This window comes from Nelumbo nucifera, chromosome 3 (genome assembly GCF_055504915.1).
Source record: "Nelumbo nucifera cultivar China Antique chromosome 3, China Antique-T2T, whole genome shotgun sequence".
Taxonomy (NCBI): domain Eukaryota; kingdom Viridiplantae; phylum Streptophyta; class Magnoliopsida; order Proteales; family Nelumbonaceae; genus Nelumbo; species Nelumbo nucifera.
Genome location: NC_142651.1, coordinates 22,770,836 through 22,892,731, shown reverse-complemented (window position 1 = coordinate 22,892,731; position 121,896 = coordinate 22,770,836). Strand labels below are relative to the sequence as shown.

At 39.3% G+C, this 121,896-nt stretch overlaps 6 protein-coding genes and 1 non-coding gene across 10 annotated transcripts; 4 read left to right on the top strand and 3 right to left on the bottom strand.

Annotated features, from left to right (window-relative positions):
* The first annotated feature begins 229 nt into the window (after positions 1-229).
* LOC104601909 (KH domain-containing protein At4g18375-like) lies at positions 230-23,569 on the top strand. Of its 3 annotated transcripts, none has more exons than XM_010265414.3 (8): positions 230-412; positions 1,221-1,940; positions 16,811-17,251; positions 18,481-18,726; positions 18,873-19,139; positions 22,662-22,717; positions 22,805-22,904; positions 23,113-23,569. In XM_010265414.3, the coding sequence occupies exons 2-8, from the start codon at positions 1,272-1,274 to the stop codon at positions 23,278-23,280; spliced, it is 1,947 nt and encodes a 648-aa protein (XP_010263716.1). In that variant the 5' UTR covers positions 230-412; positions 1,221-1,271; the 3' UTR covers positions 23,281-23,569. The 3 variants fall into 3 exon arrangements, 2 of the variants coding, with proteins under 2 accessions (XP_010263716.1, XP_010263719.1); XR_016083866.1 differs by having other exon boundaries at positions 235-412; positions 22,620-22,717; positions 23,113-23,483; XM_010265417.3 differs by having other exon boundaries at positions 237-412; positions 1,254-1,940.
* A 3,080-nt stretch (positions 23,570-26,649) lies between these two features.
* On the bottom strand, positions 26,650-28,671 carry LOC104601900 (zinc finger protein CONSTANS-LIKE 16). The gene is made up of 2 exons (XM_010265407.2): positions 27,377-28,671; positions 26,650-27,126 (listed from the first exon to the last, which is right to left on the bottom strand). The coding sequence occupies exons 1-2, from the start codon at positions 28,475-28,477 to the stop codon at positions 26,872-26,874; spliced, it is 1,356 nt and encodes a 451-aa protein (XP_010263709.1). The 5' UTR covers positions 28,478-28,671; the 3' UTR covers positions 26,650-26,871.
* Positions 28,672-43,064: 14,393 nt separating this feature from the next.
* TRNAS-ACU (transfer RNA serine (anticodon ACU)) lies at positions 43,065-43,147 on the top strand. Its single transcript has one exon. It is a non-coding gene; the product is annotated as a tRNA-Ser (tRNA).
* Positions 43,148-45,977: 2,830 nt separating this feature from the next.
* Positions 45,978-61,937, top strand: LOC104601892 (protein FLX-like 3). The gene is made up of 4 exons (XM_088902043.1): positions 45,978-46,117; positions 60,621-61,163; positions 61,366-61,511; positions 61,638-61,937. Exons 2-4 carry the CDS (start codon positions 60,631-60,633, stop codon positions 61,757-61,759), a joined length of 801 nt encoding a protein of 266 aa, XP_088758169.1. The 5' UTR covers positions 45,978-46,117; positions 60,621-60,630; the 3' UTR covers positions 61,760-61,937.
* Positions 52,362-52,920, top strand: LOC148801029 (uncharacterized). Its single transcript, XM_088900303.1, has 2 exons — positions 52,362-52,749; positions 52,850-52,920. Exons 1-2 carry the CDS (start codon positions 52,362-52,364, stop codon positions 52,918-52,920), a joined length of 459 nt encoding a protein of 152 aa, XP_088756429.1.
* A 7,599-nt stretch (positions 61,938-69,536) lies between the features above and the next one.
* LOC104601878 (homocysteine S-methyltransferase 1-like) lies at positions 69,537-75,458 on the bottom strand. 2 transcript variants are annotated; one of them, XM_010265383.3, is made up of 7 exons: positions 74,606-75,440; positions 74,377-74,433; positions 73,956-74,161; positions 73,645-73,774; positions 70,396-70,599; positions 70,216-70,287; positions 69,537-69,884 (listed from the first exon to the last, which is right to left on the bottom strand). In XM_010265383.3, the coding sequence occupies exons 1-7, from the start codon at positions 74,792-74,794 to the stop codon at positions 69,741-69,743; spliced, it is 1,002 nt and encodes a 333-aa protein (XP_010263685.1). In that variant the 5' UTR covers positions 74,795-75,440; the 3' UTR covers positions 69,537-69,740. The 2 variants fall into 2 exon arrangements, with proteins under 2 accessions (XP_010263685.1, XP_010263693.1); XM_010265391.3 differs by lacking the exon at positions 70,216-70,287 and having other exon boundaries at positions 74,606-75,458.
* Positions 75,459-105,971: 30,513 nt separating this feature from the next.
* Positions 105,972-108,754, bottom strand: LOC104601870 (cytokinin hydroxylase-like). Its single transcript, XM_010265371.3, has 5 exons — positions 108,336-108,754; positions 107,965-108,194; positions 107,569-107,810; positions 106,847-107,225; positions 105,972-106,648 (listed from the first exon to the last, which is right to left on the bottom strand). Exons 1-5 carry the CDS (start codon positions 108,751-108,753, stop codon positions 106,226-106,228), a joined length of 1,692 nt encoding a protein of 563 aa, XP_010263673.2. The 5' UTR covers position 108,754; the 3' UTR covers positions 105,972-106,225.
* Between the last annotated feature and the right edge of the window lie 13,142 nt (positions 108,755-121,896).

The following is a 121,896-nucleotide window of genomic DNA, read 5'->3' as shown; positions in this document are numbered from 1 at the left end:
CTTCTCGATCCTATAATACTTTCCCTCCATGGTTCTACTTCTACAGACCCGAATGCCTCTTTTGGTTCCTTGAGCTGGGCCACTTTCAAAATCCATTGGATTGGAATAAGTAACGAGCGATAGACCATTTAGTAGAGCAGATCAGGAGTGGGTTCGATAATCCTGTATTCTCAGTCTCACAGAATCTACGTGTGGTGTGGACACTCTAAAGCAGACCGTTCTAGGGGTCTACCTACGATGACTCTCTCCCACGATCCACAACACAAGTGGAGTGGAAAGGCAAAGGCCCTGAATGCCGAAGCCCTAAATGCTTCTCACAGACGGAGAGCGACTGTGAGTGGGGAGGTGGCGAGGTGCGTTTCTTTTCTCTCTGTCTATGGTTCCCGGCGACTAAATCTTCTCCAATTTTCCGGTATGTTTCTTTCTCTCTCTCTTTTCTTCTCCTTCCTAGCTTTCGTGAAATATTTTAGCTCTTTATCCGAAAAGAGTTCGCTTCATGGTTAACGAGAAATTTTAATTTTCATTTTTAATGCTTATGGAGGATTAAATGGGTGAAAGAGGGATATTCCATTGAAGCTCAATTGAGTATTGCTCTGTGTCGTAGTTCTTTATTCCGTGGTTTAATCCTAGTTTCACCTCATTAAAACATTACACGGGAAGGAATGACAAGGATAAATGAAGAGCTTTTACATAAGATAATTTATTACTACTAGTTATAAACTGTATTTCTTCTTTAGCAGACGAGATAGCGTATTTTCCTTGTCTTTCATTTTCACAGGTTTCGGTATAATAGCAGCCTATCCTTTTAGCATTTTCTGTCAACTTTAGAAACCGTAGGGCTTGTATACGAACGTAGACACTTGTATGCTCTCTTTACTTCCTCTTATGGAATCGTATGGTAACCTTCCAGTGCTTTTTTCATTAATGTGACTTGCTTTGGTGATATTGGTTGCTGAATTGTTCTATCTTAGATTTTATAATCCAAATTCTTCTAATTTTGATAGAGTGCCCATTTTGCTTGTCTTTTTGTTCGACATGTATAGATACTTATATTTTTTGGATTATTTTGAAAGCATAGTTCTTCGTTGAGGTGTGTAATGAATGTCAAAAATATACATGTTTTTGATGAATTAGATGAGTTTGGGTGATCAAGTTTATTGGTGAATTCTAAATTGATTTTCAGTTTTGCTGAATATCATGTCCTTTTTGCTTCTTCTCAGACTTTGATCCTGCTCAGATATTGTGAATTCTAGGATTTCCTCTACAACAAGATGGACAGAAACAAGTCAGGATCTTTCAAGAAACGTCCTCATGCCCAATTTAAAAAGAAAAAGGGCAATAAAAAAGGAAAAAGACAGAATTTTAACCAAAATATCAACTATGACCAAAATATTGGTGCTGCAGACACTGTCTTTCGTATTCTTTGTCCAAGTAGAAAGATTGGTGGTGTTATTGGAAAAGGTGGTAGCATAATCAATGCCCTGAGAGATGAGACTCGTGCAAAAATTAGGGTTGCTGAATCTGTTCCTGGCTCAGATGAGAGAGTAATAATCATTTCTAGCTCTGCTACAAGAAAGCCTAGAAGATATAATACTAATGAAGATACTGAGGAGGAGGAGGAGGATGATGATGATGATGTTCTCACTGAGAAAGAATATGAGCTCATGCAGCCACATTGTCCCGCCCAGGATGCTCTCTTGAAAGTTCATGAAAGGATATGTGAGGAGGATGAGCTATTTGGTGGTGCCACATTTGAAGATAATAATGAAAATGATGTAGTCACTGCGCGCCTTCTTGTTCCAAACAATCAAGTTGGATGTCTTCTAGGCAAAGGTGGAACCATCATTCAAAAATTGAGAACTGATACTAATGCCAATATCCGTATCCTTCCTGCAGACCACCTCCCAGCTTGCGCTATGAGCACTGATGAACTAGTGCAGGTAATGTTTTTGCGGACATGCTTCGTGGTTTTCTTTCATTTATCTTGTGTGGTTTTGGTGTTTTGACTTGATTTATGAAGACCACCATTTTTTTTGAATCTTCTTTTTGTTTTTTATTTTTTAATTTATGGTATGATGACCTAGATGCCTTTTTCAGATTAAAGTATGTTCCTATATGATATTATATTGAGGCATAATTCTATACTAGCATCACCCCCAATTCCAAGGCCTTGCGTTGTAAATTCTTGAAGAACATTGTTTGATATAACCGTGTAGGCATGCCTGTGGGTGAATTGCCTGCAGGTTGTTGTTCTGTAGTTTATTGTCAATTGTCTGGGTTTGTTCTGCTTGATACATAGCTGTATATGATAATCTCATGAACCTTTGATGAAATTGTGGTATTGCTTTTTTGCCCATTAGAAGAAAATTAGTGCAATTAGTATTTCACCCATTAACTTAACATTATGTTTAAAGGATGAAGGTATGCTGTATTCTATTCTGTAAATCACAGGCTTTGCATGTGGTTTTTCTTCCACATGGAGAGTTGACATGACAAGTATTGTCAACTATTCACCATTTGGGTCATCAAAGGTGATATAAAAGTCAGATTGGTTCCATAGTATATTTTGCTGAATCTTTTCACAGGCCAAGAATCAACAAACATTGGAAACTGACAAGTTTTGGGGATAATCTATTGACACCCAAATATCTTATTGAAATGAGACCACATGCTAGTGCACATAAAGATCAGATTCTGAATATCTCTTTCCCTGGGGATGAAGTTATTGATGCTGAGAAGGTACACCATCTATATCAAAAGCATAACTTAGCAGGGAAAATAGGGGCATTTATTCAATCTCAAATCCCGATTTATTCTTTTAGGAAAAGATTTTCAAAAAAATTTGATGATTTTAATGAAATATCAGAAAGTTTGGACATTCTAAAGTTTTTAACTTAAAAGTATAGTCTATGGCTGGAAATTGAATATCACCAATATATTGGCAATGTATTGGGGATGGTAGGAGGAAAAGATTCTTGGAATATTTCTCATTGCCCCTGGAAAAATGGAGAGATTTTGGGGAAATTTTGCCAAATCTTGCTGATATTACAAACCAGGTTCTGAAATTGGTGTAGGAATCGGAAAACTATTTTGTTTCTCCATGGACTCTTTTCTTTCTGGAATTCTATTTTTGCATCACTGCACAATATCAGTGGATAGAATTTCACATGGTTTACAATTTCCTATGATTTTTTTCCCAGTGTTATCAGAGTGTTGACTAGTTATTTGAGGGATAGATTGACTGCATTACTAACTAGGTGGTGGATACTCAATGATGCGGTTGCCTAGGATGACTAAGCATTAGTGCCTAGAGAAACTGGAATAGACTGACTGGTTGGACCGGATAAACTGTCTCGGTCACTAACATTATGTTTAATATTTTTTGAATTATTTTGGCATTTTTTTTGAATTTTCTGACTTTATTTTTGATTTTTTAGTTTTTTTTTTGTAGAAAAAGCTAAAACACTGGGTGGCACAAATTGGCCCTTGCGCCTTTTTTGCGCCTTACACTTTTAAAACACTGGTCATTAAATGAATGGAAATTTCAAAATGCTAATGGCAAGACTTGAACCTATGATTCTTTATTTATGTGTATTGTCTTGTTACCATTAATCCATTTTTTTTTATCTGTATTCATTTATACCTATTTATGTATACATTGCTTGAATATACATGTATTCTAAAGAAAATATGAGTTGAGAGGCTTAAACCCAGGTCATTTGCTTTAAAAATTAAGGAACTAGCCATCTATTCATCACATTCAAGTGTGATATCGTTTGCAAAATATCTTATATATGGTATTTATGTGACCCAATTTGACCTTGACTGAATCTCTGACCTGTGAACCTTCCCTTTTTCAGTTCTATGCCCAGTCTAGTTTTTTGAACATTGCTAAGCATGGACTAGGTTGACTTGTCAATTAATGCCTAGTCAGGTTAGTCAAGCGCAAAATCATTTTAAAGCTTTATTTGTTTATTTATATCTCTAATAATTTGAATTATTATAGGATATGCCTACATTTTGTTATATTTATGTTGCTGCTTCAAATATTTGTGCTGGAGCATTATAGGATTATGGTATACAAAATAGAGAAAGGTGAAAGAACATGGATATGGCAGAGGCAATTAGGGGTGAGCATTCAGTTTATTCGGTTAAAAACCAAACTGAATAAACAAAAATTTTAAAAGCTGAAATAAAGAATGAAAACAAATCGAAACCGAATTACAAGAAAACTGAAATTTTTGGTTTGGTTATTTCAGTTAAAAACCGAGTTTAATATATATATATAATATTGTATATTATAACCTATAATATATATTATGAAATTGAATTTCATTATAATACATTATATATAATATATTAATATATAAATATATAAATATATAGCATATTATATATTGTATATTATATAATGAATTTCAGTTAATTTGGTTTTTTCAGTTAACTGAATTTCTAACTCTGAAAACCGAGATTCCTAAAAACCGAATTATCCAAAAACCGAAAAACCGAAACCAAAATTTTCGGTTTGGTATTTTGGTTTTAACCGAATAATGCTCAGTTGCTCACCCCTAGAGACAATAGTCTAACCTCCAAAAGGTATGAGGAGTGGCAGGGGTTTGGTGGAGGAAGTGGCTGGACTCCTAGAGGAGCTGGGTGCTACATACCCTCTAGAGAGCGATTAGGTCGCCATAGTTAGGGCTGCTACTTGGGCTGGGTTAACCAAATCCAACCTGAACCTGATGTAGAGGCTGCAGCACCTTTTTATGAATAAACATATGACAAATCTAGAAGGAACAAGACAGTGAAGCATTCTCGTGCTTGAATTTAGCTATTTTCTTGTTTTAATTTTGCTTTGATGATTTCCTAGGTTGTTTTTAAGTCAATTAATGATTTCTCGTGTGGATTATTCTTGTTAGGAAGAGTCTTACAGGGTATATAGCTATTAGATAAGGTTATTTTTGGGTTTTCCTTATTATTTTGGGACATGGGTATTTTTGTAATTTCAGAGTTTTATTGGCCGCTGACCTAAACAGAACCCCTATATAGAACATTATTAGCTGCTGTTCAGGGGAGAAAAAGGAGGATATTCAATTACTTAAAGCTTAAGAAAGCTGTTTTTTTTCTTCACTCTATTTTCTTCTTTTTGTTTTTCAAATTTCTCAAACAGTTTGGGTGACTTTTGCCGTTAAAATAACTAGAACAGATCTGCTGGACCTGTTCTCCTACATTAGGTGGTAGTGTGGTGCCCGAGCTTGAGTTTTTTCTCAGACATGGCCCACAACAATGCTTCTAGTAATGGATCTGAGATTCAACCATCAGAGAGTTACAACAGCGACAAGCTGCATCCTTTGAAGGTTTAGAAGTTGCTATTAGGTAGTTGACTGAAGCAATCACTAGGACTAATCTTCAGCTGCCTAGTACAGCCTTAAACCAAGAAGAACCTAGGGGTTTTCCTGTTGTATCAGCAAGGAGAGTTAACCTTGGGAATCAGTTTCAACCACAAGTGGTGGTTAGCCCCAAGAACCACCACTGTATTTTAGGTGGCGTTTGATAACGCTTTACAGAGGCTTGGTGTCTGAAAAACTTGCTTTTCAGACACCAGACTTGTTTGGTGTTGCGTCTGAAGATTGGTCTGAAATTTGTTTTCAGATCTGAATCTGTAAGAGTTGGGGCACTGACTTTCATTTTCAGATGAGTTTCAGATCACATCGAAAGACAAAAATACCCACTCTTTGCGCCTCATTTGACTTGAAAAAATGGATTTGAACTTCCATTTTCTCCATTGGCGCAATGGTGAACCATTGGCGGCAAGCTTCTCTCTCTCTCTCCCCCCTCTCTCGATGTTCTCTGCATCCTCTGCTTCACAGATCTGCAGATCCGCCCGGAGGGAACTCGTAGGCTGCTCTGACCAAATCCTCTAGTCTGGGTGTCTTTGCTAACTACATCATTGGCCGCTTCATCATCTTCATTTAGAACACCAAGCTCTCTCACCAAATGAGAGCCTGTACTCTTAACAATCCAAACTGATTTTGAAAACGGTGAGAGGGGCCGGTTGGACAGAGGGGATTGATCCACAAAAACTGTCATAAGTTTGTTCTGCAAGTAGGGAAAAGTTGTGATTTCTGGGTACAATGAACAATGTTTTGACAAAGGGTTGAAGCGGAAGTAGGAATGGCAACGGGGCGGGGATCATATACCCCGTCCCCGACCCCGATTCTGAAATTAACCCCCGCCCCCGCCCCCGCCCCCGCCCCCGTCCCCGTCCCCGATCCCTGTTGGGGATAAAATTTGTCCTCCATCCCCAATCCCCGATGGGGACCCGAATCCCCAAAATGTTTTCAGATAACATTATTTTTTTTTAAAATAAATTTACTTAAAATAAATAAAACTTTTAAATTATAAATAATGTTTTGATATATATATATATATATAATATAATAGTATATTTAATATAAATAACATTTAATACACACATATAATTGGGGTTGGCTGATCGGGGCGGGGTGGGGCGGGGACCTCAATCCCCGACCCCGACCAGGGATTCCTATTAATCCCCAACCCCGTTCCCATCCCTGTCTCGCCAAAACAATCCCCATCCCCAGCCTCATCGGGTCGGGGAAGTTGGGTCCCCGTTGGGGATGGGGAAAATCGCCATCCCTAAGCAGAAAGTCCTTTAATGGCAGATTAATTGATGTTTTATCGGTGGGGGGAAATATAACACAGGAGGTGTGCTCATGGCAAAAAGGACGTGTTTTTGACAATTCGTTGCAGAAAAACGAATCTGGGTTGTTTTTTGACTGCAAGAGAGGAATTTGGACTTGGAGACAACGATTCCAAGCTTTCAAAGAATCAAGGCATCTCTCCTTTTTGGCTATTGTCGTGGTGTTTTTTTGTTGTGTCACGATCCTCGGATTTTTGTGATCTTCTTTGTATTTGATTCAAGAAAGAGTGGAGGATGTACAAGAAATACTAGTGAAGTCCCCTGTTTCCTCACATTCAGAGGATTGCTTATCGGCCTTTGCTTGTTGGAAGCTTTCTTTCCATATATTTCTCTTTTGTGAGCTTTGATTCTTGGTTGAGAAAAGATTACGCTCAGCTCTTCTTTGATTTCTTCGGTACTATTAGTTGTTGCTTGCATTGCTCTGTCATCTTCATTCATTGTTGGCTTGATGAAGTTGCCCATTGATCTCCTTGGATTCAGCTTCCGGAAGGAGAGGCTCGCCTGATGAAGTTCCCATCGTTTATTTTATTAATAGTTAATAATTTATTATTTATTCTTAAATTTCAATATTATTTTGAATTTCATAAATTATTTTTTATGAAATAGTGCAAATTGAACTCAAAATTACCAATTATGTTCTAGGGGCAAAATTGTAAAATCAGGGAATTTTAGATGTTGAAGGATTGATCCAACACAAACAAACTTAACTATTCAGAGCATCTAAAAAGTACAAAAAACACCTGTTCTGCTTTTCAGATTTCAGACACATAATATCTTTTTAACATTTCAGATTTCAGATTTATCAAACACCGCCTTAGTTATGGAAAGGCCAATTGATGCTAGACAGCCTCCTAGAAGAAGAAATCATGGTGATAGGGATTACAAGATGAAGATTGATTGCCAACTTTCATTGACAATTGCATGATGAAGATTTCCTAGATTGGATTCGTGAGGTGGATAAATTCTTTGATTTTGCTGAGACAACAGAAAATAAGAAGGTGAAATTGGTGTCTTATAAGTTATAAGCTGAAAGGGGGAGCTGCTGCTTGGTGGGATCAAGTTCTGGTGGAGAGAATTAGAGCTGGAAAACAACCTATTAGGACATGGCTAAGAATGAAACAGTTACTTCGGGCTCAATTCCTTCGATGTGGTTATGACCAATACTTGTTCCAACTTCCAACAATACCAATGTTGTGTGTGAGGTACATGTGGGATTAGGGAATACGCATCTGAATTTTTCAGGCTTTCAGTTCATAATGAGTTGGCTGAAACTTCATCACAAAAGGCTGTTCGGTTTATTGAGGGTCTCAAATCAATCATACAAGAAAGAATTGCAGCCTAAGATTTGTGAATGCTGAAAGGGGTTGAGGCTATGGTTGAGAAGGGGAAAGAGGTTGTTAGGGAGAACTAACACTCTCTTGTGAATGCTCTTAAGGTTGGAATGCCCATTGCCCCATTCCATAACACTTTCCAACAAAAGAACTAGCCTAGAGGGCAACCGATTTAGCGTCAAAGACAACAGAATCAACCTAGAAATAACAACCCCTATGCATTTCCTTACAGGGAATAAATGCTATAGGTGTGAGGGAACTGGTTATTGGTCTCACATCTAGCTCTTGCTCATAACCATGCATGAGAGGAGTCAATATGATTGAACAGGTTGAAGACAATTCAGACTTTCAACCTCAAAATGAAGAGCTTATTGTTGAAGAAGAGGTTTTGGGAGATGATGTTCATTGGGCTTTTCCAGAAGAAGAGAGGCCTTTTGGTGTGGTCAAATGTTTCTTCATGCAATTAAGCAACCAATACTTGACACACAAGAGAAGATCTTCAAGACACAATATAGAATAAAAGATATGGTGTGTGACTTAATTATTGATAGTGGGGCAGAACTGAATGTCATTGCCATGTCAATTGTAGAGCAATTGGGCTTGCCAACAAGATCTAGCACCGATCGCTTCATTGCTGGTTAGTTGAAGAAGATTCAGATAGAAAAGGTTTCACAGGGGGCTTGGGAATTGGGAGGGTAATTAGAAAGAATCAAGCTCTGTTAGGGAAATGGTTGTGGACATGGCCTTTGGAAAGAGAGAGATTGTGGCATGAGGTGGTGGGAAGCATTCATGGGAGGTCAGAGAATGGATGGGATGCTGGTGTATCGAGGCAAGCTAACCTAGCAGCACCGTGGAAGGCTATTCACAACACCCTTCCTCAATTCCTCAATTTTATCAGGTATGAAGTTTGTTCTGGCAACTCTGTTCTTTTTTGGGAGGATATTTGGGTAGGAGACTCACCGTTAAAGGACTTGTTCCCTTCGCTTTTTTCTATTTCTTTGTACAAAAAAGAGGTGGTCTCAAAATTTGTTTCACCTTTGGGAACACCCTTAGATCCTACTTGGGATTTTGGGTTTCGTAGAGGACTTAGGGATGCTGAAATTGAGTCTCTTTCTATTTTGCTTGGTTGTCTTAATCAGGTTTGTTTGGATCCCTCCAAGCCAGATAAGAGAGTTTAGACTCCTAGACCCATTGGAACCTTCTCTTGTGCTTCTTTCTTCAAGTCCATCTCTCAACTTTCTTCTCACCAACCCTTTCCGTCTAAAGAAATTTGGTGCAGGCCGGTCCCCCCAAAAATTATGGCTTTTTGTTGGGAAGTATTCCATGGGAAAGTAAACACTTTAGACAACCTACAAAAGAGAAGACCTTTTCTCTGTATTTCTCCTAATTGGTGTATCCTCTGTAGAGCTCACGGTGAGGATTGTTACCATCTACTAGTATCTTGTCTCTTTTCTGCAGACCTTTGGGCTTGGCTACTTTCGTTGTTTGGGGGTAGTTGGAGTCTACCAGCAGAAGTTCACATGCTCTTCAACCATTCTACCTTTTATTGGCCTACAAAAATAGGGAGAATTATGTGGAGATGTGCTCGTGCTGCTTTGACTTGGACTCTTTGGGAAGAAAGGAATCTCAGAATTTTTCAAGACAAGGAAAGGAACAACCAAGATTTGAAAGACTGTGTGTTAAACAGGGCAATACATTGGCTGAAGACCTTGGAAATCTTCCATCAATTCTCCTTTAATGACCTTTGGAGAAATTGGTCAGCAGTAGCAAGGTGCTCATCTTTAAAGGACAAATCAATTACAAGCTGGTCTCCTCCACCCGAAGGCTCAATAAAGTTGAACTTTGATGGAAGCAACATGGGTAATCCAGGATTATCCGGAGTGGGGGGTGCTTTGAGAAATGAGAAGGGAGAGATTTTGTTGCTCTACTCAGGTCCCTTGGGAATTGGGAACTCCATCAGGGCAGAACTCTTAGCTGCTGTACAAGGGGTGCAATTTGCAAACCAGCTGGGGGTACAACACCTAATAATCGAGGGGGATTCCAAAGTGGTGTGGTGGGTTGGTTAAAAAATTCTGAAGAGGCTATGTGGCGATACAAGAATGAAATGAAGAAATTTAGTTGGTTGACAAGGAATATGTTGGTCACTGTACAATGGGTGGGGAGATCAGCAAATACTTTGTCAGATGTGTTAGCTAAGCAAGGGGTAAATAGGGAAGAATTATTTTGGGCTCAGTTGTGATTATTGTTTTTCTTTCCTAGTTTACTTGTAAGACTCAAGGAGGGGGCTGCAGCTCGTGCCTCTCGTTGGGATGATGTATGAACTCACTCTAAAGTTGCTTTTGAATCAATAAACTTATTTTTATTTATCAAAAAATAGTGCAAGGTGGCTTTCTCTATTGGTAATGCATATTTTAATGAATTACTTTTGATGTTAGTCACCTTATTTTGAGAAGACCTTGGCAATTCCATTATGATGTCATTCATAGCAACAAGGATAATCTTTATATTTTCATTATAGATAAACAAAAAATTGTTCTTGCACCTTTGGGAATGGAGGAACGTCCCAAAGCTTCTTAAGTGGAGGGTCGTATCCTTCTTCTTACTCAAAGATTCTTGGAGGAATCTAAGGATATTGAGCAGCTATGTGCTATTGTTGCCAAGGGTGAAGGTTCCCCCACCTACCGCTGTACCTGATGCCATGAAACCATTATTTGAAGAATATAGAAGTGTTTTCCCTAAGGAATTACTTGATAGATTGCCTCCTATGAGGGAAATACAACATGCTACTGACTTGATTCTACAGGCTAGTTTGCCAAATTTGCCACATTATAGAATGAGTCCTAAGGAGAATGAAATACTCCATGGGAAAGTGGATGGACTTCTAAGGAATGGTGCAAATCAGTACTAGCCCATGTGTTGTTCCAACCTTATTTACACCAAAGAAGGATGGGAGTTGGAGGGTGTGTGCATAATAGGGCCATCAATAAAATAATTGTTCGATATTGGTTTCCGATCCCTTGGTTGGATGATGTGTTAGATATGCTTCATGGGGGTGACAATGTTTTCTAAGATTGATTTGAAGAGTGGTTATCATCAAATCAGAATTTGCCTTGGAGATGAGTGGGAAAAACTCTAAATGGGACAACATAGTGAGTTTTTCTTGCATGACGGTTTTCTTTTTCTAGGAACTCGATTATACATTCCTAGAGGATCCTTGAGGGAGAAAATCATTAAAGAATTGCATAACGGGGGGCATTTGGGCAGAGACAAGACCATTGAAATGGTGAAGTGTTATTATTGGCCACATCTCAGGAGGGATGTTTGAGGGTTTGTACAAGGTTGCTATGTTTGCTAGACGTCTAAGGGACATACCCAAAACATATTTATGAAAAAAAAGACATACCCAAAACATGGGGTTGTGCATGCCATGGCCCACTCCAGAGGGTCCTTGGGAAGATCTTTCCATGGACTTTGTGCTTGAGTTGCCTAGAACTCATAGGCAACATGTTGTAGTGTTTGTAGTAGTGGATCACTTTTCGAAGATGGCTCATTTTATTCCTTGTAGGAAGATAGTTGATGCAACAAATGTAGCCAACCTATTCTTTAGAGGAATGGTTAGACTACATGGCATTCCAAAGTTTATTACCTTGGATTGTGACACAAAGTTCCATAGTCACTTCTGGAGGACTTTATGGCGGTGGCAAGGGTCAAAATTTCGATACGATACACCCCATATTGGGCGTATTGTATCGTATTGTTGGGTCCCGATACACATGTTTACAGGTGTTTCGGGAACCCCCTCTTTTTAATAAAAAACGTACTTAAGAATGTCCCTAAAAACCATTTTTTGAAAAAAAAAACTAAAAAAAACAAATGTGCATGGTTTTTAGTACTGATATGCCTTTGCTGATACATAGGGGCGTATCAATACTTTAAACCATGGGCGGTGGTTTGACTCTAAGCTACAATTTAGCATCACTTGTCATCCTCAAACCGATGGACAAACAAAGGTGGTAAATAGGATTTTCGGTAATATGATACAAAATCTATCTAGTGGGAAGCCTAAACAATGAGATTTAGCTCTTGTACAAGTAGAACTTGCCTATAGTAACATGGTGAACAGATCCAGTAGCAAATCTCCATTTGAGATTGTTTGGGAGCACTCCTAGACATACTTTAGACTTGGTGCCCATGGTTTTCAAGACGCCGAGGCGAGGCTAGGCGACAGGGGGCTCCTTGTTGCCAAGTCGCCTAAGTGGGCGCCTAGGCGATGGATTTTTTTAAGTAAAAATCACATATCCTAGGGTAGTTCCCCAGGTTCCATAACCAACTTTCTTTAATAACTATCCATAATTTTCATAAGAAAATTATAAACTTCATTTTTAAGTATAGAAAATCAAAATATTTATGAGAAGAAAAAGAAGAAATGAAAGAAAATTCAAAAAATATAGGGGCGGAACCCCTATTTTTGTTATAGGAAAAGAAGAAGAAATGTGTTGATTAGACAAAATTTTAAGTTCTTCCCCTACTTATTGGTTCAGATTATGAAGTCATTAAGGGTTCAATACAATAGTTAGCAATGTTTGTGTTGATTAAACCCTAACAAATAAGAAAATAATAAAAAGAAATTAGTTTATAAACACAAAAAATGAATAACTTTCTTTAATAATGTCTATTTTATAGTTATAATATCAAAAAATAACAATATAAAAGTATTTTATTACACAGTATGCAAAGCTGCTAGGCCACTAGGTGAGGTGAGCCTCCAAGGGCGCCTTGACAACTATGTTGGTGCCACTTCCTGAATTGCTAGGATATAGTGTTGCAACAGAGCACTTTGCTGACAAGATCATATCTATTCATGAGAGAGCAAGAAATACCTAGAAGATGCCAATGCCAAGTATAAGACAATAGCTGATCAGCATAGGTGGCCAAAATTTTTTCAAGAAGGGGATTAAGTAATGGTGTTTCCGAGGAAGGGTCATTTCCCTACAAAGCAATACAACAAGTTGTAGCCAAAGAAGATTGGACCCTACAAGATCGTGAAAAAGATTAATAACAATGCCTATTTTGTAGACCTTCCTACATCCATGCAGTGATTTAAAAGGCACGCCTAGGCGCACAGGCGAGGCGCATTTTAGGGTATGTGCCTTGCCTAGGTCCTAGGCACATCCCTTTCAAAAGGTGCACGCCTGATGCGCCTTGCGCCTCAGCCCAGGTGTGCGCCTTTTGAAAATTTTGCGCTTTTTTGCTTTTTTTTTTAACATAACGGCTTGGCCGAGGGCTCCGCCCTCGGACCCTCGTGCCATGCCCCTCGAGGCAAGCCCAAACAAGTCCATGTTAGGTCTTAAACTCTTAGTTTTCACACAAATTGGGGACCCCCAATTTGGTAATGTTGTTCATTCATTCATCCTAATAAAATGTCTTAAAAGCAACTAAAACTATAAAATCATTATTTTTTGTGTGAAAACTAAGAATTTTAGACCTAATGTGGACTTGTTTGGGCTTGCCTTGAGGGGCGTGGCACAAAGGCGGCTTGTAGAATCAGGAATGTAATATATTTTACATTACATTAGCTATGTGAAGTAATGCAATTGAGTGAAAAAAAGAGATTAGAGGTTTTACATGCTTGAAAATGTTTTATATGTTTGATTTTATTTTTAAATTCTCATTTCAATATGCTTTACATCTTATGTTTATGTATTTTAATTTTAGATAATAGGTTTTTTAAAACATTATTTTAAAATTTAAGTTAATATTTTTTATTAATATTATGTTTAATATTTTTTTTTGATTTTTTTAATTTTTGGTATTTTATTGAATTTTTTGACTTTTTTTTAATTTTTAGCATTTTTGTTGTATTTTTGCGCCTACCTTCAAAAAGGTGTGTGCCTCGCCTTGCACCTTGCACCTCAGACGCAATTTGACCCCTGTGCCTTTTTTGCGCCTTGCGCTTTTAAAACACTGCATCCATGAATATACCTAGAACTTTCAATGTTGTTGATCTCTTTGAGTACTATCTGCCCATCTCCAAACAAGACTCAAGGGCGAGTCCTCTTCAAGTGGAGGGGACTGATGTAGAGGCAGGCTATAGCACCTAATTATGAAGAAACATGTGAGAAATCTGGAAGGAACAAGAAATGAAGCATTCTCGTGCTTGAATTTAACTATTTTCTTGTTTTAATTTAGTTTTAATGATTTCCTAGGTTGCTTCTCAATCAATTAATATTTTCTAGTGGATTATTATTTTTAGGAAGAGTCTTACAGGGTATATATCTATTAGATAAACTTATTTTTGGGTTTTCCTTACTATTTTGGGACAGGGGTATTTTTGTAATTTCAGAGTTTTATTGGCTGCCGACCTAAACCGAACCCCTTATAAGAACATTAGTAGCTGCTGTTCAGGGGATAAAAAGGAGGACATTCAATTACTTCAAGCTTAAGAAAGCTGTTTTTTTTTTCTTCACTCTATTTTCTTCTTTCTTTTGAATTTCTCAAATGGTTTGGGTGATTTTTGCTGTAAAAATCACTAGTATTCGGGATGGGTCTTGCTTATATATTTTTCCTCCCTTTTCTTAACAAGTGATTTTTCTTGAATTTTCAACAACTATGCCATCTCAACATTGGAGTTCAAAATTTTGATAGCCTTGTATCGGGTGTATCATATCGTATCTTTTAGGTGTCAATTCACCTATTTAAAGGTGTTTTGAAGAAACTTTTTTAATAATTAAAACACAAAAATGGGCCCAAACACAAATTTTGAGAAAAAAAAGTGCAAGGTTCAAAGTCTTGATGCACCCCTTCCAGCATATCAGGGTGTATCGATATTTTGAACCTTGCTCAGCATAGGTGGCCAGCTATTAGCCACTGGTCTAAACTCACACTACTCTATTAACTTGTGCTGAGTTGCTCTCTTGTAACCCAGGGAGTTCGGCTTCAGTCAGGGCAAAGCCCATTCGAGCAGCCTTTACTGCCTTGCATTGAGAATATCTCCGTATTTGTATGCTTTATTTCATGAGGAGATATTCCCAAGACAACGTTGGGAAAGGCTGTTAGAACGGTGTGGGCATAGATTTGCCCTGATAGAAGCCGATCTCTAATCCAGGTTGGTCATTGGACATGGTCGGTTTTGTTCAGGATGGGTTTAACTGGGTCTGCTGGATTGCATGCCTATGCTTTTACAAAATGCATAATATAAAAGATGGTAGTTAAGGAACTCTGTTAAGGTATTTTCCAATTAGTGGTGTGCTGGTATGAAGTTGCCAAAAACAAAGGGTACATTAAATAATCAAAGCTGCTTTTTTTTCATTGGAAACTTTTTATTTGTTTGAAAAATAAAGACTAAACTAATATTACATATCATTCTTTTCTTGTATAATTGTGGTTTATATTAACTTCTTTAAGAGATTGCATCAACTAGAGAGGCCTAATTGGAAACTTTTTATTTGTTTGAAAAATAAAGACTAAACTAATATTACATATCATTCTTTTCTTGTATAATTGTGGTTTATATTAACTTCTTTAAGAGATTGCATCAACTAGAGAGGCCTAAATATATTGAAGGAGACTTGAAACTGGTTATTGGGTGGCTGCAAAAAGGAGACTAGTAACCTTTTGGAATTTGCTAATGAGAAAAGGGAGTTTGAATGGGTAACTAGGGGAATAGTGATTCAGCTTCAATGGGTGAAAAGAACTGCTAATTCCTTTGCAGATGCTCTGGCTAAGGAAGGGAACGATTATTTTGGGCGGTGTTGTATTTGTTTTCTGTTTTTTTTTTTTTTTTGGGTGAGGATTAAGAGATTTTATCTCTCCCCTTTGCTTCCCTGATAAATTCTTTTCCTCTAATTAACAAAAAGTTGCTGTTTATGATAAAAAAAAAAGATCGTAAGCCTTGTGGCCTCAATCATTTCTGATTGGTATCCCTCTCTTTGTTACTGCCAGGCCATAGATATAAGGGAAGACTTTAAACAAAGATTTATTACCACATTTGTTTTATTTCTCTTGATTGGATATTATCACATCTACTATCCTTCACAAAACAAAACTTGTTTCCTCTCCCCATAACATTGGTATATGTTTATTGAAATGAGATGAATGGCTAAGAAGAGAATGCAATATGGTTGATTTATAAGGTTCCAATTAGGGCCGATTCCAATCTGTACTCTGAACAACCATACTTGCAATTATCCTTTTTCAAGTATAATCTTTCTTGTATCTCCATGGCCATTTGTTTTTAAGTGCTTTGTTCATCAAATGGACAACCAATAAATAGGTCAGGTCCTCCTCTTTCGATGTGTAAACCTGCTTTAATTTACCAGATATAATTTCTTATTATCATTATGGGCCATTACTTGGTATAATGGTGAAAACTTGGGCTGGCAAGTGTGAGAATGTGGGTTTGAGTCTTAAAGTGGCCACTTTGTGTGAAAAATGTCAAAGGTTAGGACCATATCCAGTTTACCCCTCCCAAAACTCAAGATAGCCGGGACGAACATTGGGTAATTATCCTTTTGGCTTCTCATCATTAGGCCCATTTTATACTTTCTTTTCAGTAATAATGATGGCAACAACAACAATTCCTTGGGCTTTATATATAATGAAGCCTTTTTTTTATTGAGTTTTGCTTCTTGTTCAGTCATGGTTGATGTTTGATTCTGCAAATACGCAATATGCACAGACTTCGGGAGATTGATTCTGGGGAATCTTGCATTGTGTTTATCATCCCCAATAAACTCTAATTTTGGAAGACACTTTTCAGATATCCGGAACATCAACTGTGACAAAGAGAGCTCTCCATGAAGTTTCCACTCTTTTGCACCAGAATCCACGGAAAGACAATCCTCCTTCAAGTTATCCCATATCCTCTGGTGGCCCAGGTTTTTATCCTCCAGGTGGTCCCGTGGCACCCCAAGGGAATCCAATGTGGCATCACCAGGGTGCCCATGGTACACCATCAATGCCATGGGGTGGTGGATATGGAAACCAGTCTGGATTTATGCATGGTGGTTTTGGAAATTCTGAGGAAGCATCAGAGGAGTTTTCTATGAAAATTTTGTGCCCAGCTGATAAAATTGGTGGGATTATTGGCAAGGGTGGCAGTAATGTAAAACAGTTGCAGCAGGAGACAGGAGCTAACATTCAAGTTGATGACACAATGCCTGATGTAGATGAACGTGCAATTGTTGTCTCTGCTTTTGAGGTAACTCCACCCACCCTAAAACCCCCCTCCCAAAGGGTCAAAACACATATTTTTTTTCCATGGTTGTCAAGGCATCTAGGTGATTCTGGGTGACAGTGGGGCACCTAGTTGCCTAGGCAGGTACATAGGTGTTGCCTAGGCGATAGGGATTTTATAAAATAAAAAAACTAAAGTTTGGTTATTTCCTTGGTTTAGTATGCATATTAGTTGAAAAAATAGCAATTCTCTTTTTTAAGAGCATTCAATTTTCTCTTAAAACATAGTAAACCATTATATGTAAGAACAACAGTATTCTAAATATATTAATTTCAATTAAAAAAATACTAATATAATTAGTATTTAACCGAGCAATTTCATATCAAATTAGCAACTGGCCTCAAAAAAATATCAAATTAGCAACTAAAGGAGGCTATGATTTTTTATATGATAAAAATGTAAGATAGAGAACAAGTAACAGAAAAAGAAAAGGACAAGGGCAGAGAAACTGTTTTATTTAATGTTAGAGAAGAAGAGTAAAAAAAGAAACTCCTTTATACTTCTTTCTATTTCTCTTCTGAAAACTCTTAGATCTTTGAAATTTCAATAGTGAAAATTTAAAACAAAGTAGAATTGGCATATATAGTATATGATAAAATGTATTGACACACATATTACTATATTAGTAACATGTAAGAATATTGACAATATTACAATAAGTGTGCTTACCTTTGATCTTTGTTGTCTAGGCCTGTGCCTTATTGCTAAGGCTGTTCACGGGTTGGGTTGGGTCGGTTTACTGCGATTTTTCCAACCGACCCGACCCGGTCGGGTTACCTGACATAGAAACCGAAACCTACCTGGTCGGTTTGAGTCGGGTTGGGTCGGTTTCGGTTCTAAGTTCATCCCTGTGATAAAATCTTGCTAATTTTAAAAACAATCATAAATTGAACATCATTTCAGCCATCTCCTATGATAAAATTTAAATGAAAAGTTAATCACAAAAGTTGTTCATTAATCACTATTCAGTTATTGCCTAAGCAGGTACCTTGTTGCCAAGGCATTCAGGCAAGGTACCCAACCAAGTGTGCCTAGGCCTGCTTAGGCTATGCCTTGACAACTATGTTCTTTTCGCATCAATTGGAACACAATAGTTATTCTACTGGTGCTAATGGATTCAAATAATAATAAATTAGCTATTGTTCTAATTACAAATACACTGTCAATGGCTTTGCGTACTGGAATTCTTCTAGGCTCTATGGAATCCAAGATCTTCAACCATTGAGGCAATTCTTCAGCTTCAAAGCAAAACAAGTGAAATGTCTGAGAAAGGTATCATTACAACAAGATTACTTGTTCCATCAAGTAAGGTGGGTTGCCTCCTTGGACAGGGAGGTCATGTGATTACTGAGATGAGAAGACGAACACAAGCAGATATACGTGTTTACTCCAAGGATGGTAAGCCCAAGTGTGCATCTGCAGATGAAGAACTTGTCCAGGTGATGTGGTTAGCATCATACCTTCTATAACATCTTGTTTTCATACACTGAGGTTTAAGCTTGGTTTTCTCAATGTACTTGTCCCTTATTTCTAGACTTTTAGATTTGTAGTTCTCTTAAATGAGTTTTGCTTTTCAATCATACAGATATCTGGAAGTTTTGCCATCGCTAGAGATGCTCTATCAGAGATTGCATCAAGGCTTAGAGTCAGAAGTCTTCGAGGCTCAAATGCTGCCGCAGAACCTCCTCCAATAGTGCCTTTCCAGGGATTTGGTCCCTCAGGGAACTTCCCAGGAAGAGGTCCAACAGGTCCATCAGGCCCACCTGGTCCACCGGTTCCACCAGGTCCACCAGTTCCTCCACCATCTGGCATGATAGGATCTGGCAGTTCTAGTGGATATGAACACATGAAGGTATCTTGTTTGTCTGATTCTGCATACAGCTCTGCTTTGTACTTAGAATAAGAATAATCTGTCTGTTGATTACTGAAGAATCCAATGCTAGAGAGACTGGCTATTTTATGAAATTTACATGAAGCATATTAGTATACTACATATTGGTATCATTCACTTACGAGTCAAGTTAACCTGTTCTATTAATTGACTATTCAAAGATCTGCTAGATGATCTCCAAGGATGATTTTGCACAAAGTTTGACATCCTTTAAATTTTATTACAGGAAAGGTAGTATCTGAAACTTCAATTATGGTGTATACTTGATCTTCTTTTATTCATGTTCTACTCTCAGTTGTTAATGCATTTCAGACAAGAACTCTAAAGATTCCTTTTGCTCTGTGTGTGCCCGTGTGTGTGTGGAGTGAGACTCTTTTGACATGTTTTGTTGGATGCAAAAGCTGTGATTATGTCTTACCCAGTGATTGAAAAGGTGTGCCTAAGTGCAAATGTGGGGCGCATTTCAAGGTGTGTGCCTCACCTTGGCCTAGGTGCAGCCCCTTTGAAAAGGTGTGCCTGGTGCACCTTGTGCCTCAGCCAATTGTGTGCCTTTGCAAGCTAACCGCCCTTTTGCTAATGTTGTTCTATCATCATTCTTAATATACGATATTCTTCATCAAACAACATTTGATTCCTAGTCCTAAAAGATAAGGAACTACAACTAAAATTATAAAACCAATGTTTATGTACATGCAAAGATTTTAGGACCCTGCATCAACTTGTTTGGACTTGCCACATAGGTGGTTTGAAGAATTAAGAATGCAAGATGTTTAACATCACATTAGCTACTTGAAGTAATGCAATTGGGAGAGAAATAAACAGATTGAAAGTTTCACATGCCTGAATTGTTGAGTGTTTGAATCTGTTTTATATGTCATTGATTTTCATTATTTGTACATTCACTCTAAATATGTTTTATATTTTAAATTTATGTATTATTTTTATTTTTGATTTTTCTTGCATTTTTTTTAATTTTTTTAAAATTTTGTACCTTGCTCCAGAAAAGGCAAGTTACTCACCTTGTGCCTCAGGCCTCGGGGCACGAAGAGCCCCTTGTGTTTCACCTTGCACTTTTAATACACTGGTCTTGCCCCTAAAATTCAAATTTTTACTGGGGGTAGCTCATGGGAAAATTAATTTATGCGATGTGGTACAGGTGAAAAGAGATAGTGATGTTTGTCCCCCCACTTCTATGATTGTCTCTTCATCCTGTTGCTTGTTCCTTGCTAAGGGGAGTTAGTGGATCAACTATTTGTCTGTTGAAGTTCAGTTCTTTTTTTTTTTTATCAATAGCAAGTAACTTTATTGAAATTTAAGAAACTTCAAGTACAAGAACGTCGAGGTTACTGTCTTAACTCCCCCACAAGCAAATTACAAAAGAAAACAAAATTAGAAATGAGCCCAAAACAAAGAATCCCTATTCACCCCTTGCTTGGCTAACCTGTCAGCATGTGAGTTAGCAGTTCTCTTCACCCAACTGTATTTCATCTCAATGTCCCTAGCCAGCCATTTAAAAATTTTCCTTTCATTGCTGTAGTTCCACATACCAATGTTGGTCTGTAAACTGTAAAGTGGCTAACTCATGATCTCATGTCTGCTTGTTATTCTTTTTCTATGTGCTGAATCTTGGACTTATGCGCTCACACTTTTGTCCTTGTATTTGAATATAAGTTATTTTCTGTTCTTGATCATATGAAGAGACATTCTCCTGAGTTTCAATTGATAGTTTATTTTAAAAACTTAAATGTCCATACCTCATTTATATTTGTACTAGTAAGCTAGATCTTGTAGATATGTGAGCTTGTAAAATACCTACTGGGGTCTACAATTGTATACTGAAGCCACCATGTCATAAGGCTGACTGTAAGAGACAAATATTCAATTGCACAATGTTCTTTTTTTTGGAAATGGTAATTCAATTGCACACTGTTCACAGAGTTTTAGGCAGTTTTTCTCATCTAATGGTTGTAGATAGTAAAAAATAGTGGATACTGAGATGTTATCCGGGAGGCATACTAAGGAGTAATCCTTGAAATAATTAGAAAAAACAGTGGATAAAATCATAAAATAGCATAAATATAACATAACATTATTATATTAATCTGTTAATGTAATACATGATGGCTTTCCATATTTCCTGGGCTGTTCAATTTCTGTCCTATGCTACCATGCAGGTTATCTATGGGACCCATCTTATCCTTAGTAAACATTGTCAACATAAAAAAATACATTTCATGTTTATCATTCTGGATTTTAATAGCCAATTCAATCTTCAGCAAATGACCATATGGATTTAACTGTAATTTTTCTATATGGTTTTTGGCTGAAGCCATTTCTTTAAGACCTTTTGATATTCAAACAAACTAAAAGAAAAATCAAACAATGGGTTAAACCAGAAATTGTAAAGAGAATAGTCTATCTGGCAAAGATTCTACAAATCTAGAATACAACCAAACTAATCTTTCTTTTATGCTAGATTGGAGGGAATAGAAAACAAAGATGGAAATAGGGTATTTTGAGAAAAAGTGACTTAAAAAGATTAACAAATATACAACCACAAAAGAACTCATTCAGTCCTACTGGTTTCAGGTCTCTCTAGAGTGTGGAATCCATTGCAATAAGCATCATTTGATTTTATTGAGTATCAAGGAAGAATAGTGGAGAAATTGATTGGGGTTTAAGTGGCCTTAAATTGCATGAAGAGAATAGAAGAGAGAACTTGGCCTTTCATTCTTTTTTGTTTATTATCTATTTATTTCGTCTCGTTTTTTTTTTCTGTTGTAGCACATGAAGATGATGTTTCCATATTGAAAACAACAGGTTCAAATTTATTAATATATCTTATTTGTAGCAGCAAATATTTTAGAAGTTTTGGGCCTGTAGACTGTATTTCAAGAGTGTCTACCCTTCACCAATGCCCTCATTGGTCATGTGTTATGTATGGTTTGAGGCAATTATTTGCTTCATGTGTACCTCTAGTAGTGCTCAGCTGCTCACAGCATTGGTTGTGATCTAACAATGTGCACATTTGGAATCTTAGCTGTAATATGGAGTGGAAAGACTTGATGTGGAGCAGAGAAAGATGGGGGTGTAAGGCGACTTCTCTCTGGTGGTTTATTTTTGATAAGGGAATCAAGGAGATTTTCTCCTTTTCTTCAGGTGTTGAATATTACATATGCAGGGCATTTGTTATCTCAGACAGACAGTTGCTACTGAATGATATTTTACATATGAAAAAGCTTGGAAATCATAATTTTTAGCTGGTTTTTATACATGCTAATGGAAAACAAAAATTTATTTTGTTTTAGTTTTGTCTGGTATTTTACATTACAAGTTGTAAAGCAGTATTTCACATGTATACTAATTATAAGTTTGTTTATCTAAATGCTGCATTCTTATGGTTCAATCATGAACTGATTACTTTTTCTTCTTTATACAAAGATTAATGGATGACAACTAAAATACAATTGTACTATTTCGAAGGGTGTTGGAGGTGAATATGAAGCTCCAAGTTATCCATCTCAGCCTAATGCTACTGGGTACAGTAACTTTTCACTATTTTAGTCTCATTTAAATGGACATCATCTTTTCATATGGTAATGATTTAGATTGCCATGTTTTCACAGATACCAAAATGTTAACAACCCTATGGAGGTTAAGATTCCAAACAATGCAGTGGGTTCTGTTATTGGAACAGGTGGAAGCAACATTTCTAATATTCGTGAGGTAAATTTTCGATCCAATTCTTAGGATACTCGAAATGTAAGAAAGCTCTTCAAAATTGCCATTAATCTCTCTCCATATTGTATACTGTTTGACCTACTGGTTACCCTTTTTTATTACTGGTATCAACTGAACTACTAGAATTTTGTAGACGGAGTTGTGGCTAACAAAGATTGTTGATGGGCTGCTTTTTTCTTTTGTTTAAACCCAGATTTCTGGAGCAAGAGTAAAGCTGCAGGATCCTCAGGCGGGTGGTTCAGAATGCGTTGTTGAGATCCATGGGTCTTCTGAGCAAATGAACACGGCACAGAATCTCCTTCAGGCCTTCATAGCCTCGGCTGTACAAAACTACAATGCACAGCAAGCGTCCTATCAATAGTGTTATTCAGTTTTTCAGGGGAGTGCTTTTGTACCATAACGTAATCTTGTTATCTTGGCATTCCTTTGTGGGGTGCTAGCAGGCTAATTTGTGGACAAAATGGATTCCCATTAAATCGACAAACTATTTATTGCAGGGAAACCGGCAAACTTTGAAGATGATTTAGGTGTACTAAAAATTTTTAACCTTCGTTTTCTCACTCACATGGATTAAAACTAGTAGTGTCAGACTTTTCAGGAGGTACAGATTTTCTTCTTTTTTTAATTATTATTATTTTTTTTGTTTTTCATTGGAATCTTGTGGAAGTAAATTGAGTTGTTTACAATCACCTCACCTGGATGGTAGCTAGTGAGTAGTGGCCGTAAATATCTAAAATCTTAAATCACATCATAGCACGGATGTCGTCATGTCAATGCGATAAATTGTGGTCGAAGTCGAACTAAACTTTCATGCGGTGCGTGTCACATTCCCTGCCAGAGCTTTGTGGGTCTTTTTCTTTACGTGCCCGTGTCCTGCACACACGATTCATTGTTGATAAAAGGCTAATGGATCTAAATTTAATTAATTCCGTTTAACCATGGTGAACCGGAGTTTAATCCCTTTGGACTTAAATGCCTTGTACACTAAACAATGAAAATTTATCAAAATACACAAGTGGATTTGATTGGGTAAATTCTCAAATATCCGCAGGTTCTTATATTAAGATACTACAATGGTAGCGGTGCTCATAAAAAACTGAAAAATCAAAGTGAAACTAAATAAAAAATTCTGGTTAATCCAACCAGTTGGTTCAGTATTTTTTGTAAATTGAAGGTACTGATTTGGCTTTAGTTAACAAATGTAAAAAATCAGCTCCCCCCTTTCTCTCTCTGTGTTTCCATTTTGTTTATAATGTATATTATAAATAACAAAAAACTAAATATTTGAAGAACTGAAACAATCTCAACCAATCAATCGATTAATCATTGGTTTTGATTCACAGTATTCCAAAAAAAATGGTGGTACTGGTTCGATTTGGAAGATACCGAACCCTAAGCACCCCTGGTCATGGTTTTCAAAACCGGATCGGACTGGATAGTCAGATTGGAAAAACGGGAACCGGTCACCTGACCAATTCCATTTTTCTTTAAAACCGATCTTTTCTCCAAAACTGTTGATTTTGGTCAGCAAACCGCTGAACCGGCCGGTTAACTGTTTGAACTGTTCAAATGGTTTTGACTGTTTTTCAATTTTTTTTTAATTTTTGTCAGAACAGGCCGACCGTTCAGGTCGAACGGTCGAATCGTTTGAACCGGTAACCAGACCCCTGAGCGGTTCAGTCACCGGTTCGGTTTTAAAAACCATGCCCCTGATTGTCGCTCATTGAATTAATAATGCAAGCGTCCTTCTCACTGGCAAGTAATCAGGTTGAGCGTCAGCCTGAAAATAAATTTCAGTTTTATCATTTTATGTTTGGGCCTCATAGCAATATCTGCAGTCTGCACAGGTTACACATTAAAATTAGTCGCTGTGGCATGTACACGTGTCTTTTGATTTTTTTTTACACCCGTTGCTGATGCTTGATGTTAACAATCCAAGGCTTGGACCTAGCTTGGGTTTTGGGGCTTTGGAGATTCGAAAAGGAACGTTGATTTGTAATGGTATGATAAAAAACCTGGACTTGTCAAGCTCTGTTTCTAATTTGATGTAAAAAATAGCGACATCTCATGCTAGAGCCACTATAAACGAATCAAATCATGAATGATGCGGCCGTGTTGTGAGTTGTGACAATTTATTCTCTATCCACCACAGAAATGTTGCTCGATGAAACTTGAGGCCCGGAGTAATAACATTAACATGCATCTCAGTTTCAGTTCCTATGAATGGGGCACAGTTTCTAATAGGCAAGATGGAACATTTTAGGCCGCATCATTCATGGGCATTATTAATTTCGCAAAAGAAAACTAAAATTTTGTTCCAGGGAGTAAGAAAGAGAGAGAGGGGAATTAGATTTTACTGCCATTGTGGGCCTATGTGGTTATGGTTATTGTGCGTCCTGATATAAGGGGCCCTTTGATACGATACCAGCCAAATGTCTGAATTGGATATTTTTTGCTTGTTTTTTATGGATACCGGATAGGTCTCAACTATTATGACTTACGAGTTCCTTAATGGCTGAATGGAATGTGTTGGGTTGATTTACACTAAAAGTTCTATTATAGAATTTTTATATTGTATTCACTAAAGGCCAGAATAATAAGCTCTTCCTTCAGACTTGAGTTCAGCCACAGCCACTTCAGAAACGGCCCCTGAGACACATTGGTCCCCCATCTCCAACAGCTAAGGATGATTCAACCGTCCACGTGTAAAGCACCTAAGCGGCCAACACAGTCTCATTTTCTCCTCATGTATTCTATTCAGCTGAATTGGTTCATTAATTTCAAGGGGTGACGCCGGGGGCCGACAACGCCATAAAGGTACGTGGTATGGGTATCGGTGGTGTGGCCACTGGCACTGCCCACTGCTCTAACCAATTACCCAGTAACCACCAAAGCCAAGAGCCAAGTAATGGAAGGCGAAAAAAAGGAAATACCTGAATTCAACCGATGGTCAGTAGTATGTCCTACATCTTGCGGTAGCTCCGAAACAAAGATGTGGGGCCAGGGTTCACCATGTGAAGCCACGCTTGCATGTTAGCCACATGTCAGTATTTGAATTTCGTACATAACATAACCACTACCTTTTTGCAAATTTGGGTCCTTTTGTGTGCAAGTTCTTGTGGCGTAAACCCTGAGGTCCGTCCTATGTTAATAACTATCCAACGCCTTAACCCTGTAGGCCACAGCCTCTCTCTCTCTCTCCCTCATGGAACTGGGATTCCTGTGTTCAGATCTGCGCCCCACAGTGTCCACAGCACATCTCTGCCGTGTATTAGAAACATCTCCCGATGATGACATCATCGAGATGTTCTCAATGCACGGTGGGGATGTGCTGTGGGGCGCCCCTTGTGGGGCGCAGGTGTGAATTCGAGATTCCTAATCCTAAGTAGAGTTTGCAGGAGCTAGAATCCCTACAATACATGGATTTGTGCAGAGTCCTGGGTTGATATGGAATTCCTCCAAATTAAAGAAACTGATGAAAGGGGGAGATACCCTTTAACATAGTGGATGGAGAAGCAAATTTATAATAAGGATGCTACCAAATTCATCTACAATTTCACAAGATACCCTTGAGGCAAGGGTGCTTATAAGTTTAACAACCTCTCTAGTCTCTACTCATTTGCTGAAATGCACTCAATAAGTTTGTTTCCTCTAATTACACAACTTCACCACCCTTTTGGAAATATTAGAAGCTTGTCACTTGTTCAGATTGAAAGAGAGAGAAGAGAACTAAAATTATTAACTTTTAAAATTTTTATTAAAAACGGCAGTGCATAGGCTAGTGAAGAAAAAACACTTGAAAGCCCATCCATGATCCAACTAATTAACTCATCATTTACGATTTCTTTCCCTCATCAGTTGCAAAGAAAAAAAAACACAGGCAGCCAGGAGCAGCCTAGGATATGATTGATGACAGTCACTGCGTGGTCAGAACTCGATCGGAACACAGAATTCAGAAGGGAAAAGGAGCTGCTACTCCCATCAATGACGTCCTCTTAACGAACCGGCCCTTCATTCGGGGTCTCTTCTCCGCATTCAGCTTCCGAACTTCGTATCGTATCTTCTTGGAGAACAACCGTGTTCTCCTCTTCTCTCTGTATCTAGACACCCTCGCTTCTCTTCCTCCATTGCCCATAGTTACGTGTCCCCCAACACCTCCCATCTCTCCATATGGATGATGATGATAAACCTCCATCGGGTACGTACCCTGATGAACATCAAATTACATGTCAATCTTATACATAATTCAACTTATTATTTCACAGTTCATGTCGTTACAGAGATGCCTAGCTAGGGTGCATTAAGGATGATAGACCAACCTCAGTCTCAGACTCTCAGTGACCCGGTTTTGTCAATCGATCTACACTTCTTTCATTTGAAGACGTAGATCGATGAATGACAACACTACATGTCACTGGGTGTGACCAAAAAACGGTGGGACCAGTTAAGAGCCTCACCATGCAGTCGGGCCAACAGTCGTCGTCCGGGTTGAATTGTGGCCGTTCGCCGGTCGTCCATGGAGAGCCTTTGCTGGCCCAAGCACAGATCACCCCCTCATAGTTGAGCCTGAGCCTCAACGATATCTTGCTCGACATCTTGTCACCTTTATATCCGCTGTTCATATTGGTCACCACATTTGAATTCGCTGCTTCCTTCACCGCCTTCTCTTCTACTTCTTCTTCCTCTGCAGTAGTCGGTGAATCAGAGTTGAAGTTCAAGTCCAGCGATTCTCTGGTCATGCCCAACCCTGGTTCCACCTGCTGGCAGCCCACGACAGCTTCCACTTCCTCTACTTCAACCTTCACCCTTCCACTCCTAAAGCAGTGCTCCATATTTTCTTCCTCCTTACAGTCCAACAGCCCCAAATCCTCCATGCCAAACGAGTCATCGTCGAGCCCTCTCCCAAGCAAGGTCTCGACGTCGGCCGCAAACTCTGCAATATCCATATCAGAAAGAAGAAACACAGGTAGCTTATCCGTCTCTCCAGTCAGATCGTTATCAAAATCATGGCCGTCTGGAAGGAGGGCCTTCCTTTCACTACCCATATCTTCTGCAGTTGTCGCATCGTTTGTAGTCATCGCTGGTTCGTTGAACGTGGCCGGCGTGCATAATTCTGCGACAAAGGGATCGAATATGGGAACCCGATAGAGAAGTTGTTCTTCATTGTCGTCGGGTGAAGATTCTTCGCCGCCCATCTCTGGCACAAGAGGAAGCGGGTTAAGCAGAATTGGCTCTTCAACCTTAGGTGGTTGCAGTGCAGCTGGCTTTACATGTCGAGGGGTTCTGGCCTTGCGGGTGAACCCTTGGTGCCACGCAGGGGCCGAATTCTCAACCAAGAAACCATCGTTAAGCATAGGCTTGATAGATGCAGTCTTCAGTCGAACCCTTTCATGTCGTCGTGCTAAAGGGTTGGCTGAGTGGACTGAAGAATCACATCCTTGACAAAGGAAAGCATCGTCAGCAGCGCAATACCAGCGCGCACGTTTACGCAAACAACTATCGCAGGCTCTGGCCGTCTTACCACCTACGGCGTTGGCCGCTTTCTTGTCTGAGCTCATTGAGGAAAAGGGCTCAGAATTCAGATTCAGATCGATGGAAGAGCAAGAAGCAGAAACCAGGTGCCAGACTAGACGAAAACAAACCAAACCATAACAGGAAAAACGCAGTCGCCTCTTATTTAGAGACGAGCTGGTTACAATAATTTTATCAGTGGATGGCCCACGTACAGGAGCGCGCTTTTGCTTTCGCACAAGACTTGTGGACTCGGTCCATGCACTTTTGGGGTGTACTCGTTCTCGTTTCAGCACACAGAGAGAGAGTTGCGCTTTTGGGCCCACCGTCCTGCCTTATCTCGTCCTCCATTGGTTGAGTTTATAACGTCCATCCTATTCTCTGCATTCTTATTGGCTACCATGCTAATTAAGTGGATTTCTTGTGGTCCCTACTGAGTTTGAGAATTGAGGATTGAAAAAGGGTCATCATCATCATCATCTCTCTCTCTCTCTCTGTCGGCCTCCCACCATCTCTCTCACGCTAAAATTGAATAGGACCTTCGGTGGATTTGTCTCTTCGTTTCAATTGTTCCGGTTTAAAGATTAAACTCTTGTTTGTGGTCCCCTTTTTCCTCTCTCTCTCTCTCTCTCTGATGTGTGTGTGAATTCGACGTGTTTCCTCTTTTTTGTCTCGTTGGTTTACTTCTATGGTTCTACCCATCTGTAAATATAAGAGTTGTGATGGGGCGGGTTAATCTTGGGATGATATCAGCTAGAGATTATATATATAGTATAACATTGGAAAAAACTATGCTTCCGGAAAGATATGATACCGGAAGGGGGATTTGATCGACCAATCAAACCCCCTCCGAATTTGATAAATCACCACCCGATTACCGGTTGATTGGTTATCATAGTCAAACACCCATGTAATATTATTATATATGTAATTTGGTTTTTGGTTTGGTCCAATTTAGTTTTCGGTTCAGTAACCAAACTGGACACTCTTTGTTGACAAGAAGAATATTTGATCAACAAAAGCTAGATTGCCCATATTTATTAAAAATTTAAAATGAAAGGCCCATTATTCAAACATGACAACAGCTTGAACCCGACCCACACTTCTTATGTGTTTTGCCTGAACATTTATGCAAAGATACTTGTTGGATTTTCGGGTCTAGAACTTTTACATCTTTGTGTTAGTGTTCTAGTTCTACTCCATCCATCCCAAAATGACCGCAACACACACAGTCCATGCTCCATGATAGTAGTAGTATTTTCTGTTCCTTTCAACAGTCAGGAAATTTGGGGAAAATGTCTAAATCAATGTCTTCTTCCGAAATTAAAAGGAAGAGAAATAAATGTTTTTGGATCATTTGGAGTAAAATGGACACCAGCTTCAATTTGACAATTAAAACAAGGATAAGGATTGTGCTTCTCCTCATCTTAATTTCCACTCTCTCTAAATGGAATTTCGTACCAAATCAATCCAAAATCTTAATAACAAGTTTTTCTAATTAATGTCTTCACATGATGTGATGATTAGGATGCTCTTAACTTTTCTTGGGGCTGATCGGACGTTCGGATTTTATTATCCATGTCACTTGTTGCAATCTTATTGAGTCATCTGTCTGTATATTTCTATCTCTTGACTTGGGTATTTCTTATACTCTACTGTAGGCCCAGCAGAGTGTAGGTTAGTGACGCTGATAGAAGACGACCCCCTTTGAGGTGCAAAGTACTGGTGAGGAGATAAGAACTGGTAAGGTTTAGGTTATTGATGTGTAATACTAATATCAAGTTGGGTAAGGATATACTATACAAACACGGGTACCCTACCCGATTTAAAGAATTTCAACTGCCAATTGTGAGTTGTGACTGGCAATTGGGCCGAGACCCAGGCCTTCGAAATTTAACGAGAGATTCAACACTGGCCCACCAGTCCCACTCAGTGGTCCCGCCATGCTGGACAAATACTTGTAGCTTTCTTTCATTCAGAATAAGCCACGTACACGGGGGGATGCATGTTCTCCAACTTTGTTGCAGGTTGCAAATTGCAATGTATGTATGTTAGTAATGGCAGAGCCCATTTCACAGGTGGCAATGTGGCATATCCTGGTCACGAGTAAAAATGGTAATTTTGTCCGTCACTACAGGGTTAATGGAGATAATGACGACAGTGCACTTGGTAGTAAAAGGAACCGACTACCGAAATAACAGCAATGCTAACAAGATTTATCTTAATTTTTAGGTTGTGTTTGGTACGATTGCTATTCTAGATTCAAACGTGATACAATTGTATTTTTACAATAAAAACTTGTTTGGGTAGTGATGAAGGAAGATTTGGCCCGATCTCGCAAGTCACGGCACGTGGCAAAAATGGCAAGTAGCTCGACACTTAAAACAGCATACCGAGGGTACAAACGCCAAAGGGAAGGGACCAGCAGGTCCGAAGTCCTTATTTAGAGCCCGAACTCCCTAATATGGAACCCAAACTCCCTGCAAGGTGCCCAAGCTCCCTACTTAGTGCCCGAACTCCCTGCAAGGTGCCCGAGCTCCCTACTTAGTGCCCGAACTCCCTGCAAGGTGCCCGAGCTCCCTACTTAGTGATCGAACTCCCTATAGGGTGCCCGAACTCCCTACTTAGTGGTCGAGCTCCCTGCGAGGAGCCCGAACTCTCCCTTTGACCCCGAGTCACACAAAGCAGAGACCCGAACTGACCCGTCCTATGACAGTTCGGGGCCCCCCTTATCCGAACTCAAGACTTCACGCACCGCTCCAGGCACTTCGCTTTCGGAGCATTGAACTGGACGAACCGCGCCGTACCTGACACCGAAGGAGTCCGTATCCAGGGGCGGCGCACTTGACTGACTTGGGATCTGACGCTTGACAGCCGCATTTCAAACGGCCACCTGCCACCGTCACCTGTCACCACTGCCCCCAGTTATAGAGACGGCTCCGACAAAAGGAGCAGTGACGGTTCTGCCCCAACAGAGGCGATGACGCCCGAACTGGCAGAAGCACGAAAATACTCATTCCCGACCTGATAGGAGTCTAAGAGTGAGTGCGCGAGGTGGTTATAAAAGGCTCTCCACCCCCAAAGATGAGGTATGCAAAAACTTTGCGCTATCTGGTTTATCTTGCCATTGAAGGATTCTAACTTAAGCTTCGGAGCCTTTACACCGGGTTCTCCCCGGAGCTTCTTCATCTCCTCCGTTTCAGGTTCTCTGCTACTCGGTTTAGAGGCAAGATCGTTGACAGCTAAGACCGGCCGGATTGCGCATCATCAATTGGTGCCGTCTGTGGGAAACGCTTCAAAAAGCCTCCCTCCAAACTCTCATACCCCATTTTCTTCTTCAAAAAACCCAACACTCATGGCCTCTTCCAGCAACGCCGGATGCGGCACGGAGACAAACACCACCAGGGAATAGCTTCAAGTTCCCGTGGTGTGCGTTGGACAGTTCACCATCCCCCTTTCGATGGATGGAATCCCCAGTTTGAATGCGCCACAAGCAGTGGCGCCCGTAAACCTTCCTGCCACAAGCATCCCCTTTCCCCCCCTATTAAGACAACCTTTACTGAACCGACTGCCGCCCCCCTAGCAGCCAGCCAGAACCGGTTGGACAACCTGATGCAGTGCATGCGGGCAATGCAAGCCCAAATGCAACAGTTCCAGCAACACCAGCACCAAGTGCTGCACAACATCTCCCAGTATCACTATCAACAACAGTTCCCCCAACTGCCACTGAACCAACCACTACTTCCACCTCGCCACCCTGCTCCGAGGCCGGCCAAAGCCTCCCCGCAGGATGGACGCCCCCACCAAGGAAAGGCCTCCAAGCCCCAGAACCCCCCTAATAGCCAGGCCTCGTCCCCAAGCCGAAGAGAGAAAAAAATCATCCCCGCCTCGTAGCTCGCAAGGGGGTCGGGAACCTCACCCGCGAGATCGGCACCTCGGCGCTCCAAGCCCGAGTTCCCACTCACGGAAAACCAATTCGGCGCACTAGCAGCAGCAGCAGACTACCAGCATTCCGGGCCCATCGAGCTCGGCAACACGGAGGCCAACAGCGCAAGTACAAGGCCCACTCAACAGCGAAGGTGCTGGCGAAGTCGCCGAACCGCCACCCGTGTCCTGTCAGAGCTCAGAGGCAAAGAAGAGAAGAGCTCGGACGAGGTAAGAGCTGCCCCGATTCTCTCAGTTCCCTCCCCCCTTGCCTCAGAACTCCTGGCGGGCCCCTTGCCCAGAGATTTCAAGCTCCCACCTCTGGATAAGTATGGCGGGTCCTTCGACCCCAACGACCACGTTCACGCTTTCCAGTCCCAAATGCACCTCGCCAGGGCCAGCGAATCATGCATGTGCATGGCCTTCACCACCACCCTCAGGGGGGTAGCCTGCACTTGGTACAGGAACCTGACCCCCGGGTCGATAAAGTGCTGGGCTCAGTTCGTGCAGGTCTTCACCGCACACTTTGTCACCAGCAAACGGTGCCCCAGAGCAAAGGAAAGCATCTTCGGAGTAGTCCAAAGGGAAGGAGAATCCATATGGGGCTACATCAAGCGATTCAACGAAGCATGCTTGCAGATACCGCGGTTAGACCCCGTGGTGCAGCTCGCGGCGGCAAAAAGAGGGGTAACGCACAAAGAATTCAAATGGCACATGGTAGCTAACCAGCCAGCAACCGTGGCCGAATTCCTCAAGCTCGCGGACAAGTTCATGAGGACAGAGGAAGAAATCAACCAACGAAGCGAGGGCGGGAACGAGAAAAGAAAGAGGAAAGGCGAGCCCTCTAACCCAGTTGACCGGAAGAACCCAGCCCGAGAGCCGAAGCCGAACCAGTCGTTCCAAGCTCCCCTAGCAGTTCGGACGGATTACATGCCACTGAACACAAGGCGGACCGAGATCTTAATGACGATCAAGGACGCCTCATACGTGAAGTGGCCACCTTGCCTAAAGGGAAATCCGAACGAAAGAAATAAGAATTTGTATTGTAGTTTCCATAGAGACCATGGTCATAGTACCGAGCAGTGTAATAATCTCCGGGACGAGATAGAGGGGCTCATCCGTCACGGATACTTGAGAAACTTTGTACAGCACAACAATAATAACAATAAGGCAGATCGGCCAGGGGAGCACGAAAAGGATGCCCCCGAATCTAGCAGCAGACCTGCCGAACCATTGCAGCGACAGCCTCCGGTGGAGAGGCCAGTTCGGTGAACCATCTATTTAATTGTGGGAGGTTCGATGGTAGCAGGGTGTACCTCGGCGGCAGCCCAGACTTTAGTTCGCGAAGCAGCCCTCGAGGAGCGGAACCCTCCAAAGAGACCAAAGACCGAAGAACCAATCTTCTTCACGGAGGACGACGCGCGAGGGGTCCACTACCCCCACGATGACGCGCTTGTCATTAAACTAAGGATCAGCGACTTCGAGGTCAGACACATACTCGTAGACTCGGGCAGCTCGGCAGACATCCTCTTCAAATCAACATTTGACCAGCTACAGCTACAGAGGAGCGAACTGAAAACCGCGAACACTCCCCTGGTGGGTTTCAGCGGAGAGGAAGTCAGGCCCCTCGGAAAAATAACAGTACCTGTGGAAGTCGGCACATGGCCTTGTGCGGTAAGACTCAACCATGATTTCCTAGTGGTCGCGACCCCCTCCCCATACAATTACATAATAGGACGGCTGATCACGCATATCCTACGGGTGGTGGTCTCCACATACTATTTGGCCATGAAGTTCCCTACGGACTTCGGTGTGGGGGTAGCGTGGGGCAACCAGCTCGAGTCCCGCAAGTGTTATGTTGCCGCCCTTTAGGGAAAAACCAAGGCAGCCGACGACCTCGAACAGGAGCGGCCTGCGGAACGAGGCGAGGAACGAGCTTTGCCCACAGAGGAAACAGTCGCAATCCCGACTTCGGCTACGGACCCAACTCGCACACTCCAAATCCGTGCTTCCGTCGAGGAACCCCTACAAATCGAACTGGTGAATTTTTTACTTCAAAATTTAGATATTTTTGCACGGTCCACAGCCAACATGCCCGGTATTGACCCTGGCCTTATAACTCACAAATTTAACACTGACCCTGTAGTCAGACCCGTTAGACAGAAGAAACGCAACTTAGCCCCAGAACGCTGGAGGGCGGTCGACGAGGAGGTCGAGAAGCTCCTCGCAGTAGACTTCATAAGGGAAGTCCATTACCCGAGCTGGGTGGCCAACCCTGTGCTGGTAAAAAAGGCGAACGGCAAGTGGCGCATGTGCGTTGACTACACCGACCTGAACCGAGCTTGCCCGAAATATTGCTTCCCCCTCCCCAGAATTGACCGCCTAGTGGACGCGACCTCGGGACATGAGTTACTAAGCTTCCTGGACGCCTACTCAGGTTACAACCAAATCCAGATGGATCAGTCCGATGAGGAAAAAACCAGCTTCATAACCGAGTTCGGCCTGTACTGTTACAAGGTCATGACCTTCGGACTAAAAAATGCCGGGCGACCTTCCAAAGACTTGTAAATAGGCTGTTTCGGCCCCTGATTGGCACGAAGATAGAGTTTTATGTAGACGACATGGTCGTCAAGACACAGTTTTCACAAGAATTAATACAAGACTTAGATTCTGTCTTCCAAATCCTGCGCCAGTTTAGCATGAAATTGAACCCCAACAAATGTGTCTTTGGCGTCACCTCGGGCAAATTCCTAGGCTACATTGTCAATCGGCGCGGTATTGAGGCCAGCCCGGACAAGATAAAAGCCATCCTAGATATGAGACCACCTCGGAAAGTAAAAGAAGTTCAGAGGCTAAACGGTCGCATAGCCGCTCTAAGCCGCTTCATGTCCAAGTCAGCAGACCGCTGCCTACCTTTCTTCAAAGCAATCAAAGGCAAAGGGTTCGAGTGGACCCAAGACTGCCAGCTCGCGTTTGACGAGCTAAAAGGTTACCTCGCCAGTGTGCCAACCTTAGCCCGGCCCGAGGAGGGCGAGGTCTTAGAGCTGTACCTCTCGGCAAGCGACGAGGTGGTCAGTTCAGTACTAATAAAGGAAACAGACCGGGTCCAGCGACCCATATATTATGTTAGTAAAATTTTGTAGGGAGCAGAGACAAGGTACCCGCAGATAGAAAAGGTAGCATACGCACTGGTGGTAGCAGCTTAGAGAATCCGCCCGTACTTCCTGGCTCACACCGTTATCGTCCTGACCGACAAAACTCTGAGACAAGTTTTACTCAAACCCGAGGTTTCCGGTCGACTAACGAAATGGGCCATCGAACTCAGCAAGTACGACCTCCAGTACAAACCAAGAACTGCTGTTAAGGCCCTAGCCTTGGCAGATTTTATCGCAAAATGCACGTTTAGCCCCGAAGCCCCTTAGGTGGTCGAGCCCGAGATCCCTGTTCGGGCGAGCTCGGAGCTCCCAAACCAATTGAGTCCGAACCCCGTGAAATAGCAACCAGCATAGCATCTCGCCTGGTTAGACCAAGCGCGAACTGGGATGAGGAGCCCTGGATCCTTCACGTAGATGGCTCCTCGAACTAGCAGGGCAGCGGGGCTGGAATAGTGCTACGCGGCCCGAGCGGAACAAGGTTGGAATACGCACTATGCTTAGAGTTCGCGACATCCAACAATGAGGCGGAGTATTAGGCACTGATAGCCGGGCTGAACCTAGTGCACAAGGTCGGAGCAAAGCACGTAGTTATCTGTAGTGATTCCCAGCTCGTGGTCAACCAAGTTACAGGTGAATACGAAGCGCGCGAGCTCACAATGATTGCATACTTGGCAAAAGTGAAGGAGACTCTGCTCAACTCCAGTCACACTTCATCAAGCAAATCCCGAGGTCAAAGAACTCTGATGCCGACGCCCTGTCCCGATTAGCTAGCACAAGCCACAGCGCCATGAGAACCGTGTACGTAGAGGACTTACCTCGGCCCAGCATTCTCAGTGGGGCAGAAGAGGTCGCTCCCGTCTCTGAAGCAGAGCCGAGCTGGATCGACCCACTTGCGAGCTTCCTGCTAGACGGAACCCTCCCCGCGAACCGCAATGCAGCCAAGAGGGTGCAGCGCCAGGCAGCCAAATACGTCATAATAGACGAACGGTTGTACCGACGATCCTACACGCTCCCCTACCTGCGATGCTTGCGCCTTGCCGAAGCCGAGCTCGTACTCCGCGACACTCATGAAGGCTTGTGCGGCGGACACCTGGGGGCAGAGCCCTCGCCCAAAAAGCACTTCGACAAGGATACTACTGGCCAACGATGAAGACAGAGGCCATCGAGCTCGTCAGAAAATGCGACAAGTGTCAGAAGCATGCCAATATCCACCATCAGCCCGCTGCCGACCTCAAATACCTCACCAGTCCATGGCCCTTCGCCCAATGGGGCATCGACCTTCTGGGGCCATTCCCACCAGCGACAGGCGGGAGAAAATTCCTACTGGTGGCAGTAGATTACTTCACAAAGTGGATAGTAGCTGAACCTCTAGCAATAGTTACAGCCCGAAACATACAGAACTTCTTTTGGAAGAACATAGTATGTCGCTTCGGGCTACCTCGGGTACTAATATCCGACAACGGCAAACAGTTCGAGGATATCAAGTTCCAAGAATGGTGCCAAAGTATGGGAATTAGTCAGAACTTCATGTCGGTCGCACACCCGCAGGCAAATGGCCAAACAGAAGTAATGAACAGAGCCATCCTCCGCGGACTGAAAGCACGACTAGACCGAGATAAAGGGTTGTGGGCGGACGAGCTACCAAGTGTTCTATGGGCTCACCGAACCACGGAAAAAACCGCCACAGGAGAGACCCCCTTTAACCTCACCTACGGCACCGAGGCGGTAATCCCGGCAGAAATCAAAGTACCTACGCTGCGACTAGAAGCATACGACGATGAGACAAACGAAGACGAGTTACGCACCAACCTCAACCTACTGGACAAGGTGAGAGACCTCGCACACATCCGAAATGCGGCCTACCAGCAACTGGTAGCTCGGTATTATAACGCGCGAGTAAAGAAGAGGAAGTTCCGCGTCGGTGACCTAGTTCTCCGTAAGGTCATGGTGCCCGAACCCGGCATAGGGAAACTTGGACCAAATTGGGAAGGACCCTACAGAGTAAAAAAGCACTCGGGGGGGCATACGAGCTCGAAACCCTAGAGGGAAAACAAGTACCCCGAGCATGGAACATTGTCAACCTAAGGCGATACTACCTATAGACCGCCAAGCAAAGTGGGTAAAATCACCACCAAAGCCTACGGGCTAGGATGCCGAGCTAACGAAGGAATCTCGGCACAAGCAAGCAAAGAAAACAGTCCGCGCGAGTGCGGTTAACTCAGGTAGAAAACAGACCGGACGAATAGCCAGTTCGGCAAATACATGAAGTTCGGCAAATATGCTCAGTTCGGGAGAGAATGTTCAGTTCAGGAGAGAATAACCAGCACTTAAACAAATCATTTCCATTCCAAAAAGTAGGGCAGTACAAAAAAAAAAAAAATTACAAGGCAGGAGCTATTTTATCATTGTCAGAAGGCACTTTGACAAAACCCGAAGGCCCCGCCTCGCCCTCGGAGTCTGGCTCGGCGTCAGCAACATAAGCCCTCTCTTGAGTTATGCGCGAAGTGGATATGGCGCTAACATCGGGCTCGGGGTACGTATTCCGGATCATCCACCGGCTTAGTTTAAAACCCCTCCTATATGAATCCACCATCAAATCATCAAAACCCAGCGAAGCGATGTACTCTTCGACGGCCTTCTTCTTGGCATCTTCGATACCTTGGGAAAAGATCTGCGTCCTCTCCCTGATGTTCTCCTGAAGATACTCGACTTGATGCTGCAGATCCAGCCTCAAGTCCGCCATGTGCTTCACCACCACTCCCATGGCCTCGGCATCTCTCTAAGACCTCGCCTGCCTGATCCGAGAAAAACGAGTAGTCTCTTCAGCGGCACGAGCAGTCTCTTCAGCAGCTTCCTCGGCAGCACGACGAGCCTCTTCGGCAGCTCGCGCCTGCCTCGAGCTCCTCTCCACCTGAGCCGCCAAGGCATGAATGGAAGAATTCACCTACCAAAAGAGACCGAATGATCAAAAAGGACCAACAAAACAAAAGCCAAAGAACTCTAAAAAAGGAGAACACTTACCACCATGGCATGGGTAACAGCACGGCAGGCCACTTGATGCAGAGGGAGATTAGTCCACGCCGCGATCTCCTCGGGGAAAATAGCCTCTTTACTCTTTTGAAGAGCATGGGTCGGCGTCAACACGCTCCTGAAATCCCCCGGGGCCCCCGAGCCCGAGGGACCAGCTCGCGTATGAGCAGACCCGGAGTAAGCAGGAGCACCGGAGTATGTAGGAGCCCCTGTGTATGTAGTCTCAGCATAAGGGCCCCCTGCCGGCTCCTGCATCGGAGGGACCATCTCGGGCCCCCAGGGCAGATCTTCTGGCTGGTAGTCCGGCACCTCTGGCTTCGCATCCTGAGGCACCTCGGCGCGAGTTCGCTTGGCAACCCGCTTTCTCCTCTTCATACCTTGAAACAAGTGCCCACCTCGGGTCCCTCGCGAATCCATCACACCTACGAAAAGAAGTTCACCATCAGTAAAAAGCAAGAAAGACAGCAAGATAAGAGTCTCTAAGTAAAGAACCTACCCGAGCTCAGGCCGGCCGCAATGTGCTTGGCCTCCGTCAGATACTGTTCACACTTCAGCCCAAGCCGCGCCCATTGCCGGAGGCCCTTCGCCGTCTCCTTGTCAAGCGTAACCCCGGAGTCGGGAGCGGCCATCCCCCACCCAGTCTGAAAAGGCCACCCCAGCACACTTCGCACCCTGAAATAGTCCCGCTTCCATGCTGGGACCTTGTTGGGGAGCTCGTGTAAAAGCTTAAAACCCGGGCGAGGAGACAGGTAGTAAGCCCGCCTGCGCCCAAGGAGAGGACCCGCTTGCTTCTTAAGCATCAAGATTGAAGAAAAAATCTCCAAGTCCAACGGAAAGCTCTCATCATAGAAAAGGGTGATTGTCCCCACCAAGTTCCGAATGGAGTTCGGGTGAAGCTGGCCTACTGTCACGCCGAAGTGGTTCAAGACTTCGACGAAGAGGGGGTGGAAAGGCAATCGCAGCCCCGCGGCGAGCTGCTCCCGGAATATTACGATCTCATCAGGACTGTGTTCCCAAGGAAAGCCACCCGAAGGTATAAAATAAGCATACTCCCCGGGCAAGTTATAGTAAGTAATGAGGGATTGGAGCCCCTCGGGCGTCATGGTCGAAGGGCCGAACTTGTCTAACATCCAACCCCGGCGAGAGGTGGACGCCAAACTACCTAAAGCGCCACGGCCTACAGGCTTGAACTCTTCGTCGAGCTCCACCTCCAGCTCGCTAAGGCTATCGGGGGATGCAACTTGGTTCGTAGAACCTGCATCAGGCATCAGACTTGTTGAAATGGCTATCTGAGCCATCCGAGCTAGACATTGTGAGTGACAAGACCCAGGAAAGTACTCACCTGAACGAAAGTTGTAGACCACAGGAGCTCGGACGAACGGAAGACCTTGAGCGCGAACTGAAAAAACCTGGACGCGAACTGGATGCGAGCTGAAACTCAGACGCGAGCTCGAGAGAAATACAAAAGCGACAACAACCGGGGTCCCCCCCCCCCCCCCGCTATTTATGCTCACAGTGACCAAAAGGCAACGACTCAGATCAAAGCCAATCCGACGGCCTACGGCCGCCCTGACTGTGCGTCCCCCGAGACCGAGACGTGATTGGCGCACGTCTTTCTGAAACTGACAGCACCGGCGCACATCTTTTCGAAACTGACGGAACGCCAGCGCACGTCTCCTCAGAAATAACGGCAGCGGCACGTTTTTTTTTCAAATTTGAAAAAACGCCCGCTTTTGCGCCCCAAGTGGCGCGCCTTTTTTTTTGAAATTTCGAAGCAATGCGCGCGCCGCCACATCTATCAGCATTTAGACAGGTCGACGCGCTACCCGCATAAATGGACACTCGAAGAAACCCAAGAAACCCTTACAATGCACCTCGCGCCAGCAGAACCAAGATTCAAAGTGCAGGACAAATCTACTTGACACCTTGCGAACTCCCCGCACCAGGGCAAGACCCTTGGCTCGAGGAGTGGGGGGCAATTGATGAAGGAAAATTTGGCCTGTCCTCGCAAGTCACGGCATGTGGCAAAAAAGGCAAGTAGCTCGACACTTAAAACAGCATATCGAGGGTACAAACGCCAAAGGGAAGGGACCAATAGGTCCGAACTCCCTAGCAAGGGGCCCAAACTCCTTACTTAGAGCCCGAAATCCCTGCAAGGTGCCCGAGCTCCCTACTTAGTGCCCGAACTACCTGCAAGGTGCCCAAGCTCCCTACTTAGTGATCGAACTCCCTATAGGGTGCCCGAACTCCCTAGTTAGTGGTCGAGCTCCCTGTGAGGAGCCCGAACTCTCCCTTTGACCCCGAGTCACACAAAGCAAAGACCCGAACTGACCCGTCCTATGACAGTTCGGGGCCCCCCTTATCCGAACTCAAGACTTCACGCACCGCTCCAGGCACTTCGCTTCCGGAGCATTGAACTGGACGAACCACGCCGTACCTGGCACCGAAGGAGTCCGTATCCAAGGGCGGCGCACCTGACTGACTTGGGATCTGACGCTTGACGGCCGCATTTCAAACAGCCACCTGCCACCGTCACCTGTCACCACTGCCCCCAGTTATAGAGACGGCTCCGACAAAAGGAGCAGTGACGGTTCTGCCCCAGCAGAGGCAATGACGCCCGAACTGGCAGAAGCACGGAAATACTCATTCCCGACCTTACAGGAGTCTAGGAGTGAGTGCACGAGGTGGTTATAAAAGGCTCTCCACCCCCAAAGATGAGGTATGCAAAAACTTTGCGCTATCTGGTTTATCTTGCCTTTGAAGGATTCTAACTTAAGCTTCGGAGCCTTTACACCGGGTTCTCCCCGGAGCTTCTTCATCTCCTCCGTTTCAGGTTCTCTGCTACTCGGTTTAGAGGCAAGATCGCTGACAACTAAGACCAGCCGGATTGCGCATCATCAGGTAGTATTTATTGCTGATTAAGCGTTGAGTAAGTGCTCTAGGGCAATATTGTATTTGGCACCGATATTGCCAACTAAAATGTTTATACTCAATATGGCACTTCAATAAGAATAAACTTGGAATTCAGCCTGCAAATATGGACTTGTGAAGACACTTTGGGTCGGTATGTGGTTCGGGTATATTATTTGCCTTTTTATGGGTTTGGAGCAAGACAAGCTAGGTCCTCTTCTGTATTTTCTTCCCATCCACTTGTTATTAATTAATAGAGAAATTGTCTAAAACTCACCATGAGTTTTCACTATTTCTCTTAAACTCAGCACAACTTTTCTGAGTTTTATTTTCCAAACTAACATTTCGTTAGTGCACCGTTAATGTTTTTAACAAAAATGACCATGTCAACATAAATAACAATTTGCATGACCAAACTACCCTTGAATGGCAAGTTAGAGGAAGAAGGTCATTTAGGTTAGGGTTAGACCAAAACTCTCTCTCTCTCTCTCTCTCTCTCTCACTCACTCAAATATGGCCGTCGTACCACCTTCTCTTGCATAGATCTTAAAGGTAGTCACTGCATCACCCTCTCTCTTGTTCAGATCTTGCTGCTGTCGTAGCACCTTCTCTCTCGCTCAAATCTTGAAGATAGCCATTGCACCACTCTCTCTCTATATCTATCTATCTATCTATTTATCTATCTATCTATCTATCTATCTATTTATCTCATTTGAAGGTTGTTGCTGCACAGATCTACCGTTTGAAGATTTGAAAGAAGGTATAAGAAATTTAAAGATTTTTTATGCTTTGAAACATTTGCAATGTATTCTTTTGATGTGGGATGTAAATCCTCATCAAGGTTTCTACAAATTTATGCAAAAAAAATGGTAAATTACAAAGATCACCCTGTACTATGACCATGAGACAAAGACCCCCTTGACCGTTAAGTCAAATGATGAAATACATTAAATTATCAAAATACCCCACTAAACTTTTTCTATTTTCTTTTTTTGCCCATTTTCTCTTAAAACCTATTTAACCTATTGTTTTTCCTTTCTTCTCTTCTTTCCCCCTCCCTCACTGTCCTCTCTCATTCTTTCTCTCTCCCAACTCTCCGAAATGAAAGGATGAAGGAAACCCATTTCTCATCTTCCCTTTCTTCTCTTCTTCGTCTTCAATCTCGTCTCTATAGTCTTCGCCAACGATGCCGCGATCATGGAAACTACAATGCTTGATAGCCCAACAACAGATGTCTGCCCATATCACCGAGAAGATCGCCCAACTTCAAGCTCTTAGGGAATGGGGATAGCATTCCTAGGTGAGGGAGAAGATTTGTGTAAAACGAATCTCAGTTTTTTTCACTTATCTTTCTCATTTAGTTCGAACGTTAGAACAAAAATAGTATTTGTTTCCTGAACATACAAATTATAAGAAATTTTATAGGTAAACAAATTAGGTGCATTGAAAAATAATTCTTGAAAGCTTGTTACCGAGTTATGGCTTTCTGACTCGGTGAATCCCCTGCTCGACGAAAACTGAAACGGTCGGAAAGAAAGCCGGAAAAGGCGATACTATTTTTTTTTTTGTATTGTTTTTCAGTCTTGTTGGATTGATACTAGCTTTGAAATCAATCGTCGCTTTGGCCGAGTGGTTAAGGAGTGTGCCTACTAAGTACATGGGGTTTCCCCCGCGAGAGTTTGAATCTCTCAGGCGACGTTTGGAATTTTTGTTGCTCTCTTCACTGGTTGGAAATGAAACCATTGGCTACTGTTTCCGATTTCCCCTCTCGGCAAAGCTTGCTACCATTTCCGATGACTGGTTTCGGTCGAAAGTTGCAGCAGCACTGTGAGAGACGTTTGGAATTTTTTCTGCTCTCTTTGCCGGTTGGAAATGAAATCATTGGCTACCGTTTTTCAGCCGGAAGTCGCAGCAACACTGTCTCTGCTTCATCTCAATCCACCTTTTTACCTTTGCCAATGATTGCTTGCCATTGGCAAAGGTCAGTTATACAGCATGGCATGAAACTTCCATCAGCAAAGGATGAAGTTGCAGGTCAGTTATACAGCAAAGGCATGAAACTGGTTTCAGCCAGAAGTTGCAACATCACCGTCTCTGCTTGATCTCAATCCACCTCTTTACCTTTGCCGGTGACTGCCTGCCAACTGGTTTGGCTGGGCTGATGCCACCAGCGATACAGATGGCATCGCTTGCAGGGGGTTTGGGCACATGATGTCACCGATGATTTCCTGCCAACTGGTTTCGGCCAGGCGAGTTCCACCAGCGACACAGGCGCCACTGCTTGCAAGGGGTTTTGGCGCGTGATGCTCTGATGAAATTGGGGAAGATGAATAGTGTTTTTCTTACTACAAGCGTAGTACGGGGGTTAAAAAATGTTGCAACGGTGGATTTCAACGGAAAGTTAACAGAAGGGGTTTTTTGTTTCATAGGCATAATACAAGGGGTTTTTTTTTGCAAAACAAAGTATAGGGGGATCTTTGTAATTTACCCTATTTTTGTAAATTTTTATCTAATTGACTGAAATATTTTTTGAAACTTTGTTGCAATAATCTTCGGATTCAATGTCTAATTTTTGTTTTTTTTGAAAATTTTTATCATTTTATTAATTTGTTTGTAATTTTTTATTTTTTCCAAAATATGTAATTTAAAAAAATATCATTTTTTTTTAATTTTTGCTTTTTTAGTTGATATTTTTAATTTCATTTTATGCAATTTTGTGTAGGTTTTTATTATCTTTTTGAAAAAATTATCGCTTTCTTGTGTTTTTTATAATTTTTACCTTTTCCTATAATATATAATTTTTTTAATTTTTATCATTTTATGTATATTTGCAATATCTGTTTTTATCCAATCTTTATATTTTTTGAGTTTTTTTGTCTCTTTCAGTTTTCAATTTTCTTGTTTTTTTTTGCATCTTTAGTGTTTTTTTATAATGTCCAATGTTTTGTTATAATTTCTGTTTTTCTAAATTTTTCTATTTTCTACAATCTATAATTTTTTTCTGATTTTTTTGTTATTTATTTGCAATTTCTGTGTTTTTCTATAATTTTAGGTGTTTTTTCTACAATTTTTATTTTCTGATTTTATTTTTCAATTTCTATATTTTTTGTCATTTCTGTGTTTTTATGTATTTTATATTTGAAAATATTTTTTGAACATTTTCCTTTTTTTTCTTGTTTTTGTAGTTAAAATATTAAAATCTAGGTATATATTTTATATTTTCTATAAAGGGTAAAATGGTAATATATTAACACTCGTTAGTATGTTTAACATCAAGTTAGTGACGTGGTGAGTTTTAGATATTTTGAAAAGTTATGGTGAATTTAAGAGAAATGTTAAAAACTTATGGCGAGTTTCACAATTTTCCTAGCTAATAACATTTCAAGGTGTTTGCCTCTTCAAGCCACTTGAAGTAAAGTTTAGGGTTAAAAACTGTGACAGTACACTACTAACTATTCTCATCATCCAATGATCATAAAAACAACCTTCATATCAAAAGCTTGGAAAGCTAACTATTCGATTAGGCATAGTGCAGTCCAATCTATACTACTTATATAAGTGTGAATAGGGTATGGTTTTTGGAATTTTCATTGGACATAAATTACCCTTGAATCACTGAATTTATTGGGGACAAATGTGTACTTTGACAAAACACCATAATTAAGACATTTAATATTGTAATTTTATGAAAATTTCATTGGACATAAATTACCCCTTAATCACTAAATTTCTTGGGTACAAATGTGTACTTTGACAAAACACCATAACTAAGACATTTAGTATTGTAATAGTCATTGTTGAACCATAGAAGTCATTTATATGGATATATGCCACCTCACCTTCCCATTAAAATTCGTCCAATCAAAAAGAAAACTATCTTTACCTTCACATACTTCATTGTAAATGTAAATTTTCCTTCCATTCAAAGGGAACAAAATTTACAAACAGAAAAAATTAATTATAAATATATAACAAGAAATCATAATTAAAGGAACCAATCTAAATCTGATGAGTTATGTAGAAATATGAAAAAAATGTAGAAAACATGTTTTAAAGTATCAATACGATACGCCCCGTATTGGGTGTATCGTATCATATATTTTGAAAATGGTACGATCCGAAAATGGCACATTGTAGAACTGGAACATGCCTTGCTCCTAGTTCATATATCATGATAATTTAGTGCTCATTTAAGAGGGCTTTTATATATTGGCTTCTCTAAGAAATCCAAAAAGTCTTGAAATTTGGTAAAAAATTTGAAAACTGTGAAAATAAGAAGCCTAAAAATCGACTTTGCGATCGTATAGCTTATCAAAGCAATTCTAACAACACAGCTCAGCTTATCATGCGGCAAATCTTCTTGCCTCCTTTTTCTTGGACTGACTGAGGCTGGGCTTTCTGGAGAAAGTGAGAGACTACTTTGGCCCAAATCTTCTTGGCCCGTGCGGCCGTGCCTATTGGCTGAGGCTGGGCTTTCTACGGTTCACCATGGGCAATAGTGTAATTTAAAACACGAATACGCTAGGTTTGCCTTCTGCCTGAGTAAACGAAAAGAAAGGGAGGGTGGTGTATTACAATTACAAGTGGGAAGCTCTCAAGTTCTGTTGCTGCCCAAATTCGGAGGCTCGGCATTTTCCAGAGAAGTTCCAAAAGAACCTTTTTTTTCTTGTAAGTTTATTCTCTCTGTTCTCTCTCTCTTTCTCTTTCTCTAAATATGTTTTCAGCCTATTTTGTTCGGTGTTTATTGCTTTCTTTTGTTGATTCCCTTCAATTAATCTCTGAATCTCATGGCCTGGTTTCCTCTCATATCATGTTATCAGTTGGCAGCAAGTGGTTTAGCTCAAATGAATTATTTTTAGGTTTCTGTTGTTTTGGTGGTATTGACTATGATGTTCGAAAGGTTGTAAGCGTAGAAAGACCGTAATTATCTGCATAGTTATCATTTAATACGAATTCTTTTACTAATTTTCCTTTGAAGTCACTTCTAAGTTCTCATTTTCTTATTGAGTTTGAGAATAGTGGCACTGAGCTGCTATTTAAGTTGTAAAACTTGTTCATACCTAATTATTTGTTAATATAAAGCCTCTTAGACTTTTATCGAAAGAATAAAAATTAAAACGTGATCCATTTAAGTTGTAAAACTTGTTCATGCTTAATTATTTGTTAATATAAAGCCTCTTAGACTGTTATCCGGAAAAAAAATTAAAACGTGATCCTCAAGAGAACAATTCCCTCATTTGTATCTCTTATTGGCTTTCCTTTTTTTTTTTTTTTTAATTTTACGTAAATAAAACATTTTATTATATGAAAAGAAGATTACTTTAATCCTTCTTGGTATGAATTTTATCATTATATAATCAAAAAGATTTTGATGGTTTTTCTCATTTGCATGTTCTTGATGCAAAAAAAAAAAAAAAAAAGATTTCATTGGACACATTAGATAGATGATGGCTAGTCTTTCTACTTTTCTTCCTTTAGTTTCAGATTGGAAAACAGAAGCTAAGGAATTCATTCTTTTTATGTGCTATAAATTTCTCCTCTTCTGGTATCTGCAAGAGCCCCTACCATCAATGTTGTTAACTCTCAGATCAGTCAGACGTCATGCTACACTGTTACCAATTTCTGTCAAATGTTATTTAACTTTGAAAGCTCTCTATCTGTTGGAAGTGCATGATCTTAGACCCAAAAATTTGGTTGCTTTGGTCTGGGTTATGGGGATGTTATATTGCAAAGGAATCCTATGTTCAATACAGATGAACTATGTAAAACCTGAACTAATTTTTGATAAGGACTTAGTGTTAATTAGGAATTAAAATTAGGTTTCAGGAATGCACTTCAGGATTATATGTTGAGGTGCTCCCCAATGCCCTTGTCACCTAGTTGCCTAGGCGATGGATTTTATTTAAGTAAAAAACATATATCCTAGGCTAAACACCTATTTTTGTTATAGGAAAAGAAGAAAAGAAAAGGTGGAAGAAGAAGAAAATCTGTTGATTAGACAAAATTTTATTTTCTTCCTTATTGGTTCAGGTTTTGAAGTCTTTGAGGGTTCAATACAGCATTTAGCAATGTTTGTGTTGATTAAACCCTAATAAATAAGAAAATAATAAAAGGAAATAAGTATAAACACACAAAATGAATATTTTAGTTTAATAATGTATATTTTATAATTATAATGTAAAAAACTTAAGAATATAAAAATATTTTATAACACAATGTACAAAACTGCTTGGTGATTAGGCGAGGCGAGTCTCCAAGGGCACCTTGGGCACCCACCTATGTGTCGCCTTGACAACTGTTATGATAGTTTAATATGTTTCATTACTTGAGGCATTGAAAAATATATAATTCAAGGGTGGGAATTCTGGCTTCTTGCTATTAGGGATGCAAACGGATCGGGTCGGATTTGAATCAGTGTATATTCGATTATGATCCGACATTGTTCATGTCAGATCCGATCCGATCCGATCGGATCTGATAGGACTCTATTTGAATTCGAATCCTATTGGTAAGTCGGATCTTCGGATCTGATCTGATCCGACTTGTTTTCTTTAAAAATTAACAAATTATTAAAAGAAAAATAAAATATACTAATTTAAATAAAGTAAAAACAAAAAATACAAGTATTTTTTAATTATTTTCGTCATATATATACATGATTTTTATAAAAAATAAATAATATAACAAATTTATAAAAATATATTTATGAATAAATAAATAACATATGTTATATATGTGTTTTATATATTTATAAATATATAATATATATAGGATCGGATCTTCCCAGATCAGATAAGGGGCGATCTGAATCCGATTCGAAGATTCGAACATGGGTGATCCAAATTTGACCAAATAGGATTGGATCTCGGATCAGGTTGGATCATGATCCGATCCATTTTTGCCCCTACTTGCTATTGTGCTAGAAACATTTGAAGAAATCCCTTTTACTCAAAGAAGAGAGGAAGTTTTTGACAATCAATTTAATGTTCTACTTGCTCTATTAAAACAACTAAGGAGATCCCTGAAATGATAGGCTTGAAAAAACCCCAAAATTTTTGGGAGGATGGCTGTTTTTCTTTTTCCTTTTTTTTTGTGTGTGTGTGTGGGGGGGGGAGGTTCTTACTTGTATTGTTCTTTACCAAATTTTTGTCTTCCCTGCCTTTATTTTGGCTTAGATACTTCTTACCACTTATTATAATTTATGAAATATTATTTTTATTTATATAAACATCACCTTTAGGACTTTAGGATGTCCTTGGTTCTTCTTTAAATTTGTAATATGCGGTTCTAAAATACGAGGTCTATGTATCCCAAAGAAACCAAGTTTAATTTTTTTGTTTGCGGGTTTTTCTGGTGAAAATAGGCATTAAGTTGAACTTAACCACTGATGAAATTTGGACCTTTCTTTTTTGGATGGGCAGAACTATAAAGCAAATAATCCAATTAAAAAAAATCTATTAATCGGATGGCAGGCATATGATTGAGGAGCTGAAGTCCATCTTAGATGGGGTCCATTATTTATTTGTATTGTTAAAGTTAATGAGACAATTTATACTAGTTACAGTTCATTTTATATGATTAAAGTATACTAAAAAAATGCATGCTTATGAGGCTTATTCTTTACTTTTTAAGGCTGATGGCTTCACATTTTAGTATCTTGGTGCATGTCTGGTTAATGATCTTTAGTTATGGAAGTCCTCTTGATAAACACAAGGAGCTACTGAATTTGTTAAATTTATAATAGTATGTTCAAACTGCAGAATATCTGATTTCAACCTAATGACTCTTGGAAAAAGAACTTTCACTTGGATCTCTGTCTAGGAGATCCAAGTGAAAGTTTGTAAGAATATGTACATAGTTTTTCTTTGATTTGTAAGAATATGTACATAGTTTGCCCCAAAGGGAACCCCAACTTGTTCGGAATCTAGCCACCTGAGCCATTTTCATTTTCCATTCATTACATTTGTCCCCAAAATAATTGGTCCCGAGTTGCTCCTTATTTAGTCATCATATCAGTCAACCCATTTTCTGATCTGTAATTCCAACATGCGATTTGTGTCTCCCTTGTTAGCCATTTTTATTTCCTTCATAATTTTATTGCCAAGGTCCTTGCTTGTGCTTCAATTAACTTATCACCACCTCTGAGTCCTCCTCCACCATCAAATTCCTGTAATTTAACATTTTTCCTAACCTTAATCATTGTAGTACTGCTAATGGAGGATAGGTTCGTGGAGGTAGGGTGGTGGAGAAGAAATCTGAAGGTGGAAAAGCTTTGAGGAAGTTGGAGTCCGAAGTAAGATGAGCCTAAAGACAAGGGAAGGGAGAAGGGCTATGATTCTGGTGACTGGGGTAGAAGTAGTGGAATGGCTTAGGAGTTTTGTGGAAAAAGCAAGATTGAAAGGCAAGCAAAGCAACAGACAAGAGGTTGGAACCAAGGAAGGTAAGACTTATATAGTCGAAAGCAGGAAGAACACTAAGGGATGTTATATAACTCTGGTTTAGTTCTTTGGCAAAGGAAAGAAATAGATGGTATGCTTCTCGGCAGGAAGACAGAGTCAAGGATGGAAGGGTGTTAGCAGGTTACTTGAGGAGTTTTTGTGCAGTGGAGGTACAACTACACTGCTACAGAGAAGAGTCCAATAAGGGAGGAGGTGGCAAGCTAGGGGACTACATTGTCTGGAAACTTGGAACAGGAGCCTGTGGTTATAGCGAAAGCCAATGGACATTGTAGACTGTTGGATTATTCGAAGAAGGAAGAATGGGAAAGTAAGTTTATAATCCAAGCAGGGATGCGGGTCACGGATTGGAGGAAAGTTGCAGATCTTTTGACCTTGAATCTAAGACTGAAAAAGGAGTTCATTATAACCCCATTTGACAAATGTAAAGCTTTAGTGGACTTTCGAGAGAACAAAGTAGATCTTGGCTGTGAATTTCCAGATTGAGTTAGGTGCTTATACAATCTTCAGATGGAATCCTCTCTCTAACTCTAAGGATTACTCTGTTGAAGATGGGATACTAGTGCGTATAATAGGGCTGCCTTTTCATCTTTGGAGGCAAGAAGTAGCAGAATCCATTGCACTGATGTGTGGAGGGAGACTCGAAGGTGCTTATTGGGGAGATCTCCATTCTGCGGCCATTCTTCTAAACGGAGTGAAGCTTGAAGATATTCCAAGGAAGGTGCAAGTAAGGGTGGAAGAAGCCTTTGTTTTAGTCTGGCTGGCCTACTCCATTGAAGCAAAGCTTGTGGAAAGAGGCTAGAATGGAGGGAGGGGAAAGGGTTGAAGAAGAAGCTGTACGTGGAACAAGGAGATTGGGAGATTCAAAATCGATTGGAAATTATACCAAAATTGGGCCAACAATTACTGGGGAGCCAACAAGGTGTGGGGAAGATGGAAGGTCAAAGGCTTGAAATACAAGAAACCCCCCTGACATGTAGCAGAACCTATGCACAGGTGGTGGGCTGGAATAATGCCATGATAGGGGTTAATACTGGTGAGGGGAGTAAACAGGAGGCAGTTGTTAGCAAAGAGGGCGGATTAAGGAGGTACGTGGGATCGGATGGCACGTGTAGAGGCACTGGGCCAGTAGGCTGTTCTCTCTTACCTGGGCCGAGGGTTAATGGGGAGGTTGGTTTGGATGGGCCAAGCACCGAGTTCACAACCAAACCTATTAAAACTTTAAAGGCACATGTTAACTTAAAACATCACGTGACCTAGGGTGTGAGAAGTTGATAGATGCCTCTAATAGTCTATCATCTTCTTCCTCGAGCTCTAACTCTCAGCCCCGAACTGTGGAAATTAGCATGAAATCTAGCAGCTCTCTTCAGTGGATCCCAACAAGAATGGTTAATCGCCTGACCCCTGAGAGACGAAATCCAAGGTGTATTAAGCACAGCGACATGGAGAAGTTAGAAAATGGAGAGTGGGCTGCACAAGTAGATAGTAGTGATGAATATGACTCGTATGACTTAGATGAAACCTTGAGTTTGGGCAGCATAGATCTGCAAGCGAAGGAAAACTTGGTAGAGATAGGAAGTTTGAGTACGGAAACTTTATTTCTTGAAGATGAAGGGGCTGTTTCTGGTTTCTCCACGAAAGTATGAACTGATGCGGACAATGCTAAACAAACCTCACACCCCAATGACAAGAAAGTTAACCCAAAATCCTAGGGCCTACAGGATATAAATGCAGAAGAACAGACCTCTCTTTTGAGTATGGATAGGGGTTTTCCAGGAAGGGAAGAACAGATTTTGGGTTTACAAGAGTGTAGGCAAGATGATGGTGTTTGTACTACCATGTCCACATTGCAGGAGTTTCCTTGTAGGGGACCGACACCAAAGTCGGTTGCAGTTGGCCAACAGTCTAGCCCAAGTGGTCCCTGTTCTCTCCTTCCCCACTCAGGTATGAATGCCAATTTATTTTTGGGTACTAATCGGTGTGTTATGCCTGGAACAGGTGTACCAACATCCAATCTAAGTGGTAAAACATAAGGAGTTGGAGAAGGTTGCAGTGAGGGGAGGGGGGCGATAAAATATAGAGTCTGATTTGTGCAGAGTTTGAGGAACTCAGTCAATTGGAAGGTTATGTCATATGTGGAAGGGTACAGTGAGAGGGCGAAGGATGGTGGTAAGGGAGGTCACTTTGACCTTGATACAGGAGGGATTCAGACTTTGAATGAGAGTCCCACCGATGAGCGGGGTCAGTTGTGTGCAAAGGCTGAAGAGGTGAATATGAACAATGAGAAGGGGGAAGAAACCAAAAGAGTGAAAAGGAAAAAAAGATCTTAGGTGGAAAGATTAATTTGTGATATTGAAGGGGATTTAGAGTTTAGTGGTAGGGGAGATAGGAGGAAGGGGGTGAAGTAAGGAGTAGGGGTCATTAATTGGTTGAGGGCTTTCTTAAGATCTGTGTCTATGCGATTAGTTAGTTGGAATGTGAGAGGACTAGGGAGTGCAAGGAAAAGGAGGGTGATTAAGGATATGTTGAAGAGAGAAAAGCTTGACATTATACTTTTACAAGAAACAAAATTGCTAGAATTGGATGTAAGGTGGGTGAGGAGTGTATGGAGATCTAGAGGAGTCAGATGGAGTTCAACCCCTTCTTGGGGATCTTTAGGAGGGATTGTTACACTATGGAAAGAGGATGTAGTAGAAGCAGTGGAGGAGCTGATAGGTAGACTCTTAGTATCCATTAAATTCAAGAATGTGGCAGATGGCTTCACTTGGGTATTAACTAATACCTATGGTCCCAATACCTATAGGGAAAGGAATGACATGTGGGATGAGTTATATGCAATTCAGGGTTTGTGGGAAGGACCTTAGTGTTTGGGAGGGGACTTCAACAATCCATCATGACTAGCATGAGGAAGTTTAATAGCTTTATTGTGGATTGCGATTTGCAGGAAATTCCACTACTACAAGCCAGATTCACATGGTACCTACAGGAAACCCCTTTGTGATCAAAGTTGGATAGATTCATCTCCAAACTAGCTTGGGAGAATTACTGGGGGAACCTAGTGTCTAGAGCTTTGCCTAGGGTAACCTCGGGTCATTGTTCCATAAGATTAGGGTTGGAGAATTTTATGAGTGGACCCAGACCGTTTAGGTTTGAGAATATGTGGCTCACCCATCCGGATTTTGTGAACCAAGTAAAAACTTGGTGGAATGAGGAATTGGGGGGAGTAAACTGGAAAGGGGTAAGATTTCACATGAAACTACCGATGTTAAGGTCCAAAGTAAGAGAGTGGAATAGGGAGTTGGATGAGAAATACTACCAAATGGAGTTAGATGAGAATGATAGAGATTTGATGAAAGAATTGGAAGAGGTACTGCTAAGAGAAGAAATAAGTTGGAGGTAAAAATCAAGGTATAGGTGGATTAAGGAAGGTGATGGAAACACTAAATATTTTCGCAATGTGACAAATGGGAGGAGGAGGAAGAATTTTGTGTCGAAGCTAGAGATAGGAGGGGAGGTGGTCTCTAACTAGGAAGATATTGGCAAGTTGTTTGCGGACCACTTTAAATCGATTTATAGGCGACCCTTGAATGAGAGGCTTTAAATGGAAGGGGTAGAGTGGCCAAGATTGGATGAGGAGAGGATTAGGTGGTTGGAAAGGAACTTTGAGGAAGAAGAGATTAAAAAGGCAGTGTTCTCAATGGATGGATCGAAAGCTCCAGGCCCAGATGGTTTTTCAATGGCATTCTACCAAGACTGTTGGGAGGTGATAAAAGATGATCTCTATGATGTGTTTAAGGACTTTGTAGAGAAGCATGTAGTTAGTCGAGGTATTAATGCTACTTTTTTGGCTTTAATCCTGAAGAAATCTGATGCTATCCATCCCAAGGACTTTAGGCCAATTAGTTTGGTGACAAGTATCTATTAAGATAGTGACCAAGTTAGTGATTTAAAAGGCATGCCTCAGGCGTGCCTAGGCGCACAGGCGAGATGCATTTCAGGGTAGGCGCCTCACCTAGGTCCTAGGCGTAGCCCTTTCAAAAGGTGTATGCCTAGTGCACCTTACACCTCAGCCCAGGCCTGCGCCTTTTGAAACTTCAACGCTTTTTTTTTGTGTCTAGCGGCTGGGTCGGGTGCTCCGTCCCCGGATCCGTATTCCACTCCCCTCGAGGCAAGCCCAAACAAGTCCATGCTAGGTCTTAAATTCTTAGTTCTCACACAAAAAATAACGGTTTTATAGTTTTTTTGCTTTTTAAGAAGATATTTTATTAAGATGAATGAATGAGCAACATTACCAAATAGGGGGTTCTACTCCACTCTAGTTCGCTCGTCACCGAAGCTTCATGAACCCCCTATTTGGTAATGTTGTTTATTCATTCATTTATCCTAATAAAATATCTTCTTAAAAAGCAATTAAAACTATAAATCATTATTTTTTTGTGTGAGAACTAAGAATTTAAGACCTAACATGGACTTGTTTGGGCTTGCCTCGAGCGGCATGGTACAAAGGCGGCTCGTAGAATCAGGAATGTAATATGTTTTACATCACATTAGCTACTTGAAGTAATGCAGTTGAGAAAAAAAAGAGATTGTGGGTTTTATATGCTTGAAAATGTTTTATATATTTGATTTTATTTTTAAATTCTCATTGGATATGCTCTACATGTTATATTTATGTATTTTAATATTAGATAATATGTTTTATAAAACATTTATTTTAAAATTAAGGTTTATATTTTTATTAATATTATGTCTAATAATTTTTTGACTTTTTTTATTTTTTGCGCCTTGCTTAAAAAGCCATGCGCCTCGCCTTGCGCCTTAGGTGCAAATTGACCCTTGCATCTTGCGCTTTTAAAACATTGGACCAAGGTTCTTTCTTTGAGGATTAAAGAAGCCCTCCCGTCCATCATTAGTCAAGCCCAAGGGGCCTTCATTCAAGGATGTCAGATAATTGATCAGATCTTGATTGTAAATGAGTGCGTGGAGGAAATGAAGAGTTCTAGGAAAAGAGGTTTTGTTTGCAAGCTGGACCTAGAGAAAGCCTATTATCTGGTGGATTGGCAGTTTCTGTTAGAGGCGATGAGGAATTGTGGGTTTAGGGAAAGGTGGTGTAGTTGGATGATGGGTTGTGTTAGTAATTGTCACTTTTCCATCCTAGTAAACGGAGTGGTTAGGGACTTCTTTCTAGCCTGTAGGGGCATTAGGCAAAGGGATCCCCTTTCACCTTTTCTCTTTACCTTGGTAGCTGATGCTTTTAGTCGAATTATCACCAGGGCTGATAGGGAAGAGGTCATAAGGGGTTGGATAATAGGCAGAAACCAAGTTCCAGTTACCCATCTTCAGTTTGTAGATGATTTAATGGTATGTTGTGATGGAGGCTTTAGTGAGAAGGTGGGAAACTTAAAGGAGTTGATTAAGACCTTTGAAGAAATTTCCAACTTGAAAATCAACTTAGAAAAGTGCTGCATAGCGGGGATTAATTTGGAGAATGAGGAGATTGAGGCTATTGCAAATTGCCTTGAATGCTCTACTTCTGTTGGCCTATGTCCTACTTAGGGCTTCCATTAGGGGCAAATCCTAGGGAGAGTAGGTTCTGGACTCCAGCCATAGAGAAGTTTGAGAAGAGGTTACCTCTCGATCTTTAGGATACTACCTAGGGAAGTGAAGAAATTAGAGAAATTGATGAGAGACTTCCTTTGGGAGCCAGGAGAGGGGAAAAAAGATCATTTGATCAGATGGGAGGTTGTGGGTAGAAGCAAAGAGGAAGGGGGATTAGGTTTAGGAAATTTGATTAAAAGGAATTTGGCTTTGCTAGGGAAGTGGTTATGGAGATGGCCTTTGGAGCGAGAGAGGATTTGGCATGAAGTGGTGAAGAGCATTCATGGATGTTCAGAGAATGGATGGGATGCTGGTGCATCAAGAAGGGCTAACATGGCAGCGCCTTGGGAGGCAACCCACAAAATTCTCCCAAAGTTTCTTAGTTGTGTCAGGTACGATACTTGTTTCGAGACTTTTGTTCATTTTTGGGAAGATGCCTGGGTTGGGGATCTCCCTCTTAAAGATCTTTTTCCTTCATTGTTTTCTATTTCTTGGTTTAAAAATGAGGCGATTTCAAAGTTCCTTCCTTCTCTGTTAAATCCATCGGCCTTGTCTTGGGATTTGGGTTTTCGTCGAGGGTTAAGGGATGAGGAAGTTATTTGTTTGGCTAATTTGCTTTGCCTCCTTGAAAAAGTGTAGTTGGGTCCTTCTTTGCCAGACAAGAGGATTTGGGCCCCTCACCCCAAAAGGTTATTTTCCTGTGGTTGCTTTTTTAAGTCATTTTGTAATACCTCCCCTCAACAGGCTTTCCCTTCCAAAGAAGTCTGGTGTAGGCCGGTCCCCCCTAAGGTAATGGCTTTTTCCTGGGAAGTGTGCCATGGGAAAGTCAAACACCATGGATAACCTACAAAAGAGAAGACCCTTTATTTGTATCTCTCTTAACTGGTATACCCTTTGCAGATCTCATGGTGAGGACAGTTATCATTTATTTCTATCCTGTGATGTCACTGCAGAGCTTTGGGGATGGCTTTTATCTCTATTTGGGTGTAGGTGGGAGATGCCAATAGATTTAAGTTTGCTGTTCAATTCATCTACCTTCTCATGGCCCCATAAAAGAGGAAAAAGAATGTGAAGGTGTGCAAGAGCAGCGTTGATCTGGATAGTGTGGGAAGAAAGGAATTCAAGATTATTCCAAGAGAAGGAAAGGAGTAGCCAGGCATTGAAGGATTGCATTTTAAACAGGGCAATACATTGGTTAAAATCTATGAAACTATTTCATTCCTTCTCCTTTAATGAACCATGGAGGAACTGGACAGCAGTAGCAAGCTGCTCTTCCATAAAGGACAGGGTTTCTACAAACTAGTCCCCCCTCCACAAGGTTTTCTGAAACTGAATTTTGATGAGAGCAGCTAGGGCAACCCAGGACCCTCTGGGCTGGGAGGAGTTTTAAGAAATGAGGCTGGAGAGGTTATCCTTCTCTACTCTGGCCCGTTGGGAGTTGGGAATTTTGTTAGGGCAGAATTGTTAGCCGCCATACAAGGAGTCCTTCTCGCAAAAGAATTGGGTGTGGAGAAGGTGCTGATTGAGGGGGACTCTAATATAGTAGTGGGGTGCATAAATAATTCAGAGAAGGTTGCATGGATTTACAAGAATGAGCTAAAGAAGTATAAATGTCTGACAAGAAACATGTGTGTTACAGTACAATGGGTGGGAAGATCGGCGAACGCTCTTGCTGATATTTTGGCAAAACAGGGGACAAATAGGGAAACATTGTTCTGGGTTAAACTGTAATCTTGTAGTAGCACTCATGTACTCCTTGTTATAGTTTTATAGTTTTATTTTTTGGGTTTCCTGTGTTGGAGAGGCGGCATCTTGTGCCTCTCCAAGGGACTGTATCTTTTTCTTGATCTTAATGAAATGTGATATTATTTATAAAAAAAATCATTGTAGTACAGCTATTAATTCAGCTAGCAAGGAGTCTTCATCTCCCACTGTCCTGAAAATATGGGTAGAATTGTTCTCATCTCATCTCTAAGTACTACTATTCATCAGAGTCCTGGATTCCCAATACCGTATCTATCAAAGTTAATCTTTACCTGATTTGCCTCCAGCGGCTGCCAAGGCACTAGACCAGTATTTTTCACTGTTGAAGACCATGCTACATTTCTCCAATTTCTTAAAAGATACCAGTCCTCTAATTATTCATGGTTTTAGCAACCTAGGTTTCAGAAATGCTGTTATGGAACTTGGCTTCCAATAAATTTGATGTTTACACCATGTGGCAATGTTGTTTTTTCTTTTCTTTATTTGTTTCATTCTTGATTCCTACTTTTATGAAACCGGTGAAAAGGAAACACATCTGTTATCCTATTAGCCTACTAACCTTGATGAGCTGAACCGTGCCTGTTCTATATGTAGGGAAAATGTACCAAGTAACCTAGGAGTAGGATGGCCACCTGCTACCAAATTGTTATTAGAAAAGGAGATAATTTTTAAGGGGTTTTCATCCCCTTTTGGTGATTCAGGAATGTATCAGTATATTTTTTCCTCCACATCTTGGCAAGTGATAGAATTTAGATCAGAAATGTGCTGTCTAAATTGGCTTTCTTTGTCTGGTTTTCAATCCTTGATAAAATTCTGAGTAGAGAAAACTTAGTCAGAAGAGGTATAGAGGTGGTGGAGGCGTATTTTGTGCAATAGAAGTGTGGAGACCACAAGCCATCTACTGATTCATTGTGAATTTGTTTTCTGGAACTCTGGATTTTTGGAAAAATATTGGAAAATTTTGCGGTTAAGTTGTGTTTTCCAGCCAATGTGAAGGGTCTCATAAGTGCTTGGTGGCTAAGGGGGTTAAGTAAGACCGGCAGCAGTTTGGTGCGAAAGAAATAACAAAATTTTCGAGGGGAGACAGAATTCAAAAGAGGAGGTTTTCAATGTCATTTTTTTTCGTGGTTGGCAAATCACTCTGTTCAAATCCAGACACAGAAGTTCTTTATTGATTGGAATCACCTTTTTGTCTTAAGTATATAAACTTTGTTGGTTTGGGCTATTTGTATTTGGATCTGTTGGGTTTTCCCTAGTACAGATTCTCATTGTACAGAGGTTGCTGGGCTGATTGTATATCTTGGTTTATTTTGATAATTTTAATACAATACATTGCCTTTTTCCAAAAAAAAAAGACATTGACCTTAGGTCATTTGATCTGTTTCTTTCTTCCATTTTACAAAGATAACTTATTCTGGGTAGGCCTAAACTTGCACCTTGCTTTCAGTTTTACTTGCTGGAATGCTTTACCATTATTTGATCCTGATGATGAATTTCAACTCAAGAATCCACTCTGCACATTCATTGGTGTACCAGAAAAGGGAAAATAAAGAAACAAAGAAGAAAAAGGAAAAGTAGCTCTTGGAATCTAGAGCATCATATGACCTAGGTACATCTGTCAATTGGCTATGTATATTTATACATCATCTGTCTTAAGATGATACTGTGGAATTTGGCAAGGTGTATAAGAAGTTTATATTAATTAAATGCCCCTTTTATGCTTGGATCGAGGAAGTGACAAGCTTGAGAGATATAGACCAAATGATAGAGTGCAATTTCAATACAAACATAGCAAGATCAAAGATAGTATAGGGGAATATACTGACAGTGTGACTCAAGAATAGGAGGACAAACAAGGGAACATGATTGCCAAATAGTAGAGGCGGATCAGAAACATGCTTGAAAACCATTGTTTGCCAGGGAAAAGGTAGAAAAAGGAAAGTAATTCAAATTTTAGTTGGGTAAGAAGATTTGCAAACAAATTGGCTGATTGTCAAGCAAGTGGTAAACAGGGAAAATTTATTTTGGGCGAAGATGTAAATTACAAATATTGTAATGGGTTAGGTGGTTGTCACCAGTTGCAAGGCGAAAAGGTAGAAAAGGGGCAGGGAAAAGCAAATGTTGTGAAGAAAATGTAAATCAGTAAATATTCTGATGAAAGTTTGTTATGGAAGAGTTGAGAAGCTTTTCTTGGAGTTTGTAGATCAAGATGTGACCTACCAAAACTTGTGATGCAAAAGTCCCAATCAGGGTAAAACCAAGTACTGGATTTGCGTGCCTTACCTCGAGAATTATGAGAAAGATGAGCAGAAATAGATGGAGACACGTTCTAAACTGCTGAAAAATGCTTTTAAGTTGCAACAGACTGGTTCAGAAATCAGAAGCTGAAATGGTTTTAAGAATTACCTAGCAGAAGTTGTTATTTTGCTTTGATTTTTTTTTTCTACTGGAGTCATTTTGAGAGGACTCGGGATTTTATGGACTTTAAGCTTCTGGAGAACCTGTTGCACTGTATCATGTCTTGTGGATGTTGAAATACACCAACATTCTAATGGTCTCTACAGTGACAATATCATCAAACTGGTTTTGGTGCTAGTAGGAGATATTTTTTAAGAGAACAGGCAGAAGAAAAGGGCTTTGAACATGATGAAATAATATATGGTTTCTTTCCAGATTGGTTTGGCCTGTATTGTCATGTTAACCAGGCTGGTGTTTTTGATTGCCTGGAAGGATGGTGGTCTTGCTTTCTTCTTGGCAAAACCATTTATGATTCTTTGTCTTTCGATTATTGTATTTTATTTCTTTAGATGTTTTCTTCCTTTTTCTTTCTCTGTCATTTTACTATATTTAGTAGGACTTGTCCACCTTTCTAGATGTGATATTATCTCATGCAAGATGATGGTTAACCTAATTTAAGATGGGGAATTAATAGAAGCTGGTGGGAATTTTATTGTGTAGAGTCCATATATCTAATTTTACAGATATGGGGATCTGAATGACAAATCGCTTTTTGTTCTTGATTATAATACAAGGTATGTGGTTATATGGAGGGCTTTGAATGGAAGGATGTTGGGGCAATCTATTTTGGTGTTCTTTGGAAATAGGAAGCAATTTCTTCCTTCTATTTCTGTTAGATTTCCATTATTGTGATAATCAATTCAGTCTAGAGATCAAGATGGGTTTGCTAGGATTTTTCAGTGCCTTGCATTTATGGATGCCTAATCTGAGCAGTGGCAGTCCTCAGCTGAATTTTATTAAGTATTATTCACGTTTCTCTTTCCTTTTATGGCCCCACTTGGATTGTATTGCAGTACTGCCATCCAGCATTGGTGATATGGTTATTCCTTGTGCAGGATCTCAGGCATGGCAGGGAGAAACCGTATGCCTCGTCATCCTGTTAATGATGGTTTCCGAGGCTTTCATGATGGCCCTCGGCCTCTTTTGAATCGAGGACCTGGTCCCCTGCCTCTTCACCCTGCAGCTCTGGAGGAGGAACTTGAAATCCAACATGAAGATATTCGGAGACTTCTTATCGAGAACCAGCATGTTGCTGATGATAATATTATTCTACAGAGGGAGCTGACTGCTGCAAAGGATGAGATTCACAGACTGAACCAGGTCATACCCAAACTTCGTGCTGACAAAGAGGCACAAGCTAGGGAACTTATTGAGAGAGGGTTGAAGCTAGAATCTGAGCTCCGTGCTGCTGAGCCTTTGAAGGTGGAGGTTCTGCAGTTAAGAGAAGAGACTCAGAAACTGAATGCTTTGCGCCAGGATCTTACTGCCCAGGTTCAGGGTTTCACCAAGGATCTGGCTCAACTGCAAGCTGAAAATAAGCAACTACATGTCATGAGGGCTGACATTGATGGTTTACGTCAAGAGCTAGTAAGAGCCAGGTTTGTATTTGGTCATTCTTTCAACTTTAGTTACAATCGAGTTTCTTTCCCTGTTGACGAGTGATTAAGACATCCAAAGCTATTCTTAAGCGGAGGGTGACATAAACACTATGAAAAGGGTATTACATACTATTCTTGTCACCACCACCTTATATCAGATGCTTTCCTTAGTAGCTGAATTTATAATGGACTATGTTTGTAGAACGGCTTTTGAATATGAGAAGAAAGCAAATGAGGAGCAAGTAGAACAGAAGCAAGCAATGGAGAAGAACCTTGTTTCCATGGCTCGTGAAATTGAGAAACTCCGAGCGGAGCATCTGAACGCAGAGAAGAGAGCAAGGGGTCTTGGTAATTTTTTCTTTATTTTTACTTGTTTGCACTTTTACTTCCTAAAGATACCATTCCTTGTCTTAAAATAAAAAGAAGATGGCAAATCTATTATAATAGAGGTATGAATCTTTTACACTTTTGTAGGTGGCATGAGCTATGGAATGTTGAAGACAAGCTCCGAATTGGGATACCCAGGTGGTGCATATGGTGATACTTATGGTGGAGCATGGGGCCCTTATGATACACGCGGCTCTACCCGACGCTGAAATCTTTTTTGAGTATATATGTTCTGGTTGGGTTCACATTGAGGGAACTGGTTTTAGACTTTTAGTTTTAGTTTCTTGTTTGGTTAAGACGGCAATTTTCTTGGGTGAGCAAGGAATATAAGAGAAGTCGGATACTTTGCTTTCGCTTTTATCTAATCATATTGTTCTTTCTTTCCTAGTTCCTGCCACGTGTCTTTTGGTTTCCTTATGACAAGTTGAAGGCTGATTAAAAGCTATCCCCAACGTCATCAGTTCTTCACTGTCATCGTCTGTCAATTACAATGATAAAATGCCTTGTTTGTGGCATGCCCAAAAGCCAATGGTTAAGAACAAATACTGATCCCAGAAAGTGTGCTTATAGAGTATGTAAATGTAACCTAGGGCCTCTGGATCTCACTCGATGAGAGTTGTTTATCCTAGATTTGGAAAATTTGGTTTCGTAGATTAGGGTACTTGGACGTGTTGCTCTCTTCTAGTTCTAGACCTACATTGTGAACCCATAGTTAGGTATATTCTTATCGTGTGGCTATTAAATGGTTGAAACGACTATCTTCGCATCCACCACATCGACATAAAGTTCTGGGTGCTTACACTTGGGAGTAGGAATCATGCCTAATCACTCACCTGTTTGATGGCACAAAAAAACTTTAGTATGGTGCCTTTTCTTCCCTATGTTCATGCATATTTTTAGTGCGAATATGTAATTGTATTTTTATGTACTAGCGGGGCCCATGCGATGCACATGATGGGGCACCCCTGCGATGCACGCCAACCCTCCTTGTCCCTTGCCCCCATAAATCAAGACATTTTACTCCATCTCCATCTTGACCCTAGTGGTGGGACAGTTTTGGGTAGGCACCCATTCCTGTCGGGGATGGGGAATCCCCAAATTTTCCCCACACTGAGGCAACCACCTAAAAAAATCTAATTTATGGATATTTTACAAATAGGATTATGAGAATTTGGAGGTATTTTAGGAATTAGATTATGACAATTTGGGGGTAATTTATAAATGAAATTATGAGATCCTAAGATTATAAGAATACGAGGAAACCTTAGAAATATTTTAAAAATCAATATTAAATCTATGGATACTTTACTAATTTACCATAAGAGGTTCAAAGAATTATATGCAAACCCCATCCCTAATTTGGGGTAAAAATATTTTCCCTGTCCCCAACCCGTTTCTACCTTGTCCTCATTTATGACTTAAGAAAACTTGCCCCATTTGGGGCAGCATAGGATAGGGCCCCAGTTTTACAGGGAAAATTTCCATTCCTACAATTTTAATAATTTTCTATAACTAATTAATTAACAATATTTTATGTTAATTTTCAAAAAATTATTGAAATTGCAATTGATTAGTAATAATATATAGCAAATTAATTATTTACAATAACAATAAATTAATTTAAATTATTTACTTTTTAAGCCTAAATTATTTACTATTAATCAAAGTAAATTAATCTAACTATGGTAAACTACATTATTTTTAATTAAAAGTAAACCATTTGTTGTTAATTAATGTAAAACCAGGTATGATTGAACTCAACCAAGTGGTCTAGATTGGTGTGGATAGATTTAATAATTTTCCCAAATTATTTAATAATTATTTATTGAAATAATAGTAGTGTATTGTTATTTAAATAATTATGAACAAATTTCTAATAGATTAATTTCCTAATTTAGTTTTCCTAAATTTTTTTATAATTATTTAGTTGAATAATAATTATGGATTATTATTTAAATGGTTTTCGAGAACATTTTTTTCATAGATTAATTTCTTAATTTTAATTAATTATTTAAAAATAATTATGGACTATTAGTTAAAGAGTTTCCCTTAATTATTTAATAATTGTTAATTATAATTAATAATTTTATAGAAATTAGTAAATAATGCTAATTAGTAATATCTTTTATCAATAAATTATTATTGTAAGGATTCAATGAAAATTTATTAAATTACAATGATTAATGTAAATTACACTAAATGTTGAAATTTTGAACATATATTAATAACCAAAAATTATTAAATAATGGATTGTTTATTATTTTTTGGTAGAATATTAAAGTATTTAATATTTGTTAAATAATGCATTATTTCTGAAATAATTATTTCATAATTTTTGGTAGAATATTTTCCAGAAATGTTTAATAATTTTCATAACTAATGGATTATTTAATAATAGATTATTATTTAAGATTAGATTATTTAACAATAATGGAAGATGCCACGAGGCCCATGAATATATAGGAAACATCAAATTCCCCTCTCTTTAATTTGCTTGGAATCATGTCTATAGAGATAAATATTGTTTGGTTTGGAAAACCAAATCTTAATAAATTATGGCCCTATTTTTATGGGCAAGTGGAGAGAATAGAGGGGAATTAGTGATAGAAGTGAAGGAGAGGATAGAACATATATTAAGCTAATTAAGGAGAGAAGTTGGGTTGTTATAGAAAGTAAGAGACGTGAATTGTGGGGGAGACAGAGAACCCAATGGGAAGGGAGAGGAATGAAGAGGGAGGGTGCTGAGATGGCAAATTGGGAGTGGTGGGAAGGGGGAGAGGAGAGAGAGAATCAAAGAGAATGCAGGGTTGGATAATGGAGCAAGGAGAAGCAATGTGGCATGGGCCATCTAAATATATATATATATATATATATATATATACAGAGAGAGAGAGAGAGAGAGAGAGAGAGAGAGAGAGAGAGATTGTGTTTGTGCTTTTTTATTATTTTTTTTGTCAACTGAGGATAAAAAAACATTAAATTAATAATTGAATGTCTGTACATAAAGACTAGACCTGTTCATGGGCCGGGCCGGGCTTTGACTCTTTATTAACAGAAAAATGTTAGGCCCGACCCTGATAAAAAGCCCGAAGCCCGAGCCTGAGCCCGAAGCCCGACCTAATAAAAGAAATTCGAATTTTTTCCTATTCAAATGGACATTTTTCTATTTTAATTTAGATGTTTTTTTCCCCTATTTAAATGAACAATGGGCCTACAAGTGAATCAACAACATTCTCAAATAAAAAAATTTATTCAAATGGACATCACATAGGGTTTTTACTTAGGTTTAACTATAGGTCGGGCCGGGTCGGGCTATTTTGGCAAAGCCCAAGCCCGGCTCGAATTTTATGCGGGCCGGGCTTTTTGGCCTGAGGTTAAGCCCGCGGGCCAAAAAGCCTGTTCAAGCCCGTCTGGGGGTCAGGCCGGGCCGGGCCGGCCCGTCGGGCCACCCGGCCCATGAACAGGTCTAATGAAGATCGAATTGGGAACTTTTGGTAGTGTGCAAGAATCTAAAAAGTAAATGAAAAGCTATTGTTTTATCATGAATGGATTCATTTAAACAACTAAAATAAAAGACTATTGATTGTCACCTTGACCTTAAACAAGATTATTAGTTTTTTGGGGGTAAAGTAAAATGAATGGATTCCATGTCTGCCTTAGATCACCATCGTCAAGACTCAAGAATGAAGAATCAGAGACGGGATGGGCTCTGCACAAAGCGAGCCCCACAGCCCATCCCCACCGCGATTTGGGAATATCTTCCCATGACAAGCATGCATGGGGGATGGGCTGTGGGGCGTTTTGTGGGGAGCCCATGAAGAATCAGCATATCCTGTTATTTCCACTATGATATGGAAAAGATATGATATCTGAAAAACTTCTTACCAATCAACTGAAATCATAAACGTGGTAGCCAATCAGGTGTTATTTATCAAAATTCATAGGTGGGTTTTGATTGGTCAAAACTTTTCCCATATCATATTTTTTCTGCATCATAGATTTTCCCTTATTATTAAATATAAAGTTTTGCTTTTATGGTTTAAATTTGGAACATCAAATGTTGGATAAAGATCTGCAAAGCTTATGCAAATTTCTTTAATGTTGGATGGTCAAAGAATAGTATGATCTAACGAATAGCTCTTTTGTCATTGTCAAAAAAAAAATAAATAAATAACGGATAAAATTGTAATTCAAATAACTATAAATTAGCAGAGGAGGCCTTGCGTTGCAGGGGTTCACTCATAAACTATCAAGCTCGAGCTCGATTCGAATTAGAGACTTGAGTTTGAGCTCAAGCTCGACTCGAGTCAAAGGCTCGGAAGTTCGAGCTCAGTTACTTTTGATTGTAGGTCTCTCAAGCAACCAAGGTTCTGAGCCGAGGTCTCTCTCAATTTCCGAGGTGCCAAACCGAGGTCTCCCTCAGTTGCTGAAGTGTCGAGTTGGGGTTTCCCTAGCAGGCGAGGTGTCGAGCTAAGGTCTTCCTTAGTTGACAAGGTGTTGGGTTGAGGTCTCCCTCAGTTGTCGAAGTGTTGAGCTGAGATCTCCCTCAGTTACTGAGGTGCCAAGCCGAGGTCTCCCTCAGTGGTCGAAGTGTCATCTAGCTCGAGCTCGATTTGAATTAGAGACATGAGCTTGAGCTCAGAAGTTTGAGCTTGGCTCAGCTCGAACTTGACTAACTTTGGTTGCAGGTCCCCTAGCAGTCGAGATGCCAACTTAAGGTCTCCTCAATTGGAGAGAGAGTGACATTCTTGCAATTTATAAGGAGAAAGAGAGAGATGGCTAGGAATGGCAACAGGGTAGGTTTAGGGTGGGGCATTTACTCCCTGTCGGGTATGGGGAATCCCTGAATTTTCCCCGCTCCAAGGCAACTACTTAAAAATTATCTATTTTATGGACAATTTAAACATAGGATATAGAAATTTGGGGGTATTTTAGGAATTGAATTATAATATTTTAGGGGTAATTCAAAAATAGAATTATAGGATCCTAAGATTTTAAGAATTTAGGGAAAAACTTAGAGATATTTTAAATATCAATATTGAACCTAGAGATATTTACTAATTTAGCTTTGGGTTTAGGGCGGGTTCGGGGAATTATATACAAAACTTGTCCCTGCCTCGTCCCCGATTTGGAGAAAAAATATTTTTCCCGTCCCCACTCTGTCTCTATTTAGGGTTGGGGAAAACCTGCCCCATTCAGGGTGGGGCGGGGCCCAGTTTTACGGGGGAAATTGCCATCCTTAGAGATGGTAGGAGAGAGAGATGGCATTCTTGAAATTGTAAAAAAGAAAGAGAGTTGGTAGGAGAGAAAGTGGCATTCTTGTAATTTGAAAAAAAAAGCAAGAGAGAGAGAGAGAGTTGGTAGGAGAGAATGGCATTCTTGTAATTTGAAAGAAAAAAAGCAAAAGAGAGAGAATTGGTAGAGAGTGGCATTCTTGCCTTGTCCCTATTTAGGGTTGGGGAAAACCTGCCCCGTTCGGGGTGGGGTGGGGCCCCGATTTTACAGGGAAATTGCCATCCCTAGAGATGGCAGGAGAGAGCGATGGCATTCTTGTAATTTGTAAGAAAAAGTGAGAGAGTTGGTTGGAGAGAGAGTGGCATGCTTGCAATTTGAAAGAAAAAAAAGCAAGAGAGTTGGTAGGAGAGAGTGGCATTCTTGTAATTTGAAAGAAAAAAAGCAAAAGAGAGAATTGATAGAGTGGAATTCTTGTAATTTCTATGAAAAAAGGCAAAAAATACTGTTAGATTCCATTTCTCTCATCCTCAAGCCATTACATACACATTTCAGCTTAATATATTTATTAGCGGAGGGGGCCCTGCGTTGTAGGGGCTCGCTCATAAACTATCAGGCTTGAGCTCGATTCGAATTAGAGACTTGAGCTCGAGTCAAAAGCTCGAAAGTTCGAGCTCGACTACCTTTGATTGCAGGTCTCTCAAGCAGCTGAGGTGCCGAGCCAAGGTCTCCCTCAAATTTCGAGGTGCCAAATCAAGGTCTCCCTCAGTTGCTGATGTGTCAAGCTGAGGTTTCCCGGTGTCGAGCTAAGGTCTCCCTTAGTTGATAAGGTGTCAAGTTGAGGTCTCCCTTAGTTGTGGAGGTGCTGAGTCGAGATCTCCCTTAGTGACCGAGGTGCCGAACTGAGGTCTCCCTCAGTGGTTGAGGTGTCATCTAGCTCGAGCTCGATTCGAATTAGAGACTTGAGCTTGAGCTCAAAAGTTCGAGCTCAGCTTGGATCGAACTCGACTATCATTGATTGCAGGTCCCCTAGCAGTCAAGATGTCGAGTTGAGGTTCCCCTCAATTGGAGAGAGAGAGTGGCATTCTTGTAATTTATAAGGGGAGAGAGAGATAGAGATGGCATTCTTGTAATTTGCAAGAAAAAGAGAGTTAGTAGGAGAGAGTAGCATTATTGTAATTTGAAAGAAAAAAGCAAAAAAGAGAGAATTGATAGGAGAGAGTGGCATTCTTATAATTTTAAAAAAAAAATACAAAAAATACTGTTAGATTCCATTTCCCTCATCCTCAGACCTTCTTAAATACACATTTCAGCTTAATATATTTATATAGAAATTGTTTATTGCAATGCGCCTTACGGTTACAGTCTATTAGCCATTTCTTTATTAATTTTTTTTGAAACATGAAATTCAGGAAAGGTAAGGCTATACAAGGGAGGGCTGTGACCTTATGGTCCCTTATCAGGGGTAAAATTATTCCCATATGGGGCAACCGGTTTTTGCAACGTTTGCTGGTATACTAGTTAAGAGAATCTGTTTTAGTATTAAAACTAAACCATAATACAAGGGCTATGAGAATGTGTACAGTAAAAGTTTTATTGGCCAACACACTTTTCTTTTTTATAGATAAACACACCCTTAATTAAGTTTACTAGTTTCAATCCCCGAGACAGAACTCTCTCTGGTGAGGATTTTGGTATGGGTTTGACTATGATACCCGAAAAACTTGTAATTGGTCTGTCATTCCGGTATCATGTCTTTCTATATTGGGGGAGCAGATTTTTCCTTTTGATAATCCAACACGTAGAAAAGGCATTAGTCAACTTGTCTCTTATCTTGGTGGTCTTTTTTTTGTTTTCGTTTTTTGGAGAACCCACATTTTTTAAGGGTCAATGATGCTCAGCTCCGGGGCCCGATGCAGTTGAAATTCTTCAAAACATACATTTATTTTATTTCCAAGAAAAACAAATATTATTATACAGGAGAAAATCAAAGAGAGGCTATTTTTTGTAAAAATTGTAGGGTAGCATTGTTGGAGTTGGAGATGCATTTTGATATGAAAGCGGTGGAAAACAAAACCTTTTTAGGGCCTTCCACCTTATTTTTTTCTCTGATGTCAGTAAACTCAGTTCTCGGCCTTTGAGTTAGGATCTCGCATTATAAATAAATTTTAATTAGCCATGCCATTGCCCAAGGCCGAACCAGAATCACCCAGGTATCACCGTATCAGAAGACTCTTAGGCTGTATTTGGTTTTATAGGCGTTTAATGAAAAAATACTATTAAATCAGTGTCACATAGGCATTGACATTTATTGCACAAAATAAAACAACTGTTTGATTTTACCATTTATTAGATAAATAGTAAAAATTGAAATGTTTTGATTTTTGTGCACGGGGACATTTGAAGAATCATTAAATTCCTATTTATGCTGATGTGACACACTTTAATGAGTATTAATGTGAGGTGAAGAGTAAAAAACGTTTAAAGTAAAGTCCAATCAAACAACAAAAACAAAAAAAGTTTAAAGTAAAAAAGTACAAATAAACAACTTATCCATAAATGCGCATGAAACCAAACACATACTTTGAAAGCGATTAGACATCACCTTAGTAGTTAATACCTTACCAACCTTTTTTCTACATACAGTTACAATATTGGAAAATTGGTTCTTGCAAGTGCATTAATGCCGAAAAATACAAAAGCATTGCTCGTTTTTAAGGTCCAGTAGAAACTTAATAACGAAAACAACTCATGAATTGATAATAACTCATCATCATCTAAGCCTTGTCCCAACTATCTGAATCCTGTTTTGCCATTTTGTTCCATTCAGTGTCACTCATATCCAATGTCAAAAAATATGAATCAATTAGTAATAACTAAAAAACTTATTTTTTTCCTACGGCAAAGAAAATAAGTAAATAGGGAACTTCCTTTTATTAATAAAGTGGGAATGTTAACTCAGAAACTTCTTTTAAGAGCCCGTGAGATTGCTCCAATGGTGGAAGGTGTGGTTCGACAACATCCTCCAATGAGTTTGGCTCCTGAATCACGCCATCTTGTTGCAAATAGTTCAAATTTGTTGTCGTCAAAGCACTTCGAAGGCTGTCAATCCAATTCACAATATGTAAATAATTTACTAATGAATATACCAATACATTTAAATCACAGCGAGTGGAAAAATCAGATTAATTAACTAATTAAGCTCTTGAAATTGCTCTTAGTATTTTTTATAGGTATTAGTATTTCGGTATTTCCCCCACCAACCCCACCTTGCTCTGTTGGTGGACTGTGGATATGAGAAAATTTTCAACTCGTAGTGAGCCTCTAAGAAAGATAACAAGAGAATAATTTTACTTCTAGGTGTTGCATGCATTCCAGTGATTAGTCAGCTTAATTCACAAAGTGATATTAGGTGGTTCATTCTTTCACTCACCAGCCATCTCTTAGCTCTTCCATCCCATACCTCCCCACTATTGGGATAAACAACTATGGCCTTTTCAGTTAACTGGGAAAGAGAGAAAATTGCAGTTCAATGCCGTGATCATGTAACAATGTTAGATAAACAATGCATAATAGGAAAAGAGTGAGTAGTTTTTGTCTGTTTGGTGCTTACCTGCTTAAACCTGCAGATGAGGCTTTCTATGAAATGGGGTGGTGCACAATTTATTCCCACAGCATTCACTTTCTTACTCTTGTTTATTATACCAAGGCACTCCTCAAAGTTCTCTCCCGAGGGAGCATTCTCACCATCTACAGAGCTGAAGCAGATCCAAGATGGAATTTGGATATTTTCTTCATCCAGCAGCTCAGCACATGCCTGTGTGCAGATTTTCATATAAATAACAAATGGAAGAACTTTGAAGATAATTATGCTTTTCTGGAAACACTTATCAGAAAAAAAAAATCATGCTTTTCTGGAAAGGGTTGTGGTGCATCCTCCTTTGGTGGAAAGCAGAAAGTGTTCTTTAGGCTTAGTTTGGAAGGAGTACAAATACAAGTATGTACAGTGCAAATTCATACAAAATAATACAAAATATAAGGTTTTGCACTCTACATATTTGTATTTGTACTGTACTCCTTCCAAACTGAGCCTTAAGGGTTAAAAACTGGTCAGAATTTTTCATTTATGAGATTGATAGAACGTATTATATTTTGTGCCAAGGATCATAGGCCAATGTATAATGGCTTTTGTATTGGAATATTCCATCTCAGTTTTTATAGAGGCTACAACCTTGTAGTAGCAGAGATATAACACATTTTATCAATCTCATATCAGAAGAGCTGATCAAATGGTTCTGTTCTGAGGACAGCCTCTGCTATCGACCTGAGGATCCTGCACAGCATATGGAAAACAATTTTTTGAAATGAAAAATCGTGACAACATTGACCCATATATGAACAACTATTCAAGGAAGTGATATTTTAAAAACAATTTACCAATTAGTCCAGGAGAACTACTTTTCCGCGTTATAAGCATAGAATCATATGCCAATACACAAGGTTAGACTGTCATCATTATCATCCTAGTGCAACTAATGAATCATGTCACTCCATTCCAATCTATCTAGGGCTATCTTTATGGTAACAAGCATATAACTTTAATTTAATGAGCTGGCATCTTGAATTTAGCACTGAGAAAAATCAATTATGATCATCCATGAAAAGAAATTTAACCCATGGTGAAATACACCGGTATACACAGACCATCTAATAAAGAAGGATAAGGTACATAACAATGGAGATGCCTTGTTAAAAAAATGGAACATTTGTTAACAAGGACCAAGGATGAGATAACCATTTAGCTACTATTAAAGAAAAATATACAACAATAAGCAATTTATACAAATGTTTCTCCAGAGTACCTGAATCGATACCTCTGAGTAGAACTCTGTTAAAATAAAGCACTGCTACAACATTGAAAGCAATATTCTAAAACATGGAAGCATGAGGCATAGCACTAGGATCTTCTAATGTGTTTAAGCCTTATGAAATATCGTTGTTTGAAGAAAAAAAAACATACGAGTTAAAATGACAGGGAGTGTAGAATTATGTGAAAAAAAGAACAACAATTTTATTTATAGTATGGTTAAATTACTCATCATATAAACAAGAAATTGAAAATAGTAAGGGCTTTCCTACAAATCCTTCTAGAAAATTAGAAAGTTCTTAATATAAATCAAGACCTCAATGAGTGTTGGAACATCCTGAATATTTATAAATAAAAAAGCACCTGGAAATCTTCAATTGTTCTTAATCATTCTTGTGATGAGAACCCTATAGATGTTCTTGGCACAAGGCATCTCAAAGTGTGATGCATGTACTTTTAGGCATGAACCTCAATGTTGAGCCTCAGGGTGTTTTCCTTAAGCCTCAACTCAAGGAGATCCTAGGCAAAAGTGTTACACACATTTTAAAACATTGGCCAGAAATTCTTATTGCTTAGAGTATAGTGTCTGATCTCAACATTGAGTTTAGTATACAAATACCCCAATTATCATTCAACAGTTTCATTCAATTTAAACAACCCAAACTTAATGTTTCCTTTTAAGTTTGATAAACTCAAGTGTAACCAAACACCCATTAAAATTAAATCCCCTATATAGGTCTAAAAAGGAAAATAACCAATTGGCTATACAAGTAGGACAGAGGAACAAATTCAGAATCATATAAACTCAATCCAATATCAAGCAACAAAAAGCTGCCCATTTTTATCCACTAGAGTTCAATTAGGTAGACGGTAGACTAAACAAAGACAAACAAAGAGATCAACAAATTCACAGGAAGAGGACCGGAATGAGAGGGAACGATAATCCAAGGAATGGGGGTTAAAGATGGATTATGAATTATCAAGTATTGACAAGCAGACTGTATCTTCTCTAGTATTTTTTCAGCAATAGGAACAATTGTTTTGGGAGACTTCAATACCACCACAATACTTGTAGTTTAGCTACATTAAATTATTTTGTATCCCTATAGCTACAAATCTTTCATGATCATATGTGACTTTCGAAGAAGAATAAGCTATGGCTTATTATCTGAAAATTGCATTAAGAATAAGAGTGTTGAATGATGGAGCCTGGTATTGTATTACTGACTAAATGTAGGAATTCAAAAAAAAAAAAAAAAACAGTTTTCTTGGATTGAGAACTCTGTCATAACTATTTAATATGCACAGTAAGCATTTTTAAACTTTCCATTTCTGGCACTATTAGCAGGTGGATGAGAAAGAGGAACAGAAAATGGTGATGTCATTTATTACTTCTATCAATTACCAATTCTATCTGTTGTTGAGCATTAGTTTACAATAAAAATAAGCAGAGAATGTAGCAAACTTATCATTTGTTCATAGATTTAATTCTTTCACTAGAGTTTGTTAAAAGGGCTTTCTCCAAGTCTCCATACCATTTTGTACTTGTATCCAAATTGAGATAAGAAAAATTGTTAATCATCAGCGAAATAAATGCCAAGCATATCCATAAATGAGGAAGTTCTCCCAGTACACAAACTAAGGTTATACACATGGCATTATAATAAAATGGTGGAAGTAAGGAAAAATAACATTAACATTTTCTCAGCTACTATGGAAGAATTAATAATATCATAATATAAGTCTAATAAATGATATGCTTTAAGGATGGTTGACAACTCAATCAAGTCATCCCCCTAATAAGAGTGCATAAGATGAAAAGAGATTATGAAACTCAGGACACTGGCATCTGTAATGACAAAAGAGGGGCAGGTTTTGGCTAACGTTCTTAGTTCATGAAGTAAGATAATGCCAAACTGTTCTACTAAAACTATTCAACCATCTATTGTCAAAATACTGAGAAATATACAAAACAAATTTGTGCAAAGAACACACCTGTGCTTCAATTTTATTTGGTATGGTTTCAAACGCCAACAAATCTGGACCTGCCTCAACAAGGACTTGTAATCTCCGCCTGTGGAAATCCTTCAACTTATCCAAGGTAACATCTGGCCCATAACGCCCACTGGATGCACAATGAATAGACAAAACCAAGAAACCTAGATGAATTTCCAATTGATCACATGTGATAAAACTGGAAGCAAATTGGAGAGGTTGTTTTAATTATATAACTGTGACTGAAAAATAAAATAGAAGAAAACATTAGCTATGACAATGAGATGCTTAGTCTAGAAGATTTCAGGCACCTGTATTCTGAACCATCAGCAAGATAGGCACCATAGCTACCAATAGACGCTGCCACTAATGCCCTATTATAACTATGTCCAGGAATACTCTGCACTTCATCCCAAAACTTGTCACGGGCTTCTACAGCCAATTTGACACTCTTCTGGAGTAAAGCCTCTCCTTCTTCAATCGACAGTCCTCTAGATAGAAATCCTGGGATTGTTGCCTGGATACCCGGAACAAAAATAACTAGTTACTGATAATATAAACCTACAATTAAATGCAGTATACAGAGGATATGCCAGAGAATGCTAGTATATGTAGAAAAGATTAAAAGAAGAAAAAAAAGAAGAATAACAGAAAGATAACAGGTAATGCCCCCTCAAAACAATTCATAGAATTGTATGATAACTTGAGATTCGTCAGGGTAGAGGCCCAAACCTGATACGATGAAGTTACTAGTATATCTGCACCAGCCTCGAGATATTCCAGGTGAACCTGCACAATGACAGAGCTTCTTCAGATCCGTCCATTTTCATTATTAGGTATAGTGCCGCTCTATTATGCCATTAAAAACAGAGAAAGATGGGTTAAGTTCTAAAGATTTGTTCACGCGTAGATTGAGAGAAGAATAACAAGGGAACATAAAGAAGAGAGAGAAAGAGTGTACCCGTTTGACGAGTTCAGGGTCTTTGATCAAGCAAAGGGCGCTCCAAAGAGGGTCATTTATAGAGGCACCGTGCTTTTCAAGCTGCGTCGCAAATCCTCCGTCGACAATGGCGCATCCTCCTGCCCTCTCTATCAGATCCTCTAACGACGTTGTGGTCGCCCCTGCTCCCGTAACCGTTCCCAGACCCATCTCTGTGTGTCTGACTATCTGGGTAGTGGATAATAAACGAATGGACGCGTAATGGCGCCGGAGACAGGAGTTGTCAGTCGTAGAAAACTTCTCCGCCAAAAGATGTGAAGTTGGGTTGGGCTGTGATGTATCTTGTATGGAAGAAGCGTGAAGCAAGACAAAATGACAGAGCCTCGGGTTAGAATATTGACATATTTCCCAACCCCGAGCCACGTTTATATATATAGACTAGAGAGAGAGAGAGAGAGAGAGAGAGAGAGGGAGGGAGATTGTTTCAAGGAATTCAAAGGGTTTTGAAGAAATTCCATAGTTTGAGTTTGACAAATACAAATAGGGAAACTCGTCTTCTGATCCTGGTCCTGCTGCATGAAGATTGGCGGTGGCGGGGACAATTTCAGTTTGGCACTGGTAGTGGTAGGTGGGTCTCGTCGCCTCTTAGACCTAAATCGATCAGGGCCCAGGAAATGGTCTGCTATGGCCGGGACACCTATGACCTATAGTTGGCTAAGCTAGCCTAGCTAGCTGGCCTTAGTAAGCAAAAGTCAAACCTCCATAGACTGGTTCTCACTGCTCCGTCTAATCTAGGACTAGGAGTAGGATTACTTGCAGGCTGAGGCTGCACCGGGTTCTTACTTCTAAGCTGTGGGACTGGGAGTTGTTTGTTAAATTATTTTATTTGATGGTGCAACCTGTAAGCTAAAGCTGGCTGTAATTGGCCTGCTGCTCTCACTAAAATTCCATTTCATCCAAACGACGATAAATCATAAATCTGAATCGACGTGTTAACACCCTTTCAACACGGCAATCCAGCTCCAGCTGCGGTACTGCACATTAACACGCTTTTGTTAGCAGCAAATTCTAAGTACTCGCCGAAAAGATCCCCCCCATTATATAATATAAAAATTAAATAAAAAGGTTGCCTTTTCCTCGTAAACGGAGTTAGAATTAGTGCAGCCCCAACCTCAATGGCAAGCTCAAGAAGCACCAATTCTTGAAGAGGAGCAGAGATGAGAAATGAGCCAGTAATCATCCAATTGAGCCTGTTGGGTACTCCAATTATATTCAATTAGCATCCCGTAATAACTAACAGCAAAACCTAGTTCACATTTGAGTCATTTCAACTAGAATGATTGGACTTTTACCTCGTTGGAAATAAAACGTCAATTTGACATTTCAATAACCAGCAAAAAAAACTATAACCATCAACTATCAGTCCCCCACTGGCATTTTTAAGAAATGCTTGATTCAACTATTGACAGCTTCAAATTAAATCAACTCAAAATAGTTTAGGTAGAAATAGCAGTAATATCAAACACACTAACACACAGTTGTGTTTAATTCTGTCGAGAGTCCCATGATGCCATGAACCCTTTATAGCCCGCTTTATTTCCTTTTGGCTGTATTTGGTTGCAGTGCAATTTTATCTGCACTAGTACAAATTTATAAAAGTGCAAATGAAAAAAAATGTAAATTCTCGTTTAATTTTATTTTGGGTTTTACTTTATTCTGTTTTATGTCTTAATACTAAAATTTAAAATAAAAATAGGTCAGAATTTACACTTAAATCATTTGCACTGCCACAGTTTGGCATTAATGCAAATTTATTTACATTCCAACCAAACACAGCCTTATGGACGTGGGTTTGAACGAATAATCCTTAGAAAAGCTGGACTAATTAAGCCCCATGCATGTTTAGACCTCACACCTACACAAACAACCGTGATCCCGTTTAAACAATATGGAATAGTAGCTACGGGCCGGGCCCCTTTGTCACTTGTGGGGTAGTGCCAATATGAAGCTTAGAATATCCCGTTCAAACACCGAACCGCATCTCCACCTTGTTGTGTACTACTGTAACAGGAAATACAGATGAGCTGTGCCCATCTTTACTTTGAATGAGTTGGTCTTCTCAATAAAAAAAAATAAAGGAGAAGAGAGATGTATAAGACAGAGCGGAGTTGGTGAAAGTTGACGACTTTGGATTTTGATGGTCAATCTAGTTACCTTACCTACCCAAACATTCCATCTTTGGACTAGAACCGATGTAGATGTAAACCAAATTTTCTTGTTTGTGCTTGATTTGTTGGAATTGGATGATTTCACAGGCTTTAGAATCATCTTGATTAACATCTCATGGAAACCTAAAGCCAAGAAAGATCCTGAGCAAGGGTAAGCATGACTTCAATGGAGACTGGAGTATGACTTGGTTAATCTTATTAAAAGAACCCACCTACCTCCTGTTGTTGACTTGGTTTAGAGATGATTCATGAGGTGCAGTATGTCAAATCAGATAACCACCACGGGTTAGGTTGGTTGACAAACCATAGATATGGTTGTTTGCGAATTCAACATCTCCAAATTTATTATGCATCATTCCTTTCATCTATTAATTCGTTACCCTTGTTTCCTGAGCAGAGGTCAACCTGCACATCAGCTGCATTTGGACCCAAGTAATATGGAGATTGGAGCCAAACTTGTCCTTGTTTATAAAGTATAAAACCCTGTTTTCTATCTCTAAAACAAGAAAAAAGAAATCTTTGAACAAAGTAGATTTGAGTTTTTTACTGAAATTATTAAGTATGTGTTTGGTTCTGTTAATGTTTTTTCATTCAATGTTTATATTTTATTTGCTTGCAAAATCGAAAAAGATAATAATTATAACCGTTTATTACAATTAAGCACCACTAGGCACCATATCAGCATAACAGTGAAAAAACACCTAACCATCGTTAGGGGAAACTTTAAAAAATAACTTCTCCAAACAGTAGGCGTGCATAGAAACCGAAGTCATCTTTTGCTATTCTCAATGCATACAGAAGAGCATGAGAGGGGAACTACTGAAGTGGTACCTATGTGGCAGCGTTTATTGAATAAACGCCCATGGTTCCAAACACCCTTTAAGTTGTGAAGGTATCAGTAGATGGAAAATTTCAGCCCATTCTGATTCAAAGTAAACCAATTTTTTTTTGACACCTGTCCTTTAAAATACCCCAACCTATCCTTGAAAAAGATTAAAGACAACTTTTAACAATTGTTAGAATAGTTATAAAGTGCTCACTGAATCTGCTTCCTATGTTGTGCTATTGGATCCAGTCCCAAATTTGATTCAATCTCCAGAATAGACTATTCAGCAATAGCGTTCGGTAAGACCCTTATTGCTTTCTAGTAACAGGAGTTGCAATTTTTCTTTTTTCTTGAAAATCAGAGGTGTGGTGCGAATTTAATGGGGCCCAACTCCAACCCAGAAGGGTCAAATCCTAATGTTTGCAAGGATTGGTCTAAGATTTTGAGGCCTTTGGGGTGGGCCTTGAGGAACAATATTTTCCTACCATGCAATAAGAAAATGTGAAGCTAAGGCCACGCTTGTTTGAGGTGGAAAATTGAACTGGGGTAAACTTTACACCCTGTTCGATTTTACACATGTTTGGTAGAGGTGTTAATATTGCCTCGTAAGTCAATGTAATAGTCCATTTTCGCCAATATTTACATTGAAAATCAATTTCCTTCTTCTTCGTCCAATGGTCTCCTCTCTATACAAAGAGTCGAAGAGAGCGTGAGAAGACCTCCTCTCCTCTGATCATGAGAAGACCTTCTCCATCCAACGGTCTCCTTCATTTCGCCCACACATATTCCTAGCCTCGGATGAGAGAGCGTGAGAAGACCTCCTCCATCCAATGGTCTCCTTTTGCATCCTTTGTTTTGAGAGAGATCTTGTTTAGTTTCTCCAAATGTTGCATTTTCTAGAAGGGAAGGAGCTTGCCTTCAAATAAGAGCTCGTTGGCCGTTAACATCCTATCACCGGTGGAGTTGCTAGAGAGAAACTCGAAATGTACATTGTGCTCTGGCACCTTTTCCTGTTCTGTGTCAAGCTTCTTTGGCGACTCAAAGCACGAGCTTATGGAGATGAAATCATTGTCGTCGATGAAGTTGACGGAGAAAGAGATCCGCGGGCTCGATGTCGGCTCCATGGAGTTTTAGAGCAGAGTTTCAAGAGGCTTTACCAGACCGATAACAAAGAGAATTCTAGAGTAGAGTTTCAAGAAGCTTTACCAGAGTAGAGTTTCACTTTTACATCAGAACAACCATACAACATGAGAGAAATTCCAAAACACCTTGGTTCAATTTTCCATCGATCACTAAACCGGGATCAAATTTTCCATCAGTGTAAATTTGAATTTACACTTAAAACAAATGCAACCTAAGGGATAAATACCAAAACCTAAAGAAATAAGAAATGAAAGAACAACATAATAACGGAATTAATTAAGGCTCATTTTGGAAGGAGTATAAATACAAATACTCACAGTGTAAATACATACACAATAATACAAAATACATAGATTTGTACTCTACATATTTATATTTGTACTCCTTTCAAATTGAGAGGCTCAGTTTGGAAATAGTGTAAATACAAATATGTACAATATGTACAATACAAATACATATAAAATAATACAAAATACAAGGTTTTACACTCTACATATTTTTATTTTTACTTCTTTCATACTTTAGTTTGGAAAGAGTGTAAATACAAATATGTACAGTGCAAATGCATACAAAATATAAGGTTTTGCACCCCTTCCAAACTAAGCCTAATGTGTAATATTTTGGGTAGGGGTGAGTATTCGGTTCAAAACCAAACTGAAAAAATAAAAACTGAAACCAAAACCGAATTTTAGAAAAACAAAATAACTGAAACTGAAAATTTCGATTTGGTTTTTGGTTATTTCGGTTAAAACTGAATTTTAATAATATATTCTATATTATAACATATAATATATATTATATGTTATGAAATCAAATTTCATTATATTAATATATTAAAATGTTGCATAATATATTATATACTAAAGTTCAATTTATTCAATTAACCGAATTTGTAATTCAAAAAATTGAAACCAAAACCGAAATACTCAAAAACCAAATTAACCAAAAACCGAATCAAACAAACTTAAACCAAAATTTTCAATACGATTGTTTGGTTTTAACCAAATAATGCTCACCCGTAATTTTGGTGCAAATTTATCTGAAAGTAAAGGTAATTAGAATATAATTATATGGAATGGTAATTGATTTTCATGTGCTAAGTATTATAGCTGGGCAGCACTGATCTAATGCAGTTCCTTTGTATTGTACGCATCTTTAGGTCATAAATATCCTATGGAAATCATTTATCAAACAGTTAGCCTGGGAATTCTTTGAGTGTCTAGGTTCCAGAGTCGAACCTTCTACAAAAAAAAAAAAAAAAAAAAAAGAAAAAGAAAGAAAAAGAAAAAAACGCACCAAACTCTAACTCGGCCCCTTCCCTTCTAATCCAGCTTTTTTTCTAGATCTCCGTACGTGGGTTAGCCACCTATGTAGTATCCTTGTCCACTTCAACCTATGATGTACCATTTTTTATTAACCTCAGTTTGGGAAGAGTGTAAATATGATGTAAATACAAGGCTTAGAGATACCATATGCTAGATTTCAATGTTTTATATTCTACATATTTGTATTTGTACTCCTTCCAAACAGAGGGGTCGTTTGTATGCACTTTTCAGAGGTTTGTTTGAAAATGATGCTTTTCAGACCTCACCCCTTGTTTGGTTTTATCTCTTAAACTTGGTCTGAATTATATTTTCAGATCTGAAAATAATAGAGATTGGGCCGGCTCTTAATGTGCTTAGACGCGTTTCAAAGCCGGTGCATAGTCCAAAATACCCTTACAATATTTTGGAAATGGTGCGCAGCCCTGTCTTCTTGCGCACGACTCATTTGGTTTCTCTTTTTCTTGCTCTCCCTCTCTCTCACTCTCTCCTCCTATCTTCTTGCCACCATCGCTACAACTTGCAGCGGCGGCTCTCTCTCTCCCCTTGTTCCCAATTCTCTCTCTCTCTCTCTCGCTCTCGCTCTCGGGGGATTGAGGGTTTTATCGTGCTCTTGGAGGTGGGTTACCGACGACCAATCCCTCGAGAGGGCTTTTAGTCCTTACGATGAGATCACCGGAAAAGGTATGTGTTCATCTGTATTCTGTGAACACAAATGGCTTTGTCAGTGGGATCGAGAGGGCTTTGTCGGTGGGCTCGCATGGCTTCTGCTGAGTCGAACCTTCTACAAAAAAAATGTGAACACAGATGGCTTTATCAGTGGGATCAAGAGGGCTTTGTCAGTGGGCTTGCATGGCTTCTACTGAGTCGAACCTTCTACAAAAAAAAAGAAAAGAAAAGAAAAGAAAAAAAAAGAAAAAGAGAAAGAAAGAAACAACCAAAAAAGAAAAAAAAAACGCACCAAACTTTAACTCAGCCCCTTCCCTTCTAATCCAACTTTTTTCCAGATCTTCATACGTGGGTTAGCCACCTGTGTAGTATCCTTGTCCACTTCAACCCCTAATGTACCATTTTTTTTAACCTCAGTTTGGGAAGAGTGTAAATACAAATATGTATGATATAAATACAAAGCTCAGAGATACCATATACTAGGTTTTATATTCTACATATTTGTATTTGTACTCCTTCCAAATAGAGGGGTTGTTTGATTGCACTTTTCAAAGGTCTGTTTGAAAATGATGCTTTTCAAACCTCACCCCTTGTTTGGTTTCATCTCTTAAACTTGGTCTGAATTTTATTTTTAGATCTGAAAATAAGAGAGATTGGGCAAGCTCTTAATGTGCTTAGACGCATTTCATAGCCGATTTATAGTCCATAATACCCTTACAATATTTTGGAAATGACGCACACTACCCCTATCTTCTCGCACACGACTCATTTGGTTTCTCTCTTGCTCTCACTCTCACCCCCTGTCTTCTCACCACCATCGCTACAACTTGTTGCGACGACTCTCTCTCTCTCTCTATCTATCTATTTATCTCTCTCTCTCTTGCTCTCGGGGGATTAAGGGTTTTATTGTGCTCTTGGAGGTGGGTTATCAATGACCAATCCCACGAGAGGGCTTTCAGTCCTTACGGTGAGATCACCGGAAATGGTATGTGTTCATCTGTATTTTGTGAACACAGATGGCTTCATCGATGGGATCGAGAGGGCTTTGTCGGTGGGCTCGCATGACTTCTGCTGAGAGGGCTTTCACAGTGTTCATTTGTGTTCTGTTCCCCCTGTCTCTGTTACCTTAATTGATCACCAGAAATGATAGGTGTCTTCGTATTTTCAGAGGTGTAGATCGATCGATTTGGGTTCAGATCTTATACTTTTTTTTCTCTCTCTGTCTCCACTCTGTCTTCTTTCCACCGCCGCTGCAACTTGCAGTGGCGGCTATCTCTCTCCCCTGCCAGTTCTCTCTCTCTTTCTCTTTCTCTCTCTCTCTCTCCCTCCCCTGTCTTCCCACCACCGCCACTGCCGTTGCAACATGCAACAACAGTGGTTCAATGAATAATAATAATATTTTTATTAATTATTGATTATAAATTATTTTTTTATCTTTTATTAATTATTTTAATATTTTTATTAAACATTAATTATTTTTTATTAAATTTATTTGTGTTATTTATTAATTATTAATTATTAATTATTTTTATTAACTAGTAATTTTAATTATTTCATTAATTTTTAAAAAGTATTTTAATTTTTATTTGTGTAAATTATTAATTATTCTAATATTTTTATAGTCATTATTTTTTAATTTTAATCATTTCATTTATTAATTAGTAATTATTAATTTATTATTTTTATTTGTATTGTTTCAATATTATTTTGAGGTTGAAAACTATTTTTTATGAGATAACGCAAATTGAACTCAACATTTCCAAATAGTATGTTTTAGGGGTAAAATAGTAAAAATAGTAAATTTCAGATGGTAAAGGGTTGATCCAATACAAACAAACTTATGGATTAAGATCCTCTAAAAAATAGAAAAGCATCTATGCCTCTTTTTAGATTTCAGACACTTTAAATATCTTTTTAACTTTTCAGATCTGAATTTTCAAATTTATCAAAGGCCACATGAGTCTTATGTTTCATTTCGGAAGAAACGCAAACATAAATATGTTGTGTGCAAATACAAGATTTAGAAATACAAATATGAATCATATACCAGGTTTTGGACGAGAGTATTTATATATGCGCTCTTTCAAAAAAACCTTATGAACGACATCTATTAGAATTAAGGGTAAAATACAAAAACCTCCCCTAGATTTTCTGATTATCATAAAAACCTCCCTAAATTTTTAGATAACTAAACGAAAACCTCCCTTCCATCATTTACCTAGACCAGAAACGTAATAAATTTATAAAATTACCCCTAATTAATCTGCACGGCGTCATTTAACATTGTTTAAAATCCCAAATTGCCCTCATTTGAGCGACAACACTTTCCACAATTGGTTACCGTTCTTTTTCAGAGCAAAAGAAAATAACACCACTAAACACTTGCAGCGGCGCCATTGCTCGAATACCAAGAATTGCTAAAATTTAAAACAGACACGCAAATGATTAAGAAAAAACAGATCGCTAGGTGTTTCAATATAAAGCAAACAGGATCGTGTCAATGAATCGCTGCGGCTATGGTTATGGCAGATGTGAATGAATTTGATCATTTCTCTCTTTCTCTCTCCCGCTCTCTTTCTATCTCCCTCCATCGATCGGCCGCTGGTAGAAATTTGTTCTGTTAAATGGAAGCAGTCAGTGTCTCTAAAGCTCTTTCATTTCAGTACAAGGATAAAAACTCTATCTAAAATCCCCAAGTGGGCCACACCTACCTGCTATATATCATATGTTCTTTATTCTTATAGGCTTTGCGTTGGGAGGTTTTGAAAAGACAAAGAGGAAGAAGTCCGACCAACACTGCATTTTCGATGATAAGTTGAAAAAATGCCTCTTACCATTTGTCCATCTTCTTGAAAGTAACAAAGGTGCTCTTTTAAATGCACGTATTGAGTATTGACTGGGCCAAAATTCTTTCTCAATTCAGGGCTTGCCCATTACAGTTTACATGCCATTTTCAAATTCACTTCCTGAATAGAAGCTCCTGCTCCTCTCTTTTTGTCTCTTTAATTGCATCATTAGTCTGTAATCTGTAGTTTCCCATTCACTTGGGGCTGGGTGAAGCCTAAGATGGACTCCCATGTGATTCTTTCTGAGTTTACGAGCGAACGAGCAAACGAGAGACAACAGATAGACAAGCAGACAAATAACCAATGGCTATGTATATATGTGAAAGGCCCCATCTTTATTGGCTTGTTGTTGCTTCTGTTTATGGGGATCACCATCTACTTCAAGCTTTGGATGATTGATTACAATTTCTCTTTTGAAGACAAAGATTGGATGAGGTTTGATTCCATCAGTTTAGTACTGGCATATATCTATTGCATCAGTTTTCTTTAATTTCCTACTTTTTTTCCCTTGTTTAATGGACTATGGTTGTTGATATTTATTGGCTCTTGTTCTTCTTTCTTCTTTCTGGGTTTTAGGCGTATCATCGACAAAAGAACGCCATTCCCTTTTCTTGAATTCTTTTCGGATGTAGGATGCCTGACGATTAATTAGGGATAGTTTTGTAATTTTATACGTTTTCTGTTTAATCAATGACAGAAGGGAGTTTTTGTTGAATTTTTTAAACATTTAGGGGATGCTTTTATTAAAATGAAACTAAAGGAAAGATTTTTATGATTGACAGAAAATTCAGGGGAGGTTTTTACATTATACCCTAGAATTAAAAAGAAAACCAAGAAAACTGAAAACGTATATTAGGCCCATGTTGAAATCTAGGCCCAAGCAACCCAGACAAATTCAAACCCAGACAAATTCAAACCCAGCAATTAAGCCGGAAACAGATAATATTGGAAAGTGAGCGAAGAGATCCCAATTCAGCAATTAATTAAGTATAGAATATGGCCTTCTACACAAGATCAATCCTTATTTGAGGGAAGGGATGCCTTAAGCCCTTAACCAAGGAAAATGCCTTTTCCACACTTGCAATTTCTTTGTATCCTTTGCTACTTGAATGTTTGCACTTGTAATTAATGTGCATATGATGATAATGATATATATGGCCAATTTAGGTGGTTTCGCCTCGCCACAATGTATCATTGCGATTTGCGCATCCCCTTAAGACTACAAGCTAGCTAATAGGTAATTTGTGTAGGTTGGCCCATAGATAGATCAAGATCAGCTCTATACCCAATTGCCCACTGGACTCTTCCACTCCTCCCTTGGCATGGATATATAAGCTGAAGAAGAAATGCTCTTACAGGCAGCCAAGGATCGATCAAAGTATATATAGATAATACGTATCATATCGTAAGTATTGTACAATATATATGTATCCATTTTCAGGCTAGATGTCTGGATGACACATGAAATACTGCAAATTTGAGAGAATGAAGATATTCATCAAAGCTTTATATTAATTGATTAAGAAAAAGAATGAAGATTTCAAACCATTTTTAGAGGAAAAAGTCTTGAGGCCGGTTAGATGTCATCAAGAGATTTATTATACTATAACCCATGCATTAATTTTATTGTTTCCACACATCATTCTCGATTGAAATTGCATATTTGTTGGGAAAGATACACTAATGGGAAAAGTAATTCTAAGATAGCAAGAAATTTTTCTTTAAATTTGTGTGTTAAAATGGATTTGTCAATAACAATGACAACAGATAAACAATTCAGCCAAGTAATAGAAAATACAAATAGTAGCTACCGTACAATAAGACACTAGATTTTTTACGTAAAAAATCCCAAAAGTAGGAAAAAACCATGGGACCTATGGTCTATAAAAGTTTTTTACTAATTCAAAAATTAACGAGTACAACAGTCCTCTCTAGTTGCAACTAGAGATTTACAAACATCAAGGAAATAACCTTTGATCCACAAGTATAACATTAACATCACCAAATGTAAGGTGGATTCAACAAAAACAAATGTTTGAATCTCACCAAGTTGTTGTAAATATGAAACTGAGAAGAAGTAAGGAAGAGACAACCAATGTGAACTAGAGTGAGGTTCTTGACTCCTTGAACAACACTTAATGTCATCAATAACGGGTTTGAAAACACATTTGAACTTGACCTTGAATAGAATAGAAAACCAACTCTCTTTTTCTCTTCTTCACAAACTCAAAACCCAGAAAACCCTCGGTTCTTTTTCTCTTCTTTCTCACTCTTCACTTCTTACAAATGGGAGCTAAATAAAAAAAGGTGAGAGCCTTTTTAACTTCCACAATACGACTCCTTTTTGGTAGCATGAAAAGGTGGGGTGGGCCCCTCATATGGTCCACAATACGACTCATTTTTGATAGCATGAAAAGGTGGGGTGAGCCTCTCATATGGGCTGGACCCACACCAAGTTCACAACATTTTTGCAAAATTCAAATTTGTTTATAGGCAATAACTTTATTAACATATTTGCATCATTATCATAAGTATGGATCTTCTCAATATTTAACAACTTCATATCTAGTAGATCCCGAATACAATGATACCTTACATTAATGTGTTTGAATCTTGAGTAAAAAGTTAGATTTTTAAAGAGATGGATAGTATTCTGACTATCACAATAGAGAACATATCTTTCTTGCTTCATGCCTAATTCTTGTAAGAACTTTTTCAACCATAGAATCTCCTTACAAGCTTCTATAGCTACAATGTATTTTGCCTCTGTGGTGGACAATACAACACACTTTTGAAATTTGGATTGCTATGAAGTTGCTATTCCTAAAAAAGTCATTAAATATCTCGAAGTGGACTATCTAGAGTCCATATCACCAGTCATGTCTACATAAGCATATCTGAGAAGTACCTTTGAGATACCTGAGTATCCATTTTGTTGCTGCCCCATATTCTTTGATAGGGTTAGAGAGAAATCAACTAACTATACTAACAACATGAACAGTATTTGGCATTGTGCACACATAGCATACATTAAACTTCCAATTGTTGATGCATAAGACACTTTCTTCATTTCTACTTTATCATTCTCACTTGTAGGACATTGTTTAGTGTTGACCTTGAAATGACCTGCAAGTGGAGTAATGACTGGTTTTGCATTGCTCATGTTGAACCTCTCAAGAACCTTTTCAACATATTTTTCTTGGGATTACCATAACTTCCCATTTTGTCTATTTGGAGAGATCTTCATCCCAAGAATTTGTTTGGTTGATTCTAAGTCTTTCATCGCAAATGACTTGCTAAGCTCCTTTTTCAATATATTAATCTTGTTAGAATCATGGCCAACTATCAATATATCATCAATATAAAGCAAGAGAATAATGAAATCACTATCAGAAAATTTCTTTACAAATACACAATGATTTAAAGTAGTTCTGGTGTATCCATGATCAACCATGAAAAACTCAAATTTCTTGTACCATTACCTATGTGTTTTTTTTAACCCGTACAAGTTTTTTCTTAGTTTACAAAACATGTGTTCTTTTCCCTTGACTTCAAACCCTTCCGATTGCTCCATGTAGATGTCTTCTTCTAAATCACCATGAAGAAATGCAGTTTTGACATCAAGCTGCTCAACCTCTAAATTCATACTTATTGTTAGGCCCAATACTACTCTAATTGATAACATCTTCACAAATGGAGAGAAAAATTCATCAAAATCAATGCCCTTTTTCATATCAAAGCATTTTACAACCAACCTTGCTTTGTACCTTGACTATGAGGTTTTTTTTTTTTAACCTAAATACCCATTTGTTCTTGAGTGCCTCTTTGCCTTTTGATAAATCCACTAAGTCATAAGTGAAGTTCTTATGCAATAAATTTAGTTTTTCTTGTATAACTTTCAACCATTTTTCTTTTTCTTTATTTTTTATAGTATTCTCATAACATTGTGATTCACCTGCATCACTAAGCATAACATACTCATAAGAAAAGTATTTTTTTTATGGCACCCGTTTCCTACTAAACTTTCTCCATTATTATTCTTTTTCTTGAGTTTGAAGATCTTCTTGTAGTAATTGAGGAGTTTCTATGGACTGTTCCTGCACCCGTTTCCTACTAAACTTTCTCCATTATTATTATTTTTCTTGAGTTTGAGGTTCCCCTTATGGTAATTGAGGAGTTTCTATGGGCTGCTCCTGCTTTAATGGCACCCGTTCCCTACAATTTAAAAGATTCTCGATTTCTTTTTTTAATCTTTTTTTATCTCTTGGACCTCTGCAATTTCATCAATGAGTAATGAAAAGGTGGCATTGAACGGCCATATTCGTTCAATTCATAGGGTATATAGTTGTCTTGATTTAGACATGAAAGGTGAAGGGTGATGCGTACTTGAGTGGGCCAATTTCAGATGCAGTGGAAATTCTTGAGATCGCCTGCAAATCCAATGCCACCAGCAGCCACGGCCCACCAACAACTCAAAAGTTTCTTTCCACTTCCACGGTTCCACCCCACCCAAAGCGACTTGACAAGATTAGACACCTGTGCCTGCCCAACTCAACTCAATACAAAACAACCAAAACCCAACATGCTGGGTCATTTCCCTCAACTACACCCGATGCTAATAAACAACACCAAACGATACCACTTCATTGAATTAATTCAACCACCCAACATGTAGCCGGCCGGGTTATTAGTTATTGACCCGCCTACCAATTCTGCCCGAATCACTTATTATTTTTAAGACCAAGTTTACTCAAATTGAAGCACCGGTCAACGGAAATTTTATTAACCATTGTTAAATGGAAAGAATCTTAATGGAGAGGAGGACTTGGTGCGCCTTTTCCTAAGGCGATGTGCAAAACCTTAGCACACAGTCTTACCATCTCAACCCAGCGGTCCCAGTCCAAAAAAGAAAGAAAAAAAAATGAAATACATCTAAAAAACCTAACTTATACGTAACACTGGAAGCCGCTTTGATATTTTTCTCTTAAAAAGATTTGATATTGTGCAAAAAATTACAAGAAGCAAAATTCTTTAAATTAATTTGGTTGGCCAAACAATAAGCCCTTCTGTGTTAGATAGGAGTTTTGTTTGGTATGAGGCCCATAATTAAGGTCATAACTTACCAAATTGTTCGACTATTATGGGCTTCGTTTAAGGGAGTGTATATATAATTATATATAACAAAAATCAGCGTAGTCAGATGAACCTTGTTTAATTATATATTTCATGATTTATTTTCCGCAAGGTTTGTAATTAAATTAATTATCTCTCAAGCGATTTAGCCCAGTTTATCTTCGTCATGGATAATCCATTCAACGGTAGGTCCTGATGATCATGATCATGTCAATATAAACAGGTTTAATGGCAAAACCATTTGATGGGTTCTCTGGCCCCAGAAGGTAGAAGGAAGCAGTGTCCTTCATATTGGCCGGTTTCGGTTTGTGCTCTGGTGTCCCTGGTAACAGTTCTAACCCGACCCATCTGGGTTCCGGAATTGTTGATATATAAAAGCTAAGAGGACAGAGGCGAACAGGAAGGAATTTGACAGGACCCATGGGCCATGGCCACGCATGAATATGATGACCATTTCATGCTTTTTACTTGGAGTAGTACACACAGAACCATGATTGCATTCTCATTGTTCCCCAAATGGTTGACCGTCTGTACACAAATTCCATAAGGATGTATCTATCTATTGAGGCCCAGCCCAGCCCAGCCCAGCTCTGTCAATTAACGGTACCCGGCCCGGCCCCTTAATTCTATTCACAATTAATTCATATTGATAATTAATGGGGCCGGGCCGGGTTAAAAGTTGGTACACCATGAAATGAATTAATCCCGCTTCTGAAATGGCTGTGTGTAAGATTTTTGCCTTTTCCTTCCTGTGTGCTCATCCAATCAACCCCAACTTAACTGCACCCACTTGCCATGAGTTTTCTTTTCTCATCACTAACACCAAGCAACAAACTAAACTATGGACTCTCTCTCTCTCTCTCTCACAGGGGCGCCTCATATACACATCCTACCATGCATTAAAAACATCTTCCATACTTATAAATAATTTTATTCACGGGAGATTTCTCAATGCACAGTAGATGCACATGTGAGGTGCCCAAATGTCGGGAGCAGATCCCGTTCCTACGTAGACAGAGAAAACTAGTCGTTTAACCGGAAGTCATTAGTTATGCTTAAATGTTCTTGTAATCGGTAATTGTTTGAAATATATGATCCTGTTTTTGAGCGTCGGATCATCTTAATTAGCTTCATCTTTTGTAATTAGTAATTACACCTGTGGTGACTGGTGAGTGGTGACCGTATCAACTGAGATGATCACTATAAGAAGAACTATACTAAGATACTGCATGCATTTCTTAACTAGGCCTTTTGTCTAATATAAAATCCACACTTCAAATTATGATTAATATCATGTGAGCTAATGAAACTTGTCTGAGGATAAATTTAACATTTAAGCTGTACGTATCTGGATTATATGACAATTGACAGGGTTTCTGCAAAGAACTGAATATCATTATTTCATCCCAAAACCCAAATTCTACAAAATTTAAAATCCCATACTTCTAATGGGATTTTGTGCCTAGCTACGATTAAGATATTTTTTCAATTTTGCATGGCATCATTTTTTTTTGGGGGCGCAAATGACTGTCTAATTATTAGAATCTTTTGGAATTGAGGTAGAATGGAAAATCCCTCTTTCGATTTTCATTTCCACTACCCTAATGAATCTGTAGAGAGTCTATTGGATTAACGGAAGTATGATGGCAAAAATCAAAGGAAGAATTAAAAAAATTTGTTGAAGAGAAAAGGAATATAGAATGAAGAGAAGAAGAAAAGAAGATGAAAAGCCAAGTAGAATTTTGTGTTTTACTTTGTTCTTAGATTCTTAGATTCTTGAGTTCTATTACAAAATATTTCAGATTATAAGATATATAAAGGAGTTTTACTTTTACAGTTTGGAGCTTTTGGCTCCCAACTCCCAAGGCAACCCATTTAATACAAACGATAAAAAATAAAAGAAAATTACAAAATTACCATTCTTACTTTTCAACACCCACTCTTAATTTGTAATTTTCATTAGAGATCTAAAATGCAGAAATTTTTCAGAAGCTAGGGGCTTGGTGAACACATCAACAAGTTGGTCTTTAGTCTTGATGAATTTCAATTCAATCTCTCATTTATCAGTTGACTTTCTAATGAAGTGGTGTCTCAATTCAATATGCTTTGTTCTTCCATGAAAAACTGGATTTTTGGTCATTATAGGTGAAGTTTTTTCGTAGTAGATTGTAGTTGGGTCATCTTCCACAAATTGAAGGTCTTTCAAAAATCTTCTAAGCCAAATTTCTTCACAAGATGCACTAGTGGTTAAAATGTATTTTGCTTCAGTTGAAGAAAGTTCCACAATATTTTGCTTATTGGATGACGAAGAGATCATTTTACTTCCCAAAGAGAAAACATATCCACATGTACTTTTTTGGTCATTTATGGAACTAACCCAATTATTATCTGAGAATCCAACCAGCTTGCAATCATTTTCACTTTCATATTTTAGTCCAAAGTTCCTGGTTCCTTTCACATACTTGAGTATTCTCTTTGCTACCCCAAAATGAACTTTACTTGGCTTATTCATGTATCTTGAAACAATGCTCACAACAAGAACAATATCTGGCCTTGTGTTCGTGAGAAAATCATGGAACCAATAAGGCTTTTGTAGATTGATGCATCTACCAATTCTGCTCCATCCTCATTTGACAACTTTTCATTGACAGCTATACAAGTAGTTAGGGGTTTACATGTTGACATATGAAACATTTTTAACAAATCATCAACATACTTCTCTTGGGACATAAAAATTTTACCTTTTCTTTGCTTCATTTGAATTCCAAGAAAGTATTTCATTAACCCCAAATCACTCATCTCATATTCCTCGGTCATTGCTAATTTAAATTCATTCAACAATTTTGGGATGGTACTTGTATAAATCAAATCATCAACATAAAGACAAACAAGAATAAAATCATGCATACATTCCTTCTTGTCATAGAGTGATGGCTCATTTGAAATTTTTTCAAATCCATTCTTACAAAAATATTTATCAATCTTGCTATTCCATGCCCGAGGTGCTTGCTTTAGTTCATACGAAACTTTTCAAAACTTGCAAACCTTATCCTCATTTCCTTCTATCACATATCATTGTGGTTGTTCAACATAAAATTCTTCTTTTAAATTTCCATTTAGGAAGGCTGATTTCACATAAAATTGAAACACTTGTAGTTTTAGTTGAACAACAAGTGCAAGCACAATTTTAATTATTTCCATTCTTACAACTGGTGCAAAAGTCTCAAGAAAATTTACCCCTGGTTGTTGGGCATAACCTTTAGCTACTAGCCTTACTTTGTGCTTTTAAATTGAACCATCTCATTGAACTTTGTTTTATAAACCCATTTCAGTCCAATCACTTCTTTTTCTTTGGGTTTATTAACCAATTTTCGTGTTTTTTCTTCTCTATCATTTCAATTTTTCCATCCATAGCTTTCACCCTAACTTCTTCTTTTGAAGCTTTCTAAAACTTTTGTGATTCTAGAGCAAAAAATGCAACATTACAAGAATCAAATATTTCTTGAAGTGAACGTACATTTCTTGGTGGAGTATCCAAATCTACATCACTTAGGCTTACTTGTCATAGATTTTGATTTCTTGAACTTGAGTTGTCCCTTCTTGAACTGAAACTTATGAGTTTGATCTTCTTGAGTTTACTGGCCTTGCATTTGATGTACTTGTATCATGCTCATGGTCATTGGGCATCACTTCTTCTTCATCTTCATTAATATATTTCTTTGTTAATGGGGAATTTTCTTCAAACTTCCATGCTCCCTTTTTATCAAATATTATATCTCTTGAAATTACTAATTCATTTGTAGTTGGATTCAACAATCTGTAATCTTTGGATTCATCACTATAACCAAGGAAGATATATTTCTCACCTTTGCCATCAAATTTCTCTCTCTTCTTTGATGAAATGTGAGCATAAACAATGCAGCCAAACACTTTAAATGAGTTAACAACATGCTTCTTTTTGTAATATGCTTCAAAAGGTGAAAATGTGTTTTATTTTGCACGGCTTTGATGAGAGCAATTTAATATTTGAAAAGCAATATAAACTACTTCAGCCCAGAAATTTTTGGGAAGATTTTTACCTTGCATCATGCTTTATGCCATTTTTACAATGGTTATATTTCTTATTTCAATTACCCCATTTTGTTGTGGGGTTATATCTTACTATCAATTCCCTTTTGATGCTTTGTTCTTCACAAAATTTTCCAAATTCTTTCTATGTAAATTATTTTCCTCTATCAACCCTTAAAACTTTTAATTTATGATCACTTTGTTTAACTAAAGCTTTGAATTGAATAAAAATATATAATGCTTATGATTTTGCATTTAAGAAGTATACCCACATCATTCTAGAAAATCATCAACAAAGAGAAGAAAGTACCTCTTGTTGTTTGATGCTTCCCATAGACGCAACCTTTGCATACTTTATATTCTCTATCAATTTGAGAAAGCCCAATCCCCATAGTCTTACGATTTAACAAAGAGAGACTTCTGAAATTCAAGTGTCCATATCTCAGGTGGCATAATATGGATTCATCCAACTTCTCACTTTTAGCCCATAGTTCACATCATAGGACATGGTTAATGGAAACACTTTGTTTGCAACCACTTTTACTCTAGCAATGATTTAACCTTTCTTCTTATCAGTTATTACGCATTCATCATTGTCAAAGTGCATCTCATAATCTTTTTGTATAAGTTGTCCAACACTAAGCAAATTTTGAGTCAAACCAGAACATAAAGACACTTGTGATGAGTTTAGAATTATTTTGCTTAGTTTGGACTGTAACAACACCCAAGGATTAAAGTATTTGTATCGGGTATTGTATCAAACAATTTGGATACGAATATGGATATAGATATGTTTTGGAAATGCATGGATATGAACGAAAAAGATGGAAACACATGGATATATTAGGGAAATACATACAAATTTCATAAATACATTAATAATACTAAATTTAAAATCAAAATGATCACAAAATAGTATATAAATAAATAAAAAATCTAAATATTAAGGCCATGCATGAAGAAACATATTACGATTTATGTACTGGGATGCATAATTTTATTTATAATGCATCAATCAAGAGTCCAAGATACTAAACATATGCACCTATTATATTTTAATTATTATATCAATTATTTTTTATTTTACTATTTTAAATTTTTTAATATTAAGAAAAAGTCAACTAAATATTAAAATTTCAAGTGCAAATTAACATATCAATTAATAATTTATAAAATTATAATCTTAACTTAAAGTATATCAAATTTGTTAAAATTTCTAAGATACATATCATATACAAATTCATAGTTTTTAATTACTAAAATAATTATTCCATTATTAATATATTTATTTCTATAAATTTGATGAAATAAAAAATCATTTTTTAAAATAAATGTAGATTAATGGATTTGATAGGTTCAATTTAATATTATAATCTTCAGTACATTGTATATAATATTTTTATTTTTTTGTAAATAATAAATATGTTGTTATTACTTGTTAATGTAAATTAAAGTATTAGTTAATAACTAGTAAAAGTAGAGGTGTAAATTGGGTCATGCCGCCTGCGGCTCGGTACGACCTGGCATGACGGTCTACGGGCCGTGCCAGGCCCGACACGACCATGCGGGCCGTGTTGGGCCTGGGATTTTATGTCCATGGGCTGGCACGACATGGCATAACCGAGCGGGCCGTGTCGCCCGAGGCCCGCGGGCTAGCACGGCTCAACCCGCAGCCCGACCCAGCACGACCCATATATATTATATATATTATAATTATATAATAATATATAGTATATAATATATTAATAAAATAAACATTTTTTTATTTTATTATACTAATTTATTTAATTATTGCATATATAAGCAATTTTATACACAAAATTCATATAAAATTAAAATTTTAAGTTTTTTGTCAATTTTTTAAATAAATAGCTTTGGCCCGATACACGGCCCGACCTAGCCCAAGACTCGACCCATAGGCCAACCTGGCATGGCGCGGGCCCACATGGGCCTGGGCCGTGGGCCGTCGGGCCGACCCCCAAAATTTTCACGAGGGAGGGCGTCACTTTACACCTCTAAGTAAAAGTATATAAAAATTTTAAGATTTATATCATGTGCAAATTTATAAATTTTAAGTATTAAAATAATTATTCTATGATTAATATTCTATTTATACAAATTTCTTGATATTAAAAATAATATTTTTTATATAAATGTGGATTTAATACATTATTTATTATATTAGTTTATAAAATACTATTTTTAAATATTATTTTTTTAATTTTTAGTTAGAGTTATTAAATATAAATATGTGTTTTTTATTTAATTTGCATGTGAACACAAAAAGTTAGTAAAATTTATTTTATTTCACTTTATATCACGAAATGAAGCGTGTCTTAGTGGTTTAAAATCGCAACGGTCTCTAAACGTGTTAGGTGATTTGCATTTGAATCACCTCATTTGCATTTTTTGAGAAAGTTGATAGACGCAACACGTATCAACCTGTATCGGTGCGTATTGGTTGATACAATACAATATAGGCCAATACACATCTGTATCTATTCGATACAAATGATTGACGAGATACGCTTGTATTCATATCTTATATCGTATCGTCAGTAACTGATAGGCGTATCAACGTTTAAATCCATAACAACACCCTTTATTTCAATTGGAGTTTCCATCTCCAAGCTTCACTTGAGAATTGACATGTTCATTCAAATCAAGAAAACATTCTTTGTTTCTAGTCATGTGGTTACTGCAACCATTATCCAAATACCAAACTTCTTTTGGCTCTTGTTGGGTATTCATATAAGAGAAAAATAGATGATTTTTGAATCATCATTTTCAATATAGTGGAATTATTCTTTCTACTTAAATCTACAATCTTTTGGGGCATGAACAGTCTTGGGGCAAATGGTTGTCTTTCTTGCAAATAAAATAACCATTATTTTGCTTTTCACCTCTTCCTATTTACGATCTACATCTTCTTCGTCATTTTTCTTTATTTTGATATTCTTCCTTTGCCTTGATATGACAATTCTCTAGGAGTTTCTTTTCACCATCATTCATTTTTTTTTTTTTTTGCAATGGTGAATTTGGATTGAAAAGCTTGCTCCAATAAAGAAGAAAATTTTTTCATTCTATCCTCATGAGTTTCAAGTGAGCTCATTAACTCACATTCGGGATTTCCTACTCACTTTTCCTACCCACTCTTTATTCGCCGTGAATTGGAGCCAGGCATCTCTATTTTGAATTGAAAGATGTGTGACTCCAATTCACTGCGAGTAGATAGTGGGTAGGAAATCTAGGCTCATTAACTCATGCATGGATAATTTAGTCAAATCATTGGCTTCTTCAATGGTAGCCACCACATGATTGAATTTAACTGGTAAATTCATCAAAACTTTTTTTACAATTTTTTTCATCTGAGATAACATCTCCATATGTCCTAATTTGATTTACAATACCAACAACACTAGAAAAGAACTCTTGAACAGATTCATTTTCTTTCATCATAATATTATCAAAATTTCTCCAAAGAGTGAAATTTTATTGATATTTGGTAACTTAAAACTCTTTCTTGAGAATATCCCATGCTTCTTTTGAGCTTTTGGTAGCCATGATTCTTGGAAAGATTGCTTTACTTATTGCTTGCTGAATATGGTATAGGGCTCTAGTATCATTTTTCTTTTTTTTTTTGTACTCCTTGTCTTCAGTCCATGCTGCAAGTTGCTCACAAATGTTTGGTTCTTTGTATCCTTCTTCTACCAGCTCCCAAATCTCTTTGGAGATGAAAAATGTTTTTATTTATATGCTTCAATAATCATAATTTTCTTCATAAAAATAGTTGAATAGATCCTAAGAAAGGTTTTAGTTTTGGATTTAAATGATTGAATGGATCTTTGCTCTAATACCAAAAGTTTGTTGGGACAACGAAAGTGTGGTCATAAAAGATGAAAAGAAGAACACAAAAAATTTGTAGAAGTGAAAATAAATATAAAATAAAGAGAAGAAGATAAAAAGCAACATAGAATTCTAGGTTTTACTTTATTCTTAACTTCTTGAACTTTATTACAAAATATTTCACTTCTACAAAATAAAGAGAAGAAGATAAAGAAATTTTACTTCTACAGTTTATACCTTTCAATTCCCAACTCCAAAGACAACCCACGAAAGAAGATTATAAAATTATTACTCTTGCTTTTCAATATAACCATATATATATAAATGCATGTTAATTAACAGAATAAGACCAATTCTGTGAGATGGGATCCACATGGCAAGAATATCGCAAAGCAGCCTTTACTTTAAAAGGCTGTATGTTTGCCACAATACCCTCTCTTTTCATCAAGTGGCAAGTTTCTGCTCAATGGCTCTCTTGATGTGACAAGAAAAAGCTTACATTGATGCCATCTCAACCTGGGCCCCTGAATAAACTGTCTATTAGATGCCTCACCGACCATAAAAGTGAGTTACATTATGAGCGGTCTTGTCTTAAGTGAGTTATATATATAAATTTGGGTTACCTGTCTTTATAAATGTAAAAGTAGTTCTGTACGTAAAGGAAGGTTTGAGGGATACATTAGTTATTTTAAATGTTTAATACAAGACTTAAGTGGTAATGCATATATTTAGGAGAACCGCAATTCATTTCCTCACTTCTTAAACATTCAAACTGTAGTCAATGGTGACCATACTTCCTCTTCAATTTTTAGGGGCAACAGAAAAATATAACTTTGTTTTTGCTTATTAATTTCTAAATCAAACAAATGTTGCATTCTTATTCTTCTTGTTTAGGGAGAAGTAAACTTAATTCATTTAGTATATGTTTGGTTTGACAGAAAATGAGAGAGAAAAAAAAGTTTGGGAAAAGTTCTTAATAAATTTTGTGAATTTTCTTAACCTTCTTTCATCTTTCCGTCGAATTGGGGTGCTCTCTCCGTACAAGAAATGGGTGAGTAGATTCCTACGTGAGAGTAACCCATTTTTTATTAATTATATAAATATTGGTAGATAATTAGATATATATAATTTTTTAATTATATAAATATATAATAGTTAGTATAAATATTATTAATAACTAGATATCGAACTGTTCGAACCATTTTGACTATTTTTTATTTATTTTATTTTTTTGTCAGAAAGGGCCGATCGTTCGACCCGGTAATTGGACCCCTAACCGGTTTAATCTTCAGGCCGATTTTAAAAACCATGATGTTATGTCATTCGAGCTTGTGACTCATATGACTCGAAAATGGAACTATTCTGGCCACCAGTTTTCAGGTCGATGGTTCGACCATCCAGTTTGAACATACGACCCGTTCTAACAACAAAAATTAAAAAAAAAAAAAACAGCTAAAAACCATTGAACAGGTCAACAGGTTAACGGTTCGACCACTCGGGTCAATGGGTCATTAACCGATTCAACGGTTTTTGGCCAAGGACTGAGATTAGGGTAAAATAGGACTGGTTACTTAGACGGTTCCCAATTAAAAAAATAAAAAAAATGGATGACCCATTCTGACAACAAAAATTAGGCAAAAAATTGAGTGTGTGAGGTCCATTAAGCAGTACCACACGTGTTATGCCATTCGAGCGTGTGATTCATATGACTTGAAAACGGAATCGTTCTGGCCAACGGTTTTTGGGTTGATGGTTTGGCTGTTCGGTTCGAATGAATGTCCCATTTTGACAACAAAAATAAAAAAAATAAAAAAATGACCCAAAACCATTGAACGGGTCAATGGTTTGACTGCCCAAGTCAATGGATCGTTGACCGATTTAACGATTTTTGGATAGGGACCTAGATTAGGATAAAACGGAACCGGCCTGGATGGTTCCCAATTGAAAAAAATAAAAAATGACCAAAAACCATTTTACAGGTCAATGGGTCGATAGTTCGACTGCTCGAATCAATAGGTCATTAACCGATTCATTGGTTTTGGCTAGGAACCGGGTCAATGGGTCAACGGTTCCTTTCCAGCCCCTGTGAAGCAGGGCCCCTCCGCTATTACTATATTATTATAGTATTCAACTCTAACTCATAGCATTACAAATGTGATGCTTGTTGTGACCACTATAGTCTTAGTGGTACAATACAATATTTGGCCAAACTGAGTAAAAAATTACTAAGTTGGCTTCCAAAGGACCCAATTTAGTTTGTATTTATCAAAATAATATCATTGCAAGATCTTTTATCTTAGATTGTATTTACCAAGTTAGTATTACAACGGAATTTCTGAATTTGTCTTTAATTAAGATTTTCTTATTTAAAGAGATTTAATAGGATTATAATAACGGCTGTTTTATTAGATTAGGACACTTCTTTATAGAAAGCATAAGGGTGTAAAGAAGTCTATATAAAGAATAACTAGGCCAAAAGCTAGGTTCAATTGATTTTTTTCTTAATTATTCAGTGAAGAAATTGTTTTTCTTCCTGTATTTTAGCTTTGATTTTTTCTTCGAAGCTTCTTTGAACATGATTTATTTCTAAATTGCATGCACTACTTAGTAAATGTCTAAAAACTCTATCTCTCTACACCTCCTTTTCTCCATCTTCTTCAACAAAAATACTTTGTGATGAATCATTTTAATGCATGTTACTAGCATAAATTCTCAAATATCTCTTTAATATTAAATATTTCAGGAATTTTCTGATTATCTCTATATATCTATTTTAAATTTGAATTAATCTTAATTTCATTGATGGACATGCAATTTAACTTGATTGGTTGAGTTTGTAATGCAGGCAAAAGGATCTTACCAAGGAATCAAGTTTTCCATTAATTCTTAAAACATTGACATAAATTAGACTGTATTCCAAGTTTGCCAAATGAGACGCCTAGTAGAAGTTGCCAATAAGATCATCTCTAGCTTCCAACTTAAAAAAAAAAAAGCTTAATGGACTAAATCCACTAAGCTTGCCGACAATGCAATTCAAATAATGTGACTAGTCTTATAATATATATGACCAAAATGCAGAAAAGGATATTCACAAGTAATAGAGGAGTCATTCGAAAGCGTAGAAATTAAAAGAGCTCAGGTGCAGTATTGGATTGCTGAAAATGGACACTCGGGTGAAAAAGGTTTCTCCCCATTATAGGTTCTTATGAGCAAGATTTCATGGGTAAGGCTCATTAAGAAACAATTGAAGGAATTAATTAGTGGTCATTATATTCCAACAACCCAGATTTTTACCTCTTGTTATGTTTGTGGAACAAAGTGGTGCACTCCCGGATTTGATGTGTTTCACCGTTAGGACACATGGGCCATACGAGTAGTGCGTGTTCAGCTCCATATTTGTTCCCTGCAGGTTCTTAGTCCCAACACAGTATGCATGCTTAAACAAAGCTTTTATTAAAGGGTATACAACTATACACCACCCACTTCCTCTTGTCATTTGTTCAACATACATGGTTGCACGCACGGGCAATAATAATGGGTAGCCACTGATGAGTGAGAGAGTACCGAGTATCAGGTGGATGGAGATTGAAATCGTCACATTCTTACATCTAATATTTGTTTTTTAGCATGTAATATTTTAATAATTTAGTAAATCTTTAAGTATTAATTTCTGGATTTGTACATGAAATTCTCTTTTATCTTTATCTAACAAATGGGTTCTGTGCGTGGTGGGGGAGACATCGATGGTGGGGTGTTGGTGCTAGGTCATGGCTGGTATATATATAATTTGATAGTTCTATATAAAATTTGACGACAGCTAATATAACTATATAAGGAGGTCTGATTTATCTCGTTTTGACCCATCTTCTTCCATGTATACATATCAACTGTGAAATGAAGGGTTCTGTTTTTCCTTTTATTATTATTATATTTTTGTCTGCTTCAACCCACTCGTGTAAGAAAAGATTAAGATTTGGGTTCTCGCTATTCTAATCATCTTAACGATCGAGATGGTTATTAGCAGAGGGAAAGTAAAGGAATATGAGAATATGAGATGATCTCTTTAATTGTTAAGAATTCTGCAGTCAACCTGACCAAACCGGGGGAACTAAAGCAACTGATCATTCTTTTCTTTCTTTTTGATTGCTTCTTTTTTATATTGTTAGCCACATTCTCATTCTCCTTCTCCCATTATCTTTACACATGTCCATATCAGGATTTTTTTTTGGTTTTTGTGTCATTTAATTTCTGATGGGGATTTTTGATAAATACACCCTCTATATATATAATAATGTACGAAACAGTGGTAGAAGTTGAGAGTACATCTCTGGAATTCTTGTTTCTGGCGATCGACATGGCGTCCACTACAACAACTAAAACCTCCCTAACCCCGTGTATCAACACAAAAACCCCTGTTTAGGTTTTGTCCTTTTTGTAATCGAAGAGTACTTCTGGGACGTAACTGGTTCTAGTTGTTTGTCCCTCCTGCACCGATAATGTTAATATATTATAGAATGGGCTCATGATATTGATGAGAGACGGAAATCTGCTCCACTCTAGGCCCATATTTCTGAGAATGTGCAATGCTAACGTCACAGAGTGTTCTGTGTTTATCACTTCTCTTCTGGTGGTGGCACTGGCACTGGCTTTGCTCCAAAAAGAAAGGGGAGACGCAATGCATTGGTCTTGTCTGGTTTTGATCATTTTGAAGGGACCATGGTATAAGTGGAACGTTAATGGACTTTCACAAGTTTACTCTGTTCTTGCCAGATAAATGGGATACACAACGATCCAAGATATAAACCACCCCAATCCCAACCCAGACGTAGTTTACTCTGGTCAGCTTTGGAACCTCCGTAGACACAACCCTCTTGCGGATCCTGTCCATGTATTGAAATGAACCCGAAAATATATGTTGGATTTGGCACAGTTGGACACGCTCCAGATTCGAAATATTGAAAGAGTTTTGCCTAGCGGACGTGGTCACTATTTGGGATAAGATTGTCCTTTAAACACTAGACTGGTGTAACTATAGCACAGGATGAGCCATGGGTGTTAAAGGTAGTAGGGCTGCAACTTGGGCCGGGTTATCCTGAACCCAATCCCAAAGAAAAAAAAAGTTGGGTTTCAATCCTTATCCACCTCTTGAATTCAACCATATCCACAAAGAAATTAATTTAATCTGTTTCGAGCAATTTGAATAGAATAAACGATGCAGCTACCCTACAACCATACTCTATGAAGCACCAATTCGTATTCCAATAGCTGGTATGTTAGTGGATTTCTAATAGCCGGTATGTTTGCAGAGTATGCTATTAGATTTCTAAAAGTTGGTTTATGATGGGTTTTTTGTTTCAAATCCTCCAACAATTAGTCTGTTATATATATATATATATATATATATTATCAAACATGAGGCATCTGGATTTTATCTATGTTTCGTTAAGGCTGAGAATTTTTTTATTATTATTTTGAAATTTAAGAGAGTTCTTTTTCAAGTGAGCAAGTGCTAAAATCTCATTGAATCTTCATGTAATTAATTTCCAATTATAAAGTTTCAACTAATTTCATTCTTCATTTCTTTTATTTCTTTTAGATTTTTTTCTTTCATTTTCCTTCTTGTTATTTGGACTAGGTCATGACATCGCAATTTTGAGTCTAAGAGTAGCTTGTGCAAGAAATATGAAAAAATCGGGTCGATGGAGTAATGTCCTTGCAAGACCCTGGTAGTTTTTTTTTTTTTTTTTTTGTAGTAACTTCCCCTTGACCCCTTTTTCCCCAAACTGGGGGTTATGGGATTCAATTTGAAAACCGGCTAACACACCAAAAAGCCGGTTCATGGTTTCCAAAATCGGACCGGACTGGAAAACCGGGAACCAATTAAGTGATCGGTCCTGACCAGTTCCACTTTTCCCCAAAACCGGATTTTTTTCAAAAATCATTGATTTTGGTCAGCAAACTGCTGACCCAGACGATTAACCGTTCGAATGGTTTTGACTGTTTTTATTTTTTTTTTAATTTTTTATTTTTGTCAGAATGGGCCGATCGTTCGGTTCGAACGGTCGGACTGTTCAAACCGGGAACCAAACCCCTGACCTGTTCGTTCTCTAGGTCGGTTTTAAAAACCTTGAGCCAGTTCTCGGTTGATTGTGCAAGAGCCTGATGGTTGAGCCCATCGGCTAATGTCCTTTTAATAATTTTATCAATATAGTATAGTATATTTGTTTTTTTTTACTTTTATAAAAGTGATATTTAATTAGAAGACATTGCTTGGTGCAAAGGTAAAATCTCAAATTGTCAAGGGTGAAAATGTGGGTTTGAGTGCGAGATATAACAGCCACTTTGTGCAAAAAAAGCGAAAGATTAAGGGTTTCTAGCGTAGAAGGGCAACTTTTAGGGTTTAGTATCAATAAAAGTAATATATTTAAAAAAAATTAAAAATAAATTAATTTTTTAAAATAATATCGATAAAAATACTATTCATCTTCTTCTTTCATTTTTATAAAAGTGATGTTTAATTACCATTGTTAAATGCGCTAAATGTGGTAAACATCTGTTAGATGAGATCCACTATATGGTTTGATCAAATAATTAATCCATACAGATACAGCCAACAAAAGAATATATAATAGAGTTGGATATTTCACCTTGTCCATATCTATTACCAGATTTTGAATATTACTTCCACTAATTTAATTAAGCATAGTGGGTTTTCATGTGGAAGTTTAATTGAGCTAGCTCCTTTTTTTGTCTTGTTGGGCTTTTGTATGGGTTAATCACCTATTGGCCACGCTTTTGGAATAATAATTAATCAATCAGAGTTAACAGATTGCCAAGTGGAAGGAATTTGCCCTTACAATAAGTCAAGTAGAGTTAATGAAATGAAAATTTGTCTGCTGCTGATCGAAAAGCTTCAGTGAAGGCAAAGTACTGTAGTGATGTATATATACACACATGTGGATTGTTGAGGGAGAGTTTCTAATAAACTAACTGATCATCAAAATTACACAAGGGCTATTATTGCTCAGGCCGAGGCTGAGCAACAGTAAATAGTAGTGTAGAGCTGAACATGCAAGGCGCCGGTCAGCAACAATGCATGAGTTAAGGGAATCGGGGGGTGTGCTGACTGCTGACTGCTGAGAGACAAGCTACTGCACATGGCCTGAAATTTTGATGGTCCAGGAAGCAACAACTCCAAAATCCAATGGTTTTGCCTTGGGCAAATACTTGAAAAAAAACAAAAATAAATCCATATATCCATCGTGAATTTATATATTCATATAATCATACATGATTTTTATTTATATTTTATTAACTGAGCTGATCTCAAATTGTATGCATGTCGTGCCCTAGATCTTAACTATGATACTTATAATATGCTCCTTGCTGATTTGTCTGATTAATGTTGGATTAACTGCTAATTAAGTGCTGCTTCTACTTTGCATCTCTCCCAAGATGATACAGTGAAAATTAAGATTGAACATTGTAAAAAGGAATCAGGTCCTTTGCTTAATCACTGGGACGACTCTTCCTACCACTTGATGTGGGTCCTACAATCCTACCCAAGAGATGCCCTTACTCTAGATCAAATTTCAAATTCATGTTTCTTTTTTTTTTTCATCAGCTTGTAGGACATTGTTGGAGTTGTAGTACTGAAATAATCATCTCATCATAATTAACTAAGTGTATCTTTATTGTCTGAAAATTCACTGAGGATATCCTTACTTTTCTGTTTCTAACAATTGTCTAGTTCTATCCTTACCGTTAGTATCTATTAATATTTCATCAAAACCCGTATACATTAACACCATGTGAAGTTTAAAATTTTTAAAAACTCAATGTTACCCTCGTCCCCTTCCTCCTCCGACCTCTCTCTATCTTCCTTTGACCGTGTTCGTCTAACACTAGGGGACGATGAATAATCCCCTTTCACTGGCTACAGGATTCAAAGAGGACAAACTGAAAAGGGCTGTGCATATCTGAACCCAGATCTGAGATCATTTTTCTCTTCAAGGCAGGTGGCTTGTGCAGGACAAGGCAGGCAGCGATTTTTTCAACTGCCGCTGCAAGCTCTCTCTTCTCTCTATTTTTCCCCTCCGTTCGTCAACAACGGCAGTTTCGGCAACGTACCCATAATGGCGCTTTCGACAATATGCTCACTAAAAATATGGATGATTATCATTGACAACAGTGGCAACCATTGGCGGAGAACAACAATGGATCTCCCCTTCTTTTTTCCTATGTGTTTTGGCTGGACCAAGCGAATAGCGGCAAATCTCCCCTTCTCCTTTTTGTTCCTATGTGTTTTGGCCGGACCAAGCGACGGAGAACAGTGATGGATCATCCTTGTTCGTCTTGCTGAAGCTCTTTGAAAGTCAGTGACCACTGCAACATTCGACGGATCTTATTTCTTCGGTTCCTTTTAGTGATGGGGTTCTTTGATTGGTACTGCTCTCCTCCCAACCTCCGGCAAGCTTTTAGCTTGTCTTCGCCACCCACCAAGTGGCCGCAAACAATTTCTATAAAAGATTTTGTAGGGGAGTCTTGAGTGGTCATCCTGTCTGACTGCTCCATTAATGCATTCATTTTCCAGGACCCAAGAGCAGAACACGAACCAAAGGATTGTGGCTCCTCATAAGGAATTGAGCCCGTTGATGATCCTTCATGAAAGGAATCATTCTCGGGTCTGGACCATGTGGTTACAAGACGAACAGAACCAAACTGATGCTTACTCATGAAACATAAATAGTCATAGGTACCCGTTGCCGTCGTGTGTTGGTTGCTTGTCCAGGCTCTTCTGGGTACAATTTCGTTCAATCATGGCTTCTTGCTCCCAAAAGAGGTTGCTCTGGCCCATAAAAAGCTCTATATTCTTTTATTTTGATAAGGAGAGAGACAGAGAGAGAATTTCCAGGACCTTTACTTTGTCCATAAACCCAACAACGATGGGAAAAAGGGGAGAGAAACATATCTAAAGGGTAAAATAGTCTTTTTATCTTTTTGTTAACAAGAAATTAAGGGGTATTAACGGTGAGGAAAGTATTAGTGAAACAGTAAAAATAGTATTAATCAATTCGCTAAAACATAAGGGTAATTTAATAAATTTACCCTAGAAAATACTAATAATTAACCTGTTTGATTTGTTTTGTCATTTTTTGTGTGAATAGCAGGCGTCATCCAGCCACCTATATATGCCTCCCTCTTTCACTCTTCCTACCGAAATAATGAGATTATTGACTAATCGTGATCTCCATGCACTATTGTAGCCCATAGTTTATATTATAACCGAAAGGCAAACTCAAAGGGTGGCCCATGAATTCCTTATTTGTCTATTTCTCTACTAAATAAATTATAAGCAACAGTCCATCATTGTCTCAAAATGATAAAAAATATTATCATGAATCCTGTTTCGCTAATCCGTTCTATGTTTATCATTATTCAGTGGTTAAAAGTTTCTCATAATACAAGTAAAACAAAATTAACCGGGCATCAGCCTTTCTGATCATAATTCATCGATCGCTGGGGGGACAAAACTCAGCCTCACAATCAGAGATTGATCATCATGGGTTTAAAGGTTTTAAACAGATTTGAACTCCGTGTTTGGGCTTGAGAGTCATAACCATAACCGGAGCATGACGGTAGTTCTTGGAAATTGTGAAGCTGAATCGGGATATCAGCATGGCCAGTATGGTCTTAGATTCCATCAATGCAAAGGACTGACCAACACAGTTGCGAGGCCCTGCTGCAAATGGAATGAAATGTCGACCAGGAGCAAATGGCCTCCCAGCAAATCTCTCTGGGTTGAATTCATGTACATCTTTACCCCAGAGTTCTTCACTATGGTGAATTGCAAGTACTGGGATCCAAATGGAGAGCCCCTTGGGAATGTGGAGATCACCCAATTTGATATCTTCAAATGCCATTCGAGGGAGAAGGGAAGCCGGTGGATACAGGCGAAGCGACTCATTGATCACCATGTTCAACTGCAGAGAGAAGCCGGCCCAACTTTTTAATCAGTGACTGCTGTACGTAATTAATTGTTTATATTTAATGTACGTTTGACCTCTAAAGACAAGCTTAAGAAGTTATAACTAATGATGTCTGCTAGCTATTACCATCATACAACTTTATGATCAGTACTTCAACTGTTGTTAACTCATCATACAGTAAATTATGATTACCAGGTTGAGCTTGGAGAGTTGTTCTGCGGTGGGTGCTTCTCCACCGCAGACCTGGAAAACCTCAGTCCGGACCTTCTCTTGCCAAGTTGGGTTAGTGGCGAGGAGCATAGTAGTCCAGGTGAGTAGGAGAGAAGTGGTTTCGTGACCTGTGAAGTAGAACGTCTTGCATTCATCCATGAGCATTTGAAGGGTGAAGTTAAATCCACTGGCTCTCTTTTTCTGGGTCTCCGCCAGTAGCATGCCTAGCAAGTCGTTTCCATAGGATGTGCTCCGACCAATCTCGACACAGTCTTTTCGGCTCTGGATGATCTCCATCAATAGCTTCTCTACCTCCATCTTCAATGATTTGATCTCTCTATTGAATCTGCTGGGAAAGAAACTGAAAAGGAAAAAAGAAAGAAAGAAACAATTAAATTACATATATAGTTCAATTAACCCAACTGTATTAATTGTTGGAACTTGGAAGAGAAATATCAGCAGCAGCAGTATGTATATTGTCAGAGACTGAAAGAAACAAGTAGCTAAGTAGCTAGTGATGGCGAACAAGCAGACAGCGAAACAGGGAGATCAAAGTTAAAAAAAAAAAAAAAGAGAGAGAGAGAGAGGAATATTAAAAAGAACCCAGGAAGATGGAGCACGTGAGGTGCTGCTATTTTGTCTGAATGGAATAAAAAGCACAAGCTACAACTCTCGCTGTAAACCAGAACCAGAGTAGTACACACCGGCTACCCGGGAAGCATAAGTGGCGGCTCGATTGAGCGCAGAGGTGCTGCAACGATGTAAGGAGATGAAATATTTGCTTTCCCTTCTCGTAGCTACTATTGAACTCGGTCCGAGATATGATGTCTCCCGTGAGCTGACTCATGTACTCGCCGATTTCAACTTCTGTTTCGCCTGACTCCACCTTGGTGTGCAGTGATTGGAGCATCTTCTTGGTGCATTCCGCCATGTACCCCACATGATTCTGGTGATAACCATCCATTCATTTTATTATAACAGTTAGAAGATTAAGAAACAAACAGAATTAAATAACAAAAGAAGAGGAAACAAAAAAAAATAAAAGAAAAAGAGCGAGGAGGTGGGTCTGTTTTTGCTCAAGGCATTAATCATGTCCATACCTTGAGCTTGTCTGCCATAAATGCAGGAGCGACGATATGGCGCTGATGGTACCAGTCGTCTCCATTAGCCATCAACAAGCCCCGGCCGATAAAGTGTTTTGATCCTTGCTGCTGTAGCCATGACTTGCCGGAGAGACTAACGTACTTGGAAGAGAGGAGCTCTTTGATCATATCAGTCTCCGTTAAGCACATCCTGGGTTCACTTCCATTCCAGAATATAAAGCGTTTACCTGTAAGTAGTGTTTGTTATATATGTGTCATTGGCGTGAATCCACCATTAGCATAATTTATATGGGAAATTAAGTTGGAAGCAGAGAAATTAAAGCAACTGAGATGAGAGGATGCATGAGCAGGACGATAGTCAGTTGTACCATATTGTTTAGACCAATTGACATAATGCGGCAAAAGGCGACCGACGATGTCGTGATGGATGGAGTCCATGTCCATGGAGGAAGCGCTAGAGACTAAGGCAGCTACATCAATAAGGTTTCCAACTAGAAACCGAGGCTTGGGACCACGGACTCCTTGCTTTTCCATGAATTTCTTGATTTTCCTGGGGGTCAACCAGTAGCATGAAATGGTGACGTAGGAAACAATAGCGAACAAACAAAGCAGGACTACTTGTAGTAGTAGTCCTACCAACACCACCATCGCCATGGTTAAGAGTATTAAAGCTAGAAAGCAAACAAGGAAAGGGAGAGAGAACCAGGGGGAGAAAGGAAAGGGGGTGGGGCGTGGGGGGAGGGGATCGAACTTGGAAGTAGTATTAGTTTGCTTTACACTACACATGTACACTCTCGTCAGGGTCTCCAGCTGCCCTTTATAGAACCTGCTTACACACTCTCATCATGGGCCGGAACTTCAAAAATTGTCCTTTACACACATATTACCTTCATTTTTGGAAATTTATTTATTTTTTTAACACACACAAAGCTAAGGAAATCAGGTTCTGAATAGAATACACATATTCCCCTGGGTGGTGTCAATATAATCCGGGCTCTCTACATTCTGCCTATCAAACACAAGGTATCCAAATTCATGGCCACGTGGCAATTCTTAACACCCTCCCCCCACAAAAAAAAAAAAGAAATTCTTGGCTCTGTGCCTCTGCCCAAGGCTCCAAGCTGATCATTTTAGAAAAGCAGATGAGTAGTCGTTCCCTAGGTTTATGAAGTGAAGAAGGGGAGCAGGTAAAAGCCTTGGGAAGGCCAAGGAGGGGCGTTAAGAACCACCTAGAAGAATACGAAGGAACACTGACTTCGAAAATGGTATTTCCTAGAAGGCAAAGGCAGCTACTCTGCAGTGCAAACTGCAAAGTCTTAAATAAAAGGGGTGATCATCGGCCGGGTCAGGCGCCTATTACATTATATAAAGGGGCTTCGTGTAAGTTCGGTCCTGGCCTCATTCACACCTTGGCCCTGAAATATGTTTAGCCTTACATAAGCTCAGGCTTACACTAGGCCCGGGCCAGGTCAAGTTTAGATAGAAAACTAGATCTCCAAAACAAAGGGGGAAATATGTCAAATAATTATGATGGCACAAAAGCTGTTTTACCCTAAACTAAGGCCCTGTTTGATTTGACTGCTTTTAAGTGAAATAGGGTCCACTTATACTTGTTTAGCAAATAAGTCAGGTATAAATGTTTATTTTTAAAAAAAGCCACTTAAAAAATAAGCAGGTTTAATGCTACTTTTTTTGAGCACTTGTTCAATAAGTGCCTATTCGAAAATTTTGGATGATCCGATCCCTAAAAGTTTTTTGTAATACCCAAACTACCCCTACAAATGGAAAAACCCCTTGTAATACCCAAACGGCCTGAAGTGACTGGTGGGTGGGTCGTTTTATAGTTTCAAACATTTACCTACAATCTAAAGTCGACATTTCTGTGTTTTTTGAAGTATTTTAATGCCAGTTTTCTTCTGTGTTATTTTTCCCAGATCTGAAATTTTGGTCGAAAACTCCACTGGAAACTTGCCGGCGACCACAAGAAAGGCTTCCTAATCCTACTACTCTGGTCATTTCATAGTTTTTTGTTTACCTTTTTCTTGTATATTTTAGTGAAAATCATTTTTAGTAATATTAACTAAATAATGATGCAATTATTTGTTGAATATTACACAAATAATAGGTAATTATTGAATTTTTTATGTTATAACTTTGCTTCATTTTTTTGGAATTTTAATGTGAATAATTAGTGGTATTTTTTTTTTAATTCTTATTGCATAGTTAGTTGTGATGTTTCTTATGAATAATTAATATCTTTTTGGCTGTTTTTTTTTTCGAAGATTATGCTAAAATATGCAGTCGCTGACTTTTTGTTATTATTATTTTTAATTTTATTTATTATTATCTATTATATTATCGTTGTGGTTATTATTAGGGATGTTGTTTGGTTTCGTACTTATATGTTGTCATTCACAGCGGAAGTGTAACCGACGACTGCAATGCTTTGTGGGTGGGTAGGTGAGCGTAGTATATCCGATTTGATCTAAGAATTTATATCATGTAAAACGCTGGGACTTTCAGACTTGGCATCACTTTTTCTAATCTGTTGAGAGGGGGAGGGAGGTGAAGGAGCTGGGTTGAGTTGAATTGGCTTTCAGAATTTGTCATATTTAATTTTGCTGATAATTTTTTAAAACAAAACCATTCACATTACTGAATACGCCTTAATGAATACTATCTACGATGAATAAATAAGTCATTCATCAGTTCAGTGACACTCCAACTGTTATCGATCAGATGGCCCAGGTGTGTGTTACTAATTAACATCTTTTATATGTTATTTGTATTTTTGAGCCAATGAGCGATAAACACCAGGGATTCTCGTGGTGGGAAGGTTCCTATCTGCGGAAGCGATAGATGCTAAAACGAATATATAAATCCAATCATACATCCCAGACCCGGTATCAGTAGGTCTGTTAAAAGAAAATCTCAATTTTTGGAACATTATAAAATATGTCCAACTAAAAAACAAAAAGAATTGAAATCAACTCTCATAACATAACATATATAGTACTAATTAACTCTTTTCAAGGGACCATACATTCTATCTTCACATGGCTGAAGGAGGGACCATAACGTAACATAGCATATATAGTACTAATTAACTCTTTTCAGGGCCTGCTGACAGAATGGTTCCAGACTTGCTACTGCTGCTGCCTTAATCGATTCCAAGCTAGTTCGGGGCTTGGGACCCAAGCCAGTCACACCGGTATAGAGGCATCTCGGTACTAAAGTTAGTTCGGGGCCTAGGAACTGAAGTGATACGCAATCGATTTCAAAAGCTTCTTAGTGGACTTTGAACCTTCCGGGATTACATTGCGTAACGACAGATCTTATCCTTTACCCATCCGGATCGGGCGGTAATGATAGATTTTATTGACTGATATGTTACTCCCCATTTAAAACGGAAATGGACTCATCTACTCAGACCAAAGATCCCGGAATCGTTTTGTTAGATCCACGACAGCTCAACTATATAAGGGCATCAACCCCTTTAGGGCTCGGGTACGCGTGATTATTTACATATAAGCTATCTAACATTCAATTTTTTAGCTCGCAACCACACCAAGAATACTAATTTAAGCATCGGAGCAACCTCACCGAGTCATCCACCCCAATCTCTCTGATCTCTATTTTACAGTTTGATCCAGCTCGCCACATAAGCAATGCCTAGACAACCTTCCAGCTAGGAGCTTTCAGATCACGCATCATCAGGTTTTTCATCCTTTATTTTTCTTATTTATTTTGTTGTATATTTCTTATACCTCTTATATACTCTTTGCTTGTGTAATATAGAGGAAACTCATAAAGAAACATTGTTCTATTCCACCAACCTGATTCCTGGATTTCTCTATATATGACTATGGTTATGAATTATGGAAAGAAAATTCATGGAGAAGTTAAGTGCGTTCAATGTTCAAAGATTCTTTCAGTTAAGCTAGAAGAACTGAGAGAATTTTGATTTTATAAGGGGCTTATGGGAATTCTTTACAGATCGAAGGCTTGCTTATAAAACTGAAAAACAAGGAAGTGACGAAATTAATTAACCACTCCAAACTGAAGGCTTAGAAGGATATGTAGTTTCATGTAGCAGCTTAATTACATTGGCGGCTCTAAATTAAGGAGGTTGATTTGTAGAATGGAAAGGGCGTACAATATTTTAGTCATGAGCTCATTCGAAGCAGCCCCTCTCTGTGTTGGTCGACAAAATGTGAGAGGAACATAGCTAGCATGCATTGATTATGGTATTTGAGTATATTAATTAATTGCTTCACACACAAAAGAAAAGAAAAAAAAAAGTCTATGAATTGAATGGACCGATGATATAATCATCTATTTGCATGGAAAATCCTAGCTGTAGACCTAGGGGGGAGAGGGTTGATCCAAAGTCAGTCTGTCAGTCCACAACATTAATGTTATCATTTAATTTGTGTCATGAATAATTAAATTAAAGAATTGAAACTGGGCAAGGAATGTTTATGCCCCACTCAAGAGATCATCCATCCCAGAAATCATTAAAGCTTTGAAAGACCTCTAAACAGATGCAAAGTTGTCAACAAAATCTTCTGCATTGCATTCTGCTTTTAATCATGTACGATCTCTTGGTTGAGACACATTTAGTGCTGGATCCTTGTATTCTAATGAGAACCAAGATTTTAATTTAATTTATATAGATAGATAGAGAGATAGACAGATAGATAAGACTCTAACACGATTCTAAAGACTAAAATAGTCTAACTGATACTCAGCACTACCTTTGATGAGATGAGATATTTAGGCGCTGACCAGATTCCCATGGCGAGAATCATTAGAAGGAATCGTAAACCGTTGGAACATGAATCTGTAATGGGATGGTTACATGTCCTTGATTTTTGAAGTAGAGTTAACTTTGGTTTGGATTGGCCATCGTATCTTCCTGATCAGAAAAGATTAATTCTTGATCAAATATTGTATTTTACTCTTATTATATCTCGATAAGCAAAGCAGCATCCCAATTAAAGCAAATAATTTATGTGTATAAATGGTTATTAGGTGTAGGCCAAAAGGAGTCTCGTATGGATAATATGGCTTTGAGTTACTAGCGTATCTAGGGAAGGATCATTCCATATGGTTTACTGTGCAAAATTATATTCAGCTTCAGCCGGATGGCAGGAGCTAGCATTGGGTAATGCATGGTCTTTTCTTTTCTCTTAGAGATAGTGGGATTAATGGTAATGGAGGATCCCGTGCATTATATAAAATGATGGGTGGTCTTGATGATCGATCTGAGTCTTTGTTGTATTTATTGAGTTACAGTTACCTACAAGAGACCCATAACATAAAAACCCCAGGATGCTTCCATGCCCTATTCCAAGTGTAAAGTATTATAATATCATCTTTCCTTGTGCTTAGAACCCCAAAAATAAAAAATTCATTGTTGCTTAGACCCATAACATAAAAACCCCAGGATGCTTCCATGCCCTATTCCAAGCATCCGATTCCCACTCTCTCTCTTTCTCTGAATTCTCGAGCGGTGGACATTTCTCCGTTACACACACAATGAATGTGATTTTAATGTATGACCGATGTCACTCAATTAGTACTGTTATTCACAAATTAATATACATATAGACAATCTTAATAGTTAATATTGGTCCAGAGACATGTTAGTAAATGCTGGCAATTTTCCCTCCAAGTGGAAAAGTTATTTATCCAATTTGGAGATTGGTACCACTTATCTGGGTAAGTGATACCTAAGAAAATAAACTTTCACTAATTCTCACATAAATCTGAAAAAAGAATATGGGTTTCTTGGTCAATGGGAATCAAATCCCATTGACCAACTTTTCCCCTTTTCAAAATCTAAAAAAAAAGAACGCCCCCTTAATGCCATCTATTATAAAGGATACATTTATAAAACAATTCTCTATTATTTAAATTTACATGTAAACATAGTTTTTTTTTAAATAAATATTTACATTGGGCAAAAAAATCAATATTTACATTGATATCAGAATTTTAATATTTATACTTGGAAAAAGGTAAAATACTAGAGAATATGGTAAAAGGTTGATGAACAATATATTTGTCTAATTTACTACATGATCTAGAGAGTGAAAGTATAACTAAAATTAGTATGGGATGTTTGGACATCAAACTTTAGTTTCATGGGTTAAACCGTAAAGACCGAGAAAGCAAATTTGAGTATGGGAGAGATTCCTAATGTTCCTTGTGAAGCACATTACAACTAGACTTGTTGGGATGCCATGCCACTAAAATTAGATGGATTTTAGAGAGAGAGAGAGAGAGAGGATTTGGGGAATGTAAAACAAACATTCCTCAAACCTGAGAAAGCCTATGGATTTGTTGGGATGCCTTAAAGTTGGGTGAACTAAGCTAGAGATAGCGCTGACTTTCAGGTGTGAAGATGGAACTGGAACTGTCTCCATAACAATTCTTCTTTGAAAAGCGATTCAAAAGATCATCACTTTAATAGATAATGCTTTAGTGCATCTATTGGACTTTGAATGGATTCATGTCCATCGTGGGCTAATATTGGGTGTCAAATGGGGTCCAATCAGATGGTTAAGACCATCTCCATAGTTCACACGTAACTAAGCTCCAAACTTTTGGACCTTGAACATTGAACCATTTTACCTTATTCTTTTTGAACCATTTTACCTTATTCATTTGACCAATTTCCCATATTCCTTTCATTTGAATCTAAAAGATAAACTGATTAACCTTATTCTTTTTCCTTTTTATTCGGTCTTTTGGCATACACTCTTTTTGCATCTTAGAAAAAGCAGGCGGAGTCCTCCATTGAAGCTTCACTAGTTAAAATGAATGATGACCAAATGGAGACATTCCTGCAGTTTCGTGTTGAATGTACATTTGAAACTTAATTAAAGACAGAACCCATATAAATTCAAAATGCTGGCTTCTCAACCATATATATCCATGGGAGAGTCCCTGTCTGATTGATGCGAGCATCTGTCTAAAAACGTCGGCCTACACCCATGTCCGAGCATCTGTCTAACTAATTTTGGGTCAGACTTCTATTGATAGAACACTAGGATGTAGTTCTAAGCTAATATTAGAGTAGTGAAAAAACTGTTTACATCAAATGTAGATTTAATGGGCATTAATCCAGCCCAGGATTGGCCCAAGCTTTCCCTGTTAGTAGGTAGGCCAAACTCCTAAATATTCCGTCAGGCCCATCACAGCCCTGATGCACCCTGAGGAGTTACATGACGAATATGGAATGGAACCTTACAAACATGTACACAACGATTGTCGTTGTAAGCTTAACCGAAAAAAAAAAAGATTCTTTTAGTCAGTTAAGATGATCTAATTTTTCAAACTAATCGACTTTGTATTGGTTCCAATTGTTAGAACTTAGAACAATAGATTGATGCGATGGGCTTGGGTTCCGTCGTCCTCACTGAACTTGTAGGCCCCTATATGATGCTTACATGACCAATCAACGAACTGAACAAGCAACTAGTGAAATAATCTAATCAACATACCCATTACAAACAATATGCCCAACTAAAAAGAAGCCCATGGGTTGGCCAGTCAAGGATCAAATTGCTTCTGGGCCAGTACGAGAGAAATCTTTCTTCTAAAAGAAGGCATTTGGTAGATTTGAACAAAGATGAAAGTTTTTCATCAATGACGGAAAAGAAAGGATGAAACTGGCAGACTGGAATTGAAAGAAAGACTTCAAGGGAGAAAACAGTGGAAAAGGAACTGCCGCTTGAATCAGTCGGTGCCTCGGTGGATGCAAAGGAAGGATATGGACATGCATTACACAAAGGAACCTGTCCAGGGAGAAAGATCGAACATATTCTTGTGGGGTTGGTTGTCCTTGCCAGGGGCACCGCGTCCTAAAGCTTGGTAGCAAGCTACACAACAGCATCTCAGGTGTTGGGTTTTTTTGACCAAGATTGTATAAGGTAAAAAGAAGAAGAATGTTTTAGTTTGGGAGGGCGCATCCATACAATATGTTATTATTCAGAGTCCGGATCTCCTACTAAGTTGTTGGTACCAACATTGCTTCTAACCAGTTCGGACATGTAAGCACAGCTGTTTTACAACACAAGGCAGCCACATATCGAGAGATGGCAACCATGTTTTGAGTTGTGTGGCTAAGATGCAATCATATTGAAAGCAAGGTTGGTTAGGGATGACAATTTTTCCCATCCCTCCTGATAGCTGACCTGATGGAGTCAGAGATGAAGATTGATGAAGGGGAATTTGGCCCGACCTTGCAATCACCCGACACGTGGCAAAAACAAGCAACTCGGGACAGTAGAGCGCCCGAAGCGAACATCGAAAGCAAGTCCAAGCTCACTACTGAGCCCGAACTCCAGACCGCTCTACTAGGAGCCCGAGCTCCCTACTGGGAGTCCGAGCTCCCTACTGCGAGTCCGAGCTCCCTACTGGGAGTCTGAGCTCCCTATTAAGAACCCGAGCTCCCTATTAAGAACCCGAGCTCCCTACCAAGAGTCCGAGCTCCCTACTGGGAGTCCGAGCTACATATTAAGAACCCGAGCTCCCTATTAAGAACCCGAGCTCCCTACTAAGAACCCAAGCTCCCTACTGAGAACCCGAGCTCCCTGCAAGGAGCACGAACTATATTGGGCCCCAAGCCTCACAAAGCTGTGACCCGAGCTGGCCCATGGCAGCTCGGAACACTCCCCAAACCGAACTCAAGACATCTCGCTCGCCACTCCAACACTTCGCTTCCGAAACACCAGGCTGACCAAACGTACTTGACGCCAAGGACGTTCGTATCCAAGGGCGACACACCTGACTGATTTGGTATCTGACGCCTGACAGCCGCACTTCAAACGGCCTCCTGCTACCGCCACCTGCCACCGTCGTTACTAGCCGCAGAGACGGCTCCGACAAAAGGAGCAGTGGTGGTTCTATCCGGCCAGAGGAAATGACATCCGAACTAGCAAGAGTTTAGAAGTAATCATGCTCGATCTGACGGAAGCCTGGAAGTGAGTGCGCGAGGTGGTTATAAAAGGCTCCTACCCCCCAGGAACGAGGTATGCTAACTTTTGCGCTATCTGGTCTATCTTGCCTTTGAAAGACTCTAACTTGAGCTTCGGAACCCTTACGCCGGGTTCTCCCCGGAGCTTCTCTTCTCCTTCCGTTTCAGGTCCCTGCCACTCAGTTCAGAGGCAAGATCGCTGACGGCTAAGATCGGCCGGATTGTGCATCATCAATTGGCGCCGTCTGTGGGAACGCTTCAAAAGGCCTCCCTCCAAAACTTTCATACCCCTTTCTTTCTTCTTTGAAAAACTCAATACTCATGGCCTCCTCCAGCAACGCCGGACGCGGCACAGAGACAAACACCACTGGGGAACAGCCTCAAGTTCCCGTGGTGTGTGTTGGGCAGTTCACCATCTCCCTCTCGGTGGACGGAATTCCCAATCTGAATACGCCACAAGCAGTGGCGCCTGTAAACCTACCTGCCACAAACATTCCATTTCCTCTCCCCATCGAAACTACCTTCACTGAACCAACCGCCGTCCCCCTGGCAGCTAGCCAAAATCGGTTGGACGACCTAATGCAGTGCATGCGGGCAATGCAAGCCCAGATGCAACAATTCCAGCAACACCAGCTTCACCAGCACCAAGTGTTGCACAACCTCTCCCAGTATCACTATCAACTGCAGTTCCCCCAACTGCCACCGAACCAACCACTACTTCCACCTCGCCACCCTGGTCCGAAGCCGGTCAAGGCCTCTCCGCAGGATGGACGCCTCCACCAAGGAAAGGCCTCCAGGCCCCAGATCCCCCCAAACAGCCAGGCCTCGTCCCCAGGCTGGAGAGAGAGAAAAGTCATCCCCGCCTCGCAGCTCGCAGGCGGGTCGGGGACCTTGCCCGCAAGATCGGCACCTCGGGGCTCCAAACCGGAGTTCCCACTCGTGGAAAACCGATTCGGCGCACTGGCAGTAGCGGACTACCAGCACTCCGGGCCCATCGAGCTCGGCAACACGGAGGCCAGCAGCGCCAGTACAAGGCCCACTCAGCAGCGAAGGCGCCGTCGAGGTCGACGAACCACCACCCGCGTCCTGTCAGAGCTCAGAGGCAAAGGCGAGACGAGCTCGGACGAGGTAGGAGTTGCCCCGATTCTCTCAGTTCCTTCCCCCCTCGCGTCAGAACTCCTGGCAGTCCCCCTGCCTAGAGATTTCAAGCTTCCGCCTCTAGACAAGTATGACGGGTCCTTCGACCCCAACGATCACGTTGACGCTTTCCAGTCCCAAATGCACCTCGCCAGAGCTAGCGAATCATGCATGTGCGTGGCTTTCACCACCACCCTCAAGGGGGTAGCCCGCACTTGGTACAGGAACCTGGCCCCCGGGTCGATAAAGTGTTTGGCTCAGTTCGTGCAGGTCTTCACTGCACACTTCGTCACCAGCAAACGGTGCCCCAGAGCAGAGGAAAGCATCTTTGGGGTAGTCCAAAGGGAAGGAGAACCCATACGGGGCTACATCAAACGATTCAATGAAGCATGCTTACAGATACCGCGGTTAGACCCCGCGGTGCAGCTCACCGCAGCAAAAAGAGGAGTGACGCACAAGGAGTTCAAATGGCACATGGTAGCTAACCAGCCGGCGACCGTGGCCGAGTTCCTCAAGCTCGCGGACAAGTTAATGAGGATGGAGGAGGAAATCAACCAACAAACTGAGGGCGGAAACGAGAAAAGAAAGAGGGATGGCGAGCCCTCTAACTCAGCTGACCGAAAAAACCCGGCCCGGGACCCAAAACCGAACCAGTCGCTCCGAGCTCCCTGCCAGTTCAGACGGATTACACGCCACTGAACACGAGGCGGACCGAGATCTTAATGACGATCAAGGATGCCCCGTACGTGAAATGGCCATCTCGCCTAAAGGGAAATCCGAACGAAAGAAACAAGAATTTGTATTGTAGTTTCCATAGGGACCATGGTCACAGTACTGAACAGTGCAATAACCTCCGAGACGAAAAAGAGGGGCTCATCCGTCACGGATACTTAAGAAACTTTGTACAGCACAGCAATAATAGCAATAAGGCGGATCGACCAGGTGAGCACGAAAAGGACGCCCTCGAAACTAGCAGCAGGCCTGCCGAACCATTGCAGCGACAGCCTCCGGTAGAGAGGCCAATTCGGGGAACCATCCATGTAATTGTGGGAGGTTCGGTGGTAGCGGGGTGTACATCGGCGGCAGCCCGAACTTCAGTTCGTGAAGTGGTCCTCGAGGAGCGGAACCCTCCAAAAAGGCCAAAGACCGAAGAGCCAATCCTCTTCATGGAAGACGACGCGCGAGGAGTTCGCTACCCCCACGATGACGCGCTTGTCATTAAACTAAGGATCAACGACTTCAAGGTTAGACGCGTACTCGTAGATTCGGGCAGCTCGGCGGACATCCTCTTCAAATCAGAGTTTGATCGGCTACAGCTGCCGAGGAGCGAACTAAAGCCCGCAAACACTCCCCTGGTGGGCTTCAGCGGAGAGGAAGTCAGGCCCCTTGGAAAAATAACGGTACCTGTGGAAGTCGGCACGTGGCCTTGTGCGGTCAGACTCAACCACGACTTCTTTTGGAAGAACATTGTATGTCGCTTCGGCCAACCTCGCAATCACCCGACACGTGGCAAAAACAAGCAACTCGGGACAGTAGAGCGCCCGAAGCGAACATCGAAAGCAAGTCCAAGCTCACTACTGAGCCCGAACTCCAGACCGCTCTACTAGGAGCCCGAGCTCCCTACTGGGAGTCCGAGCTCCCTATTAAGAACCCGAGCTCCCTATTAAGAACCCGAGCTCCCTACCAAGAGTCCGAGCTCCCTACTAGGAGTCCGAGCTCCCTATTAAGAACCCGAGCTCCCTATTAAGAACCCGAGCTCCCTACTAAGAACCCGAGTTCCCTACTGAGAACCCGAGCTCCCTGCAAGGAGCACGAACTATATTGGGCCCCAAGCCTCACAAAGCTGTGACCCGAGCTGGCCCATGGCAGCTCGGAACACTCCCCAAACCGAACTCAAGACATCTCTTTTGCCACTCCAACACTTCGCTTCCAAAACACCAGGCTGACCAAACGTACCTGACGCCAAGGACGTCCGTATCCAAGGGCGACGCACCAGACTGATTTGGGATCTGACGCCTGACAGCCGCACTTCAAACGGCCTCCTGCTACCGCCACCTGCCACCGTCGTTACTAGCCGCAGAGACAGCTCCGACAAAAGGAGCAGTGGCGGTTCTGTTCGGCCAGAGGAAATGACATCCGAACTGGCAGGAGTTCAGAAGTAATCATGCCCGATCTGACGGAAGCCTGGAAGTGAGTGCGCGAGGTGGTTATAAAAGGCTCCTACACCCTAGGAACGAGGTATGCTAACTTTTGCGCTATCTGATCTATCTTGCCTTTGAAAGACTCTAACTTGAGCTTCGGAGCCCTTATGCCGGGTTCTCCCCGGAGCTTCTCTTCTCCTTCCGTTTCAAGTCCCTGCCACTCAGTTCAGAGGCAAGATCGCTGACAGCTAAGATCGGCCGGATTGTGCATCATCAGAGATGGAGAATGAAGTTTCCACCCGATTATGCTTATATATATATATATATATATATAATTTTAAATAAATTAATTTTTCAAAAAATCTGTTAATTAAAAATTTTTGAGGATTTGGGTCTGCGAAAAACATGTCTCCGTCTATTAGAGAGAGAGAAGAGAGCAAACTGCAAAGCATGAAAAATGAGTGGTGCATGGGTACTGAATTCAGTGATAGAATTCCTTGGCGTGGAGACCGTGTGAATCCAAATGGCAATGGTTTGGAGGATTAATTGTTATTGTTGGTTATAGATTGTGATACCAAGCAAAGGAAAATTAAAGCATGGCTTATGCTTCCTCAGGTGTGTCAATCGACCGGTTGGTTTTGCAATGGATTCATTCTGATCCAAATCTTATTAAATCGGATTTGGATAGTCTGTTATAATTATTGGATTGGGTCAATCCAAAATAAATTAGTTTATATTTTGATTGGTCTGAATTGGAACTAAATTAAATTTCTAATAATCTGATTATGAGGCTAAACCTTTGTCTAATTTGAAACCGATCAGAAATGAAGCCGGTATAAAATAACTTTTATGAAAGTACTTTTATAAAAATACTTTTACGAAAGTACTTTTAATTACAATTTTTGATATTTCATTCGATTTAGATTATATCAAATCCAGTCCATTTACATTTTAATGAATTAGATTGGATTTAATTTGTATTAGATTTGAACTAAATTGGATTCAGTCCATTTGTAAGTGGACTCACATCGGGTTAGACCAAATCCAGTCCAATTGACACCTCTACCTCTCGTAAAGGTAAAGAGGGACGAGTAGAACTAACTGTCCATTTACAAATTCACTCTTCCGGTTTCTGATGACAATTCCTGCCCCGAAGCTGCCCCATCTTCAGAAAGGAACGTGAAGGAGGGGAGTAGGGGACCAGCTAGCAGCTACTACCGGCTAGTAGTTGGGGCTGCACCCGACTAAAAAGAGGCAAAATTTAGTTTTAGGGCAGTTTCAAAACTTGTTAGTTAAGAGTGTAAGTTTGGAAGGATGGGCTGAGTTTTAAGATACCCACGCGGGTAGTCAGTAGTCACAAGCCCAACTTACTCACATCCCGAAAAAAAACATTCATGTGTGAACTAGAGCCGCACATCGGGAACATCTTCCCATAAAATGCAAGAGATGTTCCCAATGGATTTTGATTTTATGGTGAAGACTCAAGAGATCCGGACTACTTTTTTAAAGCCCACCAAATGATAGAAAAATTGGCGCTTGATAAAGTTAAAACGATTGTTCGGGTTAATCCTGGTGTTGGTGTACTTCCCCGTGCATTTCCTGAGGCTGAGTTGTGAAGCATTATTAATATCCTTGCAATAATTTCAAGCGTTGAGGAGTTGCATC

Bases quoted from the DNA above. Each gene is read 5' to 3' on its own strand.
- LOC104601909 (XM_010265414.3), top strand. From the start codon at position 1,272: ATGGACAGAAACAAGTCAGGATCTTTCAAGAAACGTCCTCATGCCCAA. The intron at 1,941-16,810 runs GTAATGTTTTTG...GACACTTTTCAG, and splicing joins GCACTGATGAACTAGTGCAG to ATATCCGGAACATCAACTGT. The intron at 18,727-18,872 runs GTGATGTGGTTA...TCAATCATACAG, and splicing joins CAGATGAAGAACTTGTCCAG to ATATCTGGAAGTTTTGCCAT.
- LOC104601870 (XM_010265371.3), bottom strand. From the start codon at position 108,753: ATGTGTAGTGTAAAGCAAACTAATACTACTTCCAAGTTCGATCCCCTC. The intron at 107,811-107,964 runs GTATGGACATGA...GGTTATCACCAG, and splicing joins TTATGGCAGACAAGCTCAAG to AATCATGTGGGGTACATGGC. The intron at 107,226-107,568 runs GTGTGTACTACT...TTTCCTTTTCAG, and splicing joins TTATGCTTCCCGGGTAGCCG to TTTCTTTCCCAGCAGATTCA.
- LOC104601900 (XM_010265407.2), bottom strand. From the start codon at position 28,477: ATGAGCTCAGACAAGAAAGCGGCCAACGCCGTAGGTGGTAAGACGGCC. The intron at 27,127-27,376 runs GTGAGGCTCTTA...GATGTTCATCAG, and splicing joins ACTGTTGGCCCGACTGCATG to GGTACGTACCCGATGGAGGT.
- LOC104601892 (XM_088902043.1), top strand. From the start codon at position 60,631: ATGGCAGGGAGAAACCGTATGCCTCGTCATCCTGTTAATGATGGTTTC. The intron at 61,164-61,365 runs GTTTGTATTTGG...CTATGTTTGTAG, and splicing joins CAAGAGCTAGTAAGAGCCAG to AACGGCTTTTGAATATGAGA. The intron at 61,512-61,637 runs GTAATTTTTTCT...ACACTTTTGTAG, and splicing joins GAAGAGAGCAAGGGGTCTTG to GTGGCATGAGCTATGGAATG.
- LOC104601878 (XM_010265383.3), bottom strand. From the start codon at position 74,794: ATGGGTCTGGGAACGGTTACGGGAGCAGGGGCGACCACAACGTCGTTA. The intron at 74,434-74,605 runs GTACACTCTTTC...GTCATTGTGCAG, and splicing joins ACCCTGAACTCGTCAAACGG to GTTCACCTGGAATATCTCGA. The intron at 73,775-73,955 runs GTGCCTGAAATC...TTGTGCATCCAG, and splicing joins GCTGATGGTTCAGAATACAG to TGGGCGTTATGGGCCAGATG.
- LOC148801029 (XM_088900303.1), top strand. From the start codon at position 52,362: ATGCGATTAGTTAGTTGGAATGTGAGAGGACTAGGGAGTGCAAGGAAA. The intron at 52,750-52,849 runs GTTTGTGGGAAG...TGCGATTTGCAG, and splicing joins TGAGTTATATGCAATTCAGG to GAAATTCCACTACTACAAGC.